The 120,887-nt window shown below is 40.9% G+C and overlaps 2 protein-coding genes and 1 long non-coding RNA gene across 10 annotated transcripts; 1 reads left to right on the top strand and 2 right to left on the bottom strand.

Moving 5' to 3' along the window:
- Nucleotides 1-14,008: 14,008 nt before the first annotated feature.
- LOC309528611 lies at nt 14,009-23,181 on the bottom strand. The gene is made up of 2 exons (XR_014217841.1): nt 22,959-23,181; nt 14,009-15,566 (listed from the first exon to the last, which is right to left on the bottom strand). It is a non-coding gene; the product is annotated as an uncharacterized lncRNA (long non-coding RNA).
- Nucleotides 23,182-23,212: 31 nt separating this feature from the next.
- Nucleotides 23,213-107,782, top strand: AKAP7 (A-kinase anchoring protein 7). Of its 4 annotated transcripts, none has more exons than XM_082216145.1 (8): nt 23,213-23,518; nt 31,895-32,032; nt 34,321-34,466; nt 38,598-38,734; nt 44,945-45,105; nt 65,586-65,698; nt 75,113-75,260; nt 76,291-76,616. In XM_082216145.1, the coding sequence occupies exons 1-8, from the start codon at nt 23,248-23,250 to the stop codon at nt 76,311-76,313; spliced, it is 1,137 nt and encodes a 378-aa protein (XP_082072271.1). In that variant the 5' UTR covers nt 23,213-23,247; the 3' UTR covers nt 76,314-76,616. The 4 variants fall into 4 exon arrangements, with proteins under 4 accessions (XP_082072271.1, XP_082072270.1, XP_082072269.1 ...); XM_082216144.1 differs by having other exon boundaries at nt 76,288-76,616; XM_082216143.1 differs by lacking the exon at nt 76,291-76,616 and adding an exon at nt 107,516-107,782 and having other exon boundaries at nt 23,214-23,518.
- Nucleotides 66,893-73,195, bottom strand: MSH5 (mutS homolog 5). Of its 5 annotated transcripts, none has more exons than XM_082216085.1 (4): nt 72,833-73,195; nt 71,061-71,109; nt 70,393-70,466; nt 66,893-69,848 (listed from the first exon to the last, which is right to left on the bottom strand). In XM_082216085.1, the coding sequence occupies exon 4, from the start codon at nt 69,818-69,820 to the stop codon at nt 67,355-67,357; it is 2,466 nt and encodes an 821-aa protein (XP_082072211.1). In that variant the 5' UTR covers nt 69,821-69,848; nt 70,393-70,466; nt 71,061-71,109; nt 72,833-73,195; the 3' UTR covers nt 66,893-67,354. The 5 variants fall into 5 exon arrangements, with proteins under 5 accessions (XP_082072211.1, XP_082072213.1, XP_082072212.1 ...); XM_082216087.1 differs by lacking the exon at nt 72,833-73,195 and adding an exon at nt 72,307-72,646; XM_082216086.1 differs by lacking the exon at nt 70,393-70,466.
- Nucleotides 107,783-120,887: the final 13,105 nt, after the last annotated feature.

The following is a 120,887-nucleotide window of genomic DNA, read 5'->3' as shown; positions in this document are numbered from 1 at the left end:
AGAGAAGTGCAAAACCGGGAGCATATGTCAAACCAGGGGGCTCACAGCTGCTTTTTCTTCAGAGTTAAAGAGGCCAGTTTAAGCATGCATTTTTGAAAGCAGGAATTACGTAACATGTAGCTTGGCCCTAAGAACGGGTGAGTGAACCAAGCAATGATGGCTTCAACATAACATTCAGCAAGAGAGGGAAGTTTAGCTTGCAGTTCACAAAAGGCTGCCTTGCAGTTCCAGCTGTGGCAAGCCAGAGAGACAGAGAGGATGCATGCCACCCTAAAGGCCATGTAACCACTGTTAAGTTGTGGGTGAACATATCAGACAACACAGCGATTCTCCGAACAGCTCTTGTTTATTCACAGGTCAGAACAGAACTGAACTGAAGGGTTCAGCCAGCCTGATTATATAGAGCTCCAGTACAATGTAACTGTAACAACTTTCTGTAACTATCCAATCACTGAACGTCACTTTAGATCCCTTATTTGCATATGTGGACCTGAACTATCTACAGTATCCCCCTGCTAGCCCAGGGTGAGAACTCCAGTACATAACAACCACTATGAACCGACATGCTGGCTACTTAGGCCAAGGCATTCACAATCATCCTATCCGGTGCTTTGGATTTGCAGATTTTCTAGGAGTTGTTTCTTGGCAGCTGCTCTGGGCATTCGCAGCAGCATTACTGGACTCTAGATATGTCTCAGGTTTTCAGGGACAGGGCGGAGAAGAATATTGTATCAAGCCTAACAGGTTTGCTGGCTGCATCCTCTTAGAGGGGGATGGGAAACGGCAAACATCATTTGATGAAATCCATTATTCTTGCTCTGTTTTGGATTGTAGTCTTGTTTTGCACAATGCTTTTGCACACTCTTCCGTCTACTTTGGTGCCTGAGGAAAATTCTAGCATAGAAAAGAGTTCCATGGACTCCAGTGTGATTTTTATTCCAGTTTTCAGGTTTGGCGCTTTGCTATGCAAGTTAGTAAGCTGTCATAATAAATAGCGTTATGGAGTCTCAGAGCAAATAGGTGAGACTAGGGTGTAAAAAGCCTCCTCGGTTAGTTGTATTTTTAATGCTGTTTGTCTGACATCCTTTACACATTGCAAGCAATGTTGCAGCCCTGCTGAGGCAGTGTCATGCCTGACCTCACCTGCACTACCCAGGATCTTGCATCCTAATCCCCAAAACGTCACTTAATCCGCACAAGGGATTCCCTGCATTACTATGGATTAGCCTGCAAAGTTTTACTATACATGTGTTACGAATCTGTCAGGCTTGATAACTGGGGACTGTTGACAAAAGGATGTTTAATGTTTCTGGCTGTAAACTTTATGACGATAGCTGCCTTCAGCACAATAAACGGAAACATACTGGGGGGCGTTGTGGACCCCAGTAAACATTTCCTTGGGCGGAAATATGGTTTGAGCCATGCTTAGGATCCAACCAATCTTTGTATGATGTCATTAATTTGGTTTGGTTGTCAGTTGTTTTGGATTGCCTTGAGCAAGATAAAGTGACTAACAAATTTAATAAAATATAATAATTAATTTTCCTGAATGTATTATAATCAAAACGGCAAACATGAAAACTAGCTATCTGCATAAAATAATAGGAGAGACTTCAGTGGTACCTTGGTTCTCAAACTTAATCTGTTCTCGAAGTCCGTTCCAAAACCAAAGCGTTCCAAAACCAAGGTGCGCTTTCCCATAGAAAGTAATGCAAAACAGATTAATCCGTTCCAGATTTTTAAAAACAACTCCTAAAACAGCAATTTAACATGAATTTTACTATCTAATGAGGCCATTGATCCATAAAATGAAAGCAATAAGCAATGTACACAATCAGTCAGTAGCTGAAATGGGTTCCACACAGTCACAAGAACAAAAGAAGCAAAAATGCAAAACAAATAGCAAAAACTGACAGACCTCAGTGTAACACTCAAAACGGAAGTGTGTCACTCAAAATGGAGCACATTCGGCTTCCAAAAAAGGGTTTGCAAACCGGAACACTTACTTCTGGGTTTGCAGTGTTTGGGTTTCAAGTTGTTTGAGTACCAAGGCGTTTGAGAACCAATTACCACTGTATATTAAGTAAAATGAGCACGTAAGTTTGGCTCTCCTGTTTTTTCCCTTTCTCTCTAATGAACTAGTTGGAATCATGTCCTAATTGCCTGCATTCATTGATTCTTTTATTGCACTGTTCAAGAAAGCACAGCTGTTTTTGTCCGGTATCTTTATTATGTATGCTCATGCCACTGGCAAAGCTTGGCCCGTTTGCCTTTGCTGTCTCTAATGCAACCCCTTAAAATATTTAATACGCAACTATCACCAGTCTTGTTAATTTAACTTTGCCACTAACCTCATACTTTGAAGTGAGCAGCACGGAAGAGCACAAATGATGTTCCCATTGATCTGTACCAAATCACTTTGATCCTATGTCGGCTCATATTTAACCTGTGTGTCCCATTCTTTCACTGGGTGCTCTCTTGATTTCTGTATTTCAGAAGAAGCAGTTGCTCTTCATCTTCAGTATGAAAAGAAAATAGTATACTGGAAAGCGAACATCATATCCATTTAGAAAATTATGGGAATTGTATGAGTAGTAAGTGGTTCAATGGAGCAGGGAGGGGCGGTTGTTCTTAGGCTGCAATCCTACACCCAATTACCTGGGGGTAAGTCCCACTGAACTCATGGAAACTTCATTCTAAGTAGACCTTACTAGGATTGCACATTTATTCAAATAGCCCAGAAACATACTGAAATCTGTTTTCTCGTGAGTGTTCTTCAAACTTACTTCTCACAACTTCCTTAAAATTAGGGACTGGACTAATGACACATCAGTTGTATTTCACTCCTTATTTGAAAGTAGATTAATATTAATTGTTCCCAAAGTATGCATCATGTGAGGTCTACTACACTCATGTGAGATCAAAATTGTGTAACCACACTAAAATATGTTTCACTAAGTCAGGGAAACTTGCTGTATGTTGAACAAATTAAAATGGGAGAAATGATATTTTCCATACTCTGTTCTGACTCTCCTATATAATTTCACCTGCTTGCTTTTTTGTTTTTAAAAATAAGATGGAGTCCTATATATCTCAAAGCTTGACCACAACGCTACATACATTGTTTGGGTCTATGTACAGTATTATTTTACTATTGCTGTGATTTTTATTAAATGCTGTTTATTTTCTGTGGTATAAGGATTAAAGAAAAATCTTGCACAATGGAGTCCACTTCTCATTACTTTAATTACTTCAAATTGTGCTCCTGATTTTGTGCAGTCCCCTGGAAATGTAAAGAAGGAAACCCACCCAGATGAGCGATGATGATGATGATTATTATTATTTCTGGCTCATGAGCAGTACATACTGGCTGAAAGCCCTTCTCCATCTTTCTGAGAACCTGCCCCAAAGCTGTGCCACAACCTGAAGTTAAATACTTATCATGAGGATTCTTCCAGGACTTTAGTGTCAGTCTAGAGAGCAGACACAGTTGAGCAGTGTTCAGTTACAAGTGTAAAAGTCCCTAATTGACTGGGCTAGAATCTCACAATTAGCAACACTGGTTACTATAGCGACAGGATTGCAGGAAATAAACTGCGTCCCTACTTGCAATTTGTATAATTGGATAAAATAATTTGAAACGGGTCAGTTTTGATGTATGGATGCTGAGCCTTTTATATTTTTACATAATATATAAATAATTTAACCGAGCCCTCTGCCACTAAGAAAGCATGTGCAGAGGCATTGTTTGCCCATCTTTCAAATGTAAAGCAGTCCACAATAGTTTAATTACAGATTATTGCTGAATCAAAGGCCACACTCACAGGACTCATTAGCATGTTTAGCCTGCTTAACATATCTAAGTACCCATTAGTGCTGTATTTGTCACTTCAATTACATGGCAGGGCTGGTGTGCAATAAAAGAACTCTTTACAGACCTCCAGCGTGGGTGGGGTGGGGGTGGATCTATGGTTAAATATATTCTCTATGAATATTGAATATTGTTTTGGTTGGACATAAAAATATCCCTGACTGTATGAGGTAAAGTAGTTAAAATGAGAGACAGTGGGGGTCAAATCTGCCTAGAAGCTGCACCCTGGAAACATTGCTCCTGCTCCCACATGTACACCAGATACCTCTGATCACTAAACAATGAAGGAATGACACTCTACACATACATGCATTTTTAGAAGTGGTTACCATGGCTTAGGCCCAGTATACCTGAAGGAGCATCTACAGCCCCATCGTTCAGCCTGGACACTGAGGTCCAGCTCCAAGGGCCTTCTGACAGTTCCCTCACTGTGAGAAGTGAGTAGTAGATAGGTAGCCGTGTTGGTCTGCCATAGTCAAAATAAAAAAAAATCCTTCCAGTAGCACCTTAAAGACCAACTAAGTTAGTTCTTAGTATGAGCTTTCGTGTGTGAGAAGTGAGGTCACAGGGAACCAGGCAGAGGACCTTCTCAGTAGTGGTACCTGCCCTGTGGAATGGCCTCCCACCAGATGTCAAGGAAATAAACAACTATATGACATTTAGAAGACATCTGAAGGCAGCCCTGCATCGGGAAGCTTTTAATATCTGATGTTTTGGTGTGTTCCTTTACACTTTGTTGGAAGCCGCCCAGAGTGCCTGGGGCAACCCAGTCAGATGGGCAGGAATTAATAATAATAATAATAATAATAATAATAATAATAATAATAATAATAATAAGATGTAATTACATTTATTAACCCTAAAAGGTGGGTGGCCCCAATAGCTCAGAGGTCATTTTGGAGAGAGATCCAGTTATTCACTCTTGCATTTGCAGAGTCTATTTATGTTTCCTCCTAAGTATGTATGGTGAGGCATGCAGGAAACTGTAGCATTTACAAACTCAGGTACCATGGTTTAGTTTTAATTGTGTTCCCTTGTTGTTTTTGTTCCGTTGAATTACTACATTTACCTTTGTATCTCAGAAAAGTGAAAAAATAATCTTTTTTTTTTTAAAAAAGGAAAGATTAAATGTTGAACCCTGGCGTGGTTTACAGGTTCATGAACTAAGCCCTAGTCAGCCCTGGCTGTTTTGTTGTGACATTAGCCTTCTTATGAAATCTGTTGAGGAGAGTGAACGACTGCTGTTGAGAAATTCACAGTGCCAAACTTAAATGCCAACCCAATGATGTCTTCTGCATATGGGGTCAGGACTTAAGCGTACAGCAGGCTCTTGATTTCAGATCCTAGGGACATCTGGCCGTATACCACTATCAAGCTCCAACCAGGAAACATAAGGAAATAACTCAGTCAATAAGTAAGGTTTATTCATAGCAATGTGCCAGAGAAGGTCTTGGTATGGCCTGACCCCTATAAAATATTCCAGGCTAGGCTGATTTAGCAAGATGAGGACCGAGTTCCCTGTGGGAGACTACCTTCACCTTCCATTCACCATTCAGTGCAACGAGGTGGATGTGAACAAATAAAGGCGGCACTTTCTTGTCCTGAACTGCTTTCCAGTTAACTTCACTGGGGAGAGGCAAATCACTCATACAGCAGGAATACATGCGTGGACCAGCTTTTCTAGTGAAATGCATGAAGATGACAACACACAAATGCATGAGGCCAGAGAACAGATGGCATTCAGGAGTGGGGTGGATGCATGCAGTCCACCGGGCTCTATTTACAGTGCAGCAGCCTTCATGTCAACAAGCATGTCTATATGCTTTCCTAAGTCACAAACACCCATTAGCATAGCTGACTAATCTGATTAAGTGGGGAAAGCGCTGAAAAGACACCGAGAATTAAAAACCAACCACTCAACAAAACATCAAGACGGTAATTTTGCTCCAGAGGTCCTCTTCTTTGTACTGCTGTTTAATTATGCACATCTCTCTCCCTAGGCACTTTCTTTGTAAATCTGTCAACTTTGCTGTCACACCGAAAAATCATCACAATTCTCTCTGTACTAATAGCAATCTCAGTTCTCTCTGAGTGTCAGTCCTGCTGTAGCCAAACTAAAGTTAGAGAAGGGAAACCTTCTCAAGGGCCTGGTGGAAACCCCCAAGTGATCTAATGAAGGCTGAGTGCATCCCATGGAGATGGAACACTCACTTGTGAGAGGGGGGGGGGGTCCTTGCATTTGGAAATGGAGAAACTCCTGGCCCTCATCACAAAATGACTCTATCGGCCTGACTTCTTCTTTGTGGTTTAAATCACCCTGTCCTGTAAGCCAGATTGACAAGGTAACAGAAAAGGGGGGGGGAGGGAATCCAAAGTGTCATTAAAAACAAATCAGGAAGAGCAAGGGGGCTCAGGAATGGAGTATCCTGAACATGAGCATGCCACATGATAGCATGTTGGTGCCAGTTTCACTCATTCCCATTATCTCTGCTGTTCAGGTAGGGAGTGCTGTTGCTTTTGTAGCCAAGCACCAGCCACTCACAAGAGGGTTAGGGAAAGTGAAATATACTTGGAGTCAAGTGTGAATTTCATGCTCTTTATTCACGCGGGTGGCACTGTGGGTTAAACCACAGAGCCTAGGGACTTCCGGGGTTGGCGCGATCTGAAAATGGCGGATTCCCTCCGAGCTCCGGAGGGAATCGGCTCAGCGGAGGATGGGTCTTTGCCGTGCCGGCGACACGGGGACCCTTAAAAACCGCAGGCGCGGATGCCTGCGGACTGAAGACTCGGTGGGTGCCTTAAACGCCCCCCCTGATTCACGAAGAGCCTTTTTAAAGGCTGCGGAGAGGATACGGGGGTGGCGCGGCACTGAGAGTCGATCGCTACCTCCGCCGAGTGAAGCCGCGAGCCATGACTGGAGAGCGCTGACTTCCTTCCTTGAAATTCGGACTGAAAAATAACCCGTGAGTAAAATGGAATTGGACTTTTAGAAACTTTCCCTGTGAATTTGAGACGAACGGCGGGGTGCTAAAAGGAAGTCCGCACCCCCCCCCCTTTGCAGACGATTTAGAGCAACGACATAAGAACTAAGCTGGAGAGCCTACCCTATAAGGGGTGAGTCAAAAAGACAGTAACTTCCAAGATTTCGTAAAAAAAAGAAATTTTGAGCAGGAGAGTGGAGTTTCAGAAGTTTCTTTTTTGTTGTAAACAACCCCCCCTCCCGGGCCCGGGAGCGTCCAGTTTTGGAGCTTGTGTAAGAGGAGCAGAGTTTGACAGCTGTCAAAGCTGTCAAACGGGCAATCTAAAGTGGAAAAACCTTTATTTAAGATCCCTTTGGATTAAAATGAGTTACAATTGAATAAAATTGTTGGAAATAAAGTAACAACAAAGTAACAACAATAAGTTTGAGGACTGTTGGAGAAAGGAACACTAAGTATCCAGATTCCCTCTAGGGGGAATTCTGTGAAACTACAATGGCTGTGGATGGAAAAATACTAGGGGAAATCGAAAGAATGTTTCAGCTGGTGGGAATCTTACAAGAGCAGACTTCTGCTATAAGTAAACAACTTATGACCTTGACTCCTGGAACAAGCAGTTCTGCTGAATGTAGTGAGGACCTGAATGAGAAAGAATTCACAGCTGAATCTGAAATGATATCTAAAGAAGTGGAAGAGACTAAACAAGAAAAAGAGAAAGTAAAGTTGGAAAGCACCAACCAGGAACTGACACATGTGGAATACAAGCAAGGAGACTTCTGGATTAAGTTTACTACAAATCTACGAAAGATGCAAAAGACGAAAGTGGAGACCCTGGGAATTTATGGAATGCAGGACTTTAATATAAAGAAATATAATTGGGGCCTCCACTTTGACTTTGACTTTGACTATGATTTTGAAGATCCAGGCCTTGTGGAAATCCTTCAGCAGCTGTTTCCAAGAATGCGTATGGCAAGAGATTATGGGTTGATTTTGATAGAACTTTTTCGAGACTTGATGACTGACATAAAAGACTACCAACAAGACCGGCGGAGAGGGACCGAAAGAGACTTGAGAGCCTCGGACGTGTGGGACCCAGGCTAAGAACTGATATTTTGGACATGTATTGGGAAGGGGCGCAAATCGGGGATGGGAGGGAGGGAAGGATGTATTTAACAACACTCAAGATTATGGGGTTTGGTTAATATGACTTTTATTTAAGATAAATGGGGAAATCGACGGAAAAGAATTGGGGTCCAACTTAGAAAAATTTATTTTGTTTTCTTTTCAATAAGGATTAATATCATGATGTATAAGAGGAGAAATGCCAATTTGCTGACATAATTTTGGGAATAGGGATGCAAGGGAGGGGGTGGGGGGGAAGTCAGAAGGAGTAAGGTTAGGAAAATAAGGTTATTTGAAATTATGCATGTTTTTTGTCTTTTTTCTTTTTTCTTTTGTCTGTTTTTGTGTTTGTATTTGTCTATATAAAATGTGAAAAATTAATAAAAAATTTCTTAAAAAAAATAAAATAAAAATAAACCACAGAGCCTAGGACTTGCCGATCAGAAGGTCGGCGGTTCGAATCCCCGCAACGGGGTGAGCTCCCATTGCTCAGTCCCTGCTCCTGCCAACCTAGCAGTTCGAAAGCACGTCAAAGTGCAAGTAGATAAATTGGTACCGCTCTGGCGGGAAGGTAAGCGGCGTTTCTGTGCGCTACTCTGGTTTCACCAGAAGCGGCTTAGTCATGCTAGCCACATGACCCGGAAGCTGTATGCCGGCTCCCTTGGCCAGTAAAGCGAGATGAGCGCTGCAACTCCAGAGTCGGCCACAACTGGACCTAATGGGCCCTTTACCTTTACCTTTATTCAGCTCATAGTAGCTAGCAATGAAAGAAACTTTTCCCAAAACCTCTAGCTATATATACATTATTTGCACAATGACTAATTCCATTGTGATTGGCTACTTCCAGGCTGCTACTGTAGGCCAATCAGGTTGTGGATTCACTTCCTCCAGAAGCCTGATTGGCTGCTCCTGCAGGCCAATCAGGTTGCTGATTCACTTCCACCTGCGGACCAATCAGACTGCTGCATGCTGGATCCTATTGTTCTAGGATTCAGCTCAGTACATAACAGGAATGCTGAGGTTTGCAGGGGTTGTTGTTGTTTGTTTCAGAAGCATAACCTTCATAGGGGAAGGCAACCTGCTGAACAACACATTCAGCATGCGCAGTGGTTACAGAATCAGACTGATGGAGGACTCGGAGGGTGGGTGGGAGGAAGCTGGAACGGAGTAGCTGCTGAATCCTGAATTCTGCTGAATCCTGAATTGGGAGCAGTGTGCCATGCTTCAGGTTCAACTTGTTTGATTGTATCCAGGACAACAATTGCATCATAGTAATGAACTCCTGCACATTTAGATTTTCTTCCTGGTCAAAACAGAAGGGGAATCCCCTCTTCATTTCAAGAGTTGTCTAGTTTGGGAAGGAAGGGGAGAGAATTTTAGCTAATGTGTACATATGGAAATATATTCCAGTGGCATTTGCAGTGTGTGTGTGTGTGTGTGTGTGTGTGTGTGTGTGCTGTGTGTGTCTTCAAATCTCAATTCACTACTGCAGAGAGTTTCTAAGTGATTAGTGCAGAGCATTACCGCTCCCCACCATCTGGCTGACTGATATAGAAACAACATTAAAGAAATCAAATGAGCTATAGACATCTCTGTGTGGTAGACAGGGCACCCTGTCGTGCAGTCACAAAATGAAAGCAAAGCCCAGGCCACCTCACAATGTGAAATATTTTAAAATGTAGCTGGCAAGCAAATGTTCTTTCTCCCCATTTCCAGTTTAATGACTTGAACGCTTATTATTGCTATATACATCACTCTTGATACACCTCAGTATTCAAAGGCAGCCTGCATATTCAGCATGCTAGGAGACCAAAGTGTTAACTCTGCTTTTAACCAGGGCTGCTCCGTGTCTGACCTCACTGCAGCTAGTTCATGTCTCTAGTGGATTTCTGAACACGGAGCTATCCTTGTTTTGTAGCCTTTTTTTTTTCAATTTTCAGATGAAAGCGAAATGAAAGAAGCGTCACAAATGCAAAATATGACAGCTTTGCATCCTTCTCCATCCATTCACTTGCAAATGGTATGCTGTATATATCCTTGTGAGTAAAATATCCCTTTATAAGCAAGAACAAAAGATACGCTTCTCCGCTCTAGTAATGTGACCCAGAATAAAGAGCCTCAGAAAGCCTCCAGACCACAGAATACAAGCTTGTGTTGGCAGAGAAGAGTGAAAGTCTATCCACTTTCCTCCATATGTCTTGTGCGGATGCCGTGCCAGGGAAGGCAATCAGGAGTTACACTCAAATATCTGCACAAGGGAAAGCAAAAGTGTGCTGAAGGCGGCAGTCTCCTTTTGCCCAGAGTGAGCTTGACCAACTTGAAAGAAAGGAGAAGAGCTCTGTGGTGTGATGGTGTTTCTCCTGCCAAGATTCCTCATCACTGCAAGGAGGAAACTGAAACAACGAAGCCTTGGGTATCATTATCATATTTTATTTTCAAAATGCAATCTTGCATCTAGACCATTGGTTTTCCCCTCGGAAACCTCTGAGATGACTCACAGCAATGCAAAATGGTGAATTGTGCCACTGCAGCTTCAAGTCACATTGTATCACTGAGAAGGGCACAGAACCGTGGAGTTCTGCTCTGTCACAATTTCCGTCCTGACTAAATGACTTAGTAAGGACTCTCAAAACAGTGCCTAAAACTCCTTACTATGAAAATCCACAGGGCGGAGGTGTCATATTGGATTAGTCATGTTCTGTAGCATGCTGTTAAATGTCAACGCTCGGTTCAGTTTGTGCCTGTATGGGCCTCAGTTAGTAAGGGGCCCGATGGCATGTTGCTACTTTTTGCTGTTAATTGTCGTCCACAGATAACAGGCATTTGTCCAGTGCTCCCAGTTATGCCAACTGCCGCCACTGAATTTCCCCCTCTCACTTAAGCCCCTTGTTCCTCAGCTCAAGATTTTCCAGTTTCCCAACCCCTTTACTAAAAGTTTATTAGGGGCAGAGTAGGAAGGATGCCAGGATGTGGTAACTGTGGCTCTCCAGATGCTATTTGGCTTCCACTCCTGTCAATCTCAGCCAGTGTGGCCAATGGGCAGGGGTGACGGAAACTGTAGTCCAACAACATCTTGAGGGCCGCTTGTTCTTCACCTCTGCTTTCCAGCAATATCTACTTGATTAGGAACTCTGGTCCTAATCAAAACTCAGGTCTGCGGGGAATTCTGGGGGCCTTTTGGCAGGTTAACACTTAAAATATACATAGTCTCCAAGTGATTCAAATGCACTTGTGGCTAGGATTGATTCAAATATCATTTGCTTAATAGACATTGGTTACTGAAGTTGTGGTGAATTTCACCCAACATGTAGGATTATTCCCTGGCCAATTTAGCGTCAAATATCACACGGCTCAGCAATGCAAAGGATGAAAGATGTATACTGTAAGATGTCAGAGGACATCACAATGGCTCCCACCTACAATTTGATTGTTGTTTATGTGCTCCAAGGTATTTGCTTTAACTTTCTGTGCCTACTTTTTGTCATTGTCATCCATTTGTCTTGAGATATAACGGAGTCCGCCTTCAGGTGTGAAACCAAACCAGTGCATTAGCAGTACCCAAGTGACCTCCTCGAGGCACAAGCCTGGGCAGCGTGCATGGAGGTCCTGGGTTGCCCAGATGACAAGACCCTCTTCCTCAGCCTCGCTGATATGGTCCAAAGGAAAGCAGAGCAATACATTTGGCACCAGCTTGGCTGCAGGAGTTGCCGGAAGGAGGTGTACAAGGTGCCGTCCAGCCATCTTAGGGACTCCACTCCAAATTTTTGTAGGGTTTTATTCTCCCGAAGATGTCCCGCAAGGCAGCAGAGGTTTAGGATCAGAGTTTTTCTTCTCCTAGATGGGCTACCTTCCCAAGTTGATGAGCCCCGTCTTCCCCTCACTTTGACATGGGCAGAAATTGCCATCTTGCCTGTGGCACCCACAATTGGTCTCATCCACTCAATCTGCCTGTCGCAGCCTGTCTTTGCATGCAGGGGAAGTCCCAAACTCTCTGAGGGTTTGAGAACCATAGGCTACCCTCACCTGGTTTAACCATCCCGTTGAAGTTATTCCCAGGGTGTGGCCGCTGTTGCATGCTGACAGCTTCTAGGAGCCACAGGTGAGAGCTGAGTACAGAGTGGGGAGCAAAGTTGGACAAACTACCTCAGAAGGAGCATGGCATGTCCCCCACCAGAGGCACTACCCCTCTCCTAGCACCCCATACAGCCCTGTGCCTACTATTTATACAATTACATCATGTCTTTATAGCCCACTTCCCAATGCCTATCCAGTATTCCTGTACTATACAGGGCCTTTTTCCTGAACACTGAAGCAATAGTGCTGATGGCCAGTCTGCACTGCTCAAATCATTCTCATCAACAGACAGGACTTTAGTAGTCCAAGTAATAAAAAGGATGTCAGAGTCCAATTCTGTCCTGCTTTGCCCAATTTATTCATGGCTCTGGCTCTTGAGATACTTGCCAAAGTCAAGGAACATTCATATACCGTACCTTTCAGTCTCCTGATGTAGCAGGTGGTTAAGGCAGCCACAACATCTGACCATTATGACAATCTGCACAAACACAACTCAGCCCATGAATGGGTAATTCTTCTGTCATATGGTAGTGTCTGGATGCTAGCATTCATTGTACCAGGTGTGCAAAGATTATTTGGAGTAAGACAGCAAAATGATTTTGCAGGCCTTGTTTACCTTCTGTCGAGAAAGAGGCCTTTCTTTGGTCGTTCCTCTGGGAAAGTAGCTTTATAGAAATAATAAAATGTTGAAAAACAAGTGGGCACTAAAACATTGGGAATTCATGCACAGTTAGACACAGTCAGCGCCAGTTTCAGAATTCTTGGGCAGCAGAGAACAACAACATGTTCCTTGTTCTTTCTGACTAGGTTTCCCGTGGGCATTAAGCCCAAAGGTTACAACAGGTGCAGATATCTAAATCAGAACCTGTTCCAAGCTTCTAGGGCAGGAGTCAGCTGGGTTCAAGGATTTCCTAGAGTAGTCCTAAATCTCTAGAATCATGACATTCCCAGGCAGCAAGGCACTAGTACTTTCAAGGGCTCAGCTGGCCCTGTCCATACTAGTAGTGAACTAGTTGTCAATCTGAAATTCTGTGCCACTGCAAACCTTCTAAATGTGCAGGCCACACAAAGACTCAGCCATGCATCCATCACTGAAGGATCAAGATGCTAAGGCCAGGCACATAATAAACGAACAGAACCTGAGGAGGAAGGTCAGCCGATGGTTTAATAATAACAGATGATCCATGATTTCACGTATCATTGCCCATCATGAGCCCTTGGGAAGGGCCAGGTAATAAATAAAGACATTTTGTTTTGGCTTCAGGGGAGACTATAACTTCTGCCAAAGTGGTTAGGGTGGATGAGATGTTCACCTACCATGCCATCAATATATGTGCTGGGTTACTGCAACTACTGTAGTGTGAAACTCACATTATCCAGGAGCAACTAAAGGACAGCATCAGCTCCATGTGCCTTTCCACTGTTGCTCAGTCCTCTGCCGTTCTTGCTCTGTCAAAAGCCATTTTCTGTTTAGAACATCTCTTGAATTGCCACCAGGTGTATAGCGCCTGCCATGCACACAGTGGTTTATATGCTTTACCTTATTTGTTGTCACAATGCATTCATGTAGTCTCATTTTATAGGTGCAGTTGGCAGGCATATAATGGCCTCCCTAAAGCCAGCTAATGGGGTCTTGACTAAGCAAGACATTTCAAGTCTCACAGTTTCCAACATGCTAACCCCTGCAAGACCAAATCCAGAATATCAAACACAATTAGTGTCTCTTTTGATTTAATGCGTGCAACCTGGATATCGAGCTGTAGCAGCAATAGTACTGGACAAGCTGCTTACACAAAGAGTTGCTCTCAGTCATTGAGGCAGTTGTGTGATATACGCACAAGGCAGGTGTCCGCATTACTTATAGGGGACTGAGAGGCAAAAATTGTTTTTACACTGTTTAGTGTGTACAGACTGTACAGAGCAAAAAAAAACAAGTTCCATAAACTAACAAATGTCACGTATGAAGAGGCTCTCATTCAATCATTTATTATGCACCTGGAAGAACAAATTCATACAGCATGTACCGCAGAACCTTTTTTAAAAAAATCACTGATGAATGATAGGAGAACTAGGGGAAACAGCTGGGACCTGAAACAAAATGTACAGTTGTAAAATGCTATTGTTCCTGCTTCCAGCAAGTCATCCATGCCATCTTGCAGGATACTCCATTCCATTACCTGCTCCCTGATTTTCCTTAAAACAAACAAACAAACAAACAAACAAAACAAAAGCTCAACAACCAATTGGCATCCTGTGCTCACTCTTCCCTTGGGGTTGTTTTATTTTTAAGAACATAAAACAAGTCTAGTTGGATCATCTCATCCATCACTGTTCTTCTTGCAGTGACAAACCAGATGCCTGTTGGAAACTAATAAGCAGGGCATGAATGCAACATTACTCTCCACACTTGCTTTCCTCAGCAACTGGTATTCAGCTATACTCTATTATCTCTGACACTCGAGATAGTACATAGCCATTCTGAGTAATAGTCGTATCCTCCATGAATACACACACACATGCAAAACTTGGGGATCCCTCAAACCAGCTCATAACTCCCTCTTGTGTAAAAATGGCGCTCTCTTGGCTATATAGAAATCCATCCTTGGATAATAAGTTTTCAGTTAGTGTGCAGGCTGTGTAAATAACACAGCAGGAATGATGCAAGTACAATGTCTGCTCCACAGTTCAGTCTTTTGGATAGGAGGATGGAAAGAGAAGAGGGGATAAGAAGGAAGAAAACAAAGTCAGACAAAGGATGATAAAAATGCAAAGGCAAAAAGAACAGAGGAAAGGCCAAAAGCAGAGTTTTCTGCAAAGAAGAAGAAGAAGTTATGGCAGCTGGTTTTGAAATTAGGGTTTGAATCTAGCACTTCAGTCTCGAAACAATGGTTTTACTAGTCTGTAAATATGCATTTCTTCCATCTGGAACAGCATAAAATTTGGATCCAATTCTGCATTCCTCACTTGCATAAAAATCCTAGTGAAGTCAATTAAACTTGGGTTGTTGGCTTTGTTTCATGAAGGGGGTGGATGTGCTCAAGCCTGCACAAAAATTCAAAAACTGGTCTTTTCTTTGGAAAGGAAATGGATGCAGCATTGTTTGTTTATTGCTAATATTGCTTTTAACTACTTGTTTGACATGTTTTCCCAACATATCATTGCAGCCAGAAGATCAGTTTCAACATACTCAAGACTTTGGATGACTTCCCTGAAAATGACTTTTCACTACTCTGGCTTTAAAAACCCACTGATTTTTATTTGCTGCTGGAAGAGGAAGGCTTTTTTCTTCTTCCATGCCACTGCCTCTCAAAATGCACGAGAGTTTCGAGCCCCAGCAAGGCGTTCCATGACATCCTGCTTTGGTGAACAGCTTCCGATAACGTCCCTCTCAAACTTGCATCCTTTTACTTAGAGATCCGTTTTCTTTGGCAAGGCGAAGAGACAAAAATGCAGCACCAGACATCCCATTCCAGCGGTTTCCTGCTCTGTGCTGGCTTCATACAGCAAGGCAATGTTGCACCCTGGAAGAGCGTCAGAACATTGAATTTAGAAAGTGTAAGAAGTTATGTGCATTGAGCCTGGAGGTGTAATAAAATTTAACATGCTCTGCTGACATTCTTCTTGAAAGTTAGGAAGGCCTAGCCTGGCAGTGCACTTTGTGTCTTGAATCTTAAGCACACGGAGCCCTGTGTAAATGATCAATTGCACTGAACAAACAGAAATTCTCCAGCTCCAGTGTGATTACATATCTGAAAAGTCACATGTTGCGGCGGCAGAGTTAAATGCATCACCACTCCTCATATCCAAACAAAGATAAGATTCCTCGCCCTGAAAAATAAGACAATAGAACCATTGTCCCCATGTCTTATAGGATGTGAAATTTGCCCGCAACAGTAGGGTGTCTTGGGTAAACATGCAGACAGATTGTAGAAAGGGAAAGAAAGTGTGCATGTGTGGTGTATAGATTTTTATATAAGACCTAGATTACATTCTTACAAGCTTCACCCTTATATAAAACTTACGCATCAATTCTGTGATGTTTTATTTTCCTGTAAAGCCAAATTTCAATTTGTCCCAGAACAAATCTGTGTATGGTGCCACAAGAAGGGCACCATCTGCTTTCCTGGATCAATTTTTACTTGAAAACCCCCACGGGACATTTCTTCTACTACAACACTTTGGCTAGGACCTAAAAGCACCTCTGTGGCAAAAATCAATAGTTTGCTTTTGGATATTTTATGCCCCAGATGCTTGTTCGTTTCACCGCTTACCATTTAAATAGTAATTGATTGAAATTTGGTAGCACTGTTTATTACTCTGCAGGTGATAATTTACCACAAGAATTAGCTTGAAGGTCTGTTTGTGTGTAAATTCTGCAGAGAAAAGTGTACTTGGGGTAGGATTTTGTCCTGTAATGAAGAATAATGTAGTATCATACATTTTGCTCTGAAAATTTTGTGAGGTTTATTCCTGTCAGAAATTTCCAAAAGGGCAAATTATTTTGTAAAATGATCTGTATATTGTGCACACACATATTCTTATCTTATAGTTAACAGAAATTATATTTTTTTGTATCATTGACAAACCTTTCAGTCAAGCAGGCTCATTTTTCTAAACCACTTGTTTAGTTTCATGCAGGTCTTAGGGTTTTTTTCTCAAGCACTTTTCCTGTGCTGTCATGTAAAGTATGCCTGCTGCTCTAATACAAGTGCCTTTGTGATCAGCAGCAGCAGGTCATGAAAGCTGAAGTCCCTGGCTGTTTGACTCATAGAATAATAGAATCATAGACATGTAGTGTTGGAAGGGACCCCAAGGGTCATCTAGTCCATCTACTCCAACTCCCTGCCGATGCAGGAATCTTAACTAAATTATACAAGACAGATGGCCATCCAAACTCTGCTTAAAAACCTCCAAGGAAGGAGAGTCCCCCACATATTGTGGGAGTCTGTTCCACTGTCGAACAGCTTCTCCGTAAGAATATCATGGAGACTTTGTCAAAAGCCTTACACAGATCAAGATACACTTAAGTCCATAGCATTCCCTAACCCATCAAGCTTGTAATGCTTATGAAAAAAGGAAATATGATTAATCTGACATGACTTGTTTTTTAGAAACCCATACTGGGTCTTTGTGACCACGGCATCCTTTTCTAAGTGCTCACAGACCAACTGTTTAATTCTATGTTCTAGGACCTTTCCTGGTATCAACGTCAAGCTGGCTGGTCGGTAGTTACCTGGGTTTTCTCTTTCCTCCTTTTTGAAGATGGGGACAACATTTGCCCACCTCCAGTCCACAGACACCTCACCTGTTCTCCAAGAATTCTCAAAGATTATAAACAGAGACTCTGGGATTACACCCACAAGCTCCTTTAGTACTCTTAGGTTCAGCTCATCAGGCCCAGGAGATCTGAATTCATTTAAAGTAGGTAGGTGTTCCCTTACCACCTCTTTTCCTATCTTGGGCTGCAGCTCTTCCAGACTCTATGCCAACATATCCCTTTCTGCCCTTCCTATTGTTTGTGTCCAGAGATAACAATATCCCATTGGTTTCTCCACTCTACCAGGTTTTTGTTATGATCACTATACTTATGTTTCCATTTAAATCCAAGCAGTGCAACTCCTCTCACAACTGTTTCCCAACATCATTAGTGACTCCTCTTTAGTAAAACCTAAAAGTGATTTATGTTACCTCTGCATGAAGCAGGCAGATCACTAAGCTGTCTATCACAAACCCATTCCTGTATTTTGAATAACAGAAGTTTTATCCATACCAAAACCCCATCCATTGCATATCCCCGCCTTATGGGTACAAATAGCACCAATGTATTTATAATTTCAGCACCAAGTTAAGACTTATTTGTTCAGGTATTTTCCCCAGTAATGGTGTGTGGAAGTGAGAGCTGGACAGTAAAGAAGGCTGATTGCCAAAGAATTGATGCTTCTGAATTATGGTGCTGGAGGAGACTCATGGACTGTAAGAAGATCAAACCGATCCATTCTTAAGGAAATCAGCCCTGAGTGCTCGCTGGAAGGACAGATCCTGAAGCTGAGGCTCCAATACTTTGGCTACCTCATGAGAAGAGAAGACTCCTTGGAAAAGACCCTGATGTTGTGAAAGATTGAGGGCACAAGAAGGGGATGGCAGAGGACGAGATGGTTGGACAGTGTTCTTGAAGCTACTAATATGAGTTTGACCAAACTGCGTGAGGCAGTGGAAGACAGGAGTGCCTGGCGTGCTCTAGTCCATGGGGTCATGAAAAATCGGACACGACTAAACGACTAAACAAAACAAAAACAAACTGATTATTGTTTGAACTTCTCTATTGTTTTTAGCTGCTTTGTTTCCTGGATGGTTTGTTTTTAGTATTGTTGTTTATGATTTATGATTGGAATGGTTTTTATTATTTTATTTTGTGTTTTGTACCCTGCCTTGGTATCTATAGTGATGAAAAGCAATATTATAAATATTTTAAATAAATAAGGTAGATCCCTCCCCTCTTCCCACAAGTCAACTTTAGCAGGTGGATGAGAGTGCTCACCTGACATTGGGTGATTGACCGGAGTGCTCTCACCCACCTGTCAAAGTTGGCCTGTGTTGTGTGTGGGAGAGGAAGCCAAAAAGATTCCCAACCCCATATTTAACCAGTTCATTTCCCCCTTAGTTCAGAAATTGAAAACAGTGGTAGAAACAGGTATTTAACATAGCTCTGTCCAAAACTTATCTTTCTTTAAGAACCTGCTAACCCTGTCTAACTGGCAATTCCTTCCTCTTGGCATGTAAAAAAATAAAAAAGGTTTAAAAGCTATTCCAGTTCATGACTAGCTGCTTGAGATCAGAGCTGCTGTATTTCCAGAAAGATATCTCTTCCATTAGCTAACTTTCTTCCTCTAGAGGGAACATCTTTTATAGAAACTGTAATTGGTTCCATATGAGGTTTTATTTGTCTTCCTTCCAATGTCTTATTAACTCCTTCTCTTCTGATTTAGCTACAAGCTAGTTTTAGTTTTGTTAGTAGTATGATGGCAAAATTATTTCCCCCACAACTGCTATTTCAAGTTGGATATCCTAACATTATGTAGTAAGTATTCTTTAACAAGAACCCACATATTAAAAGTAATACATGTTCCTTAACTATTTTGTCAAGAGACCAATGCTATTATAATTATTTGTAACTGTGATGTCCTATGAATCAAGCGGGGTAGATGTGGCCAGTCTATTTTCCTACACAGTCAGGAGAGCTCAGGTCTGCTCTCATCACCAAGACTTACTCATCCCATAATTATGGCAACCAACAACAAACCCTACAATGGGCTTCCGTTGGGCTTAATCCAAAAGCTGCAGCTGGTGCAGAACGCTAGATGTTGGCTTGGGTGCCCCATTGACACCATGTAACACCTTTCCTGAAGAAAATGCAGTGGCTTCCAGTGTGCTGCTGGGTGCATTTCCAAGGCCCTACATTTAGCATTTACAGCCCTAAGGAATTTGGGACCGCCTTGCCCATTACGTGCCTGCTGAACAACGGCAAGCATCAGATGTAGAACTGCTGAGAATACCATAGGCCCAGGGAGGGAAGTTAGCCTATATTAGAAAATAGACTTTTAGTGTTGCAGCTCCAGTTTTCTGGAGTCAATTACTAGCCTAAACCAGACATTTGTCTAGCATGATGAAGCAGACCCTCCAAGTATCCCTGTTTTCCAGGGACGTCCTTGATTTAGAGACGTCAAACTCAGCCAAGAGCATAAGGTCAAACAGATTCCTCACTGGCCTTGCAGACAACTTCATTGTCCAGAAAGTGGGAGAAGCAACAAGAGGAACAGCCATTTTAGATCTGGTCCTAACCAATGTTGATGACCTGGTTAGTGGGGTAGATGTGGAAGGATCATTAGGCGCGAGTGACCATGCTCTTCTGAAGTTTACTATACAGCGGAAAGGAGCAGCCAAGCATACTAGGACTCAATTTCTTGACTTTAAGAAAGCCGACTTCATAAAACTTAGGGAAGTGCTGGGTGAGATCCCATGGACAGCAATACTAAAAGGAAAGGGAGTTCATGATGGCTGGGAGTTTGTTAAGAGGGAGATAGTAAAAGCACAATGTCAGGCAATACCAATGAGGCGGAAACATGGAAGGTGCCTAAAGAAGCCAGGGTGGCTATCTAAAGAACTTTTAACTGAATTAAGATTAAAAAAGGATGTGTACAAAAAATGGAAAAGGGGGGAAACCACCAAAGAGGAATTCAAACAAATAGCCAGCACGTGTAGACACAAAGTCAGAAAAGCTAAAGCACGGAATGAACTCAGGCTTGCTAGAGAGGTTAAAAGCAACAAAAAAGGCTTTTATGGGTATGTTCGTAGCAAAAGGAAGAACAAAGAAACAGTGGGGTCACTCAGAGGAGAAGATGGTGAAATGCAAACAGGGGACACAGAAAGGGCTGAACTCCTCAATGCCTTCTTTGCCTCAGTCTTCTCCGATAAAGAAAACAATGCCCGACCTGAAGAATTTGGAGCAAATGATTCAGCAAAGGAAACACAGCCCAGAATAACTAAGGAGATAGTACAAGAATATTTGGCTAGTTTAGATGTATTCAAGTCTCCAGGGCCAGATGAACTGCATCCAAGAGTATTAAAAGAACTGGCAGATGTGATCTCAGAACCACTGGCAGTCATCTTTGAGAATTCCTGGAGAACAGGCGAAGTCCCGGCAGACTGGAGGAGGGCAAATGTTGTCCCTATTTTCAAAAAGGGGAAAAGAGAGGACCCAAATAATTACCGCCCAGTCAGTCTGACATCAATAGCAGGGAAGATTCTGGAGCAGATCATTAAGCAAACAGTCTGTGAGCACCTAGAAAGGAATGCTGTGATCACCAATAGTCAGCATGGATTTCTGAAAAATAAGTCATGTCAGACTAACCTGATCTCGTTTTTTGACAGAATTACAAGCCTGGTAGATGAAGGGAACGCAGTGGATGTAGCCTACCTTGATTTCAGCAAGGCATTTGACAAGGTGCCCCATGATATTCTTGTAAAGAAGCTGGTAAAATGCGGTCTTGACTATGCTACCACTCAGTGGATTTGTAACTGGCTGACTGACCGAACCCAAAGGGTGCTCATCAATGGTTCCTCTTCATCCTGGAGAAGAGTGACTAGTGGGGTGCCACAGGGTTCTGTCTTGGGCCCGGTCTTATTCAACATCTTTATCAACGACTTGGATGATGGACTCAAGGGCATCCTGATCAAATTTGCAGATGACACCAAACTGGGAGGGGTGGCTAACACCCCAGAGGACAGGATCACACTTCAAAACGACCTTGACAGATTAGAGAACTGGGCCAAAACAAACAAGATGAATTTTAACAGGGAGAAATGTAAAGTATTGCACTTGGGCAAAAAAAATGAGAGGCACAAATACAAGATGGGGGACACCTGGCTTGAGAGCAGTACATGTGAAAAGGATCTAGGAGTCTTGGTTGACCACAAACTTGACATGAGCCAACAGTGTGACGCGGCAGCTAAAAAAGCCAATGCAATTCTGGGCTGCATCAATAGGAGTATAGCATCTAGATCAAGGGAAGTAATAGTGCCACTGTATTCTGCTCTGGTCAGACCTCACCTGGAGTACTGTGTCCAGTTCTGGGCACCACAATTCAAGAAGGACACTGACAAACGAACGTGTCCAGAAGAGGGCAACCAAAATGGTCAAAGGCCTGGAAACGATGCCTTATGAGGAACGGCTAAGGGAGCTGGGCATGTTTAGCCTGGAGAAGAGGAGGTTAAGGGGTGATATGATAGCCATGTTCAAATATATAAAAGGATGTCACATAGAGGAGGGAGGAAGGTTGTTTTCTGCTGCTCCGGAGAAGCGGACACGGAGCAATGGATCCAAACTACAAGAAAGAAGATTCCACCTAAACATTAGGAAGAACTTCCTGACAGTAAGAGCTGTTCGACAGTGGAATTTGCTGCCAAGGAGTGTGGTGGAGTCTCCTGCTTTGGAGGTCTTTAAGCAGAGGCTTGACAACCATATGTCCGGAGTGCTCTGATGGTGTTTCCTGCTTGGCAGGGGGTTGGACTCGATGGCCCCTGTGGTCTCTTCCAACTCTATGATTCTATGATTCTATGATTCTAAGCCGTCCCGGTTTCTGATTTGATCCCGGAATGTCCCCCTTTTCTTTAGGATGTCCCTATTTTCATTGGAGAAATGTTGGAGGGTATGGAGCTATCTGACCCCTGAGCCGTCTGAAAGCAATCCAGTATAGGGAACTTTTTAAATGTTTAATTGTGTTTTTTATATATTTTGGAAGCCTCTGAGAGTGGCTGGGTCAACCTAGTAAGATGTGTGGGTATAAATAGTAAAATTATCATTAAGAAATGGGACGTCCCTATTTTTATCAGAGAAATGCTGGGGGGTATGGATGAAGTTTATAAACCTACTGGAGGCACTTTTTCTTAGAAAGGCTTTTCCTGACCCAGTCATTTATGAAACTTTCACCTTATATTTGATGAAACATTCTGTGACTTTTTTAAAAGTTTGTAAGGATGTTTTATTTTAGTTTGTTGAATTGATTTATTATACTTAGAGGGTTTCCTCCCTTATGTTTCATTCTGTTTTTACCCTGTACACTGCTTCTATGCCATGAAATGGTCTGTAATTCTGAATGATGATGATGACAGAAATTACAAAGCTGAGTGTGCCTTTGCGGTGCCAAGTTCTTCCACTGGGAAATCCCTTCTAGGTCATCTAGTGACGTCCTGCTCCGATGGCATGGCTTACAACCCCCTTTCAGTGAGAGCAAAATTCAGTGCATTTCTCTGGTAAATGCCAGAGGATAGCTTTGTCCTGCCTTCCCCAAAACTTGTAGCATTACTCATATGTCTTGCCTGAAGTGTTTTGTTCCCAGACATCAGAATACTCTGACAAAGATTGGGATGGTGAAGGAAAGGGGGACACAAAACAGGTGGCGCTTGGCGACAACGGAGGCAACTCTGACTGAACGCAACGAAAGCATTCGGATACAACTCCGCGCCCGGCCTAATCACACTCTCTGCGGGCGCATTGCATGCTGGGATTCGTAGTTTCCTGCTAAGGCAGAGGGGCGTCTCTCCCTCCCTCCCTGCGTTCCGAGCGTTCCGCAGAACTTCGCTCTTGACCCCTCCGCCTTCCCGTAGTTGCCCGCTCCCCGCTAAGGCAGAGGTGCCAGCCGGGCTATGGTACCGCGGACCCTCTGGCTCCGGACTCTCCGTTCCGCCCGCCTTGTCGCAGGCGCAGCCGCGCCGCTTCGTCCTCGGAGCCCCCTCGGCCCGCGGGCGCCTCCTGCGGAGTGGCGGGGGCCGCGTGGTGCCTGGGTCGCCATGGCAGCTCGAGAGCGTTCGCCTCCCCGCAGGGCGGGCGCCCATGGGCTGGAGGCGGAGGCCCCGTGCGAAGCCGGAGAGAACGGGCAGCCTCTCTCGACAAGCAGCCAGCTCTTGCAGCAGACCGGTGAGCAGCAGCAGCAGCAGCAGGAGGAGAAAGAGGCACGGGGACCTGCCTTATACCGAGCCAGACCATTGCTTAGTATTGCCTACCCTGGCTGGCAGCAGCACTCCAGGGTTTCAGGCAGGAGGCTCTCCCAACCCCGCCTGGGGATGCCAGGGGTTGAATTTGGCACTGCCACTGAGTAATAATAATAATAATAATAATAATAATAAATTTTATTTATATCCCGCCCCAGCCGAAGCCGGGCTCAGGGCGGCTAACAACAATCAAATAATCAGTCAAATAATCACACAATCTAAAAATATTTCATTATAAAAATTAATTAAATCAAATTGATGGCAACCAATTAAGTAATTGTTATTATTATTTAAATTTATATACCGCCCTATACTTGGAGGTTTCAGGGCGGTTCACAGAACAAAATCAAAATGTAAAACCACAATATATATAATCAAAATAAAAACAACAACCCAATAACATCTCCCGCCCCCCTTCAAAAAAGAACCACTTTTAAAAAGGACATAGGATGTCAATCAAGCAACCAGAAGCCTAGCTAAAATGGAACATTTTTGCCTGACGCCTAAAGGTGTATAATGAAGGCTCCCCCAATTTTTGTTGTCGGTTTCGGCTCCCTGTTTTTGGTGTTGCTGTCCCCCTTCCGACACAAAGCTGCTTTGAAATATTTCCTGCGCTTGGGGTAACATGCATTCTAGCCCTCAGCACAGACACGTGTACAAAGGTATGCCTGAAGTTTTCCCCTTAAGCACAAACCATTTGGCGTACACATCTTGTTTTCTCAGCCACAATAGCCTCAGATCTTTAGCGTCACCGTCAGAACTGTAGATTAGAATTATTGCTGGGGATAAACAAGGTATTCTCATTCAGGAGGAGAAGGGCCCATTGTGCAACCTTGCTATAGATAAAAGGTAAAGGGACCCATGACCATTAGGTCCAGTCGTAGGCGACTCAGGTTGCAGCGCTCATCTCGCTTTACTGGCCAAGGGAGCCGGCGTTTGTCCACAGACAGCTTTCCGGGTCATGTGGCCAGCATGACTAAGCTGCTTCTAGTGAACCAGAGCAGCACACGGAAATGCCGTTTACCTTCCCGCCGGAGCGGTACCTATTCATCTACTTGCACTTTGACGTGCTTTCGAACTGCTAGGTTGGCAGGAGCAGGGACCGAGCAATGGGAGCTCACCCCACCGCGGGGATTTGAACCACCAACCTTCTGATCAGCAAGCCCTAGGCTCTGTGGTTTAGACCACAGCGCCACTCACGTCCCTATAGATAGATAGCTAGATAGTTTTACTGATGATGTTTAACCTTGCAGTGATTAAGCTGTGTGTATTCTGGGAATAAAAATGAGTGCTACTAGTAGCAAATGCTTGTTTGGTATCCGTGATCTGCTAGGTACAGTACAGAATTTGGATGTGACACAGCTACATTAGATGGGCTAGTAGGGATTTATTACTTATTATTTAACCTGGAGGTAGGCTGTATGAACTCTGTATTAATTTGTAATGTTTTGTTGGGTCTCTGGACCGTAATAAAGATTGATGATGATGACGACTTATTATTCTGCCACACCTGACCCTCCTGAACTCAAAGTGGCTTGTATAGGACTTCCAGACCCAGACTTGTTTAGCTTTGGCAATGTGGCTGACTATGCTCTGAAAACTATAAGCTTCTCCCAGGAGTGGGAATTGAGATAGGAGTATCAAATGGCAGTGAAGGGACAGATAGGGTAAGTGGAAATGCCACAAGGAGTATTAACACCCTGCCCTTGTAGTATACTGTGTATGGTTCAGTGTTCTTTGACATAACAGCTGGGGAAAGAAGAGTATAAAAACCAATTTGTTATGCACAATTAGCATAGAAGAAAGAACAAATGACACTGCAGGCTACTGGGTTTTGTTTACCATTCCAAATGCTCTTTTAAATGTTCACCTAATTAATGATGATTTATGTTTACACATACTTTTGCTGCACTTGTGTAGCTCATTCTCCTTTCTATAAGCTTATGGTTGGCACGAAATTATTTTTGCTCTCTCCTCGTATCCTTACAACAACCATGTGAGAAATTTGGCTGGAAATGACTTGCCCAGCGCTAACCGAGGGAGTGTCATAGTTTTAACTGCAACACTTTATCTGCTGTACCACATTACCACAAACTATGAAATCACTGCCTTTTCTTCCTAGTTTTTTTTGCTTGTGGAATCTACTCTCTCAGAGAAACTCTAGGCCATGAATTATTGGGGTGATGGAGGGATTTTTCTGTCCTTTGTGTTGCAGTTAGAGCCATGAAGGCAACATGATTTGATTTTGGCCTGCTTTTATAGCTGCCAGCAATTCACAACTTGCAGGATGCCTTGGTACCTTTTAATATAATTCGATTGAGAAATGCAGGCTCCCAAAATGGAGTGCATTTACATCTATCATCTCAAACAGCAGTTGTTTATTCAAGCAGGGAAGCACTTCAACTTGGTAGGTGTAGAAGTGCTTTCCTGGAGTAGCTTTAAATGAGCAGAAGTAGTTTACACCCCACGGCACTGGCAGTGCAAACAGCACCAAAAAGAAATATTGCTGAAGAAATGGCTGAAGCAAACTACTATTGCTTGAAAGGGAACCCCTAGATACAGCCTTCCTAGTTTTGCAGAGCCTAAATTACACAAGATAGCCAAGCCTCCTGGGAAAAAGCAACACATCACTCTGTTCTATATCGGCAATAAATATAATTAAGGATGAATCTTGCTTCAGTGTGGAATCTGTAAGGAGAATAGTTTATGACTGGGATCCTATAAAACCACATACCTACTGTCCATCCCACATGTGCTCATAATTCAGCACTTATCCGGCTTGTTATAATTCAGTGGTATTATCAATACAGCCTATGGTCTCCATTGTATTTAATTTAAGAAAGATGAACAAAATGTATATGTTTGGGAAGCAGTTAGAGATGCAGCCCAATTCAAGGCATATTTACCCAGAAAGAAGTCCACTGTGTTCAGCGTAACTTCTAATTAGGCATGCTTTGTATTGCAGCGTTGATCTTAATGTCCCAGAGCCACCATGGATCTTTTAGTATCTGTTCTTACAAGTTCAGTTCAAATTACACATCAGCAAATGATAATAACAGACAACCATAAATTATGTACTGAAGTTACTGTTTCTGAACTGCAGAGAATTACACATCCAATTTGTCAACCTGCAGCAAGCCCAACACTATGACTCACTTGTTTATCTCATCCTCTGGATAATTTCCCTTGAGGTAATCCCTGCTTCACTTGTTACTACTACAAACAGTGACGTTCGACACTTGCCTGGTTGTTTGGATGCTGATACTTTAAAGTCGAAATATATAATTGGGGGGGGGGGCAAAAATGGAACTTTAGCTTTTCTCTTCCTTCCCATCAGGGTAGAGGGTGTATTTTATTTTTGGATACAGTTGACGATGAAATCAGCCATACAACAGTCAATTGCCAGAATTGCCTTTTGCTCCTGATTATAGGATGACAAACTTGGGTTTGTCATGGAAAGTGCACACAACAGGAAGCTATGGCCAGGCATAGCTTCTCCATTAATATGTCATTATGATGCATTTGCAAACCTGTTTGTCACTCTTACAATTTACAATTTTGGCGTACACTTAAAACCTCCAAGGCATGTACCTAAAAGATGTAATATGTGACATTACAATGGCTGCGGATGGAAAGTTACTAGCGGAAATCGAAAGAATGTTTTATTTGGTGGGAATTTTACAAGAGCAGAGTCTGACTATGAATAAACAACTCATGGCCTTGACTTCTGGAATAAGCAGCTCTGCTGAATGTATTGAGGACTTGAATGAGAAAGAATCTGCAGCTGAACTGGAAATGATATCTCAAGAAGTGGAGGAGACTAAACAAGGAAAGGACAAAGCACAGATGGAAAGTACCAACCAGAAGCTTATACTAGTGGAGTATAGGCAAAGAGACTTTTGGATCACATGGATTACAAATCTGCGAAAGATGAAGGAGGAGGCCCCTGGAGGATATGGAATACAGGAACTTAAAATAAAGAAGAAATATAATTGGGGCCTCCACTTTGATTTTGTCTTTGACTTTGACTTTGACTTTGATTCTGAAGTTGAATGGTTTGTGGAACTTCTGCAGCAGTTGTTCTTAAATTCTCTTGTGGGAAGAAAATCTGGTTGGACGGGGATAGACCTCCTTCGAGACTCGACGGCCAACACAAAGGACTACCAACAAGACCGGCGGAGAGGGACGGAAAGAGACTTGAAAGCCTCGGATGTGAGGAATCCAGGCTAAGAACTGTCATTTTGGACATGTATTGGGGAAGGGACGAAAACCGGGGATGGGAGGGAGGGGAAAATAGAATGTTAAAATCACTCAAGACTTTTGGGTTTAGTTATTATGATCTTCATCTAATATAAAATGGGAAATCGACGGAAGAGAATTTAAGTCCAACTTAGGAAAGAATCTATTTGTTATAAAAGATGCAATATTAAGATGGTAAAGAGGAGAAATAATAATTTGCTGACATAATCATGGGAATTAGGATGCATGAAGGGGGGTGGGGGGAAGTCAAGGAACAAGGTTAAGAAACTAGGTTTTTTGCTTCTGGAATTATACATGTTTTTGTCTTTGTCTTTTTTGTATGTGTCATGTCTTTATAAAATGTGAAAAACCAATAAAAATTCTTTTTTAAAAAAATAAAAATAAAAGATGTAATATGTGAAGCTTATATGCAAACAATGACAACACGTTTATTTTTCCTGAACGTCTGAGGGTGATAAGCTGTGCCTGAGACTTTTCTATAGTTGGAAATTCAGATAGATACCCTTCATGCCTAACACTGGAGGTAGATAGGAATTCTGAGATGACAGAATGACCATTCACACTAAACCACTGTGTGTGCAGAGATTTGCATGATATTCCCTTTTTCCTATATGAGTAGGATCCTCTGCAGATTTTGCATGCAGGAGACAGAACAGAAGATCAGTTCTCCCCTATCCCTTAAATCCCACGAGGCTTTTATATAGAGAATGGCTGGGAGGATTCACTTCCCCCAAGGCACAGAGGAGAGGATCTCTGAATCGGGAAGGAAGGTTTTAACCTCACATATTTACATGATGGCAAACCTGTGTTTGTCACTGTATGTGCGTACAACAGGAAGCTGTAGATGCAATTCACCTAAATGCCACATTTCTTTTTTAATCAGCCAGCAGCTACTTCCTGTACAACCTTCAGGATCAGCTAACAACTGCCTTGTTAGCCTTCCCTCCCTGCTTTAAGCTGAAGCCAATTAGTATCTAATCAGGTGACTTATCTCCCCTAGCACTACGGATGAGGGATGAGGTATCTAAGAGACGCTATACAGGGCACTAATAATCTGGATCACGTGCTTGTGTTTTTTACACTTCACTTCATCTATCAAGCCAGTGATTTCTTTGCCACAAGAACGGAACAGGTGTGTCTGTTGCCAAATTCCCCCATTGGGTTAGATTTGGACTACCTGGCAGCGGAGATCTGAAAAAGGAGGGCTCTGTAGTAATGAGCTATTTCCTGATATGTTGAATTTCTGCTGTAACACTTCTTCCACTACACAACTATAACTGTTATGTCATACTACAATTATACCTGCATAATGAAAGAAGCATCACTAATTCAGTGTAACAGTTATGATGGTCTCTCCTTAGATTGCTACTATCAGTTTATTTATTTATTTTTTAAGAATTTTTATTGGTTTTTCACATTTTATATAAACAAATACAGACACACACAAAAAACGAACAAGAAAGACAAAAAACATGTATAATTTCAGAAAATCTTATTTTCCTAACCTTACTCCCTGACTTCCCCCCACCCCCTCCCTTGCATCCCTATTCCCAAATTTATGTCAGCAAATTGGCATTTCTCCTCTTATACATCATAATATTAATCCTTATGTAAAAAAGAAAACAAAATAAATTTTTCTAAGTTGGACCCCAGTTCCCTTCCATCGATTTCCCAATTTATCTTGAATAAATATCATATTAACTAAACCCCACAATCTTGAGTGTTGTTAATTAGATTCTTCCCTCCCTCCCATCCCCGATTTGCGCCCCTTCCCAATACATGTCCAAAATGTCAATTCTTAGCCTGGGTCCCACACGTCCGAGGCTCTCAAGTCTCTTTCAGTCCCTCTCCGCCGGTCTTGTTGGTAGTCTTTTATGTCGGTCATCAAATCTCGAAAAAGTTCTGTCAAAATCAACCTGTAATCTCCTCCCATACGTGTTTTTGGAAACAACTGCTGAAGAATTTCCACAAGGCCTGGATCTTCAAGATCATAGTCAAAGTCAAAGTCAGTGTGGAGGCCCCAATTATATTTCTTTATTTTAAAGACCTGCATTTCATGAATTCCCGGGGCCTCCACTTTCGTCTTTTGCGTCTTAGTAAACTTAGTCCAAAAGTCTCCTTGCTTGTATTCCACAGGTGTCAGTTCCTGATTGGTACTTTCCAACTTTACTTTCTCTTTTTCTTGTTTAGTCTCTTCCCCTTTTTTAGTTATCATTTCGGATTCAGCTGTGGATTCTTTCTCATTCAAGTCCTCACTACATTCAGCAGAGCTGTTTGTTCCAACAATCAAGGTCCCAAGTTGTTTACTCATAACAAAAGTCTGCTCTTGTAAGATTCCCACCAGCTGGGACATTCTTTCGATTTCTACTAGTATTTTTCCATCCACAGCCATTGTAATTCCACAGAATTCCCCCTAGAGGGAATCTGGTTACTTAGTGTTCTTTTCTCCAACAATCCTCAGACTTATTGTTATTACTTTGTTTCCAACCTTTTATTCAATTGTAACTCATTTTAATCCAGAGGGATCTTAGGTAAGGGTTTTTCCACTCTAAATTGCCCGTTTGACAGCTTTGACAGCTGTCAAACTCTGCTCCTCTTACACAAGCTCCAAAACAGGACGCTCCCGGGCCCGGGAGGGGGGTTGTTTGCAACAGAAAAAGGAAACTTCCGAAACTCCACTCTCCTGCTCAAAATTTCTTTTTTTTTTTTTTTACGAAATCTAGGAAATTACTGTCTTTTTTAACTCACCCCTTATAGGGTGGACTCTCCAGCTTAGTTTTTATGTCGTTGCTCTAAATCGTCTGCAAAGGGGGGGTGCGGACTTCCTTTTAGCACACCCCCCGGTCGTCTCAAATTCACAGGAAAAGTTTCTAAAAATCCAATTCCATTTTACTCACGGGTTATTTTTCAATCCGAATTTCAAGGAAGGAAGTCAGCGCTCTCCAGTCATGGCTCGCGGCTTCACTCGGCGGAGGTAGCGATCGACTCTCAGTGCCGCGCCACCCCCCGTATCCTCTCCGCAGCCTTTAAAAAGGCTCTTCGTGAATCAGGGGGGGCGTTTAAGGCACCCACCGAGTCTTCAGTCCGCAGGCATCCGCGCCTGCGGTTTCTAAGGGTCCCCGCGTCGCCGGCACGGCAAAGACCCATCCTCCGCTGAGCCGATTCCCTCTGGAGCTCGGAGGGAATCCGCCATTTTCAGATCGCGCCAACCCCGGAAGTCAGATTGCTACTATCAGTTTAGAGTCACAGTTACTTGTTTTTATTTTAAAAAGACTCAGTAAGTTGTACCTTTTCATTAACAAAAGGTGTATAATTGTTTTTATGTGACAACAGTTGTCACCTAAGTTGGCAGGGCTCATTTGACATCAACACAAAATAGAACCTTTAGTGTCATCAGCCCAGCCCTGTAGAATATGCAAAAAATGTGCCTTCTGCTAAAAACTTTTCATTCTTCCAGGCTTGTGCAGGCAATTAAGAATACATATTTCCATGCTAGTTAGTTGATGGTATCTTGATTTTATTTTTTATGTGTTTTTATAATATATAGGTATATTATTTTAAACAGCTTTGAGATTTTTAATGAGGTATATGAATATTTTTATAAAAAATAAAAAAGTAAGGAATTTGATTATGTATATAGTTGAAGAATCCACACCCTGTTTATAAGAACCCACAAGTTGTTTAAAGATAGGCATACACAGATGCAGTAGTAGGGAAAGCATACTCTGGTGTAGAGGATTGGAAGTTTAATCATTCTCAACTGCATAGATCCTTGTAAAGCAAGTCAGCATTACTTGTGGCTTTCAAAAAGGGAGTCAAGACACACAGATGTATTTTGGGTTGTTCATAAAACATCGAAAGCTAAGAATGAAACCTAAACTTGCAGTTTGGAGGAACAAGCAATTGCTTTGTGAGAGCCTCTGGTATTCTACTTGAAAAGCTGCCTTGCAGTGAGCTGTGAGCCTGGAACTGAGTTTTATTGGCGATGATTTCATCAGCCTTGAAATCTAAAACCCAACTCATTGTTTCAAATGTATTCCAGATGGAAGGCAAATTGTGGAGCGGAAGAAAAAGCAAAGAAAAAAACGAAAAGAGGAATCCCGCAGTCTTGATGATTCTGTATGTTGCTTGATGATGGAAATGCCATTTGCCAAAGCAGATATTGAAGATGAATTTAGCAGTAAGTATAAATACTAATCCAGAGCTGTGAAGTTGCTTTAGCTCAAATTTCCATCTTGGAAGTAAACAAGCATGTTCCACTTGGGCCAAATTTCTTCGTATTTTGTACTCTGACCTTAGCAATTACAAATGCATCTATTGTAGTCCTTGAATGTTGGCGCCACCTCTCCCCAAAGTCCCAAATGTTTGCATCCTTTAACCACAAAAATGCACTCAGATCCCGAGTGAATCACAAAATATTCTATGAACTACAAATTCTCCGCTTCCTAGTGCTTGCCCTTTAAGAAAATGCAGGAAAATGTGCAATTATGATAATGAAAAATACAATAAAAAGGTAATGAGCAAATGCTGAGATTGTTTGAATTGCAGATTTGAAACAGCTAATTAAAGGGCTGATTGTGGCAGGAGGTACCAGAACAGGGCCAATTAAATCTTCCAGCAGCAGGAAGATAACCTCAGTTGTGTTTTGCAAATCTGGCCTGGACAGGGTGGCGCCGTTATTTCATCGCCAGTTAAGAAACAATAACCATCACCACAAATATATGCGTGGGGAGTAATGTTTTTGTTTATTCCTGTGTTGCGTATTTTTATATTGTTAATCACCCGGTGATCCTTGGATGAAAGGCAGTTTAGAAATTTCATAAATAAATCAGAGTTGTAAAAAGACAGTGAGTGCAGCATAGAAAATACTGGAATGTACTGGTTCAGAAGCAACATTAAATTATGTCGGTTTTGGAGAAAACATAGAAGCCTTTGAGAGCATATCTGTTTATGCCTATGGGACCGCCTCTCCTGGTATGCCCTGCGGAGGACCTTAAGGTCCATAAATAACAACACTTTGGAGGTCCCATGCCTCAAGGAGGTTAGATTGGTCTCAACTAGAGCCAGGGCCTTTTCAGCCCTGGCCCCGACTTGGTGGAACGCTCTGTCACAGGAGACCAGGGCCCTGCGGGATTTGACATCTTTCTGCAGGGCCTGCAAGATGGAGCTGTTCTGCCTGGCCTTCCGCTTGGACTCACTCTGACCCCTTATATGGGATATGGTATATAAAATTTCCCTTGGCTTTTTTGCTGGGCCGTGTAGGACCAGCATGGATAGCTAGATCGGGTGAATATCTGATGTTCCCTTTATGGTCTTGATTTATGGGCTACTACTAAAATGAGGCTGCATTTTAAGCTATATTTTAAGCCGTATTTTAATAAACTGTTTTTTTTCTTTTTTCTATTACCTTTTATTGTAATTCATATTCGGTGTTAGCCGCCCTGAACCAGGGCCAGGGAGTTATTTATACCCTGCCCTCCCTGGCCAGGGAGGGCAGGGTATAAATAAAAATTTATTAGTTTTATTATTACTATTTATTTGCAACATTTATAGCCAAGTAGATGTACATAGGACTGAGACTTTTATCCTGAGGTAGTCATAGTGGAAATGGAAGCAGGGGAGCTTTTGTTACAGGTTAGGTAATCCAAAGGGCAACAACTATGCATAAGAGGGAGGTGTCAGTAGAATTAGAGGAAACCTGAGGTTTGCTGAAGTTCAAGAAATATTTTAAAAGAAAGAAATATTTTAGAAATATTTCTAAAAAGAAAGAACCCTGCAGCCCAGTGAGGACTGAGCAGGCGCAGTAGGCTTAGATTGACTGTTGAAGAGTAAATGGAAAACATGTGGGATGTGTGGAATGGAACGGAACGGCTGGAATCCTAGGCAGGGAACCCTTTATACAACAAAATTTTGTGGGAGGTCTCTGTCATACATGTTATATTTCAAAAAGTATGATACCTGAATTTATTTATTACTATTTATTTTATTTACTAGACTTAAATACTTCCCTTTATAAGATCTTGGGGTGGTTCACATGATAAAATACAAGGCAAAAGCCACCAACACACACTTAAAACAAAAACAACCAAACAATAACAGCCCCCCCCCCAACATATTCAAAAGGCTAGAATATTAATCAACCAAAGGCCTGGTTGAAGAGGAACATTTTCACCTAGCGCCTAAAGATATATAATGAAGGCACCAGGCGAACCTCCCTGGGGAAAGACTGCACAAACAGGGAGCCACTGCAGAAAAGGTCCGTTCTCGTGTTGCCACCTTCCGGACCTCATGTGGGGAAGGTACACAAAGAATGCCTCAGATCATGAACACAGAGTCCGGGTCGGTTTGTACAGGAGAGGTGGTTCTTGAGGTATTGACTCTTTGCGTACTAATTTTGAGAATTTATGTATTGTTCTACTCACGTGTGCACAGTATCGTAACACCTCTCCACCCTCCTTTCCTACCCAGATAAAAGCGCAGCTAAACCATATGTTAAAAAGACAAGAAAGAGAACTACTGGGAGGGAAAGTGAGGAAGACAATCTAATAAAGAAGAAAAAGAAAAATCACGATAAACCAAATTACTTCATCTCAGTTCCAATCACAAATCCAAAGGTAGCCTTACTTTTTATTATTATTCTGATCTCATAGAGGACAAAATCACTTGTGAATAATGAAACCAGAGCTTAGACATTGATTCTGTGCCTTGAAGCAGAAGGGTTTTGTGCTTTGAACTGGTGGTTCCAGAAATCTTCCCTTGCTTTCCCAACAATAAAGGTGAGGAACGAAGGAAACTGGCTCTCTTGGGAGTTGCTCCTCAAGGCGCTTGATTCCCAAAGGAGCTGCCTCCTTTTCACTACTGAACAGTTGTTTAGTGGGATAAATCGTGGGGAATAGAAGTTTGAACCTGCAGTTGCAGCACCAGGAGCGTTGGATTGGTTCTGCCACTGTGCTTGTACTGCGCTAAGCTCCTGGCCCCCTTCCCTCTCAGTTACCGTCAGTGACTTCCACATTAGGAAGCCAGGGAAGCAATGTTGCCTTACTCTGCCCAGCAGCTGCCACTGCCCAGTTGAATGTGAAGTTGCTGAGCAGCAGGAAAAGCAGCAGGTCTCTGAAGCCGCCTCTTCCTTGCTCTTCAGCTAATCAGCTCAGAAGCAGGGGTGGATAACATGGGGAGGAAGGTTATATGTATGTTGCATGGGTGCTAATAAATGCATGCACGTATGTTCCATGTATGGTTGCCTTCTCTGCAGTCTCTGGTGTGTGCTCTGCCCCACTGCCAGCTCTGCCCCTATACATAATTTGGTTTTGGCCCAACCCACCATTGCACGCGGTCCCTTATAGAGATGATCCAGTATGTGGCCTCCTACGAAGTGTGTACACATAGACCTCTGGGTATGGACATTCCTTTGAGTGCTAGAAACTTATGTATACACGGGAATATGAATTTGGAGACAGAATGGTGTTCCTTTCCTTTTTCAAAAGAAGAGCTCTCCCATGCCATGTTGGAAGCTGTTTCTGCCAGCCTGCTGACAGTGTCAGGAATGTGCTTCCTCAAGTTCAGTTCAGACATGATAAACTGCAGCAATGGCTACCTAGCCCTTTAACTGTGCTCTGCTCCCACGGTTGGAGGCAGTATGCCTTTGAGTACCAGTTGCTGGGAACCACAAGTGAGTGGTGTACTGCCGCACTGAGGTCCTTTTTCCTGGCTCCCACATACACACAGCTGTCTGCTGGAGAACAAGATGTTGGACTACATGGGTCTTTGGCCTAATCCAGCAGGGTTTTTCTTATGTAAGTTTCGGGCTCATATGCTCCTCCCTTCGCCTTCCACAATGAGGAGAAGGATGCTTTTGGTTCCATTTTGATTAGTTTATTCTAGGAATAGCTATCTGTTGTTTTTAATAACTGCCATGCACTGGTTTCAGATATAAATTTATTTTAGGTCCATTTGATTACTTCTTTTAATTGGACTGTAATGTCTGCTGGATGAAAACAAATCTTTGATTTCCTTAATTTAGTTCAGGAAATTTCTCATCTAAACAACATTTAATAGTTACTTGATTTAATTTCCAGTAATACTGCAGTTGAATGTATGCTGTAGCAAATTTTTTTTGCTTTGCTTCTGTGCATAGCAAAAATGACTGGGTGTAATTTGAAGACAAGCATTTTCTTATATGGCTGTTACTGGATGGAAAAATAAAGCTAAATAACTTAATAGCCTTTACAAGGCAAAACTCATTATCCAACTTCATCTTACAAAGCAACTAGATTCATTTTCTTCAGCAAGATTGTGTCAGCCAAGTACATTGCTGCAAACAAGAATATGTAACTAACTAACTAAATAAACTAAGTAAACGGCGTTTCCGTGTGCGGCTCTGGCTCGCCAGAGCAGCGATGTCACGCTGGCCACGTGACCCGGAAGTGTCTCCGGACAGCGCTGGCCCCCGGCCTCTTGAGTGAGATGGGCACACAACCCTAGAGTCTGGCAAGACTGGCCCGTACGGGCAGGGGTACCTTTACCTTTACCTTTAACTAAATAAAACCAAACATTAAAATGTGCAAGGTTATCGTCCTTGTCAGTTGCCAATATTAGGAATTGTAATTTGTAATGTCAAATGATCTTTCCCATTTCCTGAGGTGTTTTAGAATATAGTTTTGCATGGGCAGGGTCCTTTCCAACTCTACAATTCCATGATTCTTGATTGGTGTACAAAATTTCAATGTGGGTGATTTTTAGTTGGTTTTATCTTATATGAATCCCCTGAATTATGTTTTTATAGTAAAGTGATGGATTATATATGAATTAAGATATATATTAGGTGGACATGTTGGTGCTGACCTTTAAATCCCTAAACGGCCTTGGTCTTGTGTACCTGAAGGCGCATCTCCACCCACATAGTCCAGCTTTGACACTGAGATCCAGCTCTGAAGGCCTTCTGGCAGTGAAGTGAAGTTGCAGGGAACCAGGCAGAGGGCCTTCATGGCAGTTCTGCCCAAATGTCAAAGAGCTAAACAATCATAGGACTTTTCGCAGGCATGTGAAGGCAGCCCTGTTTCAGGAAGCTTTTGATGTTTGATGTTTTGGTGTGTTGCTTTATACTTTGCTGGAAGCCACCCAGAGTGGCTGGGGCAACCCAGTCAGATGGGCGGGGTACAAGAAATTAATAGCAACAACAACAACAGCCTAATAGATCACATCAGACTGGTTCCCTAATTGAAATCCATCTGTTGTCTTAAGCAAACACTAACAGAACAATTGGTAGTTATTTGGGACTTGTTTTAACCCCACTTATGTGCTATTAAACTCAGTGAGCAGGCATGTATTGGGCTGCAACATGTATATACAGAGTTCCCAAATGGCTATTTAGCACTTGAAATTTGTCGCTTGTAAAATATGTGATTCTGTGTCATTCTGAAAAGCCATTTATGGTCTCTCCGATACATGTGGTCTGTGGCTTCATGTCCCTCGAGCCTTCCAAGTTGCTCCACTCTCTTTGGGGTGCTCCATGGATGAGAGCTAAAATTCCAGGAACAGCCTGGCATGAAGGGGGAACCTTGTGGATTAACTGAGCAGAGAAGCTTTTGCCCCCTGTTTCTAATGATGGGTGACAGCCAGGGGCATCGGTCACTTCTGAGGTTGGATCTCTAGCCTAGTAAGGGGAAGGAAGGCAAGAGAAGCAGCCTGGGACTTGCTGGAGAGGTTGACCAGGTTCCCCCTTGCTCAGTGCACTGTTGTGGCATTATTCTGTGCTTTTCACATGTACTTTAATTCTCACTCTGCATAGTAAGAAAACCTGGGGGAATCAGTCATAAAGCTATTTTGAGAGAAATAAGATCTGTATTTAGTTCTGTAGCCAGAGAACCAATCTGATACTGGGGGGTGGGGTGGGGCAGGACATAACAATGTGTAGACAAATCCTTTGAGGGCAATCATAACCCTACGGTAATGAACACAGTAAAAATCCCCTGTATGCATAACATATCAACCAGAAGTCAGCCATCAATATTTCAAGGCAGCTTTCCTAGGGAACTCTGTCCCTTTGACATTTTAAGCGATCAACTGATTAAAGAAGTGAAATGCTGAAGATGCTGGTAATTTGGTTTGACAGAACTGATGCCCTGAAGTGTGAAAACTAACAACTCTCTGTAGAAAATAATATAAAACTTTGCTGGCTTGCAGCATTGTGCACGATCAAGCCCCAACCAACATCTGTATTAGATCAGTTGAGTCATTTTGTATGAAAAGTGCTAATGTGTTAAGAGGCACTCCTAAGGCTGCATTGTAACATGTGTCACGTCTGCGTTGAGCGAAGTGGAGCCCATCTCTTCACTCTGAAAGGGAGTATGGGCTATAACGTGCTCTTTCGTCCTGCATCCAGATCAGACCAAGGTTTTCTATAACCTTGATGTTTTTCCTATGTATTTGTGCTTTCCTCAGAATACATAGAACAGAGGGTGGATTTGGCTTTTAAAATCATGTCCTAATAAATGTATATTGTTTTGTGTTTCCTGTCTGATTTCTTTCCTATCATGGTGGGTTGTCTTAAGGCAAGAAGCACCACAAACTGGGAAAGTCTCTTGCAGGAGTCCAGTTCAAGTAAAACAGACATTGTGCTCAAGCTTTGTTTGTGTTCTCGCACTATCCCTTATGCAGAGCAAAGCGTTTTCTTTGTGTTTGCTGCTGATTGCACTAATAAAAAAAAAAGTAATATTGTTTTTGTATGTGTTTCTGTTCTCCCTCAGATCACAGACACTATTCAGCTGCTCCAGGATAAAATAATACAAAAGGATAGCAGGCTTTCTAAAGCAATGGTTCATTGTGGTTCTTTGCATATCACCCTCTCTGTTCTACATTTGGCCAGTGAAGAAGCAGTTGACAAGTAAGCATTTTACTCTGAAATAACATGCTGTCTTAAAATCTACTTAAAAGTGTGGTAACCCAAAAAAAGGGTAACAGAAACATTCTGGTTTCATTTTAACTATAATTATGACATTAATGACATATAGCTGGGGTTAATAATTTATATTAGTAGTGCTATGCCTTCTGTGGTATAGAGGAAAGTTTATTCGTATAAAAGTGCTCACATCACATAGGTAATAAGGGGAAAAAATTATATGCAAACCACAGATAATTAGCTATGCAAACTGGAGACTGCTAATCTCCCCCCAAAGATTCCTGCTAGCCCATACCTTTGTTAGTAATTTGGAGCCCTGTGTGCAGTTCTCGTAGCCTCATCTCAAAAAAGTTATTATATAGCTGTAAAATGTAGAATGATTAAAGATTGGAGTACCTTCTTTAAAAGGAAAGGCTAAAGCATTTAGAGAATTTTATGTTTGATCAAAGATAATTGAAGGCCAAACTGTAGATTACTTTAATCACATAACCTAAAGGTCATAGCCCTGATGAAGTGAAGAAGGATGGAATTTTTGTCCAGTTTACATCTTCTTCTCAACATGCTGCAGTCTCAGTGATGCTTGGACCCCTCTGAGCACGCCTCTTAATAAATACAGTGGTACCTTGGCTTACAGACACTTCAGGTTACAGACGCTTCAGGTTACAGACTCTGCTAATCCAGAAATAGTACCTCGGGTTAAGAACTTTGCTTTAGGATGAGAACAGAAATCGCGCAGCAGCAGCATGGTGGCAGCAGGAGGCCCCATTAGCTAAAGTGGTGCTTCAGGTTAAGAGCAGTTTCAGGTTAAGAACGGACCTCCAGAACGAATTAAGTTCTTAACCCAAGGTACCACTGTAGTTAAAAACATGGATGTAGCTTAGCTGCTACACACTACACCAGCTCTCTAATAAATATATCATAGCAAAAGGTTTTGTAGACCAGAGCCCACATATCAGATGCATACAGGATTATCCTCTGCTGTCAGGAATACACATATGTGAAGGAAGAGAAAATATAAAGCTATTGAGTCAAAACACCATGAAATGATAAATTCCAACACCTGTCACTGGCTAATCTCTCGCTCGCTCGCACGCGTGTGTGTACACACACACACACAATTCTTATATTAGTACATTAATATCCTGACTTTCTTCTAGCATGGGCCTCAGTTTAGTATCCAGGAGGTCTCCCATCCAAGTACTCATCAGACTAAAACCTGCTTAATGTCAGGAGGTGGTTGCATTATGTGCTGTGAGGCCGTATTCTAGTCTATAATGGCCTCTTTAATAGTGATCCTTGTAATAATGAGGTGTATAGCAACTAGTGTAGTTGAGTCAGCTAATATGGTCTCCAGTAATGGAGTAAGATTGCAATCTTATGCACACTTACTTGGGAGTAATCTCCCTTGCACTCAGTGGAGCATGCACATGTCATGAGTGAACTAACAGATTTGCTTTGTGAACCTTTTGTACACCTCTGCCTTTGGCTCTTTGTTTTTGACAAATTTGCTTTCAGCAAAGTATGGCATGGGCTTAAGTTGCTCAGACTTCTCAGTGCTGTAGCTAATGTTGTTTAGTCGTTTAGTCGTGTCCGACTCTTCGTGACCCCATGGACCAGAGCACGCCAGGCACTTCTGTCCTCCACTGCCTCCCGCAGTTTGATCAAACTCATGCTGGTAGCTTCAAGAACACCATCCAACCATCTCATTCTCTGTCTATTAGCTGTAGCTAATAGCTGGGTAATTTAATGAAAGTGAATCACAAAAGAGAAATGGACAAAGAGATATAATGAGTCCACAACCAATCCTTTCAACAGCACTATGCTAAAAGCTAAAACTCTTCCATTTGTTTTGCTTCCAATAAATTTGGGTGTGATCCTCAAAGTCTCGAGTGAGTGGCTATAGAGCTCTGTCAGTGTGTGCCCAAGTAAGGGCTTTGAGGACTGCAGCAGAATTAGCTCTCTGCACAGCTTTAAATTAAAAATTGAAGAAGGGATTGAGTTTCCTCCTTTCTGACAAGTGTAGTTTCTAGTCATTAAATGTCATGTTTTGTTTCATAACGTCTCTCGAAATGTGCACTGCTTCTGAAGAACTGCTTTGCCACATTCTCAGGCCTCTCTCTCTCTTTCTCTCTGTAGTGCAACATCTTTGTCCAGTTCCAAAACCTATACAGTAATGCAGTTTACATTTCCGCGCTCATTATTTCTGATTGGTTGAAGTTGTGTCAACTTGATGGCCTGTATATTTGACAACACAAGTGATATATGCAAATACCACTTGAGAAACCTTCAGTTGACAGGAAAAAGTTTCATTTTTCATTAATTAAAAATAGTAAACATTTAGGCTTGTGGAGAAAACCTTTATAACACAGCAGGCTTGAGCAGCTTAGAAATTAGAAAACAGCTTATTTGTTTCTTGATTTGTTCAGTTATTTAGGCTTTTATTCTGCTTTTCTGTTAATCCGCTGGGCCAATTACACACACATGTCAGTTCCCCCTCAATTTCCAAGGATGAGTCCTGATTCTTGTTACTTCTGCTTCACATTAGCCACCAGGAAAGCAATCAAAGGCCACACAGCCAAGACTTTGCATTGCAGTGTAAAAGTGTGCAAGCACCAATCACATTGCTCACTCATTGCCTGGATACTTACTATGACCCCAGCAGTGGCCTTATTAGACTGGGAGGTACCCACACAAAGCGGGCAATCTGTGTGATTGATACTTGCATATGTTGCTGCTGCTGTGTGCAGCATGTGGAAATGTACCCCATCTCCAGTCCATGTGTTAGCTTAGCATCTGCAACTGCTTCCAGTGTAAATAAAACCCAGGTTTGTGTGGCTGTCACTGGAATGCCTCCTTTGGGTGTCTTTGTCACCACAGTCAGCACACAAATTCCTTTGCATCTACTCTTATTATTTCTGAAGCATGTTCTGGTCTGAACTGTGTGTTTCTCTTGACTGTTCAGTTTATTTTTATTTGATTTTAAGGGCTTTCTCTGTGGTTGTGCTTTGGTTTATGTAGGCTACATTCTTCTGGTATTTCTTTCTACGCTCAAGTAAAAAGAGCCCTCCATTCTTCATCTGTCAAGCCTCTTCTCTGCAGTTCCCATAGTCGCATATCCAGAATTTCAGAGGAGGCTGGCAGGAAGGTCCTGGACTCCTTAGCAGCTTACCTTAACATTCACAATCTCTCCTCTACATAGCTGTTACTCTCATGACTCTCATATCTTCCCAGCACTCTCTGATAGTAGATTGCTCAAGATATTTAAATAACCTATCTTTGCACCCAGCAGACAAGTTACCGTGCATTCCTCCAGTCCCTCACCCCACTAGTTATATTCTTCATAATTGATTCACCCAGAACAAACACTTTGCATACCCAGCCTATTGATGTTTCATCTTCTGCAGGGATGTCCTTATCTGAGAGGATACTCATTGTAGCAAACAGCGTGTCCTTGTGGCCTGGGGTTGTTGAGTAATCCTCAGCAGTTACTGCTCTAATAATTGTATTTATGCATTGCTGCTTTAATCATAATAGGAATTTTAGGTCACAGCCTTTTTTATTTGCGAAGCTTAGCATTGAACTCACTGGTAATACTTGCTTGAGTACATTGACCTGGTTTTGACTCTGCCTTTAACAAAGCAATTCGTAGGGAAGAAAGGCCAGAATGAAAGGAGACTGAAAATGTTGAGAGCGCATACTACATTTAAAATTATTAAGCTCCCAGCTAGCTTCACACAGAATAGAAAGCTGACAAATAAGCAGGTTTTTAAGTGACACAATGCCAGAATGAAAGTGAATGCACCAGCAACACATCATTACCCGTCCTCATCTTCCAGCAGTTTTGTGCCTTTCTTCTTCCTGTTGGCTTTTGAAGTGAATTGGCCCTCATACCTTCCCTTCCAGTGATTTCAGTTATTTTGCACAGAACATTACTTTGTGGAAACACCCTAGGCCATGACCCCAAATAGAGAAGTGATAGGTATTACAAAACAAATTTGAATCCAGCACAGTCTGTGTCACCAGTTTGAGAGGATTCTGCTGTAATGTGAGATCCAGCTGATCCCTGAGGCGCAGAGCTCTCATCAAGGGCGAGGTTGTATGTTTTAGCAGAAGTGAGAGTCTCTCGTGCTTCTGCTTTCTTTGCTGCACTGTAATTTATGAACTGGCTATTGACCAGATACGGAGTCCATCACACAGAGAGTCTACTGAGGATAGTAGATTAGTAAGCCTTCATTTTCAGAACAGCTATCAAAGGGTATTTCTGATCCAAAAGGCAAGCTGAGCGACAGTAGCAGGAGTGAAAAGGAGGGGGGAGGGAAGGGGGTGTCCATATTGTAAGGTGAAAAGAAAGGGATGTCTTAATTTACAGCATATTCTAGTCAGTCACCCGCAAGTAACTTGTTCATAGTGTGCTTTTGACACATCAAAACCAGTATAAGTCAGTGTCACAAATGAATTATGTGGCTTTCATTTTCATTTTTTTGTGGGGAGGAGGTTTGTAAATCTGGTGTGCAATTCAGGAATGAGTTCTGGAATTTCCTATGCTCTGACCTGCACAGAGCTGTGCACAAGTTTCCTCTTGCTCTTTTTCTCTCCGTGTATCATATTGAGTTCACCTGTGCAAAGTGGCCAGCTGCTCCTCACAACTGCTCCTTACATGATTGTGTGAGAGACACCAGTGCAGATTCCGCCATGCAGAGATGTAGCCAGCTCCTGTTTGTGTGGTGACTGGAAAAATGTGCTGCCATAACAGCAGAAACTGTTGCCAAACACTGCTAGTTGTCATAAGCATGCAGACCAGTTGCTCTTGATGTTTCTCCACATGATGCCACAGCCAAGAAGGGATTATGTGGACCCGTAATGAACTGAAGCCATCCTTTAAAGCAGTGTTTATGAAGGAACCCTGGAGTTCCTCAGAAGCATATCTGGGGCTCCTCAGAAAGAATAGCAGTGACAAAAGAGCTTCCTTGAAAGGCAGCTCGCTTAGGATTTCCATTGCAACAGGAATCTTCCCTTGTAGCTTGCTCCCACAGGAAATGACTAAATATGTTTATGAGGTGCAGCTGCATGCTTATTTCATATGGGATGATGTTGAGGCCCAGAAGGGCCTGCTCAGTGCCCCCTGTGGTCCAAGTGTGTGCCGAGAATGTGCCCCAGAAGTCTCTTCAATGCACTGTGGTTTCATGGCTAAGAGCTCTTTGGCATACAAGAAAATGTGAAAAAATACCCATTGAAAGCTGGAAACATTTCAAGGAGGTAGCTGTTAGGATGTCTGCCTGCCTGAATTTTGTTGGAGCTGTGATTGCAGCCTTGGCGCTAGCCATAAAAGAAAGAATTGCTCAGCCTGCCATATCTTTCACTTCAGGCAAAAGGGTCAAAACAGGTAAGTATTTCCTTTCAGGACTGTAGGATAGAGCAGGTAAGTTGGGGGCTGATGGAAGTCAAAATGAAGGTGGTATAATACATCTTTCAACTCACAATATTTATTGAGTAGACTTTCTCTGATCTTGAGGATGTCTGCTCACCAGGTAGTTACTGCCACCTAGTGACTATTAAGTCATTGTCCCAATAATAACAACAACAGAGAAATAACTGTCTAGTCAAATTAATAAGGAGAGCTCTGCTGACCATAGCCTTTCAAATATTTTATTGATTTTTGTTAAGAAATACAAACATAGCAAAAAGAAGAAAACAAAGAATCAAAAATCTAAACCACAAAGTGTCATGGCCTGGAAGGACAAAAGTACAGTGCAGCTCCAACAGAATAAAAAAAATTGACTCATACAAAGATTCCCTTTACAGATAACAAAGATACATTGAAATGAAAGTATTTTCCACCTGTGAATTCTATTTTTATTGGGAATAAAGGTTCAATGAAGTCTTAGATGAGCCATACATTTGCATATGCTTGTGACACTAAGCAACCATGTGCCTCAATATTCGTGTAAGAAATAAAGATGTGTAAATTCAAGCTCTTTCCTTTAGATGCTTTTTGATACCATTTGGACACATTTTCTGAGTCCACATCAGATTGAGAGCTGGTATTTTATATAGCTGTATATGCACAATATTTTAATTCACTCTTGTCGTGCTTTAAAAATGGAGGGTGTAAAATGCAACCATTAAGAATATTAAGCAGAAGAGTTGGTATTAATGAATAACATCAGTTCTGATATATATTTTTCCTCTTGATAGTGCAGTTGGTGCTTTCATGGCGAGTAAAGATTTAATTGAAGAACTACTGCAAGGAAAGCCATTGGATCTGTCTTTTCAAGGAACCGATCACTTTAGACACCAAGTTGGATTTGTGAAGTTGACTGACAGTGATCATGCAACCACTCTTTTAAAGATAGCAGGTAACTCTTTTTAGCAGTATTACATAGTGCTCAAAAAGCATCTCTTGACACCCTGCTAATGTAGATTGGTCCTCTTACTCACTTCTGTTTAGGGGCAGCTAACTTTGAAAACTATCTGAAGAAGTGTGCATGCACACGAAAGCTCATACCAATAACAAACTTAGTTGGTCTCTAAGGTGCTACTGGAAGGAATTTTTTTATTTTGTTTCGACTACGGCAGACGAACATGGCTACCTAGCTGTAACTTTGAAAACTTTGCATAGCTGCGACAGCCTGATCCTAACATGTTTATTGCAAAGTAAATTTCACAGCATTCCATGAAATGCTTAAGACTGCATTTGGACAGGTCAATACTCTCATAACACCACACCAACATCTGATGCACCAGCGCTTGCGCAAACTGATTCTATTTGTGATTCTATGCACTGCTCTTAAGCTCAAAAGAAAACAAAACAATAGTACCAGAAATAAGAGGGATAACATAGGTGTGCCACCAGCCCCACAGCACTCCTAACCACTTTGTCTCCATCCACCTGTCACAAGACTGATGACACACTCAGACCCAGCTCAGATGCAATGGGAAATGGTGGGTTCCTCCTGTGAGTTGCAGTGAGCCTGCACTTTGGTCCAAGCTTGCTCTCACAAATCATAGTTTAAGCAACCCTAACTTAAGTTTGAAAATCTTTGGAGCAGTAAATAGTTTAAATTTGAAATTGGACATTTTCAGTCTCTTCCTTAAAGGTGTGAAGGAGGAGAGGGAATGTGTGAACCTAAGAGTTCTTGTAGCAGGAAACCATAGTTTTGCTTAAAGTATGAATTGAAGGTACCAGTGCATGAGTAATGATGGCAGGGGTGCTATGATGTCACAAACCCATCTCACGTTCCCTCCCACACAATGCATAAGAATACTTCCAGGAAGAACCCACAGTGTTTCCTTTGTCAGAAACTGACCAATCACACAACTCCTTCCTTCTCTCTCCGCCCTCCATGAAGGTCCTAGCTGTAGTACTCAAGTGACCTTATGGTGAGCTGTAGCTCAGTGGAGTAATACAGGTTTACCATAGAAGGGGGGCTCAGGTTTGATTTCTTGCTACATGCTCCCAAGAGAAAAGATTGGAAGGAGCCTGACATGCACCTGAGAGAGTGTGGTATGACTGGTGCATGAAACAGTGACCACACTTGGGTCATTGTGTGACTTCCACAAGGAAAAATGGGGTCAGGGTATAGATTGGTGTGCTTGTTGTTCACCAATAAACGTGTTGGTTTTTCCAATAAGCCACAGGGTAAATATGTTCTTATGCTGTGTTTTGTTTGAAGGAGACCGTGCTCCTACTTGTATCTGATGGAATTGAATTTAGTCCATAAAAAGCTTATGCCATAATGAAATTTGTGTGGGCAGAGTTCTGCGTAGCACTAAGGAGATTGTTTCATCAGTGCAAGCATTTTTGCTCATCCAGCAGAACCATCTCCCCTTTGTTCTCCCACCTCTCCACACTGGCCTAGGGATTCTCCCAACCTTCCAGAGCAGATTTGGAGTCCTTGCAGTGGTTTCCACTAATGCAGTGATGGCCAAACTTGGCCCTCCAGCTGTTTGGGGACTACAACTCCCATCATCCCTAGCTAACAGGACTCAGTGGTCAGGGATGATGGGAACTGTAGTCCCAATTAAGATGGCGGGCCAAGTTTGGCCATCACTGCACTAATGGAACCAGGTAGTTGACTCCTGCTGGACCTTTGTCTTGAGGGTGCCTCAAGGCCCTCCTTTAATTTTGCTACTACTTGATAGTTGAGAGTTGTTTACCTGCTGCATTTTTCATATTCAGGGCAGTGGAAGGCATTCTATGGTCACTGGCATGCTCAGGCAGGAAAGGATTAAGAACGTGGGAAGGTACCATTGGTCTATATATTTCAGTATTTTCTATACTGGCTGCCAGAAGTTCTCCAGGGTTTCATGGCAGGAATCTTTCCCAATCCTAAATGGAGCCAGGGATTTTATGAATGCAAGCTATGAATGATCCTTTCCCTAGGGATTGAGGGTGTTTGGGAGTCACACTTTGAGGTGTAGTTTTTCCCACCAGTTAGATCCTCCCATTGCCAGCATGAGGTGTCTTGTCCCTACAGCCCCTGTTTCAACAGTGGAGTTGAGATGATAGGTAGGAGTTTATATCTGGAAATCTGATTAAGTTCAAAACTTCAGATAATTCGTACTTGGAAACATTTTGACAGATTTTACTTAGCAGTCTTCTATTACAGAACACATAAATGCCAGATTTCCATTAAACATTAACATCTAGTAGGATGAGATTAATTGGACATTTATTCATTACAATGATATATAATTGCTCGCTGTTCTACTAGCTACTAAGTGCACATTCTAGCGAGCTTTAACATCAAACCTTACATTGTAATTCCACTTAGAATGAAAGTGATAGACTAATTAACAGATGTGCTAGTAATTGCTATGGATTGCCTTAGAATCCAGGGGGGGGGGGAGTTCATTATAACCTGCTGATAAATATCACCGAAGTGGCTTTGAAGGGGCATATCACAGATATATAATATGCTAATAAAAAAAAATTCTTAAGATCTATTTCCCCCTCTTGAACATTTATATTGAGCATGACCATTGGACAGACTAATTCTAGCTACATAGCAGCACAGGATTGATAAGATATACTGCCACAACTTAATTAAGATTAGAAACTCTGATGCAAATAAATCTATAGACATTCGAACCTTTTCTTTCACTCATATACAGCAACTTTGAGCAAAACATACTGTATTTTTTGAACAAAGCAGAAAGGTCGGATTGACTTAAATTTAAATTTATCCTTAATTAAGAGAACCCTTCCCAGCTTTATTATCAGCAATGATTTGGGCACATGGCATTCAAGTTAGAATTCTTTTAAACATGTGCAGTTACTCCAGAGATCAGTCAGTGAAAGTATGAATGCATTTTCAAAGCAAGTTTAAATCCATGTGAAATATTAGTGTAAGGCAAGTTTTATGTGAAAGAAATATACTATTTTTATCCAAACCTTGACTTCATTTGGTTATTTGCATTCAGTAATTGGTCAGGAATTACATTATCGAGGTTTGGCTTCCATTTTAGATTAACCATAGTTTTAACATCTATCTCCAAAAACCGAATTATTCTTAATTTTAATTATGGAATGAAAACAACTCAGCTTTATAAACTCTAGTTTGTGGTTTGTTTGTTTCCTCTAACCAAGAATTAGCACTACTATAGGTCTATCATAATATTTAAGATACCACCCGACTGCTGTGGGTTTGGACATCACAACAAGCTGTGATTAGCTTAAAACAGAAGGAAAAGTTTTTGAACTTCTTGTCACACTGGAGGAGATGGGTAATGTTGAGCCTGAAGTTTTCCACAACTCGTTGTTAAGTCTTATGTGAGAATGCAGCTTTTGGGGGGGGGGGTTCTCCCATGCTTGTCCTGAGCCTTGTACTTAACCGCAGGAACCAGAGTGCTGAGTCTGATCCTATTTTGTCCACTGCAGTGGAAGCAATGGAGTCACTTTATTTATTTATTCATAAATGTAGCTAAGATTTCAGATTCCAGAGCTACTCTAAAGGGAGGGGAAAGGGAACAAAAGTGAATGTTGCATAGGAAAACAGAGACCAGACAATCTGTTAATGCGTTTTTATTGAAAGAAATTTAACAAAAAGATCTCAGTGCTGAAGAAATGCCTGGAGTTTGTCATTGTCCTTTTAGACTGTATCCCAAATTCCAACCGTTTCTTGGAAAAGGTTTCTTTTAAGACATTATTAGAGGCAATGAATGATCTTTTGTGTTCTGAGGAATGTGAAGTCATACCATGCCTGAACATTGCGTGACTCATATTAAGGCATTCATCAAAGTTGCAAAGGCCACTGCCATCTTGGTTATCTTCTACATAGCCTTATATAGCATGCACAAGCTTTCTCTTTAGCTCTGCTCTTTACGAATAATTAGTCTAAAACCTGTATTTTTTCACAGCACAGTTGGAACTTACAGCAAATATTTCTGTGTTATCTCTGCTCCATTCTTTTTGTTTGGGGAGCCTATGCCTTTGGCCCCGTATTTCTGTTTAAATTACAGTAAATCTTTGTAAATTTGTAACTATGCATATGCCAATTTTTTGGTGATGCATGTCAACTATTTTGGCCACGAGTAAGTGACCACTCTATCAAGGCTTATGCATTTTGCTTTTGCCACTGTATCCTCAATCAGCATTCATATCAACTCACAATGGGATATTCTAGAAAACACAAGACTGGTGCACTTGTGAATCAAGATCTAGCTTCAGTTTGTGTTGCTTTCACGTGGAGTCAATTTCTGGCCTAGTTCTCTTGGTTAATATTAACAGTGGTTCATGGTTACATGTTTACTGACAGTGACCATGGGTAACACTAAGTATGATTGCTTCTTGAAGCATATTTTTTCGCATTATTTGAAGCAGATTTGCAATCCATGGTGACAAGGGAACCGATGGGAAATTAACTTCAGGAAAAAGAGAGTAGGTGGGTGGAGTAAGGACTTCCTGTTTTCCAGGCTGTATTCTCATTTGCAGTCAGTGAATTAAAAAGCAGAGACATCACCTTGCCAACAAAGGTCCGTATAGTTAAAGCTATGGTTTTCCCAGTAGTGATGTATGGAAGTGAGAGCTGGACCATAAAGAAGGTTGATCACCGGAGAATTGATGCTATTGAATTCTGATGATGGAGGTGACTCTTGAGAGTCCCATGGACTGCAAGAAGATCAAACCTATCCATTCTTAAGGAAATCAGCCCTTAGTGCTCACTGGAAGGACAGATCCTGAAGCTGAGACTCCAATACTTTGGCCACTCCAATACATTTTCCCTGGAAAAAACCCTGATGTTGGGAACTGAGAAGGGAACAACAGAGGACAGAGATGGTTGGACAGTGTTCTCGCAGCTACTAACATGAGTTTGATCAAACTGCGGGAGACGGTGGAAGACAGGAGTGCCTGGCGTGCTCTGGTCCATGGGATCATGAAAAGTCGGACATGACTAAATGACTAAACAACAAGAAGAAAAATTACTTTGGCATGCTACTACTTTTTTTGTGGGGTGGGGTACTTTTCTGAAATGGAAACAATGTGATTGCAGTGCTAATTTTTTCTCCTGTAGGCAAATCATTTTACAAGGCCCATTTAATCCTTTTTTAAAAATAACCAGAAAAAGAGTTGACCAATTGTCATGGTATTGACGGAGAACGCAGGGGAGGAGGAGAGACAAGTAGAGGAAGGGGGGCAGGAAGTGCCAGTGGAGGAAAGGAGGGAAACTCAGGAGGAGGGAAGGCTCTCAGATGTTGGAGCAGAGCCTCAACACCACACAGGAAACTCTGGCACGGACAGCGAAGCAGTGCCGGTTCCATCTGCTCAGGAAAGGAGAGTGTTAAAGAGGAGGGGGCAGAGACATCAAATGAGAATGCCTCGCCTCTTCTGCTGGAAAAGGGGCGGACGTAAGTCACTCCGAGAATCTGACCCAGAGGATTCGGACGCATGATTATGTGTGCTGCTTGTACATATGTAAAATAAAGGATGTATATATGTATCTCTGAGTGAGCAGAGGCATTTCTTGCGGAGAGCATTCACAACCCATCACACCAATGCAGCAGAATAAAAACAAAGGTAAAAACAAAATACCTCTGTAGGTTTAGGATAGGTTCATATTTCACATTGTATGCTGAACAGAAATATTATTTACTTAAGGAAGAACATTTATGTTCAAAACTTCTGCATCCATTGATCTTCCTTTGCAATTTAATAATGTGCAGCATGGGTCTTGGCTTTTGACAGATATTTATTTATTGTAAAAATTCCTTGAACCTCTGTCATCTTCCCACCTCCTTTTGTACACACTGTACTAAATCAATATAAAGGTGCATAAGAAGACATTTGTTGGATTAGACTAATGGTCAGCGTAGTTCAATATCCTCCTCGTACAGTGGTCAGTCTTCTCCCATTGTTGCTTCCCAGCAACAAATACTTGGAGACATAGTGAACCTAGATGTTGCATAGCTAGTAGATAATGTTGGATTTATGTCCATGAATTTGTCTAATTCCCTTTTAAAAAGGATATAAAGCTTTGGTATAGCATCTTGTGACCACATCCACATCTTGTGGTAATGGTAAATACATAACATACCCAAACTCTCACATGGGACAAGTTGGTTCATTATGCAGACAGAGGCGTGCAGGCAGCATTGGAATTTGTGACTAAGTAAAGCAAATGTTTGACCTTAAAATTGGACAATATGACTTAGCTTTACAACAAAGACTAAATTATTTTAGAAGGACAGTCAATATAATCCCTCACATTTCTTTCTATATTAGTTTTAATTTATTAATCACTATTAAAGAATGACAATTTTTTCAATGAACTTATTTTTCATTTTTTAGATGAAAACTAGCATTACACAAAACTGGCATCACACATGCCCTAAAAACTACTGCTTGGCAGCTTTTTGTGTGTTTTAGCCATTGTATAATGTGTAAGGGCACCTCTTGTTTACCACATTACTCTTCTTTTCAAGTAAAGTTTTGTGGGTGAGCATGATACTATGAAAAGGACCTACATTCTCCAAGGTTCTTGGGAGATTCAGTGCACTAAATATGGATAGATGCTTCCATTAGACCACCATTCCTCAACCTAGCACCTTCCAGATGTTTAGAATTGCATGGTGACTTGGGCTGACCAGAGATATAGTTGAAAACATATGAAGGGTGCTAAATTGGAGTAGGCTATCTTAGTCAGTGCAGGTATTACATTGTTTTGCTAATTTTCAGGATTATATATTTTTTTATTTATTCAGTGGCACAATGAAATCAATGTCTTCACTTCCTTGGGCAGTTAAGCCAAATTTCTCCTCCCTTTATTTCCTCTTCTGTCTCTAAATCTCCCCCCACTGGCTACATCCATCTTCCTTGTTCCTGGTTCATCTCTCTCCATCACTACCTTTTTCTGCTTCATTTATTGAGGAATGGTGTGATCTACCTCAAGACAGGTTGAAAACCACCAGATGAAGATGAATTACATGTTGCATGCAGTAGGTTCTGGAATGCCAGAATCGTTATTCATGATTCACTGTTGAGCATTGGCTGGAAGTATATATCTTATAGGGAACGTGTGTCTGCCAACAAAAGTATCATCTCAGCATTCCCTCCTCCTGTAAATCTAGTAAAAGAAAATTTGTGGCATGGTTTCCACTTGAGTTCATTGGCTGCTGCGAGGGATGTCCGAGAATTCCACTCTAAGTGGATACAGATATAGAAATGCCCTCTGTCTGTGTGTTCGTGTAGTGCTCAGGACTGGGATTCCTTGGAAGTGAATGTGGTCTGCATTTGTTCACAGCAGGGTGGGGTTTTTTAAGTTCATAGATTACACTGGGCAACAATTTTTTACTTTTTGAATGTTGTCTAGATTTCTACAGCTGATTTAGGGTATTTTTGCACTGCTGAATCAGGAAATGGCATCCGTTTCTCTCCATCAGGTCAGGGTTACTGTAAACTGAATGGTGGGCATTGATAAGGTAAGTACACATATATTGCATGTTGCTTCACCATTTTTCAAACTTCAGGGCTTGAACTTCCGTTTCTTGGAACTCCTGGAATGCTCAGCGGCAGGGAGGTCTCTCTTCAGTGTCCAACAGTAGTCAGCCATCATAACTGCATCCCAGCGACCCTGATACCTGATCTCCATCTCTTTCATGTCCTGATGGAATCTCTCCCCCTGCTCATCAATCATTGAACCCAGGTTCTCAGGAAACCGGTCCATATGTGAAAATAGGTAGTGCATCTTGACGCTCATGGTGCAGTCCAGATTTCTGAAAGCAGTCAGCATGTTGTTGACAAGTTCTGCGTAGTTTCTGGCCTTATTGTTGCCAAGAAAGTTATTCACTACCAGAACAAATGCCTTCCATGCTTCCAGTTCCACTTCGTTCATTGAGTTTCCGAACTCTGGATCTCTGATGAGCTGATGGATCTGAGGACCGTCAAAGATGCCAGCTTTCAACTTCTCCATGGTCAATCCTGGAAAAGCCTGGCACAAGTAAGTGAAGCAGTCACCATCCTTGTCCAGAGCCTTGGTGAACTGCTTGATTAAGCCGAGCTTGATGTGCAGCGGTGGGAAGAATATTCTGTCTCTGTCCACCAGAGGGTCGTTGATGACGTTCCTTTCTTTGCAAGGCACCAATTCCTCCCGCACAGGCCAGTCCTTCTTCGTGTAATGCTGAGCACAGTCCCTACTATCCCACATGCACAGAAAACATGGGTACTTGGTGAAGCCAGACTGTTGTCCCAACAAAAAGTTCACCATCTTCAGGTCAACACAAATAAACCACTTATGCTGATCATAACCAATTTTCTCCAGCACATACTTCACCGCTTCATAGTTCTCCTTCAGTGTACTTGAGTGAGCCAGGGGTATAGAGGCAAACTGGTTGCCGTTGTGTAGCAGAACACATTTCAGTGATCGCTTGCTGCTGTCAATGAACAGTCTCCAATCTTTGTGTTCGTACTGTGGCACTCCAATCTTGAGCAGAAGCTGCGCAATATCTACACAGTGCACCAAGTCCTTCTCTTCCGAGAAAAAACGGAGGTACTCTTGATGCCTGTTGCGGAAGAAGCTGATGCGAGCACTGTCAGAGAGGAGGTTTTTTCCCTTCAATCTGGCTGCCAACAGTTCGGCAGAGTCCTTTGACAAGCTGAGGTCGCGAACTAGATCATTCAACTCCTTTTGGGAAAATGGATGTGGAGCATCATCTTCAATAACCACTTCTTCTTCTTCATGTCCTTCAACACTGGAGACATCTTCGTCACTAATGTCAGGAAGTTCTTCAAAGATAGGCACTGGAATTTCATCACAATGAGCTACAGGACGACGTGCTGATTGAAGATCAGGATACTTGAGGCTCCTCCGCTTCTTTCTGTTGATCCCAGCCGCACCAATTTATGGAAGATTTCGAGGTTTTATGACTTCAAACTGACATAATCACCCAGAACTATCGGACCTGAATACTTCTTGTCATTAAAATAATCATTTCCAATCAAAACAATTATTCTACATGGCATTTTACACCCACCAACTTCTTCTAAAATGTTCCACACAAGCGTACATGTGAACAAAAACGTAAAAAAATGACATGTGGCCATAGCTTAAAGACTTGACCTGATTGAGCAAAACCAATGTGATTTTTGGATTCAGCGCATCTGAACTGAAAAAACGCAGACAACAAATTTGTTGTTGACCAGTGTTATATATAATTAATGTCATATTTTTTGACATGCTGCTTTGTTTGGCATTTCCTAACACTTATAATGTAGCTCAGTAGATGTTTGGAACCCTGTGATGAGACAGCTAATTGATGGGCCATTACCTGCTTCATTTACTTTGAAAGAGAACATATGTGGAATAAATGACACAAAGTATTTGCTTTGGCCGAGAAAGGTGCTGTCAAGGTGTGAGAAAGTCATTTATGTATTCAGGTTGTTGCCAAAGGAGACTAGGACTACAGGCTACATGTTGTCTCAGAAGTAAATACAATTGAATTTCATGAGACTTACTCCCAGGTAAGTAGGGTTAGGGTTTTAGCTTTCATTTGCTTCCTATTGTAAATTATAAAAACCAGTGGTATGCTTCATTCATTCTCCTAACATGAAAAAGTGATCTCATTGCCTGTGGATCTTGCACTCCTCCATTAAGGTGCTAACCTGTTTGTCATGCGGGAAGAACCATCTTGATTTGACTTCCCACTTTGACCACCCCAAATCTATGTTTTAAAGTAAATTTAAATTTAAAATTCATTTCCTCTCTCCTTCCCCCAGGGTTTTCTTGACTAAACTGACCCTCACCAATGCTGCAGTAAGCGAAATGAGATTGGATGGCAAGTTTATTCTGAACTATGAAGTAAACCCCAATGAATTACTTCAGAGTAGACTTGATTAGGCTTGCAACCATTGATAGCTTTGTGATGGGCCATTAGCCATTTAATTAACTTAGTCTTCAAGGTACCACAAGGCTCTTTGTTGTTTTTGCTGCCGAAGGCTACCCCTCTGGAAATTCATTAGCTTTGGGAAACAACAACACACACACACACACACACACACAGAGAGAGAGAGAGAGAGAGAGAGAGAGAGAAGGAAGGTAACAGATTTGTAAATATCTGTGTTGGCCGAGATATACAAGTTAAATCAGAATGTAGTATTGGAGTGGATTGAGGTATGCTTGTACATCCCTAGCTGTTATTTGTAAGGGGTGTGGAAGTTCTCAACACAATGACATCATATCACATGTTTTCTGTTATGAGATATTATCAGGGAACGGGAGGAATAGATGTACTGTACAGCTGCTTCTTTTAGAGGCAGCCGCACAGGATCCATGTTGTCTAGCTCCATTGTAGGAATATACGAATGAAACTTCTTTAAGTTTAAGATTATTCTTTATACCATGTAAGATGAGAACTGGGTTTGCATTTTTTACTAGTGCCACACCGTTCTCTGGTAGAGTAACAATATAGCTTATGACAGAAGCAAGAACAGGAAATTAGAGATTTTTAAGACCAGCCAGCAACCAGACCTTCTGAATCTAATTAGATATGAATCTCATACAGGGATTGTACATGGCACCAACAACATCTGGGTTTTCCAGAGAGCCCGTACATAATTCTTGGCAGCAAGTCTCTAAACCATTTCACACAGAGTTAAAAGCTCAGTCGCATACCAGGCAGGGCCTCGTTATTTATGCAAACTGATTAATTATTGCACAGTGCAGATCAGTTGAGCAGTTTTAGTAACATGTTGTTATCTGCTAGAAGCAACAAGTTGCAATGGTATCAAAATTGTAATTTGGAAGTGGTCAGATGAAGTAAGCCTCTTTTTTTGCTGTTGTTAGTCATCTGTCCTGATGGTTTTCCACAGATCAGTTGTATGCTGGCAAGACCAAGAGTGTCAGATTAGATCATCTGGCATTCTTTTTATTTTGTTTGTATTGTTTCCTAAATGAGCTCATCTGAAAGATATAACATTCTTTGTACCATTATGACCACTTTATTTCTCAGCGCTAGGAGAAGTGCTGATTTCCTGAAAGCAGATAGCTCCATAGGTCATTAACTGGAACAGAACAGTGAATTGTACTAAAAAAAAAAAAGGAAAATAGTCAGTGGCAAGCAACTTCAGTACTGAGAAACAACAGCAGAACACAGAATGGTTATCCTGTAAAATTCAGACTTTGCTTGAGAGTCCGACTGTTCAAATACAGAGAAGTGGTGTTCTGGCCACAGGAGGGAGCCTTTATTTCATGAACAGAGCAGCACACTTTAAAAAGCAGCTCCAGAGGGTGAAGAAAGAGAATAGAAAACAGATCAGTTTTACTGTTTTCTCTCCTTTGTCATAGGAAAAATAATTTCCTTTTCATGAGGACAATATGCAATAGCCGCTGAACATGGGAATTACCTTTATGAATGTTTCATATGGAGAGCAGATTAATTTATATTGCTTTACTTTGTCACGTAAGTTTGATCTTGGAACAATCCACTATGGAAAGAACTGCCTACACTAGACCAGATCAAGGACCCATCTAGTTGAGCACTTTGGTCCACCTGAGATGTAACAACAAACCATGACTTGTTCCAAGCATGAGTACACATTCCCTCTTCCTTCTGCTTCATGTGTGAGGGATGACTGAAAGCTTCCACTTCCTCTTAAGAATAAACTATAGCTAGCACACCAGGATATCACACTATGGTTTGATCCTGGTTTGTTTCAATTTACAAAGGGAGAAGACTTATGTCAGGAACCCACACAATTTTCCTGATCCAAATTATTTCCGCTCCTCTGCATGGGTCAAAAGTGCCATTGAAGCAAGAATTTGGCATCTTACTTCTATGAATATTGGTTTCACTATTTTGATGTGCATGTTTCACTAATGGCACTGTATTTACCGTAAACATATAAGAAATGGGTATAATATCAGCGCTCAGAAATTATATCTGTTTTCTTAATCAGTTGCAATTCCTCAAATTGAAGCTGCCGGTATTTTATTTCTTTAAAAGCAAGTGGAACTTAATTTCTTCAGGTTGGTATCCCATATTAATAAAACAGGACAGAAACAGAGCGACCAGAGAGTCTTCTACATTAAATATGGATTATTGTATGCCATTTTGGTCATTTATACTTCAGTGAGTATAACACAACAGATGGAATATTTAAATATATTCATGGCTGTAGTGGAACATATAAAAAAGTAAAATGCTTATGCAGGTTTGGTAGAACAGAAACCAGAAGAAGTGTATATCTAGTACATTAATAATTAAACCTAAATTAAAAGAAGCTTCGTGGTAAAATTATACCGCTAATATATTTTTGGCAAGAAAATAAGGTTATAGGAAGATTTAAGTGAATAAGAATCAATTATCCCAATCAAAAGATATATATAATTTGATTCTGTTAAATGCCTTCATCGTTTTGGTTTATATTTTAACTTGGGATGCTGGATAGTAAAATTTTAATTTGTTTTTTTTTTAAAGTATTATGACATAAAACTGTGTAAATGCATCCTATTGAATTCATTGTGTCTTCTCTACTATAAATTGTTATTGAACAATTTATTTACAGTGTAATCCACCAACAGCTGCAGGGCCCCTACACTTCCCCCTTTCCAAAGCTTGCTCAGGCTGGGTCCTGGCAGGTCCCAGACATTCCTGCGATAGCACAGTGGGGTGACTCTGCAACATCTGTTGTTGCTGTTTGCAGCTGTTCAGAGCAGTTACAACCATTTCCACTCAGGTATTGGAAGCTCATGATTCCTGATTCTCCATTAGATACAGTGGCTTTGTAGATAGTATATGGACACTTCAGTTGTATGCTGTCTCAGAGCCCAGAGAGGTCTGGGACTTACCAGGTTTTGAGTGCCTGGTAAACAAATATAGTATCCGATACCCATATAGTAAACCACTCTGGACCCTATTTCATACCAGGAAAGTGAAAACACAGAATACAATGTTAGCAAATATATCTGTGTTGAGGGCTGGCTTTTAGAAGAATGGTGACAAGAGAAAAGAGCAGAGTTTTAGGAGAGCAGAGAAGCTCAGTTTTGCCACTGAATCAACCATAGGGGGCGATTTATTGTTCTTGGAAGAACAAGTTGGGGAAAGAGCCATGCTGAAATGAAGTACCTGAGAGCTTATTTGCTTTGCTGTTCAGCTCATGGACATTGGTTGCTGGAGTCTGAGCTGGTTGTATGGTATGCACATGACCAGCTCAGCCTGTGGCAGTGCATCTGGAAATCAGCATGGGCCAACTCAAAACTAGAGCCACCCTGGGGTGAAATGGTTGTGAAATAGGCCCAAAATAGCTTATCAAGGTAGAGCACATTGACTTTGAAAGTTGATAAGCAGAGAGGCACTGGAAGGAAAAAACAGAGGGTTGCCTAGAAAAACTATTTAACTGGCAAATCCACAGGTCAAGACACATCTGGAGTGGTGAGGGTGAGAAAGTATCTCATGAATTATCTGTAGGTGCAGGACTAGGGACGCTATTGTCAGACTACATTGTGGTAAGACAGTTATTTCTTGTACCTTATTCCTTATCTTAGACTCCATTATAGACTTGAATTTGTTTCATTTTGTTTCACCCATTAGTAATGCAATAGGGCATGTATTCAGGTTCTAATATGTACACTTGTTGATGCTCTGACCTTCAATGATGCCTCACAATTCTAATTTCTGAAATTCTGACTGTGTTCTGTTTTGAGAAACATGCCTAATTTCTTCGTTTTGAAATTATTGGAGAGTAATTACTGACACATTTCCTGAGTAAACTTTCCACAAGGAAATGGACATCCCCAGTAATTTCTAACATTGATTATATGTTTTTCAAGCCATTTGAAATGGCTGTTTGCCTCTCAGCATGTGGCCTCAGTACAAAATCAATACCAAATGAAGCTCTGACTCATTCGTTATTGATCTGTCTATTCCATTATTCAACTCTTGGAACTGCATTTTTGCTTGAAATGCAAACAAAAGTATTTTCTAATGTATATACAACTCTCTGGTTCTTAAGAGCTACTGGGGAGGTTATACTTTGGGTACCATCTACCAATGAAATAAATAAAAAAGGATCTGTCAAAGCAAGGAATAGGGCCTTCTCAGCAGTAGTGTCCCAGTTCAATATTTCCTTTCAGGGGAAGACCCACCAAAGATTGCACTTAAATTTCATTTTAGAGACCGCTTAAAACACTTACTAAGATGTTTATAATTTAAACTTCTGAGTTATTGTTTCTGTTGATGGGTTATTGAAGCAGAGAGGTGTTTGCTAGATCTTTTGCATATTTTGTGCAAATTACTTGTTGATTTCTTTAAGTGGTTTTTTTTTTAAATCACTGAGTTTCTAGTTGGAAAGGGAAGTGAACAAGAAATTTAGTAAGTAAGAGATTCAAGTTACTGTAATTTAAAACAAGGGTGGCGGTAGGTGGATTGGATGTGGGTTCCTGAAATGCTGTATCTTTATCTCTCACCACCTCTGTCCCTGTTTATTTAGTTTCACATGGATGAAAAATAAGCAATGACTCTTCATGGATGCTCCATATAAACAACATTTTATTGCTAAGTGCTTATTCTGGAGTTGCAGTTTCCAGCTTGCCTACTGAGTATATCTTTCATAAAGCACATACATTCCCCAGCTTGCTTCCCTCCACTGTTGACCCCTTCCTGCTTGAGCACCTATATTCCATACCAGAGATGCCCTTAGTCCTGCTAGATAGCACCAGCTTTACAACAGACCATCTGAGGGGACTGGATTATTTCAGCCTCTTGGGTGAGAGTTTAGAGAACATAGAGGCTCCCTAACATACAGAATTTGGCCATCCCTGATTTTGCTAGGATTTCAGTATTCAAAAGACCAAAACCCGGACACCACCTCCATTGGGGCACCCCCCCCACCGCTTATCTCCGCAGCTTGCCCCCTCCTTTAGGGTTGCTGGCACCTGGGGAGGGGTTATGGGAGCTGATGCACTGAGAAGGAGAGAAGAGATGGAAGGAAGAGAGCAACGACGGAGGGCACCGGGGAGGGATGTGGATGGCATGAGGCAGCCCTGCGCTGAAAAAGAGAGAGGAAATGGAAGGGAGAAAAAGAGATAAACATCAAAGGGCACTAAGGAGGGACACGGCTGGTGTGAGCTGACCCCCACTGCTGGCAGGAAAGGAAAGCGACCCCCCCCGACATTTTTGCATATTCTTAAAAAACAAAACCCTGTCAGAGATTTTTACCCCTGAAAACCGGACATGTCCAGGAAAATCCGGACAAAAGGCAACCCTAAAATTATATAAGGCTTTTCTATACAGCTTTCTAAAACTTTAAATCTGTTTCTTTCCCTGAAAACCGTTCCTGCTGTCAGTAACTCATTGCAACTGGAAAAGTTACTTGTTAATTTTAGAGGCTTTTTGGGGAAAAAACATTAAAGTATCATTCTGATAAGGGAGAAATGGAAAATAGGAAGCTGCCTCTAAGGTTGGAGGTCCTTATGTTATGAGTGGGAGGACTGGAATTGAAAGTGGCTTGCCTAAGGTTACCTAGTGAGCTCATAGTAGTGGTAGGATCTGAACCAGACTTATGGCTCTGTCTTACTGCCCCTAGGCTACACGGGTTGTCTATAGGTTGTCTATCCTGGTCAACATCTTATTTGGTGTTCACTGCTCTCATACCCATACCAGTCACATATACCCTCTATCTCTTTGAGTTGAATCCAACAAAGTCATACTCAAAGTATGGACTTGTGGCAGGGGAGGAAAGGGATAAAAACCCTCTCCACATGCAGTAGCCCCTGCAAAACTCTATAGAAAAGATTTGAATATTGAAGTTATGGGCATGTAATTTCAACATTTGCTGTGGCCGTTGGAAACAAATACATATTTTAATCTTTTTTTCCTTGAGTGTAGTGGGCTGGGGGTGGCAGCTAACCTGTGGTCCTGCAGTTATTGTTGGCCTCCAGTTTCCATCACCCCCTGCCAGCATGCTCAGTAGTCAGGAATGATGGGAGTTTTAGTCCATCTACAGAGTCACAGGTTAGCTAACCTGGTTTTGCTCAGGATGCAATACTCACAGTGTCCACTTGGAAAGTAAGTCCTGTTAAATTCAATGGTGCTTACTAAACAGGTAAGTGGGGACTAGGAAAGCAGCACTGGTTGTATAGATTTCTTAAGTGGATAATGCCAGTCGGGCATGCCCACCTCTGCACTCCTTTCCTCTAGAGCAGTTTAGTCACTTGGTGAATCTGCCTTCTGTATATTTCTCGTCTTCAGCGTGGAAACTCACATCTCCCATGGTGTTTTTCTTCTTTTAATGCTATAAGCAATCTTCACCCAGAAGCAAGGCCAAACATAGTAATAGAGATGTAATATTGTACCATTAGCACAAAACAATATTCTTTTTAATCATCCTGGAGATTTCCAAATGACTTACTTTTGCTGTAAATACAGCTGGCAATAAACACAACTAAACGGCACATTCCATTGACATTTTTCAAGTAGCAACATTAATATAAATACTGATTTCTTTTTAACATAAGTTTGATATGCTGCAATCTTGAGATACTACAAACATTATTCTGAAATGAGTTTTTAATATCACAAACTAAATTTATCTGAGTAGTGCCTCTGCAGAGGTTAATGAACCATGCATGTAGCCCATTATCTTTAATATGAAAACTCTCTAATAGAAAACAATTATGTGAGCTTTGTCATTATTATTATTCCCCTAGGATGAAAAGACTTAAATGAAGGGAATCAAATGCATCTTTATATATATCTTTGAAATAAGTATGATTACCTTTATTTTCTTCATAGGAAGAAGCTTACAAAATAAACGTCCTTCTGAAATTGATAATTGCCTGAGTTATTTTCAGGTTCTTATGCATGGGTTTAATCTTTTGAAGAACCTCTGTGTATCTGCCACTGAATCCTGTATGTTGTAGATTATTTAGGAGTGGCGGTAGGGAGGGCGTGTAAGGAAATATTGTCACTTTGTACAAGGTACCAGTCAGGCCTTTTGGACCTAGAAAAGACTCAGCTCTTCAGCCCTTCCTCAGGATAAGCTCAAACAGTTGGAAATATGTTTCTGTTCTTTTTGTCAAACACCATAAGAACACAATCTGAAAACTCCACTCTTCCCATATTGCCTTTTTTAAAAAATATGTGATTGGCAGAATTCAGTGTAGGCAATGATTTTTTAAATTGTTTCACAGTTCTTCACTAAAGTAGAATAAGCATTGACCCTGCTGATTTGGGAAAACAGAGCTTTAGTTCTTTTAACTCTTACATGTAGAGATATTTATGCTAATTCAAAGTAGGTTTATTTCCAATGACAACCAAACTGCTTTTTTAGGGTTGCTAATCAGTCATTTTAAAGACTTTTACAGACTGGTGCAGCAATCCACCTTCTGATAACAAGCCATTTTTAGCTTTCTCCTCCTCTTTGAGCAAGCTTTTGTTTAGTGCCCCAGCTCCACCCTTTCCTATGTTTGTGGGACAATAATCAGCAGCTGTTCTTCTAAGGACTTTTTGTTTGACAACACACACATCTTAATTCTTTTAGGGATCTACATGGTACCAGAAGGCCATAACAGCCAGATTTATTTTTCTGACTTCTTTGCTTTAAAAATAAAATAAAATCAGGAAGCGCAAGACAAAGCACAGTAGCACAAATATTTTGGAATCATAAGATATCTCACAACCCTTTTTCATTTGGTAATAATTAGCTTCACATGGTAGAAAGTGGCGTATTAACATCAGACTAGATGTTAATAAGGTGGAAAGCTCCCATATATGGCGATAGACTCCAGAAGCTTTACCCAGATGTTGGCCCCAGTCTTCAGTAGGTGCTCTTATCAACAATTCCTGTGCAGACTCCGAACTATATACACGGTGCAGAATCACTATTATAGTGATAATACCAATCACCACGTTTCGCTTAACATTTGTATAGGAGCTCTCGTGCAAAGAGATCAATAAGAAAGAAATCAGTATGAGTTAGCACATGTTGTACTACATGTGTTGATTTTATATGTGTATACAAATTGTAGAGTTGGAAGGGACCCCTAGGGTCATCGTTCAACTCCCTGCAGTGCAGTAAAAAGTATCCATAAGAATACACATACATGAATTTGTTGAAATAAATTTAAAAAATAAAAAATTGTCCAGTAGCACCCTTAGAGACCAACTAAGTTTGTTCTGGGTATAAGCCTCTGTGTGCATGCACACTTCTTCTTGAAAGCTTATACCCAGAACAAACTTAGTTGGTCTCTAAGGTGCTGCTGGACATTTTTTTTCATTTTTTTTGACTGCGTCAGACCAACACGGCTACCTACCTGAACCAACTTTATGTAGTAGAGCATGTAATTTGTGTGTAAATTGACCCCAAGTTAAGAAAAACAACATGTTTTCTTGATATTTTACTGTATATCGGCATATTGTTCTATTCGCCATGTGTTATCCAAAGGTTCAAAATGGGTTTCCTACAATCCAAACAAACATACACAGTACATGTGACCATCTGAAAAGAAAAGAAAAAAAGAGTACTATGATCTGATGAAGACTATCTCCCCATGAAAAGATAATGGCAGCTGGACTTAGGATACCTCGAAAACTCAATCATGATTTGATTTATAAAACTCCAAATTTCCTGTTTGTTTGAGCCCTCTAATGCCTTTTCACCAAGTTGGCTTGAATCTACATCCTTTGCAGAGGAATTCAGCACAATATGAGGAAGCAAATATTATAAAACTCCAAGCGAGAAATGAATTACAACAATGAACTGGAGAAATGAGCTTGGTGATCGATCTTCTTCAGATACCTTGTCCATTACAGAGCATTCCTCCTTTATTTGCTTCTGTTTAGAGTACAGAACGCTGATCAGATGTTTGAGCAGCTTCCTGGAGAGAATGTGGCATAGCTTCTTTACATATTCAGTAGGATAGGTGGATTGTAGAGGGTTCTTAATTTTAAGACCCGTAGGTATAATGTCCAGGTTCTTGCATTTAGTCAGAAAGGAGATATCAGTCTGTACCTGTGCAAGTTTCTTTGTGAGGTTGGTGGACTTCCATTTCATGCGGCTCAATGTGGTGCCTTCCATGATTCTAGATTCAGGTAGGTAGCTGTGTTGGTCTGACGTAGTCAAAATAAATAAAAAAAATACAAAATTGTCCATTAGCACCTTAGAGACCAACTAAGTTTGCTTATACCCGAACAAACTTAGTTGGTCTCTAAGGTACTACTGGACAATTTTTTAATGAATTTGTTGAAAGCCAAAATGCATGTTACTGGCAGTGCTTAGAACTGAATCCAGCTTTCCTAACATCTTTGAATGTCACTGCTTTCTTTGCATGGAAGGTTTGTATGGATTTATAATATTTTCAAGCAATTAAATTGAACAGAGAAGTGCATGTCTGGCAACAGGTGCTGATGGGAAATACCAATACTTCATAGGTATTAAAATAAGTGTCCAGTATTGATCTGATACCCTTGGAGCTTTTTTTTTAAAACAACAACAACAACAACAACAACAAAAACACCCAACAACAACAACAACACCCAGTGGTGATTATGGCAGGCTGATAGAAGCCAATTGTTCAGTTTTTCTTTTTAAACTATATTATAGTTATAACAAGCAACCAACACCCCCCCTCACGCCAAAATAATAATTCAACCCGCCTAAGACACTAGATCAGTACAAAATGCAAGAAAGAAATAACAACCCTGTATGTACTCGAATTTAATGCTCACCGTTTTTGGTCAAATTATCTTGCGAAAATTAAGGTGCACATTAGATTCAATGCCACATTTACATTCACCAGCTAATACTTCTTTGATTTCAAGGTTCTGAAAATTGAGGTACGCATTAGATTTGATGGTGCATTAGACTTAAGTAAATATGGTAAAAAAATACTAAACACAATAAAACCAACACGTCATGGCAACTGATCCTGCTAGTCTAAATGCCACAGTTTATGTTGTTTTACTGGCTATCAGTTATATAGTTCTGTTATGTTTCACTGGTACAACAGTGTGAGTCAACATTGCTATGCCTAGAACAGTTTTGACCTGGCAAACTTTAGTCTTAGGTGGTACAAATTTGGGCAGAAATGAATTGTGACAGATGTAAAACAACACATGTAAGCATCACCTTGAGGGCTTTTCATCTGCTACAAAGCTATGTTAGGAAGGTGGGTTTGTTGCAATAACGAGTATAGCAGATTGGCTCTTTCCATTTTTAAAAAATATGCAATTTTTAAAATGTGTATCTAGTTTCAAGTGCGTAATTCTGTGGTTTGCTTGTAAGTTTAAATTAGACTCTATCTGAACATTTGTTCTCGTTTCTGTCTTAATATTCATAATTTTATCAAACTTTATAGTCTGCACAGTGTTTGGAATTTTAAAAGTTTCTCCATTTGTGCCTACCTAGATATTGTGAGGAAGATATTTAAAGAAAAGGGCATCGTCACAGGAGATGATAAAGCTTTTAAGCCTCACTTGACCTTCATGAAGCTGTCAAAATCACCAAAACTACGAAAACAGGTGCAGTCATTTTGTACATCACAATAGCTATACAAATGGTGGGGGAATGCTATGACCTTTAAGAAATTGTACTATAAAGGAGGTTCAAATTTCCAAACACAGTAACCCAGAAGTCAAGTAGTGATGCTTAAAAATACAGTGCTACTTTGGTTTAAGAACAGTTCGGTTTAAGAACGATTTGGTTTACAAACTCCGCAAAACTGGAAATACTGTCCCGGTTTGAGGACTTTACTTCGGTCTAAGAACGGACTCCAAACAGTGGAAGGGCACCAGCGGCAGGAGGCCTCATTAGGGAAAGCGATCCTCGGTTTAAGAATGGTTTTGGTGTAAGAACGGACTTCCAGAACGGATTAAGTTCGTAAACTGAGCTACCACTGTATATATTATATTGGGCAATATCCAAGGCATTTGTTCCATTAGTGCAAGAATTCTCCCCCTATGCCCTCCCCAAATCTGTTCCAGAGGGTTGGCTGTGTGGCAAACTCCCTGAATATTGATGGGGGTGAGATAATGTGACAGTGTTTTGGGTGATTTAAAAGTAAGACACTCCCTGTCAGTAACACTGGAGAGAGAGTCTCTGCATGTGGTAGCATTTACTAATATCCAGCAACAAGAACTCTTAATGTGAAATGAAAATCTGTGACCACTTATTCACCAACCAGAGGTTCCAAGTAAGGATGAGGCATGTTGGAAACCAAACTGGAATTTTTAAACACACTCAGTGAGGGTTACAGCTTAATGGTTACTCTGATAAGGCACAGCCCTTAGTTTTGGTCAAAGCCACTTTAGAGAAGTTTTATTTTAAATCTGTTTCTAATTAAAGTGATTCCTCCTGGAATGGTTATTTCTTCTACTATGCTAGTAAAACTCTAATGCAAATGTCCACACTGAATTGCAACAATTAAAGTATATCTCCTCAGTCTAGTGTATAAACATTTAAAGTATTATCATGATTTATATTAACCAATTTCTCCTGAATGTGTTCTGAGACTATAGATAATAATCTGCCAAATTTCTTTCCTTTATAATAATTCAACATTGTTTGGTTGTGTAGCTTGTTTTAGGGTTTTTTTTAGAGTATAATAAACATACTTAAGGCATACTTAAGTTCATATTTATTCAACAATAATTTGTTTAAACAGTAAAGAGGAAGTTTATGTAAAACTGAACAATAACAATGAATAGAACTTAGAACACAAATATAATATTTTAATAGTCTTATTTAATTTTACCTAATAAGCAATTCAATTATTTAAAGTAATTTATTTTTCTTATATTTATTAGTATTATGCACCTGAAGATGTATGCTTCTCTTTCAAATAATCTTTCCAAATATCGCTTATTGTTACTATAGAATTTCTTCATTACCTAAGTAATGCAGTGAAGGCCAGAGAGTTGTCTAAAGATCCCAAGCAGCTTTCTCTCCTAGGACATGAGCACTTTCAAGCACTTTCCTTTTCCTTCTGCCTTTCCCAAGGCATTTCTGCCACTACATTGTGGTAGTGTGTCAAGTACCTGGTATGCATGGCTGCATTCATTTTGGTGGATCACAAGTTGTGCAGGCTTCTTTGACATCTATAGATGAATTAACTTGAGCAAGGACTCCCGTTTCTTTTGTTTGTCATAACCAACTAAGCAGAAGCAATTCAGTACATGTTATGCCTTTTTAATAGGGTGCAATATGGTTGCTGAAGAGGGAAGCACCTCTTCACTCATAAACTCCTTTAAATCCAGCTGAGGATTATCGAGATCCAGGGAGAGGAATTTATCTACCAGAGATTTGCAACTTTGCAACTGTTTCTCCTTTGAAGAATGGTCAGTGTGTTGGATGGGTTTTCCATTGCGGAGCAACTCTGACACTTCTACTCCTCGGGCAATCAGTTTAGGTGGCATGCCAGCCAAATCTGCAATATTAGCTGCATGGCTGACAGTCGACATGCCTTCTTTGATCCGGTAGAAAAACACAAGTTCATCTCCATCCTGGTGGGTGTCCATAGTCAGATATTGCAGAAGAGGACTGTCAGGCAGGAGATTCAGCTGCATCAGGCTGTGGAAATTAGTGGCAACAAAAATGTGTGGGCATTGGGTTGCTTGTCTAATCCAGTACCTTAGCACAGCCGCCAGAAGAGAGAGGCCATCTACTGTGTTTGTGCCTTTGCCAAATTCATCAATGAGCACCAAAGACCTTTCAGTGGCATTGTTTACTGCCTTAGCTACTTGGTTAAGATCAATCATGAAAGTGGACAGTCCTAGAGATACTGACTCTCTGCTATGGATCCTGGTGTAGATTCCATCCACTGCCCCTATCTCAGCTTCAGCAGCTGGAACGTAGCTGCCAATTAGGGCCATAAATGTAATAATGCCTATCTGCTTTAAATATACACTCTTTCCAGATGAATTGGGTCCAGTGAGGATCTTAATCCGGCCATGCGTTTCAGTGCTCTCCGCTGAGTTGGGGAAAAAGGTCTTTGCACATAACTCCATCAGTGGATGCCTTCCATCCTTAATACGGATCATGTGGGAGTGAGAGAAGCATGGACGGATATATCCATTCTCACGAGCCATCACTGCTAAAGAGAGCAGCACATCTAAGTGTGCTGTGTATTCAATCACATCACTAAGTACTGCAGACTTTTCCAAAATCTTAGTTTGTAGCTGGTCCATGATCAGTACTTCTTGATCCCTTATTTCACAATGAAGATCACCAAGCAAACTATCCAGTTCCTTTGTCCTGGCACTGCGGTAGTGAAGCTTTTCTTCTGACAAGAACATGAAATCTAGTCCCTCAATCTCAAAGTCACTCATTTCCACCATTGTGGGCAGCCGTGGAATGGAGAGTAAGAATCCTATTAAGGGAATATAAATAACGGTACAGGATGGAATTCTATTATCAAGGTCCTCCAGTTCTTTTCGGGCCACCTCTGTAAGGAAGGCTGAAAGCCCCATCAGCTTTCGTTTCTTTTCATCAATGGTGGGATCTACATTTGGTCTGACAGTGAAGTGGTTTGCTGAGATACTGCCTTCAAAATCTACCACTTTGCTGATTAGGCTGGCAATATAGTGTAGATCTTCAGTGAAGACTTGTGAAATAGTCTGGAAGAGCTCAATGGTATTGGGCAGGGAGCGACATGTATCTCTGAGGCACACAGCACTGTAAATGGTTTTGTACAGTGCTTGCCAGTCACTTACCTTAGTGTTAGAAACAGCCATGCGCCTAAGAATCAGGGGCACATTTTTAATATTTTTGAGGCATTCCTGTAGGGTCAGAACTATTTCATGATTCCGAGCTAACAGGAAAAATTGGATAACATCAAGACGTTTGTTCAGTTCTGTCAAATTGCGTGTGGGTCTCATGAGCCACAGTCTCATCAGCTTCTCTCCCCACTTGCATCTGCAGTGGTTCAGAATCCCATATAAGCTGAGTCCTTCTTTTTTCCCACTGGCTTGTTTATACACAGAAGGATGCACTTCACTTTTAAATATCTGCAGCACAGAGTAAGCGTCTTGATCCACGTGTACAATATCTGTCAGTACAAACTTTTTAAAGGCAAGGATAGGAACATTGACACTACTATCTTCCAGTTCAACTCCAACCCTCCTCCTGTCAAGAAACTTCAGCAATCCTCCTAGCACTCTTACCACAAGTGGGCTCTCAAAAGGAATAATAGACGACAAATAGAGGATTTTCTCAGTTGCTGTCATGTCAGAGGGGACAAAAGGGAATTGCCTAGATAGGATCCTTTGTTTGCTTACTTCTAAACCAAAATCCATATTTGGATACAGGACAACCTCTGGCTTTCCTCCTTCCTGATGTTCTCCCATAGTATTACCTAAATTGGACAGGAATTTGGCTATGCTATAATCTTGCTTAGCACTACTTAATATGTATTTGGGAAGTACTTCATCAACCACTTTCTGGAGCAGCTTAAGGTCTTCATTGTCTGGTGTGTCAGCCATAAAGTAGATAGAGCAGTCTCCAGTGTCATAGTAGGCAATACCCAGCTCTCCTCCATACCACAATACACACATGCAGATCTCATGCTGTTCTTGTTCATCTTCTTGATCAATGGTAGGCAATGGTTGGGGCTGGCAGTTGGTGGCAAAAGAAGCAGTAGCACTCATTTTTAACAGAATTCTAGAAGATATGTGGCTGGATAAACAAAGCATTCTTTTTAGTGTTTCATTCTTTAACTCTCCCACTTTTCCTCGCAAAGCTACCCCTCCCATTTGGCTATTTCTCCAAACCTATGATATCACTGTTCTTATTTCTTACATGGCCTTGCTATATTTTATCTTACTCTGTGCATTCCCCTCTCACTTTGTTCCTTGTTTACTATATATGTCTCCTAATCAGTTGCAGAAAAAAAGTGGGCAGATCACCCAAGACCTCACTTCTGGTAGGAAAAGAGTATCTAGTTTGCAGTGTTATGGCAGGTGTCTAGTTCTGAGATGCACATTTACTGCAATACCACACTCATGACCTGGTTGAGGACAAGCAAAGAGTGTCACTTTCCTTAAACAAATTCACATTGTTTCTTCCACTACAGAACCCTTCCCTTACAACAAGTTTTGTTAATAGCCAATTTCACAAAGTAGCACCTTAAATTAAAATTGCAGAAATAGGTCCCCCAATCACACTATAATGTTTTTTCAACATTATTCTCTATGTGTAGTAAGGTAAAGTATCTGCTTACATATATATGTATGATAGAAAGATCAGGTGGTACTTCTGTGTTTGAGCATTTCCTCACGTGTGCAATGTGGTATGCTTCAAAGTTGTAAATGAAAGAGAGAATGGTATGAATGAATGAAGAGAGGTATTGTATATGTGTTGATGGAAGTGAATGAGTGAGTCTGCAACGAGGAAAGAGGGAAATGGAACATCAACCTTTCCTACCTTTCTTTCTTTGCTGCATATGCATAGAAACAAAACAAACAACAACAAAAATAACTGTTACAACAGTTGTCCAACAACAAAAATAACTGCTACAGCTACATTTGAAAAAAAGAAAGACTTTCAAAAATTTCACAAGATTATTAAACACAAAAGGCACCAGAAGGATTCTATGATTGATTGATTGATTGATTGATTGATTAAGTAAATTAGTATTTTGTGAAGACAATACAGGTAACTCACAACTTATACTCATTTAACTTGTGCACATTCAGCTTTAGATGCTTAGGGGCGGGGAATGAAAAAAAAAATAAAATGGGGTGGACACCAAGGGGGAAAAAACTTTTGCAATCCCAGTCACCGCTGCGCCCAGTGTGTTTTGACCATACACCATTTTGGCTTTAGGCACTATCCTCAGAATGTAAGCCTCATGTAAGTTTAGAGTCAGCTATACCGTAATAGTCTTACCTGAATTCTTCTTAAGTTGCTAATTGTGAACGGTCACTATTTGAAGAGTCTAGAGAAAACAGATAGATTATACAGAATAGGTAGAATCAGATGCTTTTGGACCTTTATAGCAATATGAAAGGTAGCTAATAAACTGTTCAAGAAGTGGTTTTGAATGTACAGGAGAGTGAAGTGGACTTTGATATGAGACTAACCACTAGAAAGTATAATTAAGAGGAGATTCATAATTCTTTAGCATGAAAGTAATATTTTACAACATGGCTTTTGCAAGCAAAGTAACAAGAAAAATGTGAACAAGGTAGTTTGCCTTCTATACAGAACAAGTAGAGAGCTTGAAGAATATTTAAATACAAAAACATAGTTAATCACATGCATGTGAGGCCTCTTGAGTTCAGTGTTTCAGCATATCTGATATAATGGTTAGATAAGAGATCAGTATCCAACCGTTGAATGAATCAACACGATCCATTTGGGGTCTTATTCTCAAACTGGGTGTACAGTGGTACCTCGGGTTACATACGCTTCAGGTTACAGACTCCGCTAACCCAGAAATAGTGCTTCAGGTTAAGAACTTTGCTTTGCGATGAGAACAGAAATTGTGCTCCGGCGGCGCGGCAGCAGCAGGAGTCCCCATTAGCTAAAGTGGTGCTTCGGGTTAAGAACAGTTTCAGGTTAAGTACGGACCTCCAGAACAAATTAAGTACTTAACCTGAGGTGCCACTGTACTAGTTTCTATAAAATTCATTATGAATTTGTGCGTGTGTTTGGAAATAGTTGTCTGACTGCTTTACCAGATTATGGTTGTGCGTAATGTTTGAAAAGCCACAAAACCCATCAGAGGTTTGGCAGGCCTTATAACAATCATGGGAACCAGGCAGAGGGCCTTCTCGGTTGTGGCGCCAGTCCTGTGGAACGCCCTCCCATCAGATGTCAAGGAAATAAACAACTACCTGACTTTTAGAAGACATCTGGAGGCAGCCCTGTTTAGGGAAGTTTCTAATGTTTGGTGCTTTATCGTGTTTTAAATATTCTGTTGGGAAACCCAGCCAGATGGGTGGGTATAAATAATAAATTATTGTTATTATTATTAGGTTGAAAGCATCAACCCTGGTTTGAAAACTAATTAAAAATGCTTTGTGAATTATGTTTCTGTTGCTCTCTTATTGTAACATTGGCTAGAGATTATAATTAGACAAGGCTACAGGATACTATGAAGCTGGTTTATATCCCTTTACTGCAGACAAACCTTATGCCCCCTCAAGCAGACGAAGATGCCTGAATAAGAGCTTTAAAAAAAGAAGTGGAGGGAAACCAGAGCTCCCTCATAATATAACCACTGCTGGACTATACCATTCCAGCCTGCTGGGGGGGGGGGAGACGGTTAGATACTTTAATGCTTTCCCTCATAAAATACTACTGCATATAAAACGAAATGTCCCTTGCCAGTTATGGAGTAATTCTGTTATGTTTTTCCTCAATATCCCATAGACTGTGTAACAGGATATTTGTCCTGTCAGGATATTGTATTAAGGCAGTGCCCCTTTAGTTCAGGTTCCACCAAAAGCCTCAAAATTATCTGCTTAAAGGTAATTGTAGTTAAGTGGCATATACATTGTTTAAATAGATAAAAATTCCATAGCTTCTAAAAATGATACCTGTTGAGCTTATAGTTTGAAACATGACATATGTGAGGTTTATGAATGTGTCACCTTGCAAACCCAATAAAAATTGTCTCAAAAATGCTGAAGATTAACACTTGGGAATATATATACCTCAAAGTGACAGTTTTTGCTCCAATATTTATACAGGCATATTTTTTTTACATTTGTGTGGTAAACTACTCATGTATTCAAGCTTGTTAAGGAAGACATGTCTTCATGGCTTTGGTGAAGTTATGAATGTCAAAAGTTCAAATGTCAAAAGACTTTTCTGCCCCATTAAAACCCCTGGTAGCCACTACTGGCAAATAATACGTGGCGTGTTTGTAATTTAAATACTGATGTACGAAATCCCCACTCAGCCATGAAGCTCGCTGGGTGACCCTGGGCCAGTCACTCAAACTCAGCCTCGCCTACCTCACAGGGTTGTTGTGAAGATAAATGGGGAGCAGCAGAACTGTGTAAGCCACCTTGAGCTCTTTGGAGAGAAAGTGGAATATAAATGTAATAAGTGAAATAAAATAAACGTTGAGATTATCACAGCTTTTGCGGAGGGAGTCTGCTAGTAATTTAATTTAATTTAATTATTACAGTTTATGACAATGGGGTGCAGAAGTTGCTAGGTTTTAGGGGCCTGTGGGCACATTTGGAAAACTAAGAAGAGAAGAAGAGTTTGGATTTGATATCCCGCCTTTCACTCCCTTTAAGGAGTCTCAAAGCGGCTAACATTCTCCTTTCCCTTCCTCCCCCACAACAAACACTCTGTGAGGTGAGTGGGGCTGAGAGACTTCAGAGAAGTGTGACTGGCCCAAGGTCACCCAGCAGCTGCATGTGGAGGAGCGGAGACGCGAACCCGGTTCCCCCAGATTACGAGTCTACTGCTCTTAACCACTACACCACACTGCCTCTAAGAAACTGTTGTAGGCATCACCTCACAACTGCACACCCTCAACTGCATGCACACATCTCACAACCACACATGAACACAGATTGTGAGGAAGCATAATTTGTGACATTACACAACATCAATATGGATCACAGGGCATGTCTGATAAGGCATTAGCATTATTTTTCAGTTTTCTGGCTTTGAAGAGCTTGAGCCAGTATGACATAGCTTTAAATCAGCAAGGTTTTTAAATCATTGTATTGTATTGATTCTGCAGATATTTAACTAACTGCAAATTATACTTGAGTTATAAGAGTCAGTGTTGCATTAGGGGTTATCAAGAGATGACTCATGTGGAATTAACATCATTTACCACTAGATGTCAGTGACATTTCAAGAATTAGGAAAAGCAAAGTAATATTTTGGACAGTGAGCAAATATTCTGTCCAAATATATTCTGACACACTTGCTTTGTTTTTACCTCAGAAAGCTTCTTCAAAAGTACTTGAATAAAAAGAAATGCATCATTATTATTACTATTACAACTACTACTACTACTACTATTTCCATATTTCTTTTCCTTCCAGTCTGGAGCCCAGGGCAGTGTACAGCATTAATAAAAACAGTAAATTAAAAAATTATTACGTTAAAGGCAATTAAAAAAACTCATTGCATTCAACAGAACCCAAATTAAAACTGCAGCAACATATTTCAACTGCTGGCACATTTATCTCCCCAAAACACAGATGAACAAGTATATATTTAGCTGATATCTAAAGACTACCAATGAGGAGGACAGCTGTACTTTTCCAAGAAGGCAATTCTATAATGCACTGAACAATTCTAACAGATATGATAAAGGAACCATGCAATACGTAGAATTAAATTAGAAACAGCTGACCATAGCATCTTTCTATTACTTGTCTTTAAAATTGCTTATTTTAAATGATCAAGCCAAATTTATATGCCTATGGTATGCCAGTATTTTAATGGAATAATACTCATTAAATAATCAGGAGCCAGCTGTTTACCTCGACAGGTGCCCAATAATGCTAATCTCTGATTTAATTAATGTTGTGCTGATACCATTTACTGGTTATACCAGACAAAATGTATTGTACCAATCAACTGAGTATAGGATTTCTCCGTATTGATGTGCATCCTGACCCAACAGAAGTGATCTATAGCTGGTAACAGGTTTTCATTCACAGATCTCTGCTACTGACAGACAAAAAGACGCTAGGAGAGTAGGCAACTGCTTTAGGTATGACATTTAAATATAATACTTAAGTTTCTGCATCTGCAGTGGACTCATCAGCTGGATTATTAGCAGAAAGACCATCAAGTTTTATTTCAAAATTTCAGCACGTTGAAACTTTGGTCAGTAGAACCAATAGGAAAATATTATGAAAATCTAGTTAGTCTATAAAGTGCTGTGCACATTGATGATCCTGTATTACTCTTCTGCCTCCTTGTTAGATCATGTATTTTTTCTTTACTGTTTTAAGGGAGTGAAAAGAATTGACCCAACCTTATTTGAGAATTTCAAAAACCATCATTTTGGGGATGAACCCATGAAGCGTCTAGATCTTTGCTCAATGTTGAAAAAGAAGCAGCCTAATGGCTACTATCACTGTGAGTCCTCTATCATAGTAGGTAAGTGAAATATATTTCTTATGCTTTTCTGAGTTAGCTGTAAGTGAAATGGCTTTTTGTTATGTTCACTCATCCTCCTACTTCTTTCATGACCAAAGGAGTGTAGCTCATCAGGAGTGCTCTGATGGTGTTTCCTGCTTGGCAGGGGGTTGGACTCGATGGCCCTTGTGGTCTCTTCCAACTCTATGATTCTATATGTGTGGACCTTTTGCTTAGTTCTTCAAGATTTCGTAACACAAACACAGTGCCAAGAATGCAGCTTAAGTAATGTTTCTGGTCAAGGCTTTGAAACTTGTTCACATAATATTGCCTCTTCCTCAATTTATCTTCTTAGAAAAGTCAGATTAAACGGGAAACAATAGGCACTGTTTGAATTTATAATTGCCAGGGCTGTAAACTTCAAGCAACTTGATTGATGGATTTTTAAAAATTAAAGCTTTACATTAACATTAAGATTGTTTTCCCCCTCCTGGATTAATAGGAGAGGCTGTGACTGAGGGAAAGTTGCATGCAGGAGGTTCCTATATCCCACCCCATTGTGTGTACATGGAAAAACAGCACACTTAAAAATGACATACGAATGAGAATCCTGCTTATATTTTTTCTTTCCATGTGAAACTACTCTAGCTTTCTAACAATGAGAACCAGAGCCAGCTGAAGCAAACAGTGTTCAGTGTCAATAATTCATTTAAGTCTGGATCTTCCACAGTACTAATAAGTTTCATTTTTAAAAGCCATTTGGATTTTAGCAGAGATGGCCTTTCTTTAGGGTGGCCTAGTGTCCTCTTCCATACCAGACAGCCAGCTGCTTGGGATTGTGTCCGTTTTCCCTGTTCATCCAGTAAAATTCATGAAACTGGCACTTAGGGAAGGGGTTTTTGAGGTGGACAGGGAGTCGTGATCTGACCTTCCTTTCTTTTTAAATGCCAGATCTGGTTCCAAGTGCCTCCTACCGCTTACAAAGCAGCACTGTTGTTGTTTTTAAAGGCAATGAAATCTATTTATTTTTAACGTACTGTATTGACAGCAGGTCAAGCTTGTGGCTGTGTGTGAAAGACGTGAGGACATTTCCTTAAGGACAACTGCCAAAGGAAATGCAAAAAGAAAAAGAAAAAGCTGCCAGTGGATAATACTGTGTCTAACTGTGCCACATTAAGAGGGAACAGAAGCAGCTCTGCACCCAGAGCAAAAGCAACAGCTTTGACAGAAGTAGTAGTAGTAGGAATACTAAACAGCTGCTAGGGATCAACAGTGGAGGACAGAGAGGACCACCAGAATGGGACACAGAGGAGGAACTGATTTGGGGTGATATTGGAGTGAGATGCAAATTAAATAAATTTATTTTCAACAGTTGAATGCCATTTGTTTATTATTAATTTCTCACACAGGTGAAACTATTCTCTTCTTGCAATATCCTAAAAAGGCTTTAATCAATATATTTCTTTATTTGTAGAAAGCCAGGTGACTAAAGCATATTTAATCAACTTACAACCCTTATAATTACTGCAGCATACAGAGGACTAAAGCAGAGTAAAGTTTTCATTTGCTATAGAAATGTATAAAAGCAGTGGCTTTTATTATTAAATAACTACATACTACATTTCTATAGTACTCAGTAAACAAAGACTTGTATTGTGATGGCAAAAATACCTTTTTGTTAGCCTGCAGGACCTTTCTCCATCAGCTTATTTCAATGGGGCGCTTTCCTCAACAGTGAAAATAACTATACTCTTTACCCTGGGTGCCCTGACATACCCCAGATGATTTGTTCCTTATGACATTTTTACTGATAATGTTGGTTTGTAACTTTGCATTGTGAAGTGCTTCACTGTTACTCCAAACGAAAAGTAGTGTAGATATTTTTTAATTAAAATAAATACATATAGGTGTGCTAGAAGTAGCATGTTCTCCTCCACTAATGGAAGGCAAGGAGAAATGATTTCTGCTGATTTCCTCTTCTACCTGCAGCCCTTTGTAACCCCATAAACCTAGATTATCCACAGCAGTTGGAAGGTGGCGTAAGGAACTACAGGGGAAAGGATGACGTGGCAAAGCTCTCTTATCCCCATCTTCTGTTAGCAGGGCCTCAGTGAGATCTTCTGTGCATGGAAACATTTGTTCTGTTTGCAGAAGGGCATTATTGGATGCAATCCAATACATTACATTTTTAGCCTGAGTAAAATCAATATCCTTTATTGAATTTTATGTTGATAGTCTATAACATTTTCTTAAGGTATTATGGCATAAAGAGGCATTTTATTAGCAAGGGAAAGGTGCTCTTGGAAGTGAGTTTATATATACTAGAAAGATACCGTAATATTTTTTTGCTAATGAAACAGTTCAAAGCAAGTTCAGTACGTTGTTCAGGTTCACTTCTCACCACTGTGCCATTTGATTTTGGCTTTTATTCTGCTTTGGAGCATGCAGCAGAGATTATTACTAATGTTTATTCTTGCACTTTATATTTTGGGCTCTGAGTAAAAATAACTGTCAAATATAACATGGCTAAACGATTGCAATCAGTTTTTCCACGTGGCCTTCTATTTTTTATTTTTTTATTGTGCTTAATGCCAATTTTGAAATGCATTCGCATCCTCAGTTTTCATGTTTGTTTGAACAAGCAAAAGGCAATGGGGCTTCTATGGGCCTTTAATTAGTTTATTCCTGTTCATTCCCAGCCTCAGCAGTACTGCATCAATCCTTATTTAGTAAGTTCCTGTTTCCTGCAGCATGTATGTGTGTCTATTCCTGCGTCATCTATGCTGTATTTGCTCATTGTGCGTTTACTGTCAGAACAATTGCTCCTGTTTTATTCTATTCTTATTCTATTCAAGTTTCCCCACTATAGGAAAGAAAGCTGCCTTATTATTTCTAAGAATACAGTTCTGGGGCAGCAGGGCAGAGCCTTGGTCATGTTGCTCCATAGACAGTGATGGCCTATTTTACCTTGCAGTACAATGAGACAGGAATTAAGTTGTCAAGACCTGATGTAGAAAAATTCACTGTGCTACTTCAGATTGCAGGAGGCGATTCAAATTTTAAGTGCTCTCTCTGTTAAAAAGAAAGCGAGGAAAACTCAATGCAAGTAGAAACTAGCAGAGCAGGAAAAGAGGTGACCTAGAATCTTTCACCCTAGCATTAGCAGGGTGCCCCCTATAAGTTTTTGTGTGGAGGAGTATTAAAAAATGTGATGCGACTCTCTGCAATCTCGGGTAGGTACTGTCCACTCTTAGCACCTCAAATTCTACCGCTCATTCTGCATGTGTAAACCAGGCAATGTCACTGTCTTTCAATGGTTTATGTGAAATACAGTTGAAAGTTGTTTCTTCAGTAGAAAGATATGGTGCTTTAAATCTTTCCTGATTTCATTTATACCTTTTGTTCTTCACTGCCAGCAATATCAGTCCTGATGAGACTGATGGGGAAAAGGCTATGCTGGAAATGAAGTCAGCCAAGTGGCGTGAGATCAGAGTGGGCAGATAGGGGAAGTGTTAAGACTTCCACATGTTTCAAGGAAAACATTTTAAGGTCAGATCATGTTTTCACATTCACCAGCTGATAAATAAATGTGTGAGAAACTGAAGGATCCAGAGCGGCAAAGAAAAGGCCTAAGGTTTCAAAGTGAGCCAGGTCATTCTTACCATTGTAACTTCTCACTAAATTCGCATTAAGCTGTCCTGTATTTTTCACAGGACTGCGCACAATGGCTTTCCAAATTGGTCCTCCGTTTCTTTGTTAAAAAACCATAGATATTGCTCATGAGCGCTTTTATTTTTAAACCAAAAAGTGCCGCTCTAGTATATTTATGGTGAATTGAATATGAAAGAAAAAGATCTGAAAAGACGTGACAGCAGTATTTGTTTCGCACTCTCTAATTAGAAGCTTAATTATTTTGATACCTCAGGAAGATACGATGCAAAAATAAAACATCTGTAAAGGGCTCAGTTACTATTTTCAGCTCTAAACAGGTTTGTTTTAACTCCCCTTCTTAATGATGGCTATTAGTACATGCATAGAAAGAGAGATAGATAGTGTTTTGGAACAGGTGCTTGACACAACTTGTCTTGCTCAGTATGTGATAAGTTACTTATGTTTTGCATATGAATGCTGTTATAGGGAAGCAAGAACTCTCTCCCCTTTTCATCCTCTTACTCCTGTTTCACAACTATCTGTCTGTCAGTGTTTGCAGTATTGCACTATTACTACTGAGGTCAAGCTTCCAGCCCCATTCTGTATTTCCCATTATAAACTGTACTGTGGGTAAATTCATACAACCAGTGCTGTTTTCTAGAAAAAGAGGTGTTGTACCTCACTCTTGTAGAATGGCAACGGTGCCCAGCTGAGAGGTGCCAGAACTGAGTTCTTGTAAATTGCGGCTGGAAAAAAAGACTTGCATATTCATTTATTCATTTTTTGCAGTAACAAGTGAAAGCAAATAAATTTCATTTATTTTATTTTTCATAGTTCTAAACCACTTTCCCAGCAAATACTTTCCCGAGTTGTGTTGTCCAAAATATCACAAAGCTTTTAAGGCAGCTTGTTTCACTTCAAACACAATGCTTTCTGAACAGGCAATGTACATGCTAAGATGCAAGTCAGCATGCATGTTGATGTGAGGCATCAAGTGATGCACATTTATGTGTAAATCAGCTGTTAAAGAATGTGAGGAGACAAACATGATCAGCAGCTTCATTTTCTCTTCTTTCAAACTATCAGGCTCTATGTATACACACTCATATTTACATCCAGTGTGCTGGTTTGGGAAATGATGAGCACACAGCAATCCTTTCTCTATCCTGTCATTTCTTATAAAGTACTGTGTTTTGATTAGTTTTCTCCCAAACCAGCTTCAATCCAAATTGAGAAAAAGAGCTACTTTAAAGCTGCTAATTTACAAACAGCCTATGTAATGCTATATAGTTTTCAGTGGACGATGCAGGCACCCTTACTGTTAAGACAGATATTTGGCCATCAAAAACAAAACATTGAACTCCTGTCTTTCACAATTTGCACACATCATTTAATCCTTTTTGAATTATCATAGGTGCTAGGGTAGGGGCAGACAGCAACTTAAAAAGCAGAGACAGCACCTTGCCAACAAAGGTCCATATAGTTAAAGCTGTGGTTTTCCCAGTAGTGATGTATGGAAGTGAGAGCTGGACCATAAAGAAGGCTGATCGCTGAAGAATTGATGCTTTTGAATTATGGTGCTGGAGGAGACTCTTGAGAGTCCCATGGACTGCAAGAAGATCAAACCTATCCATTCTTAAGGAAATCAGCTCAGAGTGCTCACTGGAAGGACAGATCCTGAAGCTGAGGTTCCAATACTTTGGCCACATCATGAGAAGAGAAGACTCCCTGAAAAAGACCCTGATGTTGGGAAAGATGGAGGGCACAAGGAGAAGGGGACGACAGAGGACGAGATGGTTGGACAGTGTTCTCGAAGCTACCAGCATGAGTTTGACCAAACTGCGGGAGACAGTGGAAGACAGGAGTGCCTGGCGTGCTCTGGTCCATGGGGTCATGAAGAGTCAGACACGAGTAAACGACTAAACAACAACAAGGGTAGGGGTGGGGAACCTCATTGGGGAACTGCAGGCCCTGAGGTTCGATGCAGCTCTTTAGGGTTCACTGACCCTTAGAATTTGCCCTAGGCCACACACCTCTCGATTGCCCTGCTGCACCTGTTCCATGAGTGCTTTTGCCTTGCTCAAATTGGTCCTTGAATGCCCCCTGCTTGCCTAGCAGGAGAGATGTTTGGGTAAAAACCTTTGACTTTTATGTGGTTGGAAGGAGGCCTGTGCAAAAATAAGTCATCTCACTTGCCCTGCACACTTGTGCCTCTGACTCTGCCCATCACTGCCACATTCCCCACCACTATCACAGGCTGTCTACAAGGGAATGTTCTCCTTGGGCTGAAGAAGGTGCCCCTGTCCTAGGAATCTAGTGGTGTGGGCACATGATTTCTTATTGCAGCTACCATGGAAATGTTTTATGAGCCATAGACTGCATCACACCTTTTCAGCAATGCCATACTATAAACTGGACTCAATGAAGAAATTGTTAGCATAATGAAAATAAGCAGGCTTAAGTATACAAAAGGCCAAATTCAAGTCACCCAGTGTGTTGCTGGAAGCCAGCACACAGACTCCTTCTACCACAGTGGTGCTCTTCCCACTCTCCCCTGTGCTTCCCCCACATCTGCTTTGGAGAGTCAGAACCCCTCAGAACAGTACATGGGCAGACTGTTCATATGACCTGAGCCAACTACTCCAGTGTTTAGCTCTCACTTATTTTTATTTCATTTATTTCATAGAATGTATATACCGCTTGATTGTAAAAAAATAAATAAATCATCAAAGTGTTTTATAGTCCACCATATACAAACATTTCCAGTGCCTTCCATATTTATTAATTAAATTATTTCAGCCTTGCTTTTTGTAGCCAAATGGCTTCCAAGGCAGCTTACAGAGATTTTAGAAAATCAAAAGGCAAAATGAAAGGTGCAGTAGTTGCAATTGCATAGTATAGCAAGAATTGTTTCAGACATCAGTAATACCAAACTCACACCAGAACAATACAGTTTTTACCTGACACCTGAACGCCAACTGTGATGAGGCTGAATAAGTATCCTAAGGCCGAGTTCAGCTGCTGGGCATCATGACAAAGAAGACCGTACACTTTACAGCTATGCTTCTGCTGGTGTTCGGGCTCAAATCAGGGCCTACATTAATTACAGTATTTTTCCGTCTATAAGATGCCCCCATGTATAAGACGACCTCTATTTTGGGGGACTCCAATTTAAGAAAATGGGGGAAGATGGCCCCCGTGTATGACACCCCCAAATTTTGGACATTATTTTTTAGGGGGGAAAACCTAGTCTTATACATGGAAAAATACGGTACCTGAGTGCCAGAAAGGATCATATGAGAAGGCCCAGGTAATAACCAGCATGTGCTTTTTCAAGGGGAATGCAACACCATCCAAGCGAATCACACACTTTCCTCTCAAATCAGCTTTCTTAATAACCCCCAGACCGTCACTGTCTTGCCTGGATAATGGCAATATAAGATAAATAAGAATAAGTATAGGAAAAAGCCATTTTCTTTTCTGTTAAAATGCCAGAATGGCCCTTTTCTTTCTTCAACATCTGATGGCTATCCAAAGTCTCCAGAGATTACAGAGAATGCTGCATGATTGCGCAGAGATTCTGCTCTGATGGCCATTGCAGCCCTCTGAGGTATTCTAAAATAAGATACACTGTTGAGCAGGTCAGTACTTCAGAAATAATGTGAGCATTGCTATTAAAACGTTTTAGGTTTAATGCCACAGCATATATATCTAGGCAACAATATAGAACAGCAGGAAAAGTTCCTTTTGCTGCTTCTAAATCCACGCTGCCTTTGTCTTTAAAGCTTAGTATATATAAAGTATTGAGGATGAGAATTTTTGGGAGGGGTGAGGTTGTAAAAAAACATTATAATTGAGCATCTCCAACTGAGCGCAAGATTTGAATTTCCACTACACACTGTCCCAATTATTATTATTACTATTTTTATTTATTGAATTCATATACCACCCTATACCCACAGGTTAGAGATTTTTCCATTGGCTCTGTAAACTTGTCTTTGTTTCAGTTGAGAAGCAACATGCAAGATTCCAGAAAATATTTCTAAAAATAAAATAATTCATCATCCTCATTATTCAATATGAGGAATGTCTAGCTTCTCTTGTTAAGATACTGTGTGTTTTAGAAAATGGGAACAAAATTCCAGTTTGTTTCCTTGGTTTTATAATCTTTTTAATAATATATTTCTTAAAAATAGGTTGGATCCAGACTTGTATCGGGTAAGGTAAAGGTAAAGGGACCCCTGATCATTAGGTCCAGTCGTGGCCAACTCTGGGGTTGCGGCGCTCATCTCGCTTTATTGGCCGAGGGATCTAGTGTACAGCTTCCGAGTCATGTGGCCAGCATGACTAAGCAGCACACAGAAATGCCGTTTACCTTCTCATCAGAGCGGTACCTATTTATCTACTTGCACTTTGATGTGCTTTCGAACTGCTAGGTTGGCAGGAGCAGGGACCGAGCAACAGGAGCTCACCCCATTGTGGGGATTTGAAATGCCGACCTTCTGATTGGCAAGTCCTAGGCTCTGTGGTTTAACCCACAGCGTCACCTGTGTTCTATCTTGTATCGGGTAGACCCCTGCTAATAGGATGCTATAGTTCCTCTGCGACCCCATATGTCTCCTGAAAACTTGCTTGGGACGTTGTGAGGGCCTCTGGGACACTGCAGGGGGGAATTGCCATAAACTAGCAGCCCCCTCACCCTCAGGCCCTCAGCCCCTAAGTTACTGTCCACAGTAACTTACAGGTAGCAGGACAGGAGTCTCAACTGGATCAGAGTCCAGCCCATGAACAGAGGAGACCTTTCCATTCATGAAGGAGATATCTGGATCTAACATATTGTTTTAACAAAAATTACTAAATGCAAAATGCAGGTGCCTACTATGGAGCCCTGTGTATCGACTGTCAAATATTTAATAACTTGCACATCAGCTATTAAATGCCATCAGCTACCAAATGTCAATTAATGTCAAATACTGGAGTTTCTTTGCAAATGTTACCAAAACTTCAAATATTAGAATATCAGAATTTTGACATTAAGACAATTGAGACTATTTAAAAAAAGAAAATTATTGTCTGCTCTAGTGCTATGAACCACTGTTTTAATGTGATAAAAAATCATAAAGATTGAAGGTTAAGCAACAACCTCCATTTCTCCTACTCACTATGAGAGCATACTGAGCTTTTCTGTTAGTAATTATGATAGAGTAGCATTAGCATTGTTTCTGGATTTTGCAGGTAATTAATATTCCCATGTAGAAGGGAACACACACACACCATTTCTATGAAAACTTACATCTCACACTTTTGATGTCTACACACAATTCCGGGCATCTTACAGCAACTAAAACTAGCCATAAAATGCAATAACATTCGGAAACAAAAACAATATAACAGAATCAGAGTAAGTTCAGCCATGAATAAAAACTTACTTATCTGATATGTGTGTTATATGTAATATAAACCCATTGCAAATTACCAAATTCATCATAAAATAATGTAATGCTTAGGATCCATGCTGCATGGTTAATGGTTGCCAAATTCAGACCCATTGACTATGCATATAGCTGTGTGTAAGAGCTCTGGGCAGTTACAAGGTATGCAGAATAAATGTATTTTCTGTGAAGTGCAGCAAAAGATGTGCTTGCCACAGCAGGCAGAAGTACGGGGTGGGGGGAAATGGCTGGTCAGATACTGAAACAGCAGCTGCAGCATATTATCATGCTTCTCTAGGCCTGGGCCAAACTTGGCAAGCCTAGCATATTCTGGACTTTGAATTCCCCCCACCTTACATCCCTACATTCCTTGTAAAGGTATAAGCATTCAAGAGCAGAATAAAGTGTAAGATTTTTATGCAGTGAATATCATTTTAATATATTCAAAATAAAATTTTAAAATAATGGCAACATTTAAGTCAACGCATGAAACTGCTTATAATGAGGAGATCACTTCTCTACCCAGGCTAGTCTGAAAGTGGCTCTTGGAGACCTCTCATCTTTTTTTAACCTTGTTCTCTGATACCCTTTGGCTAGAGATGCTGAGATTTGAGCCTGTGGGTCTCAGAGGTGACATGATTCTGACTGGAGCTTTGTGAAAAATAACCCTACTTGTTACGCTCCTATCAAACCCACGCTTCTCACCAGGCTTCATAATTCCAGTCGTCATACCTGCATATTATATGCATATATGTGCAACTGTAACCTGTTTGTTGGAAAGCCTTTTCAAGCGGAAGTGATTGGGAAGCAGCAGGTGTGTGCAGCTGTGTCATCGTCGTCATCTTCTTTGGCGACCACTCATAGCCGAGTAAGATTGTCTTCCATAAACACGGTTTTGACAATGAATCCGTAAGTGACTGTGGAGGCCAATTCTGGACCCACACATCCTTCCACTGTGGGAACATTGGTTCCCGGGCAGGAGTTGATCACGGTGTGGATTTGCCAAGCGTGTCTTCCTCTTAGCACGACTGTGTATGCACATACATGTAAGGCCAGCCCAAGACATTTTGCTGCCTGAGGCAGACAAGGTGGCACCTTCCGCGTACAAAAGCTGACTGGACTGTAGTTAAAACTTCCTTCAACACTGGTGACAGTATAGGATCCTTATCACAACTGAAGCTTCAGGCCAGATTAGGAGGACAGGAGAGAACATGTGGCAACAGAGAAGAATGGGTGGAATAGCTGAAGGTGGCTGCTGCTCCCGCTCAGCATCCACCATGCGAGGTGCTTGCCTCACTCTGTGAAATGCTGGAGCTGTACCTTCATGCATGCTTAAGTTTTTGCATACCTACGACTTCCTCACTCATGTGTTTTTACATATTTGAAACTCTCTGAGGGAGAATGTAAAGAAGCATTAAGGTAAAGGGTTAATCACCCTTCCTGTTACTTCTCTAGTACTACCCAGTAAGTGGCTTTAAAGGGGGGGCGGGGGGAGGGGAGGCAGCACTGTGTTATTAAACCACATGCACTTGCACCTAACATGAAATTTATCCCTAAAGTATGTGAATATTTTCTTCAGTAGCACTGTGTAAGATTAATAAGTAAAAGGGGGGGGAAAACTAGTCAACCTATTTAACAGGACTGGAGGAACAAAATGCTGCTGAAATGGCAGGAGTGTTGCCATGTTAGCAAAACAGTGCTTTCCTATTTTTCAAAATGGGTGAATGTGTGGCTAAGCCAAGGTTCAAGTGAGCAGGGTTTGGCCTTCCTTCTGAGAAACTGAATGTTTCCCCTCTGTAAATAATTCTAGCAGTTGTGCAGCTTTACCAGCTGCTGTTAAGCTTGAGGGCAAAGGTTCTTTATATTCTATTTATTCTGTGAACTGTGATATCACAGTATGGATTTGAGAAGACACAATACTAAGCGCTTCATAATAGCATCTCTTTCTGGAAAGCCTCTCGCTGAGTGGTTAGAGCATCTGCTTTGCATGCAAAAGGTTCCAGGTTCCATCCCCAGCATCTCCAAGTAGGGCTGGGGGAAAACCTCAGTATGAAACCCTGGACAGCCATTGCCAGTCAGCTTAGATGGGACTGAGCTAGACCAGCCCATGTTCTGACTCAGTATAAGGCAGCTTCCTATATTTCTATAACTATTATTAATCAAAATATTGCAGGCTAAATTAATTGTATATTTTGTATGTCTTGCATTCTTTCAGAATGCTGTTACACAACTCTATGTTGTGACTTCATTTGGAATACTGTATATATGATTTTTGGTCATATTTTATACTGTAACTTACCTTGATATCATTAATTTCATGAAGAACAGGCTCGAAATTGAAATAAACAAATGTAATTGACTGCTTGCTATGACCTTCTAACAACTTTTTCTTTAGAAATGCCTACAATCTATAACCTTTCAGATCAATTGTTACTGTGTGTTGACTTAAGCATTATGTGTGCCTGGCTAATTTACTATTACAGTACAATGTTTCAGATGGGATACTTAATAATAATTAAACCATTTTGAAATCTTGTATTAATTTGTTACTGACATACTGACTAATACATAATGGAGACAAGTACAAGCTATACAGTGTAATAAATCACTATGAAGACACGGGAATAATTTCCAGTGCAATTTCCTCCTGAGATGTTCTCTTTTCCCTATGGTTTTATTTTAAATTGAGAATGAGAAGCACTGAATGATGGAGGTATTAAAAGCTTACTTCTCAGAACAAAGAAACTGTAACTGTGCCAAGCTGTTAAAATATGCTGAGATATATAGGTTAAAACCTGAAATAGATTCAAAATAGTGTGTGACTGTGGAACTGTCTGGTTTCCAAGCACTAAGATAAAGCTGTCTTTGAAGCTGGTTTGATTTAACTAATGTACTTATAAAAGATTTTCTTTTAACAGCTTGGGCACACCATTCTGCCTATGAGAAATTGCTCTCAGTATTTCAGTGTTGGTTTCTGCAAGCATTCAGGCCCAATTTTAAATATGTTTTTCAGGTTTTGTGTTTTTATATGTGATAAGCAGGCATGCATCTGATAAAGATAGGGAATCTCAGCCTGCACATTTTTTCTTTGAAAATAAAAACTGAGAGCTATGAAGTGCCATAAAGCTGTTAGGTCTGGTGCTTTGGGGTCTGTATTTACACATCAAAATGTGGCTGAACTCCGAAACCTGTTACATGTAGCTGAAATAGTTTGAGAATTGTAGTGTATTCTCCTGAGAAATATTGTGAAATAGGGTTTTGTTCATTGTAGGAGTACATTCTTGGGAGAGAAATGGTTCTGCAATTCTTATGCTTTTTGGTTCTTTAAAAATCAGTGGTACCTCGGGTTACAAACACTTCAGGTACAAACTCTGCTAACCTGGAAGTAGTACCTCAGGTTGAGAACTTTGCCCCAGGATGAGAATGGAAATTGCACGCCGGTGGCGCAGCAGCAGCAGCAGGAGGCCCCATTAGTGAAAGTGCACCTCAGGTTAAGAATGGTTTCGGGTTAAGAACGGACCTCCGGAACAAATTAAGTTTGTAACCTGAGGCACCACTGTATGTGTGTAAGGATTGAATTTTGCAAGTATCCTCTTGCATCGCTATATTATGAAATGTATCATAGTGAACAGCCAAAACCAAAGACTGTTTGGGGAAATGCACTATTTTTTTTCTATTTAGTAAGTGAAATGAGATATGAGATGGTAGCTTCAATACCGAACTCTAAATAGAAGGCATGTAAAGATTTAAGGAGTTATGGAATAAGGCCCCTTGATTATAGGAATGCAGCCTAGAAAGGCTTTTAGAAATAAATTCCGACTAGCATGAAAAATTCCATTCCGGTGCCTAAAAATCTAAAGGCCAATATACCACCTGATCTTCTTTTAATAACAAAAGAAAAATATGCTTAACCCTTTGAATTTTAATTGAATGGATTCAGTGGGTAGTTTTACTACGTGTTAATTTGTTACTTAAATTTAAAAAGATGGCATCAGTTTGTAGTTCTGGAAAATATTTTAATGAGCTGACTCACAATATCAAGAGTTGAAGTCTGTATTTCTCCCTAGGGTGGATCATTTATTCACATCCTAAAAGAACTACTTCTTAGACCAGAAGATCAAAATGACACCACTAACAACTGGCATTAATTGCATTAATAATAATCTCAGAAGTAACGTGGCTAGCATGAACCATTATTTAACTGTGGAACAGCACTTTAGTTTGCTTGTACTGTTTCATATATATGTTCTTAGTAATCCTTTCAACAACCCTGTAAGGTAGGTCAGCATAATTATCTCTGTGTTGCATATTGGGAGTGGGAGGGACACTGAGTCTGAGAAATAGTAGCTTGCCAGACAGCCATTTAGTAAGTTCATGACAGAGATTTGATTCACACTGGGCAAGCTCAGCTCATATGTTTGCCTGCTCCACTTCATTAACTCTCGTGGGGACAATCCAGTTGAAGTTATGCATCTTGAAGTTTAATTAAATTCTGTGTGAAAACTTTAAGCACATTCTTAACTCTCCCTTTGAAATCGGCTGGGTTGCTTTTGACACAGATTCACAGGGATCAGAAGTGTTCATTGACATTGGCACTGGCTTTTACTGCACTTCTCCCCCCTTTCCGGCTTGCTTTGTATATTAATTGGTGCACGTGCAGTTCTTGGATGCCCAGAAAAGGATGACTGAAACTCGTTACTGTCAGAAATATTCTCCCTTGCTTTAATGGCTGGTTTTCACTTATGCCCTGTAGATGTGTGTTAAGCAGTCATGTTTAATTCATTTGTACTTTAGAATATGGGTCATGTGTTTTCCCCAAACTCGTGATTAGACAGGCTGACAATTTCTGCTTAGATAAGACATGCTTTATTACAAAATGTAGATGAATCTGTTACCATGCCTGATACAGTTTTACAATCCATTCTGTCATATCAGAATGGTTTAGGAGGTTGCTGTCTTCCTAGTATTCTATTTTTAAAAAGAAAATGCCAGTATTTCCACGGAGGCAGCATCTGACTTCTCCTGTCCCTGCTTTGGCAGCAAAATGATAATGGGACAGCCCTCAACATTGTTAGGACACTGTGTTCTTTTCAGATTGTTATAACACATGGGTGCAATTAAATATTTTTTTTAAATAAAACTCCTCTGCTTTTGTATGTTGGTGATACTGAAGCAACTTGCTAATTGTTAATGATATTGTAAAAACGACAACAAAGATTGTTGTCATCCTAAGATCAATGATGTTTTATCCAAAATTGAAGATCAAAGAGAGCCATGTGTTTAGGCCACCCTGATTCATAAATCTGTGTCATGTGATCTCTGCCAGGTCTTACATGTTTTTATGGGCTATCACATAGGGGCACTGAAGTGTTAGGTAAAGATATAAGAGTGGTGAAACAAAGGAACAAGATGGTGAGGTTGTGGAATCTCCTAGTTTGCAGTTTTCTTTGTCTCCAGCCAAAGTGTGAACGCCTTTGCATGGGCATGCCTGGATGTCAATGCCCCCTGGTATGTACACAAACGAAAACAAATTAAACCTTGTTAAGATGAATGGTGGGGTGGTAGAAGCACTGTGAAACACACTGGAGAAAAAACAACTTCATGGTTCTCTAAAGGAGTAAAGTGATCTATCTCATGGACATCCTCTCAACTCTTTGCTCTTCAGTCCAGTTCCTGTCACTGTTTCTGCTAGGGGAGTGGGTGGCAGTGTAGTCTAAACTAGGGGTCAGCAACCTTTTCCAGCTGTGGGCTGGTCCACCGTCCCTCAGACCACGTGGGGGGCCAAACTATATTTTTTGAGGGGAAATGAACAAATTCCTATCCCCCACAAATAACCCAGAGATGCATTTTAAATAGAAGCACACATTCTACTCATGTAAAAACATGCTGATTCCCGGACTTTCCATGGGCCGGATTTAGAATGTGATTGGGCCATATCTGGCCCACGGGCCTTAGGTTGCTTACCCCGGTCTAAACCATTGAGCCTCTTGGGCTTGCCGATCAGAAGGTCGGCAGTTCGAATCCACACAATGGGGTGAGCTCCCATTGCTCTCCTAGCTTCTGCCAACCTAGCAGTTCGAAAGCATACCAGTGCAAGTAGATAAATAGGTAGTATTGTGGTGGGAAGGTAAACGGCACTTCCATGCACTTTGACACTCATCAAAGTGTCCCATTGTGCCAGAACTGGTTTTGATCAGCTGGCCACATAATTTGGAAAGCTGTCTGTGGACAAATGCCTACTCCCTCGGCCTGAAAACGAGATGAGTGTCACAACCCCACAGTCACCTTTGACTGCACTTAACCATCCAGGGGTCCTTTACCTTTCTGCTCTAATAAGGACATGCTCTAATAAGCATTTTCTTACTTTACATTAATTTTTCTGTCATTAATTACAGAATTATAATGAGGCATCATTTAAATTTAGTGTTAGTTGGAGTCTAATGGGACTTTACATTCTCTGAGAGCTTAAATATGGCAGGGCAAGGGGAAGTGAAAGAGAGTTATAATTCCCAAGTAGAATAGGTAACTAGAATAGATAGAAAAGCCAAGTAGAGTTACCACCTTTTTCTGGTAGAGTTCCTATTTCTTCAAATGTCATTAAACAGACAAGAATTTAACAGATGTGACTTTTTGCTGATTTAGTGATAGAAGAAGCTGCACCTGCTACATTTATGCCAGTCATGCAGCTTTTAAAAGCAGAGGACACCCAGAAAAATAAAAAAGATGTTAAGGCAACACTAGCTCTAGCACTTTATGAACTCTAAGATTAATAAAAACTGATTTTTTTTTAAAAAAACCCAACAACAACTAGCTATTGTAATACATATTTTCTTGATAGTGGCAAAGCACAGTGTCTTATTTCTTTAAAATCCCTGTGCAAGGAAGCCCTGTAAAATGTATGAGGTGTGTGTTTGGAGAATCATGTCTCTGTTAATCAGTCCAGATTAAAAAGTGAGTTTCCCCCTCTCTTCAACTATCTGTGCTAAAGCATTTTACACAAGGACAAGGAGGTGGAGCCTTGTTCGTTCATCACAGCACGCAGCTCGGTTGCTTTCCCTTTTCCTCGCCTCTGTGTGTGCTTTTCTCTCTTCCTTGGAGTAGAATGAACAGTTTTCCTTTAGACTCCAGATTGCTCTCCACTTTGCAGTTTGGGGTGTACACACTACAAGGGAAAGGACGAAAATAAAGCTGTAGATGCCATGGGTCAACTCTGCTGCTATCCTTTTGGGAGAGATGAGGAGAAAATCAGTAAGTCTGACTGCTTTGTCTAGTGCCAGAGTCTTCCTAAATACTGCCTGCAGTATTCCAGAGTGCTGTTTAAAGCTGCGGAAAGACAGCTTTCTTTATTTGGGGTGAGGTTCCCCCTTTAAATTAAATACTTTGCTTCAAGAGTTTGAGTGCAGGTAGGTAAAAGATAAATGTCTGAATATATAGCTATATATGCTCAGTTTATTAGATTTGTTTGTAACTGAGAGGAATTGTATTCTGATTACTCTTTGAAGGTTGTTTTGTTAGTGAATAGTAAAGATGATATCTTAACAGTGCATCAGGGTATATATTTCTTTAACTTACCAGGTATATACTATGGGATAGGGCAGTATTTGCCCACTAAAGACTAATCTCTTTTAAGGGCATTGATTATTAGCCAAATGTAAGAGACATGGAGGTTTGAAAAGCCAGAATATTTTTGTTGCTGTTATACTTTGAGGATGAGAAAATGATTCAATAGCACTTTTGTTTATTATAAATGCATGGCATCCATACAAACACAATATTCTTTTTGGAATAATTACTAGATCTGCTTCTATTTTAGTTCACATGGCAGTGAGTTAGGTGCACCAGAGAATAAAATTGTGCTAACAAAATGTAAGTGATTTGACTTCAGTTCTCAGATTTATTTATTTATTACCGGTATGTGCTTCAGTGCAATATTTGTACCAACCTTGGCTACATAGTGACAAATTTACAGTTGACTTTTTACTAACCAAAATATTTCCAGTTTTCCTCTCAGAAAATCAAGCCACACCATGTCTGTCACACTGTTTCCAAATTGTTTTAATCAGCTTTATATATTTGGTCCAAGCAAACTTGGAAGGTGTCCGTTAATAAATAAAATTAATGACTATGGCCTCAAACCTAAGTATGTCTACTCAGAAGTAAGTCCTAGTGAGTTCAGTGGGACTTATTATTAGGTAAGTGGGGTTAGGATTGCAGCCTAAGGCTCCAGTGCTATAACACTTACATGGAAATAAACCTCTGTTAGCTGACCCATAATATTAGATGTGGTAGTCCCATAAGGTAGTCACTTAAATATCTTTCTCCTAATTATAGATTAACATTTTTAAATGCAAAAAAAGACAATGTTAATGTGGAATAAAAGATTGTACAATATATTTCAAATTATTTCACAAGCTTCTGTATAACAGCACACCCATAGGAAACCAAATTGTGAGCATTTTGGCTGGAGTTGAGGGCGGGGGAAGGAGTTGGAGAATGCAAACAGGTTGTCCAGAAGTTCAGTGTTTGGGTGTAGGATAACAGCTGGATTGAAGTTAGGTTGGATGGAGAAAGTTGAGAATGGGTTGAGCGTACAAAAAAATTGGGTTAGATGTAGACATAGTCATGTTTACAGTTACACCCACTGAAATAAATGGGACTCAAGTTAGTCATGACTGACATAAGTTCTGTTGATTTCAGTGGGTCCTCCCTAAGCATGACTAAGTCTGAACCCAAACCTTGACATCACAAAAGAGTAATATGAAGACAAGATTGGGTGACATATCATGTTCTAAGCAAATAGCATATTGTGCAAGAAAATTATCCAGTGGGAATAATTTGGCCAATGAAGAAAATATTCTCCTCAGTGATACCAAGCTGACCTAACAAGCTGTTAGGATATCATGATGCAGTGGGCAGAGGCTTTGTTGTTGATGCTTATTACCTTATTAGCTCCCTAGGAAAAGGGTAACTGTTCCGAAGGCTGTGTGGTACATGATTACTTACCGTAAATACAATACTTTCACTTCAGAATGATATGGGTTAAAGGGGATATTTGGTTACATCATTTCTATGTTTCTATGTGGTGAGAAATATAACTTCCAGCTTTTATATCCAGTATATTTCAAAAGGAGCCAGAGACACATTCAAACTCCCCTTCTAGCTGTTCTCTGCCACCCCCACCAGTCATTAAAACTATGTAGTATATGAATACTGTTGAATGCAGTATTTGCAAAATTAAACTTTATTACACAGTTTAGATTGTTAGCTGTATTTATTAGATTTAGAGGAGATGTTGTTGGACTCCCATCTCCCATTAGCTCCACCCATCATGCCCAGTGGTCAGGGATGAAGGGAGTTGTAGTCCAGCAACGTATGGAGGGATAAAGGTTCCCCACCCCCGGATGATCAGTTCTGGGCCATAATATGTATACAGGAAGAAGGCAAAGTAAGCTCAGGCACAGAACAAAGAAGAGAGTTGTCCAACTCACTAAGGTAGCACACTTGTAAAAGTACCACCTCAGACTGCAGGTGGAGGTTCAACATGATTGGATGCTTTCTGCCATATAAAACCTTGCCTATAAAAATCTAGCATGTCAGGTAGAAATCAACTCTAGGTTTGCTCATTGGCACATTGCTTTCTATATACAGGGACTTTTTCAATGGAAGAACATTAAACCATTAAAGCCATCACCTGCAGCCTAAGTAGTACAAGCCAGACACAGGTTTAGCACCTCAACAAGGGTGGTCAATATACAATCACCACAGTAGACATAAATTAATCAGAAATGAAAGCCAGGAAAGGTTCTGGTATAGGCTTATGGAACTGGCAGGTGGAACAACCAGTGGGGGTCGTCAGGGTGGCTTGGGTAAGAACCACAGGCTATTTCTGCTTGCTTTTTGCAGCAGCCTCTTGAAAGCAGAGACCAAGAGGTCACAGAACCAAATGAACTATAAAAAGCCGTGCCTTATTCCAGGCCAAATGGCAAAATTGACAACTGAGCCTTGGAATTAACAGTTAGGCAGGTTGATGAAAGGCTGAGGAGAAAACGTCACTGAAGGCAAATTTTGTGAAAGAAGACAGGGGCGTCTTCTTGGAGAGGGGGGAATTTTGGCATGTGGCAGGAAATATTAATTAGCCGAGTTATAAAGCATTTGGGAAATAGTGCATTAGTATAATATAATATAATATAATATAATATAATATAATATAATATAATATAATATAATATAATATAAATGTCTGGACAGTTGGATACAATTCTATGGACAATTTTATATAATAAAGCAGTTGCCCATCATGAGGCAATTTACAATAAGGTATGACCCCACCCCCAAGCCAACTCTGCACACTCACAGCAGATAATGGCTAGCGAACACAGTGCCGTCCAGACGTTATGGATCTAACATACTATCAGCCCCAGCAAGCACAACCAATAGCCAGAAATAATGGGAGTTGTAGTTCAACAACTTTTGGTGGGCACCATGTTGGCTAGCAAGACCACTCGTGCAGATCCTGTTACACGCTTGCCATGTGCAACAAGTGTGAGTTTCACTTGACCTATGTTGGGAATAATGAAAATACTCTTGAATGGTTAGGCAATTACAGTGGGAGTGTGTGTACTTTCTGCAGGTCCACTTAGCTTCAATTTATTGGCCATCACCAATATGTCCAGGCATTGGTTCAGCTTGTGCACAGCCTCTCCTGAGTCATGTTTAATGGAGAAATAGAGATGGGTGTCATCAACATACTGTTGACACTGTGCCTCGGAGCTCCTGATGATGCTCCAACAGCTTCATACGGGTGTTAATTAGCATTGGGAATAAAACGGTGTCTTGCAGCACCTTGCAACTGCCAGGGTGTGGACACATATTTCTCCCAGTGCTATTTTCTGAGACCAGTAGGAGCAGAACCACTTACGGAACTGTGGATCCAACCTCCAGCTCACATTATAGTCCATGAAGATACCATGATCAGCGGTAACAAAAGGCATTGATAGATCCAGCAGGAGCAACATGGTCGCATTCTCCCTGGGTCTGCCCAGTCTGCCCCACTCCCACTCCCAATTTATACAAGAAGCAAAGATGAGCAGGTGTCAAGTTGTGGGATGGAGAGCCACAAGCACCTTGCCCACATCCTCAGACCTTCATAACTGGAACTGATCCTTCATAACTTAATAAGAACACCTCCCCAGACACTGGCATCAAGATCAGCATAAAGAGAAGCAATTTGTTCTCACAGTGCCTAGCAAACCTATCACAATAGAACTTTGACAGGTCCAGTGCCCCATTAACTGGGGCTGGTGCTATAAATACATGAGAGTGAAAGTTAAAGTGTATGCAAGTGTCTGTAAGGAGGAAGGTACAGAGACTTCTGCAAATTTATATCCCTGACGGATCTGAATATGTACTCCATCACAGTGTTCCAGGCATGCAATTTGCCACTGTTCTGGAGTAATCAAGGGGCAAAGTGTACTGGAAGAAATAGCATAGCACAGCTTGGCACACTTCAACCAATCAGCTGGTTCACATGGGAAGGGGGAAATTTAAATGGCCAAATTATGATGCTGATTTGCATATCTGATGAGACTAGTACCATTGTGATATGTCATTCTAAGCTTGGCTACATATACTAAGAAAAGCCTAGAATTTGTAGAGGACATTGGGATGGAAAGGGGGTGAGGGAAAGAAATAGAGAAGGAGCACAAGGGAAATGACAAGTAGATCCTGCAATGTTAAATATTTGAAGACCGAGCACGACTTAATAATCTTAAGCTAGCAGGAGCCAGAACAGTGAGTCCTGTTAGTACAATGGGGCTCTCCTCCACATTGGCTCTGGGGGGTGGGGGGAAATTTCCAAAATGGGGGAAGAGAGGGGAGAATGTTCCATCAAGTAAGCAGAAATACTTGCGCTCATGAGGCCATTTCCTTAGTGCATGTGCACCCATTATTCTGAACCTGACGTCCGATTTTGTTCTGGTTCAGCCTCAGCATATATACTGCTGTTTGTGAAGACTGTTGAATAACGATTCAGCTTCTGTTGCATTGTGGGGAAATATAAAGGTCTATCCACTGTTGTATTCTTGTTTGACTATGTGTGATGTCACCTGCTAATCAGAGCTCCTCTGGACACCGGTCACAAGAAGTGTGCAGAAAGAGCAGACAATGAGGCACCATAGCCATTGCATGCACGCCCAGTTTTCTCCTTGCCTTCTTTTACCTGCAGAAGTGAAGTGCTGTGGCTGTTGCCTGCCCCAGTTCTTCATTTCTCTCTTAATAGCGGGAAAGAGAGAAGGGTCTGGTGGTACCATAACTCAGTGCTGCCTTTTCCTGATTGAGAGGGTATTTGCTGGGGAGCTGAGAAAGCCATGGGAGAAGTATGGAGTAAACCAATGAAGGAAGAGGTAGGCAGCAATTTGCTGAAAATGTATTTGCAAGACTGCAGTGTTTTGTTGTATTCCTAACCAGCAAAGTGTCATCAGGGAAATTGCTTTTCTTTAGTTTGCCAAGTTTCTGTATTCCATTTAAGTGCCCTTGTGAAAAGTGGTGGATGGGAATGTATATCAAAGGCTTTATTGCTAGTAATTTACCATAACAAGTAAATTGTCTCAATGTGGAAATAATTTTTTGTGGTTAGCTATATGTAAGTATAGACTTGTAGTAAGAGTGCTTATCAGCAGTATGCACACACAAAAACAATTCTTTTTATCTTCTATTCATAAACAAAAACTTTTCATTGCTATTAAATTATCTACAGGTGAAAGAATGTAATGGAATACAGTGTGATCTTGAAAAGAATCTGTAGTAAAACTGGTGCTTTTGAACTTATTCATAACCAACCTGGAGTCACAGGTGAACACTCAAGTAGCAAAGTTAGAATATGTCAACCAGTTATACAGCATGGTAAGAATCCAAGTAGACATACAGAATGTGAAAAAAAATTCTTTGAACTGGTTGACAAGGCTATAGAAATGTAGACTATATTCAATATATTCTATCAATATATTCAATATTCAGAAAGTGATGCATGTTGGGGTAAAAATATATATATATCTTACCTTCACAATATATACAGATGAGATCTCCACTGAAAACATTTGCTTAATATACCACAACAAGGAGGCAGGGGAGGAAGCAAGAAACAGACAATGGCAAATATAATACCCTTATGTATATCTAATGAGATGGACCTTTTCAGTGGTGGCCCCATGCCTGTAGAATTCCATCCCCACTGAGGTCCACATGCACTCTTATTTATATTATTTTAGGAAATAGGTTAAGATACATCTCTTCCAGCAGGATTTTGAAGAAAGGTTAGGGTGAAGGATTGTTAGTTGATATCCCACACAGTTGGATTTGTATGGGAGTGAGAAATGGTAATGCAGCCTTTCCTGCTGTGTCTTAGAGTTGTGCAGTTATTTTTATTATATATGAGTTGCATTTCATTGTATTGTTTTTATATGATTTTTACTGATATACACCAATCTTGAGCCTCATCAATGAAGGGTGGTATGAAAATGTAAGATAAACATACAAGTAGACAAGAAGTTGTTGGGGCTTTGTAACTGTGGGAGAGTTATAACTGAACACAACTATGAATTGTGTAGGAAGAATAATCAAGCAACACTATTCCCACTCCTTAGAAAGCATTAGAATTGATTATTAGTATGTTCAGTATTGTGAGGGCCAGTACAATAGATGCCTTTAAAAAAGGATTAGCAAATTCAGGAACAATAGGCCTGCCATGGTTGTGAGACATGATAGTCAACAATGGGTCTTTTGTATAAGTCTTCACCAACCTGGTGCCTCCATGAAGCTATCTGGAGCTAATGGTAATAGTAGCCCAAAACGTCTGGAGGGCACCATCCTGGCAAAGGGCTGCTCTGCGTTCAGTCACAGTTTGGGGTATATGGCCATGGGGGAGAGAAACAACAGTACATGACTATCTTCATCCTGCTACGAGTGTCCAGTTAGATGGGCCTTTGGTCTGGTCCAGTCATGTAGCTTTTCTTATACTGACTCTTGGCGTGTGTTTTGCAGTAGCGTTTCCTTTAAGGCTAGAAATTGGAGTTCTTTATGGCCAAAGGTGACAAACCGTTGAAGGTGGGCAGTAGATGGAGTGTGGCAGTGCCATTTTGTATGCTAATATAGCTTGAGAAAATAGAAGAGAAAGAAAAGTGCAGAGAGAAAAAGGGATTATTCCAACCGTTATGGTACATAGAATTCTTTAAATCCTACTATGTTGCTTTTCTACTGTCTATTTAAAACATTTAACTTGTTTATGATTTATAAGCATTTCAAGGCCATTATATGAGAGTGATGTGCTGCTGGTTTTTTAAACTGCTATGGAAGTCTCCCCCCCCCCCCAGTTATTGTATCTCTCAAGGTTTTTATTCATTATTTCCCCTTATCACTGTATACAAAAGGCCATTCCACTGCAATTAGATAGAAAAGGAAAATAGGCTCTTTGCATACGTATTTTCTGGGCAAGAATCCTCTTTGTGGGAACATCTATTTCCAAGGCTGTTTGAGACATAATAGGTTTGCAAATTTTGCCTGTTTAATATCCCACCCTAGGACTGATTCTTCACTAGGTGATCAAGACTAGTGTAAGAACGAGGACATAGCTAGAGTAATATTATTATTATTCACTTATAATGCACTTAAAACTTTCTAAATGCTGTGCAGAGATGGCAAGATAAAGATTGCACCTGCCTCCAGACTTACCATCAAATAGATATGATACAAAAGGGAAAAGGAATGGGGAGGGAAGATAAAAGCAAGCAAATTCAAACACCAGTTCTCACAGTTATATAAGATAGATAGATAGATTCTTTATTGTCATTACACTAGTGCAGCATTGCACAAGTGCAACGAAATTGGATGCCAACCCTTAAAAACAACAAAAACAAAACAACAGCAACAACCAACAAACCACCTTCCAGCCACACCCACACCCACACCCATCAAACTCCCCGGTCTCACTATCGAGTTACAGCATTCAAAAAGGCCACAGCTCTTGGATAAAAACTGTTTTTCAGTCTATTTGTCCTAGACTTGATGTTTCTATACCTCCTGCCAGAAGGCAGTAGTGCAAACAAACTATGTCCCGGGTGAGATGGATCCCGCAGGATATTGTTTGCTTTCCTAAGGCAACGGGAACCGTACAGTTCTTCCAAAGTTGGGAGAGGTTGACCAATAATCCTTTGGGCTGTGGTTATGACCTTCTGGAGCACCTTCCTCTCCCTAGCTGTACAACTGGAGAACCAAGCACAAATACAATATGTAAGTATGCTCTCTATGGAGCCTCGGTAGAAGGACACCAGCAGTCTCTCACTCAGATTGTTCTTTTTTAAAAGTCTGAGGAAATAAATTCTCTGCTGGGCCTTCTTCACCAGAGCAGTGGTATTTGCGCTCCAAGTCATGCCCTGATCCATAGTCACTCCCAAAAACCTGAATTCCGCCACCCTCTCCACCCGTTCCCCGTTGATATACAAGGGCTGAATGTCCGCCTTTTTCCCCCTGTAATCCACCACCAATTCCTTGGTCTTAGCCGTATTAAGAGCCAGATTGTTCTCTCCACACCAAACACAGAGCCGCTCCACCTCGTCCCGATAGGCGGACTCATCCCCTCCCGAAATGAGCCCCACCACCGTAGTGTCATCAGCAAACTTGATGATTTTGTTGCTGGAATAGATGGCTGTACAGTCATACATATAGAGAGCATAGAGCAGGGGACTCAACACGCAACCCTGTGGTGAGCCGGTGTTAAGGCTGAGGGCTGTGGACACATGTGACCCTACTCTAACCCTCTGAGAACGTTCTGACAAAAAATCCAAAACCCAGAGACAGGTGGAGTTAGGGAGTCCAATCGTCTCTAGCTTGGACACCAGTCTATGGGGGAGGATAGTATTAAAAGCAGAGCTAAAATCCACAAACAGCAGCCTCACATAATTCCCCGGCCGCTCCAGATGGGACAGAGCAGCATGGAGAGTGATGGTGATGGCGTCTTCTGTGGATCTATTTGCCCTGTATGCAAACTGGTAGTTGTCAAAAGTTGATGGAAGACAGGAAATAATATGACGGCGCACCAGTTTCTCAAAACACTTCATGATGATTGGAGTCAATGCAACTGGTCTGTAGTCATTCAAACTACTGATTGTGGATTTTTTAGGCAGAGGGACAATAGTTGACGACTTCAGGCAGGGTGGGACCATAGACTGGTGTAAGGACTTATTGAAGATCTTAGTAAAGACCCTCGCCAGCTGATCCGCACAACCCTTCAACACCTTTCCAGTGATGCCATCAGGTCCAGCCGCCTTCCTCGGATTCACCATCCTCAATACTTGTCTCACCTCGTACTCCTCTACAGTGAATGAGGGGCCCCTATGGGCTGGTGGCTGTAATACCGGCGTCTCAGGTGGCTCCTTCTCGAAGCGAGCAAAGAAGAGGTTAAGCTCCTCCGCCAGCAAAGGGTCACCGTCGACAGCGCCAAGGTTAGGTTTGTAGTTGGTAATATGCTGAATCCCCTGCCACATCTGTCTTATGTTGTTATTTCTTAAATTATCCTCAATCCTCTGCCTATATAACCTCAACAGTATCACCTGGTCTGGACATGTGGGCCTTTCTTCCTTTAAAAATGCACACAACACATCAGCCCTTGGTTCGCTGGCTGATGGATGGAGCCAGACTGTGCTTCCTTTCAGTTCTGCAGTCTCAGGGCAACTAGGCCTAGAGAGAGAAGCTGAGGTGGCAACAGTCTGAAGCACACTTTCTTTGTGATAACCCATGTTGTTCTCTGTGGGATTTATAGGACTGCACTGCAGATGACTGAACACAAAGGAATATGGAGTTCCTGTACTTGTTAATGGATGTTTAGAAGCTGGGGTGTCAACAGGTGCAGGTTTCCTCATCCCACTAGGGCAGGAGTGGTTGACCTGTAGCTCTTCAGATGCTGCAAGACTTCAATTTCCATCAGCCCCAACTTCTAATGCAGTGAGAAGTTTCACTTTTGCTTCATCAACTGCACTGTTATTCATATGACTCCTTCCTCCATGCCTGGAGCTGGCAAATGGTTGATGTTTATTGGGAGAAAGTTTTTTTAGTTCCTTCACAAATTAAAAAGAATACACACGCACACACAGTTGTGGCACATGAGGTGGGGCACTGCTGCTGCGCTGTCCTCCTACCCAGTGCATCTGAGCTCACCACTACCTCAACCCAGGGCTTCCCCTACCTGCACTGTCACACTGCCCTACTCCATCCCAATTCCAGCAAACAGCAGCACCAGCACAGCCAAGAGCATGGCACATTGTCATTCCACCTCCTGCAGAGTGACTGATCATGTGGATTCTCTGCATTTTAATGTCATAGTCTCTCCAATATGCTCTTTGTATTATTAGTTAGCACCTTGGGGGAGGGGATCTCATTCTGACCAATCACTAACAAAAGATGCTTGCCATACTCATTTTAGGTTCAGGCTGCTATTTTCATCTGATAATGCAGAGAATTCTGGATCAGCCGGGCTCTAAACGCATGTTCTTGGTACTACATTACCAATTACTCTTGTTGCATTTACAAATTTAAATAGGGAGACTCTTCTGTCAGTGTGGCTATTTGCTCTGCTTAAATATCAGCAGAGTTGCAAGTCAAAGAAAGAACGATCATCAAGCTCATTTCTCCAGTTCATTGTTGTAATTCATTCCTCGCTTGGAGTTTTATTATATTTGCTTCGTCATATTGTGCTGAACTCCTCTGCAAAGGATGTAGGTTCAAGCCAACTTGGTGAAAAGGCATTAGAGGGCTCAAACAAACAGGAAATTTGGAGTTTTATAAATCAAATCACGATTGAGTTTTTGTGGTATGCTTTCTCCTAAGTCCAGCTGCCATTATTTTTTCATGGGGAGATAGTCTTCATCAGATCATAGTATTCTTTTTTTCTTTTCTTTTCAGATGGTCACATGTATTGTGTGTGTTTGTTTGGATTGTAGGAAACCCATTTTGAACCTTTGGCTAACACATGGTGAATAGAACAATATGCTGATGTGCAGTAAAATATTAAGAAAACTCATGTTTTTCTTACCTTGGGGTCAATTTACACACAAATTACATGCTCTACTACATAAAGTTGGTTCAGATAGGTAGCCGTGTTGGTCTGACGCAGTCAAAATAAATGAAAAAAATTGTCCAGCAGCACCTTAGAGACCAACTAAGTTTGTTCTGGGTATAAGCTTTTGAGAAGAAGTGTGCATGCAAACAAAGGTTTATACCCAGAACAAACTTAGTTGGTCTCTAAGGTGCTACTTCCTGCCAACCTAGCAGTTCGAAAGCACATCAAAGTGCAAGTAGATACAGTGGTGCCTCGCAAGATGAAAAGAATCCGTTCTGTGATTCTCTTCGTCTAGCGTTTTTTTCATCTTGCGAAGCAAGCCCATTGACGGATTAGCGGATTAGCGCTATTAGCGGCTTTTAGCGGCTTATCTGCTGATCAGATCAGCTGATAAGCGGCTTAGCGTCTTAGGAAAAGGGCGGGGAGGGAAAAAACCAGCAGGAACTCGCAAGACATTGTCGTCTTGCAAAGCAAGCCCATAGGAAATTCGTTTTGCGAAGCACCTCCAAAACGGAAAACTCTTTTGTCTAGCGAGTTTTCCGTCTTGCGAGGCATTCGTCTTGCGGGGCACCACTGTAAATAGGTACCGCTCTGGTGAGAAGGTAAACAGCGTTTCCTTGTGCTGCTCTGGTTTGCCAGAAGTGGCTTGGTCATGCTGGCCACATGACCCGGAATCTGTATGCCGGCTCCCTTGGCCAATAAAGTGAGATGAGCGCCACAACCCCAGAGTCGGTCACGACTGGACCTAATGGTCAGGGGTCCCTTTACCTTTAAGGTGCTACTGGACAATTTTTTAATTTTAATTTTTTTATTTCAACCACATAAAGTTGAGTACAGGAGGCTGCATGTCTCGCTTACTGCACACGGAAGGCTTTGTATGATGTTCCTGTCAACATGGCCGGCTTCCTCTAAAAAAGGGATAGATTGCATTGGTAGAATGTGTATCTAGTGGACTGTGGGCTCACTAATGCTATGCCTTCTGTGACAATTGTTAAATTTCCCATTGTTTTCTTACCTGTTTCATTGCGTAGAGCAATTCATATAATTACTGCACACCCATCATGGACATAGACTACTTCTGTTCCTGTCTGATCAGATTTAAAATGAACAAATAAACAAAAAACTATCATAGAATTTTAGAATTGCTTGCGAATGTACCTTTTTAAATTTCTAACTTCACTAAAACGAAACCTAGCAATGACAAGATGCAGGACTAGAGTGCATATGTCGCTTTAATATATATTCTAGTAAAATAAGATGAAAATTTGCTGGTGCAGACATGCTCCTAATGAAGGAAAAAATGGGAGGGGAAAATGATAGTAAATTAAGCTGACTTTTTGATGTTTCACAAAACAGCATAGCTGAGCTTACTGCTCTAGGATGAGTCATAGCAATGTTTTAACAGCAAGACTCTTCTTCAAAATGTTGACAGACTACAGGCTACATATGTCTTGTCCTTTCTTATTTTGAACTTTACAATTCTGTGGTATCATGTGCCCTGGGGTGTATATTGTTATATCATAATGAGATAGCTTTATGTGGCTTTTGCACACAAAGACACAAAGAACACACAATGACTAGGAGAAGATGCTGTTGCAAAGGTCGCCCTGGCTTGCCATGCTTATTTTGAACTGGAGTAAAGTTTCAAACTTGAGCAAAGTTTTAGATTCTACTGTTTCTATGGGGCAGGATGGATTGTCAGTTCTTAATAGGCACCAGGGGAAAGTGTTCCTCTATATACAGGCCTTTGTCTGATTAATCAATCTATGGCATTTTAAACTGAGGGCGGTATGGTTTTTGTGATTATATTATGTAGTTGGGGCAGTATAGAAATTTAATAATAATGAATAAATGATCCTGTTCCTGCAGCCATTATAAAGCTTGCTGGGGAAAAATGAGCAAAGACTCTTGAAGAATTTTCTGGCTTTGTCCAAGAGCTTCACTTTTAAGAAACTGTTTTTGTAATAAAGAGAGTGTATACATTAGATATTTGATATGAGTTCTTTGAATAAATGTATGAAGCAGCTGCATGGCTTTTTATGTATTATTATTTGCTGCTAATTGTCTGTGTGCACCTGTATGCATACTTAACACATTAAAAGGCTGCTAAATGAATACGTAAACAAAACAACCCAGAAAAGAATTCATGTTTTTGAATAATCCCAAGAAATTATGCTAAAAGCTAAGTAATAAATAATAATAATAATAATATGCATCTCTTTAAATCTGTCCAGCTAAAAGGCATCCATCTTGTTGCCTTTCAAACAATATTTTTTTTCTATTTTGCCTAATAATAAGCATTTTGATTTTTGTGGTAAAAACATGCATGTTTACCAAGCAGAAGCATAATGTTGGAATTGAGTGAATGCATATTAAGTTGGGACCTGCTTGCTACTAACTTGGCTTATATTGCTGTAGTTTTAAAGAACTGTGGCAAACACTCCAAAGCTAATGATGTACCAGAAAGCCAGTACCCTTAAAGCCTTGTGCATACATTAAAAATTATGTTTACAGTTGATAACCTTTCCATGTATTAACCATGGAATCTGCCATTCAACAATTTGTGTGGGGCAAGTGCCAGCTCTGGCAAAATTAACTGTTATTCATAAACTCATGCTGTACTGTCCTCATCTTGCTCTACCAGTCCCCATTGCTCTTGCTGCAGCATCACTTTACTATTGATAGTTGCTCTGTCTAATCAGAGGAATATAGCACACTCTCCAGTGGCTGTACATGAACTTCTTGGGGTGTATTTTAACAATGTCCTTGTATTCACAGAAGGGTCTTTGATCCAGCTCCAGGTGTAATGATAGGAAAGAGGAGAGCTATTTCATTGATTCCCCTTTCTCCAACAGTTCTTGGAACTCATATATCTCAGCTGTGCTCCAGAGGGTAGAGGGACCCTGTAGAACAGCATAGCAGGCAGCATGTGAGGCTGCGCAAAGGAGAAAAGGGGGAATGTGTGAAAATTGGCTCTATTCCGGTTCTGATCATGGAAGCCTCTGCAGGATCTAAGAGCCTTTCATGAATGGAAGGACAGCATTGGTTATAACCCCTTGCAAGGACAGTAGAAACCAAAGTGTAGGTGACACAAGAAAGCTGTTTTAGGGAACACTAGAGAATTGAAACCTAGGGAAGCAGTCATTTTGAGTTCAGATTGTTGTAATAAGAAATGCACAATGGAAGCAAAGTTTGTTCTGTCCTTTAGTCTTTTGTAGCATCCTTTTATATACCTTGCAGTTGCCATATTACACTCTGTTTGCTCTGTCTCTCACTCCAGGGTTTAGAGAGGCAGTCAGTGGTCCTCCACAATAGATGCATTTAACTGAGATTTTGAACCCGTTAGCAATACAGCAATCAAAAAGCAAAACAAATGTCCCCTTTAAAAATGAAAAACATAAATACACAGACGGTATTGTTAGTTTCATAGCCAAGTTTGAATTCACCGAGCTCAACAGACTTCTCAATTTTTTAATGTGTAAGATACAGTTTGGTGAGAAAATAAATATTGGAAAGTAGCTAATAGGGTGTTTTATGTATTATGTCATTGATTTATGGATTTAATATGAAAGAAATATAAAAATCTGATAAGAGCTCTGGGATTTTTTGGTTGCCAGTTCAGTTTATATATTATTTGTAGAAATGTATTCACACTAGAACATTAACAGATTTTGCTGGTTGTGGGTTTTAAAAAGTATTTATTGTAGTTTCTTTATGATCAGGGCCACACCCTCTTACCTTCAGCAATAGGGCAGCATCAGCTGTTCCCAGATTATTCACCACACCAAGATTTATAGTTTTATGTCCTGCTGTTTCAAAGTGATTGTCAAGGAGTAAACTGGGATTTGGATAGCATTTGGAACTGGGAGGAATCTAAGAGCAAAACAGGCCAACAAAACAACTAAGATTCATGAAAGGTCAGGGCACAGAAAAACAAAGGAGAGAAAGCAGCCTCTTTATGCTTCTATTTAGAGGGACTTCCTGGAGTTGAAAGTAAACAGAGACATTCAGATGGCTTTGGGTGAGCTTGCAGATCACAACTAGGTGAGACTGAGCAGCTAGTACCAATAGATGTGCACTGCATGCCATTTCCCCACCTGCACAGGTTTACTGATTTTTTCTGTTGTGGTGTGTAGGTGAAAAGAAAGGGGCAGAGCCAGATGATGCAGAATTGCTGAGCCTCAGCAAAAGGCTGGTGGAGAATGCAGTCCTCAAGGCGGTGCAGCAGTACCTAGAAGAAACCCAAAACAAAAATAGACTGACTGATTTTGAAAGCCCAGTGAAAACTGAGGAAGCAGCCATTGGCAATTGCAAGGAAAGTGAGAATGACAATAGAAAATGAGTGCTTTGAAGGAGGCCAAGAAGGCATGATCCAGCTACAAATACCCACGACTCTGCTCCCTGGATCAGCTCTGCCGAGCTATCCTGGCTGACTTGAGTTGGGATTTGTGATTGTCTGTTATCAGGCACCTCATCTGAACAGAGCGATGCTAATTTACAGAGCTTCATGATAACAAATATCAAGGCTGATAAGAATAAAAAACAAACTACTGAATGAAGGGAAAGACGGCAAGACAGAGAGGGCCAGAAGGATGGAGAGATCTTACTACTAAAGTGCCAGCTTCGTTGTGTTCTCAGCTGCAGAAAAAAATATATGAATCTCCACTGCTTTCTTTGTGTGCCCTGTGGATACAAAACAAATGGCCAATGGAAGATGGGCTAACCAAACTGGAAACAATGCCATTAATTTTTGTTTTGCAGAACTGGACAACTGTTTACTTGAAGTACAAAAGAAGACATTTTGTTGAATGGAATTGTCACTACTAATATTAATCATAGCTACTGTTACCCAATAGAATGGGAATTGTTCATGAATATTGTATCACTATGCTTCATTTCTAAGTAACATTTGCACCCTTAAATTATATTTTTGGCTAAACATAACATTTTTTATATATTTAAAAGATGCATAAGGGCAAACTTGTTGGTTTTTTTTTCCAATCGATGGCATCTCTTTTTATTCGTTCCATAACATTTTAGGCAACAATTACTCATATGCAAAAATGTATCATTTTCCTCCTCTCTAGGGAAGAGCCATGAAGCAGATGTAATAAAGCAAGCCTTGCACAGAGAACTGTTGGCCCTGTTGTCCAAATTGAATCAGATAAAGGCGCTTTTGTCAAGTCCAGAGATTCGTATGAAAATGCACAAGGAACTGCTTGGAAAAGGACTTGTCAGTGGCAGCATCTGGGACAGTTTCACCAATCCTGCACCTTCAGTCTCTTAACTATAAATTACTGTTTTGTGAAACCCTACAACTTCATTTTTTAAATGAATGGTATTTGTTTACCAAATTTGTGTTGTTTTGTTTGAGAGGTGGGGCAGCAGTTTGTATGAAACTATATCAAAAAGAGTATATGCTGCAGCAACACGTGTTTCTAGAATACATATATTTCAGTGTGAGAGAGAAATTCTAAGTGATGCTACGTTTTATGTGATCCCAAGAGGGGGGGGGGAATCTATTCTAAGCATTGTTTTTCTTCAGTAACAGTGTACATAAGTGACATCCAAATTTTTACAATTTGTTCTGGCATATTTACAAGTGAATGGAAATCCATCACAATGTCATGGTTTGTGACATGTTTAGGCCCATCCTTACCCACCTACTGCTGGCACAGCAAGTCAATGAGTGAGTACATATGCATATGTGGCAACTTCTTGCACTAGCCCTGCTTCAGCATTTTAGTACAAATTTGAAGTGTGGGAAGTAGTACCTGGATTATTACTTTTGCAGGAAAGAAACGAGAGAGGAGCAAAAAAGAAGGCCCACATGGATTTATTATTATATCCCTTCTTTTCCTCTGATTGAACTTAAGGTAGATTACAACTAAAATAGAAACAGCTAAAACATTATTATTATTATTATTTATTGACTTAGGCTGGTCTTGTGTGTTGGCTCTGCATTGACAATACTATGCAATTTGCATCTATCAGATACCCAGAATCAGCATGTCAGAGGTCTAAAAGAAAGAAAAAAGGATACAACCCAGCCAAAATTAAGTACTTAATGTTCCAGAGATTGCCATCACCAGTTAAATATGTTCTTCTGTAGAAATGAGTAAGATTCAAAAGTACTTAGCATCTTATTATGCCACCACTCCATATATGTCTTTGGGTTTAAACCCATTATTCCTTGTTCTTTAATAGATCATTTCAATAGCCATAAAGTCACATTTTAAACCAAACCAACAGATTTTTAAAAATGATTTTAAATTGTCTAAGGAAATCATTTTATATTATACTGCCTTTTATGTATGTGTTCTGGCAATTTGTTTTGGCAATGTCTACTTTTTTAACAAGCCAGAATTTGAAATCATATGTATAGATATTGAAATATAATTTCTGCTGTTGTTTACATGCAAAACAAGATTGTTTAAACAGTCTCAATATTTATTGTGAAGCCACAAAACAGAATGATCTTTTATCTAATCACTTCATGAAGTATGCATAATTTCCCCCCCAAAGAACAAAATGACTGCTTTTCTGTACAAATCAGTTCTCTGAAGTTTGAGAAGGTGTTAAAAAGTCCTGTGTTAAGCTTCGTAGTTTTATTAATTAGATACATCTGAATATTATTTTTATCAACTCTCAACACTGGCAAGTTTGTGCTCTTAACAAGATTCAGCAACTTACACCGATCTTTAATTCTAATTACCATAGTTGACAAAGAAAATCTGTTCTGATTATTATATTTCTGGAAAAGATCCATATATACATGCTAAATAATACTATCTGCCCACAACCAGTGACCCTCTAACTCACTTCTTCTCACTTTCATAACCAAGCAGCCAAAGAAGGAAGCAGAGCTCTTTAGATAATGTTTATTTTGTTCTTGTCATTCATACTTTGAATGTGCATTCTGGTTGCTGGTTGCTTATCCTTGCATCTTCTAAATATTGTTATTCAAGGCACAATCTATTTCACAATGAAATTAGGGATGTTTGGGGCAACAGATTTAGGGTCCAGACTGACCAGGTGACTGGGATTTACACTGGGTGTGTGGCAGTCTGTTGGCTTTGATTTGCATTCTGATGGCTTCTGAGCAAGCTGCAGCCATCTCAGAATCTTCATGCCATCCTTGATGCAGAGAGATGCCTGGTTACATGACATTTCCTGTGATTTCTGTCCAGTTGCATACATACAAAAAACCCCAAACAAATGATAAAAGTTTCATTGTCCAAATGATAGAAGAATACTGCCTAAGGTTATCCAGAATGAAAATCCACAAGCCTGTGAAACCAGGGTGTATCATATCTTGATACCTTTAAGACTTCAACATCCAGTGTATTCCATCTGCGTTGCTGTACTAAAATGGAAATGCTAAGTTTATCCCTGGGTATCTGCAGCAAGCCTGTCTCCAACAGCAACTAAAGACAGTAAACTAGAGGTTATTGAGAGAATATGACAGGATGTTACTACAACAAAACTAGTTTAGTGGGGACAGATGGTGAGCGTGTTTCAGATAAATATTGGGAAAATGTAATTGTGTAGAGTTCTCTGGGGAATGGGGAAAAAACCCTACATTTATTTCTTAACATGCAACATCACAACATTCAATAGCCAAGATTTTGAAGAGAAAAAAGCTGTTTGAGTGTGAGTGGGTGAGTAAATCAATCAATCAATCTAGCAACTTTTAACTATTCTGGTTTTGGCACAGTACCAAGGTCAGGTGTCAAGACAAAGAGATTGGTTGCCAAAGTAAAGCATGCTTCTATTGTACTCATGCTGTGAGTTGGTGACAAGCATAACCAAGTGAGTTGGTGACAAGCATAACCAAGGAAAAATACTAACATCTTTCTATAGGTGGGGAATACCGTAGGCAAGGTATGCAATGACTATGGTCAAACCCATGTATATAAGTAGGATTTCCATTGGGAACTTTATTTGGCAATTAAGCAAGTATGTCTTCATCTTAATATCTCAGTGTGGGTTTAAAGTAAATTAACAAGTAACCTAAGAAATGGAGCAGATGTAATGTTTATACATAAAAACTGAAAATCAAACATAAAAAAATATTTTGAGCCAATCCAGCTGCTTACAAAAATAGAAAGTTGTGTTCTCAGTTCAAAAAAAGCCTTGACAAGCAGGTCTTAAAAAGGTAAAGGTAAAGGACCCCTGACAGTTAAGTCCAGTCATGAACGACTCGGGTTGCGGCGCTCATTTTGCTTTACTGGCCAAGGGAGCCGCCGTTTGTCCACAGACAGCTTTCTGGGTCATGTGGCCAGCATGACTAAGCCGCTTCTGGCGAACCAGAGCAGCACACGGAAATACCGTTTACCTTCCCGCCGGAGCGGTACCTATTCATCTACTTCCACTTTGACGTGCTTTCGAACTGCTAGGTTGGCAGGAGCTGGGACCGAGCAATGGGAGCTCACCCCATCGTGGGGATACGAACCACTAACCTTCTGATCGGCAAGCCCTAGGCTCAGTGGTTTAGAGACCACAGTGTCACCTGTGTCCTAAGCAGTCTTAATCTAGCACAAAAATGTCAGCAGAGTCGGCACCAGGTGCCCCTGCCATTACAAGCATTTGCATGGTAGTAGTTGCAAGTTGGATGCTTGTAACATGGGTTGGTAGCTTCAGTTGCACAATACCTTCAGTTGCATAGACCTCCATGCGTCTATTGTAGTGAGCAGACAAATTGGGGGCTTGCCTCCACCACTGTGCCACTAAAAGGCACCAACGACAAGGCAGATGGAAAACTAATATGGGAACCACTTTGGAAATTATGGCAGCCACTGCCAAGGCTTCTTTTCCAGGCCATAATAGGGAAGTTGGAAAGGCTGTAGCTCAGTAGTGGAGCATCTCCTTCACATGCAGAAGGTCCTTGGTTCAATCCCCCACAGCTCCAGGTACAACTGGGAGAGACTCCATCTGAAATCCCGGAATGCTACTGATAGCCTGTGTAGGCAATACTGAGCTAGATGCCCAATGGTCTGAAGCAGTGTAAGGCAGCATCCTAGGCCCAGTTGCAAAACAGAGCAGTTGTAGCGTAGCCATTATTTTATACCGTTGCAGCCCAGACCCAAATATTTTTAAACACTGAAAATAAAAACAATTTGTTGCATGCCCTGCTTTTCTTGGATAATGATAACAGGAAGTGACAAGGCTGAGCGGTCAGGTTCATTGTTTTAAAAAGTGTTGTTTGTCCATAAAACCTGATTGACACCCCTGATGCTGTAACATCCTGCTCCATAATTCTCTGTAGAACAGACACCACAGCTTAGGAGTGTTATGTATTAAGCTAAAATTTCAACCGGACCACCTTGTTGTAGGCAGAACTGGTCAGAAAACCTTAACTACAACATCCTGTTTTAGTCAGTTTCAGGTCCTGAGATGCTGGAGTAGAATTATGCACACAACTGTTGGAAGAAGAAAGAAGCTTTCCGAGACATGCACAAAGGTGAACACTTAGCTACTATTTTTTTTTTAAAGAAGAAGAAGAAGAGGCATACTCTGAATGAGATTATATTATATTACTTGAGATTATATGAGATTATATTATATATTTGAATGAGATTATATTATATTAAGCCTTTCACTTCACAACAAAGTTGTCCTTTGGTTTCTAAAAGGCAGGGTGCATCATACAGACACTAACATTTCATGAAATACCACAGTGATCACTGTTTCTTATGGGGGTTGTTATAAAAAGACATTAGGTCATCTAATTATTGCAGAAAGACTAAAGAACTAAAGCTGTGAGCTCTGGAAATGCTAAAGATTAAGTGTTATAGTGTGTATTGCTTCACAGTTCCTTTGATCAGTACAAAAACCCTTCTTAGTGAGCAGAAATCTCTTCATTTATATTCTTCTCATGTTAAATGTCTTCTTAATGAGAACATTTGTACTGAATGGAAACTAATTTTGGAGAAGCTAAAACGTACATTCACATCCAAACAACAATTAGACCCCTGCTGAGTGGGGTGGGGGGAGCCCTAAAAGGTATCTACAGATGAGAGAATACTACAGGAATAATAAACTAGAATTATCCTCTTATAACAGTCCCTCTCCTCTTCCCAGTCATATTCTGGATAAGACATTTTATTTTTGGTAACAAGCATTACATGTCTTCAGCAATTCTAAAGTTCTGATAAGACATTTAACTTCAAAAAATTTTTTAAAAATCATTACAAATTTCTTGCGCTGTGGAAGATGAACATGAAAATTTAAAAAAAATGAAGCTCTGTGAGGAAATGAGCCCAGCTTCAAGCTTCTAATTTCAGGGCATTCTATAATCAATTCTGGTTGAACAAGCGAGACCTGCAATAATAAAATGTTGCAGGGTTGACTGCCTGTATCTGGTGTTCCAGCTAGTCTCCATTCCACCTGCCCACCCCCTGTTTACTGTCCCACCCTCAACCATTAGCATTCTGTGTCCCCTAAACATGGTTCAGTTCTCATTTGGCTGTTTCTGAGGTTTCTCCTCTCTTACAGTTTATTTTCTAAAAATTGCTGCAATTCTGCAAAACCTGAGATATCCCTGAGCCTGTTAATAACCTCCTTGCCAATGGCTGGTGCCATTTTGGATACACATGGGTCCAACCTCATAGAAGGAGTTTGCCATTGATGTAGAGGATTCAGCCAGTGTGAAGTCAGATTCAAATGTGCAGAAATAATTCATAGGTCAGTCTTTCCCAGACAGGGTCTCTTCAAACTGCAGATAGAAATTGCATACTTGTGCGTTCACAGGCACAAAAACACACAGGGAACGTTCAAACCTGTAACCCCTTACCTGCAGTCTCAAGTGGACAGTCAAGGATTGTACTACAGACTCTTGGCATTCTGAAATAACTCATAATTATACATGTCACAGGACCTCTGTTGCTATTAGCAGCTTCCTGACTTGAAAACTGCATATTAAAATTCAGTGGAATTTTAAGCAATTTTGCCGGAGTTCCAAACTGTGCAGGGAAAAACAGCTTTGGAAGTGATGGTAGTGGAGGAAAAGAGGCCGGTGGAAAAAGGGATAAGCACACCTCCCCATCTGTTGCTTCTCTGCTCAGCAAGATCTCTCTCAAAGATGCTTCGGAAAAACTGGTCATCAGGGTTGTGCTATGTGCCTTTGTGTCCATTTGGTAGCTTGTCCCTGAATATTGGCTTTATGCATTCTGTCTTGCTACCTCTTGCCCCTGCATTTCCAGCCTCAGAACACTTCACTGTCATTTTTGGATACGTAATTAACAATTGCACCTGAAAGCACACAGTGGAAGCTGCCTTATACTGCATGAGACTCTTTGCCCATTAAGTCCAATATTACCTACTCCAGCGGTATCCAACACGGTGCCTTTCAGTTTTTGTGGGCCATTCTTTCTTTATCAAGTTCCTATCCCACCCTTCCTCCCAAAGCAACCCAGGCCATCAAGCAACAAAGTAGCAAAGCAGTTCTATGAAAATTAAAAACAGAGCATCTAAAAGACATTAAAAAATGACAACTCCTGTCAGCTCCAGTCAGCATGGCCAATGGTCAGTACTGAGCACTTCCCATAACCGGCTACTTGGTTTTGCGCATTTTTAAACTAGTGATTGGACTTGCACTTTCTGCATGCGAAGCATGTGCTTTCTACCACTGAGCTTTCCCATCTCTTCCTGGGCTAGATGCCAGCCTCAGGCAATGAGATTTCTGGTTCTGCCTGGAAAGTTGTGTCCTCATTTATCCAATTCACAGTGCACTGCTTCAAAACCAATCCAAGGACAGACCAGCGTTGTGTGAGCTGAGGATCACAATGAAAAGCTATGAAGAGTCCTCCTCTCACTGGTGGCTTCCTGCTGGTTCTCTGCTACCCAAGGTAATTTTCATCAAAGCATTTCATATTTCTAGTAAACACTTGTGTGGGATGGTGCCTGTATCGGATGACTGGATGGTTGCCATGGAGAATTAAGTGTGTGTTTTGTGAACAGTGCAGAAGTAAAAACCCCTCATTACACAAAGCTCTCAGCTGCCAAGTTGGAAGAGGGCAGAGTGATTATGTGCAAAACAGGTTGAATTGTAAACATGGCTGGACAGAATCATGGCCCAAACATCATTTGACAAAGGTCAAATGAACAGTATTTGCATTGTTCAACCCTCTGAGATATATCTTAAAATATAGGTACTTTTGGCAGTCATCAGGTACTACGTGTCTGAGATGTATCACTACATAGTGTAGGTGTGGAGGAATGTCATGTGACTAAATGCTCCTTCATGTAAATAAATAAATATCCCAGTACATAGAAAATGTAACATGCCAAGGAGAAAGCTAATCTAGAACTTTTATCCCTGATAATTAGTTTTATTTGTGAAAGTTTGCTTAAAAAGTTTGGTATTTATTTATATGCAGAATTCTGCTACTTTCCCTTGAAGTCTAAAGCAGTACAGCCAAGACACAGATTTACCTCACTAGTAGGAAGTAGGCCTCAGTATCAAAGAATATACAAAAATAAATAATTGCAGTGGGATCTGCTTTTTCACATGGCACTTCCTTTCTTATTCTTCGGAGAAAATATGTGTATTCTTTCATATTTATGAAGGTGAACTGGCCTACTCAGTGATGATTTTGATCTTGTTTCCACTCTTGAAGTGCCACCTCCTCATTCTTTGGTCCACACATAGCCATTTTCAAGAGGGAACATGAGTACTGATTAAATTATCTTACATTTGTTTTGGGATGCTGTAGAATTATAACCAGTTCTCTTCTGCCACTATGTTTGAACAAGTTTTCAGTGAATATACAGAAAGAAGACTTTCCTAAGACTTATCTCATGGCTCAAAATATTGGTGCATGTGTACTGATGGTGTCTCAAATACATGCCTTATAATTTTGACTCCTGGGAATCACATTTCTCTGCCACAGCTATGGCAAACAGCTGCTTAGAAACCGGCCCCACTCTACTCAGAGGAAACAGGAACTAGCAAGGATTTTAGATCGGGATGGTTGACAACAACTGCATAAAAATGTTTGCAAGCAGTTGCAAGATGCAATTAGAGAATGATATGCCATTTTAGGATCAGAATTAAAGCTATCTCCTATTGACTCAAGCTCCACACACCTGGGATATTGTACCTTGTGATCAGGGATGATAATGTGCAGTGCCACAAATTGTGCTTGCTTACAATTTCCCCTCCATATCGTCACAGGGGTGCAAAATGTCCTGCAAAATTTAGAAGTTAGATTTTCTATATGTCCAATAAGACAAAAGAACTGCTTTCTGACCAGCAATCTACCTACCAGTTGTCAGACCCAGTTTTTTAATGCTCCAGTAACTATAGGGCACTTGTGTCCTTAAACCATAAAAATAAGCAGTCTTTTGAGCATTTGTTATCAGTGAAACTTCATTTAAGATAGTGTTCCAAAACTCCTCCACCACTGGACAGTTCCACCACATATGGCACCCTATCTAATACAATTATGAGCCTCCTTCCTCACCCTAAAAACCCAGATTGAGTTACAGTGCCATCAGTATAGGATTTTAAATAAATTTTCCTTCCCCACGGGCACAGAGTGCAGGTGTTTCCCAGCAACTCTCTCATGGTATTGTAGCATGGAACAATTTGAGAATTACTGTACTAAGGCATGACTCTTGCCAATGTATGTAGCAATGCATAATAACACAAATGGGAAAGTGCTCAAGTTGTCATGGGTACCACTATTTCAAAATCCCAAAGATTACTGTTCAGAAATGTTTTCATCCTTCGATAAATTATACAGATAGTAAATGTGCATTATATAGTCAGTTCTCCGATTCCAGGGGCACTAAGCTTCTAGGTTGTTGTGAAAACCCTGACTGGGAAATATGAAGCTTTGTTAAATGAATCAGTCTTGTGGTCTATCTAGCCTGGGATTGTTGCTCTGTAACTGGCTGTGGCCTTCCAGGTCTTCCACATCCCTTCCTACCTCAGCTGGTTTTTTGTTTTTTTAAACCAGAGATGCCATGGATTGAACTGGGGATCTTTAAAATGCAAAGCATTTACTCTGCTCATTGAGTTACGGTCTCTGCCTAGTTATTCTTATCAAACATTCTCCTTTGAATTACACTAAGAATGACTTTGGGGGGGGAAGCTTTGATTTTTGAATGCAAAAATACTAATAAGACTTCCTTTGAAGATAATTATTAAATTACTCATTTTCCACATGAAGTTTGAAGCAAGATTTTAACCTTCAGAAGAGTCATGTGAGAGAAGTGAGACTGAGAGAGAGGGATGTACCATTTGGTGGGCTTCATGGCCAAGTGGGGATTGCATCCGAGCTTCTGTCAGGAGTGGGGGTTAGGAGAAGATCGGGGTGGAGGGAACCCACAGCGTCAGTGCAGTTAGCTCTTTATTCAAGGAAACTAAAGTTGGCTCAGGAGGCCAAGCCTAGTGAGCACAGCAAGTCGTCTAAGTAGATCTTGCCCCTATGAGACAGTTGTGAGGACTGAAGGTTCCCGCCTTCCCACAGTTGTCTCCTCCTCCCCTGCGTCCTCCCCTGCGTCCTTCCCAAGCAACCTGAGACTCTGTTACCTTGCCTGTCTCTGCTCCTCCCTCTTCATACCTCTTCTGGTTCTGAGGGACCAAAGGGGAGGGGAACTGGTCACGGCAGGAGGGGAAGATACCCTGGTTTCTTTACCAGCCTGACCCATCTCTGCCTCTTGGCACCCCCTCCTTTCCAGCCTCTGCTTCTGATTTTGGACTGCTCCCTGCCACAGACTCTTCCTGCTCATTAAACTCTGTTACCTCTTCAGTTTCTGACGCCTCCTCCCCCCAGTCTGCTCTCTCTTCTCCCTCTGACCACTCACTGTCATCCCATAACCAATCCCCTGGCTCAGAGCCTTCTTCCCCAGGGTTTTTCTGTGGGGTTCCCCAGCTGGTGCCTCTCACCACTTCTCTGCATCCAGCCAGTCCATTACAGTTTCCCACATATAAGCCCAATACTCTAGTCCAGGGACAAGGAACCTGTTGCCCTCTGATGTTGTTGGATGACAACTATCATCCCTGACCATTTCCCTGTACTGGCTGTGGCTGATGGAAGCTGGAATCCAAACACATTTGGAGGGCCACAGGTTCCCCAGACCAGCTATAGTCATTGCACTACACCAGCCTTCAGAACTAAACGGTTCACATTGCCACAATTCAATGGTGATTACATTCAACAATCAACTTCTTCTCTGCCTTGGTCTTTTGTTGTTGTCATAAATTAAATAAACTTCACATAACCATTAAAACACACTTTGTTCAAGTGTCAGGTATGCCTTTTTGTGGTATATTCCACTTTTGTGTAGGGTGCCAATCTTTAGTGTTGCCAGTAAGCAAGCGAGCAAGATTGCAAGTGAGCAAAATTAATGGATTAATTAATTATAGTTCTACCCTGCTTTTCACATGAATATTGAATATCTCCCGAGTGGTTCACATTGATTTTTTGTTTTTAATGGTGAACACACCCTGTCCTCTGGTTTATAAACTAAAAAACAAGATATCCAAGGAAAAGAAGTCAAGAGAAAGGAGATCAGTTTAACACTGATAGAACCAAGTAGTGAGTTGTAAACTGGCTATTTTATCCAGCTGGGGCCAGGATGATCTTCCCTTGCTGGTGATCTTGCATGGATAGAGGTGCTGCAAATGATCCAACAGCTCTTGTTCATTTTTGAAGTATGAGGGCATCTGTTAGTTGGAGCCAAAATTCTACAATATGGGTGCCCACCATCAAAGACACATCCTGGTCCTGCTGCTAGATGGACTCACCTCATGTCATATCCTATTCAGTGATCTTAACTCATGCAGGTCAGGTAGGTAAAAAGGTAATGGACCCCTGGATGGTTAAATCCAGTGACTATGGGGTGTGGTGCTCATCTTGCTTCAGGCCAAGAGAGCCGGTGTTTGTCCACAGACAGCTTTCTGCGATCAGCATAACTAAACTGCTTCTGGCACATCAGAACACTGTGATGGAAGCCAGAGCACACAGAAACACAGGGCAGGGCACATATGGGAAAAGGTATGTCCTAGACCAGACCCCATTTAGATCTATAAATCATTAATTGAGCATGGAAACTAACTAGCATTCAGTGTGTTCTCATAAGGTCAGTGTTATATGCTATGTGCAATTGGCCCCAGTCAAAAAACATGCTGCTACATTCCGGACAACCAGTTCAATCCAGGTAGGGCTGGGAACTATTCCTGCCTGAAACCATGGAGAGCCACTGCCAGCTAGTCTTGACAATACTGAGCTAGAAATGCTAATAGTCTGACTTGGTATAAGGCATCTGCAAGGAAGATCTTGCTCCTGCTAGGCAGGGAAAGAGCACTTTTATACAAAATGTGAGAATTATGTGTTTCATTCTAGATCCAAATATTATACCTGTGTAGAGAGGGAAGGGAAAGTGTCTAAAAGTATGTGGGTAAAGTCACATCCAAGTGACAGAACTGGGCAATTAAGGCAGTGAAACGAAGCATGCACATCTTCAAACATGAGTGCAGACTAGAGTTAAATATTGGATACCTCTTCCCAGTTGTTTTTGTGTGTGATGGTACTCACCAGTCTAGAGTACCATCACCTCCTTTTTGTTTCCCATGGCAGCTATTTTGAGCCAGCACTCACAGCACTTTGATACATGTACAGTACCAGCACTTCATTTTTTACTAAAAAAAGAGCACTGCCTCTGCCATTTAGTCTCCGCTATTATCTTCTTATTTGTATCCTGCTTAAAAGTACAGGTGTCTATCCCAAACTACGGATGCAAATCAAATTAATGTGCATAGCTCCAACAGCACTTAGTAAAACGGCATCAGGGCATGCTCTGAAAGCATCAAAAGTTGAGCTAAATAGATGTAGGTCTGCTACATCTGGATGAGGAACAGCCTGAGAACCACCTGTGCATTGCCTCGAGTTCAGTGATAGAAGAAAGGTGGACTATAAGTGAAATGAATTTAAAAATCCAGTGTAGAGTTTTTGGATGGGCAAGATGGGTTCATTGATTCTGCAGAAATCCTCTCCTCCTCTGACTATACCTGTTCTATGTATTTAAATAACATATACACTACAGAACTACGGCATCCATGTCCACATGGGTTCTTGGATCACTTATTCCGTATTGAGCCAATAGCTTGTTGAACTTGCATACTCATGAGTCAGCATTCAATGTCCAGAGAGTGAATCTTCTCTCTGTGATTTCCTTCACACAGTGTACTGTGTCAAAGCAATGAGAGGGCCCAGCCATGCCGTACGAACGAAACATATGTCTAGCTTTGCATGCATAAATTCCTCCCGATGTCATTTCAGGCCATGGGCTTTTCAGCCTGAATGCACACTTTGTTTCTCCTGATACCGGTGTATTTTAATGCCTCTGCATGGTGTGCTGGCTCGCAGCAGAACCCCTTCTGCCACGATTTGCTGCATCTAAGTAGTATTAAATCAATCAAGCATTACTAGTAGATGGCTTTAGGGCTGGAATCGTTTCCAGGTGAAACGCTCATTTCATTGCGTGCTGAACCAGACTTGGCCAATATCTTACATTGCACATACTGAAATAAGCACATTTGTGGTCATTTTGTATGTGACATGGAGGACTTGGAAACACCTGATAGTATAGCAGCTGAGGTTGCCAACTAGGCTGAGGGCCAGGGCTGGGGGAACTAGCCTGACTTTGCTTTTGTCTCTCCAACATAGATTTGATCTTCAGAAATCAGCAGGTGAGGCTTTCTTGGCAGTGAACTAAACACGTTCACCTGCTAACTGCTGCCAAAGGGACAAGGGAAGGTTCAAAAGCTGGCAACTTTAGGCAGTACTGATCAAAGTATATGGCCATGGGAGTGCTTAGGGCTCCATTGAGAGCACTACATAGTATTTAGTTATGCATTCATAAGATTTATTACCTGCCTTTCACCATAAATTCTTAGGGCAGATTGCAATAATATAGTCTAGAGTAAGAAAAACAGAAAAAATAGAAAAACTATAAAAAGTAGTATCTATCAGAAGTTTCAGTGGCTAGTGGATATGTGCAAGTGACTCGGTCTTGCACACATTCATAATTTTATGGAACTCCCAGTTGAGATCAGACAGGCCCTCTCCTTCTTGAGTTTTTGGCATCTAATTTCTTTTTCTTTCTTTCTAGCAGGCTTTGTCGCTGAATTCTGATTTTATAATTTTAACTGATTTTCATTCTCATTTTATTGAGTCACTTGTACACCCTTTAGAAATGATCATAATTAAGTGGTATATAAATTGTTGCATTAAATAAAAATAAATAAATAAATATTCTTTGTAATATGGGAGAGCCACACTTGGCAGAGGCCTCCTCCTCCGCCTTCTGTTTAGTAAACTGTATAAGTTGCTACCATCAACACAACTAGATTGATTTTGGATCCCAAATAATGATCTTACTTGTAACACGCCTATTCACTTCTATTTTGGTAGCCCCAAGGCCTTGAAGTTAGTTGGGCCAAACATG

This window comes from Podarcis vaucheri (genome assembly GCF_965113315.1).
Source record: "Podarcis vaucheri genome assembly, chromosome: 3".
Classification (NCBI taxonomy): Eukaryota; Metazoa; Chordata; class Lepidosauria; order Squamata; family Lacertidae; genus Podarcis; species Podarcis vaucheri.
The sequence above is the reverse complement of the archived record's forward strand: the minus strand, read 5'-3'. Positions and strand labels throughout refer to the sequence as shown.

Excerpts from the sequence above, each read along its gene's own strand:
- AKAP7 (XM_082216142.1), top strand. The coding sequence starts at position 23,248 with ATGGTACCGCGGACCCTCTGGCTCCGGACTCTCCGTTCCGCCCGCCTT. Across the intron at positions 45,106-65,585 it reads CACTCTTTTAAAGATAGCAG|ATATTGTGAGGAAGATATTT; the intron begins GTAACTCTTTTT and ends GTGCCTACCTAG. Across the intron at positions 65,699-75,112 it reads CACCAAAACTACGAAAACAG|GGAGTGAAAAGAATTGACCC; the intron begins GTGCAGTCATTT and ends TACTGTTTTAAG.
- MSH5 (XM_082216085.1), bottom strand. The coding sequence starts at position 69,820 with ATGAGTGCTACTGCTTCTTTTGCCACCAACTGCCAGCCCCAACCATTG.